This window comes from Spea bombifrons, chromosome 1 (assembly GCF_027358695.1).
Source record: "Spea bombifrons isolate aSpeBom1 chromosome 1, aSpeBom1.2.pri, whole genome shotgun sequence".
NCBI lineage: Eukaryota > Metazoa > Chordata > Amphibia > Anura > Pelobatidae > Spea > Spea bombifrons.
Window position 1 is genome coordinate 143240479 of NC_071087.1, and position 144179 is coordinate 143384657.

At 39.2% G+C, this 144179-nt stretch overlaps 1 protein-coding gene and 1 long non-coding RNA gene across 10 annotated transcripts; both read left to right on the plus strand.

Annotated features, from left to right (window-relative positions):
• The first annotated feature begins 2517 nt into the window (after positions 1–2517).
• On the plus strand, positions 2518–90483 carry ARHGEF28 (Rho guanine nucleotide exchange factor 28). Of its 9 annotated transcripts, none has more exons than XM_053475588.1 (35): positions 2518–2678; positions 21931–21974; positions 28377–28524; positions 29167–29460; positions 36151–36334; positions 37707–37887; positions 41888–41954; positions 60288–60418; positions 60788–61083; positions 65067–65265; positions 65760–65871; positions 66773–66853; positions 67764–67806; positions 68536–68659; positions 69803–69935; positions 70242–70297; positions 70737–70791; positions 71808–71955; positions 72410–72531; positions 72749–72889; positions 73906–74153; positions 75901–76023; positions 77520–77637; positions 78266–78520; positions 79383–79459; positions 79666–79844; positions 80488–80579; positions 80772–80954; positions 81254–81391; positions 82380–82480; positions 83274–83312; positions 84301–84348; positions 84921–85400; positions 87943–88225; positions 89587–90483. In XM_053475588.1, exons 2-35 carry the CDS (start codon positions 21939–21941, stop codon positions 89766–89768), a joined length of 5097 nt encoding a protein of 1698 aa, XP_053331563.1. In that variant the 5' UTR covers positions 2518–2678; positions 21931–21938; the 3' UTR covers positions 89769–90483. The 9 variants fall into 9 exon arrangements, with proteins under 9 accessions (XP_053331563.1, XP_053331588.1, XP_053331580.1 ...); XM_053475613.1 differs by having other exon boundaries at positions 80775–80954; XM_053475605.1 differs by having other exon boundaries at positions 78269–78520.
• A 40609-nt stretch (positions 90484–131092) lies between these two features.
• LOC128475398 (uncharacterized) lies at positions 131093–131462 on the plus strand. Its single transcript, XR_008346499.1, has 2 exons — positions 131093–131341; positions 131386–131462. It is a non-coding gene; the product is annotated as an uncharacterized LOC128475398 (long non-coding RNA).
• The last annotated feature ends 12717 nt before the right edge of the window (positions 131463–144179 follow it).

Here is a 144179-nt window from a genome sequence, read left to right on the forward strand (position 1 = left end):
CATTTTTATTCTTAATTCCCGTTAAAGGTCCGTTTGCATGGACTCCTACATTTTACTGCATGCAAACAGGAGCAGTACTTCTCTAGCTATTAGAAAGAGAGGCCTATATCCTCCTGCCCTGGGTGCATCTCCAGGAACCATCAGTACGTCAACTTCTTGCACATGCTCAGTAGCGTTCCTGTTAGAGTTGTAAAAGTGATTGACAGCTGCTGTTACTATGGGTTTTACAGCTCCCCATTTCAGCAGGGGCAGCAGGGGCAGGGAGTTAATGGAGACAGAGGTGTTGTTATTTTCTGCATGAAGTCCATTAAAAAAGACGCCATATGTGAAAATATATCCGTTCCTTTAAGACATAGTTTGTATGGGGGACAACAGTCCTAACATAATGCCAGCTCAGGCGTATAGTGGGGTCACGTGTCAGAAGCCGGCAAGCAATGCTCGCGTCGCCTCCTGATGCAGACCCCCAATGGTGTCTCTGGAGGTTCCCGCACCACAGGGGTACATGATGGGTGTCCACGCCAGCATACTAACAGCGCTGTAATTAAAGGTGTCTATCGGGTGAGCTGAGAGTTCCTGCCCTCCCCTGTGATTACCTCAGATAACAGTCGCACTTACATAAAGAGTAAAGTTTGGGCAATGCCTCTATACCAAACATTAATAATACACTAACATTAATGAGACACAAAAATCAGATCAGAATTCACCAATCTTATTAAAATGACTCATTAATGTCCCCGAGGGCCTCACAAGAAAAAAATGGATGCACTTTAATACGCTTTCCTCAACACATACCTTGGGGAGAAGCCACAGCTCCAGCACTGCGGAAGAATGCTTCCTCCACGGTCCAACAGCTCTCGCCAGTGATTGGCTGCTTGACACTCACAGGGTTGTATTCTTAGGCCCTTTGTGTCAAGCCAGCACTGGAGATAACAGGCGGTACGTAAATCACGTGTAAGGAACATGTGTGTTTGGCAGGGGGGTAGGGAAAGGGGCAAATGCTTATAGTTTATTTCTTGGCTATTTAGAGTGGAAGGCAGCTGACTGGGTTCAATGATGTCATATTCCAGACTGGGTTCAATGATGTCATATCCCAGACTGGGTTCAATGATGTCATGTCCCGGCGAAGGAGAAGTGTTAGCAGAGAGCTGTGTTCCAGCAGTTGCCCAAAGGAGACATGGCACCTGCCCCTTTTACCGTGTGTTAAAGAGGGCCTTATTAATAAATTGTGTGAATCCCATTAATCTTCTAAATAAAATTTAGGAAAAAAACATTTTCACAAATTACCTAAAAAAATATACTTAGCGCAGATTATAGATATTTAGGTGTTGGTCCTGATTTTGAAAACATACTTATATTCCCTGGTATGTCATGTTTTTGGGACATAGTGGGGGTTAAAACCGGACCACATACATCCACTTTTTTAATTATTTTTATCTGGAATCTATCAATCTGCACAAATAAATTTCCCTATGACCCACCCGGCAGTGTATTTGCTTTTGGGCCGCCGGAGGACAGCACCCCCTGTCCCCTACACCTTCATGATGGCGCTGCCATGAAACAAACCCGCTGTGTGCCTTTAAGACGATGTTGCCCTACTGCCCGAGCACGTCACGTCTCCATGAGCCGGTTACAGAGATCTCTGGGGTATCCTGCCCATTAATACCACGGATCATTGTACATTACATTTATTAATATAGCGCCAGCAGATTCCGTGGCGGTGTAGCAATCAGTGGAATAACTTAAACCACACACAAAAAGAAACAGGTACAAAAAGAGAAGAGGGCCCTGCTCTTGTGAGCTGACAATCTAGTAGGTGGTGAAGCGGCAGGAGGAGTGCTCGGATGGGGATGAGTTGGTGAGTCAGGATGACCTGTGGAGGTTTGTTCGGATGGCTTGATTAGGATGCTGGCTGAGAGTGTTAGGTGCAATGGTTGTACTTTTGAAAGTCGCCTAGAAGGGAGAGGTGAGGAGTATATATAGTGTTTGAAAATGTCCCAGTGGATCCCATTAGATCGGCTTTTTTGTGGAGTGAGACCCCCATCTCTCATGGCTTCATGGCTGCCCCGCTGGACTGGCACATCCTTTCCGGAGTGCGATCTCAGGGAGTTCGCACTGTGGATCTTCTTATCTCGAACTTGACGCGAGAACAAAAGCTCCATCACCCCGGTAAGAAAGTCATACTAAGAACCCGGTCCGTGCCGCGCACACTCCACACAACCCCCTCCCCAATCCTACTACATTCACCCTTTAGGCGCCGGCAGGCATCGCAGAGAAGGCTGTGGGCAGGTCCCGCAGTATGAACATGTTTTGGACAGAATTACTCCACGTGCTCCGCTCGCCCTACTTCCAGCCAATCGGGAGGGGCAGACGGGGGCCAGACTAATTAGGCGGGGCAGGAGGACAGACTGGGAGGGGCAGGAGGACAGACTGGGTGGGGCAGGAGGACAGACTGGGCGGGGCAGTCGCTGACCGGCAGCCTGCCTGTCCCGGATGCCTCATTTACATGAGTCGGGGATACCCCGCAGACTGGAGGGAGCGGCAGGACGCGGAGACATCCCTATGGATTACCATCACCTGCCGGTACAGAGTAACTGAGGGCCGGGGTACCAGCGCCTGTCCGCAATAACTGCGGTGCCGGGAGCAGCACCTGCCAGCCGGGAGCCCGGACACCCCCGCAGGTAGGCAGTGCTGGCTGCTGTTCTGTAGGACTCCTTGTTCTATGATTGCTTTCATTTAACTCTCTCGGTGCTGTTGAATGCAGTGTGTAAAATTGCTTTATTCAGCTTTACCCCCTTCTGGCTCGGGAGGGGTTAAACGATCATTAATATCTGAACTGTAACAGCATTTACTTACCTGTCAGTTCTATTAAAGGGGGCATTTGGTGGCATATGAGGGTCTGTCTACTTTACTCATATTTGTTGCTGGTTCTATATTGACTGTGTAAACCCTGAAACTATTTAAATTAGGCTCCAGTGTGTCCCTTGTGGTAGTAGATGCATGGGATTAACATCCAGCAGAGGTGTAAAGGGGTATTTCCTCACTAAAGTGGCCCCCTCTTCATGGAGTTGATGATAAATGACCCATGTAATATCACTCAGCTTTTATTTGTCTGCTCTTGTTCTCTGAGCTTCTTTAATAACATTTAACCCTCCATCTACCTTATCTGAGTTTGACATTCACTCCATGGTATTATGGTGGGTCTCTTATCTAACGCTGTCTCAAGGTTACTTTCTGCTGCTGGGGTTTTGGAGCCAGTCTATAAACAAGCTGGAACTAGATGGATCGAAAACCCTCTCTAGAAAGTATACTCCTGTATAGTAAATACTACTAACGATCTGCGCTAGAAACGTGACCGGCCACATCGGTGCCAAAACATGCCATCCAAACACGTATGGTGTCCATACAAACACGGATATTACTGTACTGGCACCAAAGGGCTCGTAGCCCGAACAAGTCTGATATGTCTTGGTGGACTAACTTTTGGGGAGGAAGATGAAGTCACAGACCGTGGTCCTTCTTCAAAAGGTCCATCTACCTCTCGCTCTACGAACGTTGGTCCTCCCAAAGTGTTCCAGACTTCTTTGGGCCGTTACACTGTGTCTTGGCTAGCTGGCGTGCAGGAGCAAGTGATGCCCTTGTGACGGGTGTTTAATATGTGTCATATTTCCACATGCCTGGCCATGCAGGGCTTACCTGGCCATGGAGATGGCGCTGCGGCTGGGTGAACGTTGTTGGAGCTGCGCGATGTCTGCAGATAATGGAAATATCACATCATTATAATACGCATGTTCCTGCCAAAGCCATTTCCTGATTACCCGGTTAAATACCCTCATACTGTAGAGTGGTTATGATGTCATGATGCATAATACATGATGGCAAAAAGTAATTTGTGCAAAATGCTAAAATGTAGTGTACCTGACATTATTTAAGAGCAGATAAGCTATTGGGGTGCATGCACTACATACCGTATTTTTATTTTTTTGCTATTTTTACCCTTCCCTTTTAAATGTCTCTTTTGCAGTAACGGGGTATAATGGTCGCATATGGAATCCAAATAATTTTGTGGTAAACATTGGATTTATTTTGCATGCATGCAGTGGCTGATCTCCTGGCCATTCTCCCCTTTGTGGCTGGGTTCAGTAATGAACTCAATAGCGCCCCCTGTTTTCCGTTTTAGGCTTTGTGACTTTTTTAATTATGAGATCATTATTGTAAAATGTTTTAACTGTTCCTTTAAAGCAAAATATACAGAAATGGAATTAGACCCTAAAAAACATATATATTCAGATTCTGGGGTGCTGCCGAAGTGCGCGGCACCCATCTGATGCCTAAATATTGGCCATATATTGCTTAGCCCCCCACTATGTCGATGTACCTCGGATTTGGAGAGTCCTGTCTAATTCTTTTGGCTATAAAGGAGGCGAATCAGTGGGACTGCACCGCATTTAACCCACTGGGACTCTCGAAGCACCTGCGTGATCTGCGGCGTCACGGATTTGTGTCATTTGGTGCACGCAGAAACATTGGCGCTTTACGAACTCGCTCACCCGTTAAAAAGATTGTTAGTGTTAGTGAATACGGAGTTTGACCTTCCACACCTGCGTGTTTGACAAGGAACACAACGGGGGAGGTGACAAAGATAAACCGACTGCGTGTGAAACGAATAACCGCAGAGAACACACCCAGCCAGGTAATAATAAATAAATAACAAATAAAATAATTAATAATATAATAAAAATACATTTTTATTTGCAAATACATATTTTTCATGCCATCAAATCAATAGTGTTTAACCGAGAAATGTTCTATTTTACTCTTTATGTATAAAATCGTCGGACACCTTTTCAGTGTAACTTAAAGGTGCTGTTCCACTTAGACAAGCCATGTATTAAGATCTCTAGAATGCTTAGCAAATACACTGAAGCAGATTTTATCTTTCATGAAACAATATGAGAAACTCTTTTTTGTTTTAGGAAGCTTTTCCGTTTTTCTATGGCAACAACCTGCTTATGTGTCACGTGACGGGCGTGATTATGGAACTATTCCTGGGAAGGGTGTGAGCGCTCGCTAGTACCAGGAATGATGTGTCTATTTCAATGCCAGGCAGTAAGTGGAACAGCCCCTTTAACCGGTGGTTACGCTGCGAAGGACAATGTTTAACACTGAATATCTAGAAATCTAGTTTCATTCCTGGAGACGGATCTGATTTGTAAGGTTGTGTTTGAATTCAAGTGTAAAATCACTCCATAGAACAACACAACAACTTGATTCGTTTCTCCTACTGGGCTGCCAGCTTCTCCGCTTCTCGCACTTCGGGTCGCCTTTCTTCTGAGCCTCATAACAGAGAGCGCCGAAGAGATCCTTTTTGCTTCTCATAAGCAGCAACGGTTGCAGATACAACAGAACTATTATTGTCTTGTGGTGTCTGTGTTGGGATCACACAGTTGCTAGTTAACCGGTGTTTGAATATTGTCAGAGCTGAGAGATGAATAATTTGCTTTTTATTGCTTTTTATGGTCTGCATTACTGGCCACCTCCTGGTAAATGATATATATCAAATCTTTTAAGCACTGATCTGAGCAACATGTGTATTGTGTTGCTTACCCCTATGGAACTTAAAGGGTTACAAACAAATGGTAGCCATAAAGATACACCCTCTGCTATCAGCATCTCAAATACGAGAAATAGAGCGTCAGGATATGATGTCATATCGTGGCGTGCTGTGGCTTAAAACTTAAAGTTGGGGAGATGAAAGGTCCTTCTCACAACGGCCAAAAACACCAGAGGGCTCCCCCTAGGATACGGCACTGATGTTTACCCTTACATCTACCATTTACGGGGTACCTTGGCATCCTGCAACATGTATATAATGTTACATAGTATGTACTAAATGTACTCTCCCCCTGATTATCCATGGGAAGGGTTTCCTCCACTGTGGTCTCAGCTCTTTGACTTCACTAGACGTTGTGAAGGTCCAACTCCAAAGAGCTTTGGTTGCCCTGTGTAATGTATAGCTAAATCAGCAGGATTTCTCCTCACACATTGAATTATGCATTATACAGGGCAAGCTCTGTCCCTTCTTGTCGGATACACTTGCCAGTGAGGCTGAACTACAACTCTTCTGCAAACTCTCCTGATGACTCTCCCTTTAGTGAATAAACCCCTCTGCGTTTGGCCAAGCATTACAAGTTTAAAGTGGTTCTTCATATAACTTGTTGAAAACCTCACCCCGGCGATAGAGCATTAACCCCGTTTATACTGCCGGACTTATTTCTCCAGGATGCGGGGTGGCTTCCTCTCCTGTGTCTCTGCATCCAGCTGTGCGTTTGGCGTGTATCCAGAACAGACACGGCTCTGCATCATGGACTCGAACAATGTCACCCCTTCTCAGCCTTATGCTTTCAAACCTAAAACTACACGTCGTAACATAAAAGCACCTGTGAAACATTCTCCAGGAGCCATCAGAAAGATGAATTCCAGGAGACTTGCTGGAGAATTCAGTATTTCACCTCCCTGTTATCACTATTCATGATTCATGCGGGGTGACCGGTGTCTAAATATGTTGTGGACATAATGGAGGCTCAGTATATGGAGGGTCTTAGATAAAACATTTGACTACATATATACATACATACATACATACATACACCCTGCTTAGTGAATACACCCCTATATGCTTTTAACGGGGCAATGTATATCATGTCAGGAGTTAAGCCTCCCCAAAACTAGGGCCCAGTCAGTTTCCTGGTGATTGTGGTCGGATTTATTTGAATGCATATCATAGCCGTGTGATCCTTTTTAATTCTTGTGTTGTTTCTGCAGAATGCCCCCATATGCATCTGCCCCTTTCTCCATGCGCCCAGCTAAACACTGGGGACATCTCCCTGCACACGCTATACTCGCTTTCATTCAGCTCCAGCACTGGCTCGGGGGCCGCTGTGCGCCAGGGTCTATTCATTAATTTCATGTGCCTGCTATAGTGTTCCTTTAATGGGAAAACTGCATTCATTCTGAAAGAAGAGTTAAAAACATTCCTTGAAACGTAACGCAAAGTTTAAAAAGATGTATTATCGCCGTAGCATCCAATTGATTGATCGTGCTGATTGGATCCAGACTTGATCTAGTCATACATAGGGCAAAGTGGCCAAAAGACGCTGCTCTGCTCACCTGCCTTTATTGACGTGCGGTCCTCTTAGTGTATGATCCCTGATCCATTTGTTTCCGTGATGAATAGGTCACTTTAGCAGGTTTTTTTTATCAGACTCGCTTTTTATCCATAACTCCAAATGCTGAGCACTACAAATTTGGCATGAACCCGGTAAGAGGTCTAATATTCGTTAATGTGGCCCTTGGCCCTGTACTGGAATTGGCATGAATTTGGCCCTGGACTACACAAATATTAGAATGAGGTTTAAGATGTCATAGAGGTTCAATGACTCTCGTGAATTCATCTATAATCCCCGGTATGTATCATCTCCTCCTCTGCCATCAGTAATACTATTTCTATATAGTAAGCAGAAATAGAGAAGTGAAACTGAACCTTGGCTTTTGTGAGCGCGGTGTCAGGCCTTTGTCTCGTCGCGTTCTTCTTGCGATTGCCAGAGGATCTGACTACAGGGTGTGGAAGGGAGGAGACGTTTTCCTGCTTTCTCTGGATTATTTGTGCGAGCACTCCCTCTGCTTCTCTTTGAATCTACAGAAAGACACAAATCTGTTGGCCTGGAAAAGCTTATTCTATGGGCAGAAGTAAAGCCACAAACAGGAGCTGATCAGCATGTGCGGCGGTACTAAAGGTTGAGGTTGTACTTGGCAACATAACCTGTTCAACTGATTACTGAATGCTATAGAGTTGAACACATTTTGTGCTGATACATCTGACATTTTGGTCATTGGTTTTGTTTGGTTGGTGTATCTGCTGTGGTCACTTGATGTTCTTGAGCCCAATGGACAAGTAATGGTAGCTCTATCTTTTTTTTGTCTAAAATAAACCTTTTATGAAGAGAATTGCCCGTGGGATTGAACCTTGCATTGTGTGACATTTGTGTTAGTTGCTTATTTGGTTCCAGATGTGAACCCATCTCCTCTTTCCAAAATGCACTTGGACCTCTACCATCTCTCCGGCTCAGCACATACCCCACATACTCTGAACATGGGCATATTGTATGGCATGCATTTCATGTGCTGTATGTGAGCAGTCTGTCCTAAACACACATGCCACGGCTATTCGGTACAGCAAGCAAACATGTTTCTTAATCCAAAAAATGGTCATATTTTAGTTTTTATAATTCCAACACAATCTATTTAGAAAGTTTATTTTGCTAGAAATCATGGCTGCTTTGCATACTGGAGAAAAAAAGAAAAAGTTGCACTATTGTGTATAATGCTGTTATACACATGATGTACAGGACTGGGGTAAAAGTAGCAACCCTTTTGTTCTTTCTTAATTAATCTATGTGTATAGTGGCAACTCTGGAAATCAAAAGCTCCAAAGAGGTACTTAGAAACTGCACTGTCCATACAAAATCCATCATTTGCAGTTATATTTTAATCTTGAAACTTTGGCGCTGCAAGAAAATATACTTTTTCTACAGTGATATACACCGATCAGCCATATCATTATGACCACTGACAGGTGAAGTGAATAACACTGATAGTCTTGTTATCATGGCACCAGTCAGTGGGTGGGGATATATTAGGCAGCAAGTGGACATTTCGTCCTCAAAGCTGATGCATTAGAAGCAGGAAAAATTGGCAAGTGTCAGGATCTGAGCGACTTTGACAAGGGCCGAATTATAATGGCTAGACGACCGGGTCAGAGCATCTCCACAATGCAGCTCTTGTGGTGTGTGGTCAGTACCTATCAAAAGGGAGGAAAAGTGGAGAACTAATGACGGGGTCATGAGCGGCCAAGACACATTGATGCACGTGGATGGCGAAGGCTGTAGCTCAAATTGCTGAAAAAAGCAAATGCTGGTTCTGATACAAAGGTGTCCGAACACACAGTGTAGTTTGTTGTGTATGGGGCTGACAATGGGCATGTGAGCATAAGAACTGGTCCGATTAATCACGTTTTACTTTACATCACATGGATGGCCGGGTGCGTCACTTACCTGCATGGCACCCAGATGCATCCATGGAGGTCTCACCTCGCAACTTACAGGACGTAAAGGATCTGCTGCTAATGGGTCAGGGCTGTTTTGGCAGCAAAAGGGAGACCTACACAATATTGGGTAATGTTATGGCTGATCGCTGTAAATGACCAGTGTTAACCTTCAGAACCATCTTCAATATTCTAAAATCGACTTTTTAGTTACAAAAATTCTTTAGATGTTGGTTGCCCATTGCTGCCATGCTTACATACAGTATACATTTTTGCTTAATTTCTTTTTTTTTCTAATTCTTTTTAAGACAAATATTTAAACTTCAGTGATGGCACTAGTATGTTTATTTTTTATTTGGGAAATGTTTTTGCATTGGCACGTTTACCGTGAAACAAATACTAAGCAAAATTTCATTTGTTTTCCTATTTGTGTTTTTTGTTTTGTTTTATACTTATTATAAATATTGTTTTGTATAATGGTTGTAAACAGTAGCATATTTGTCTTTGGTGCTGTCCTAGGCCTAAGCCTGGGCATAGTATTGTCCTCCTCCCCTGCCCTGTGCATGTGGCGAGAGGATATCTGACACGCTAGGGTCAGAGAGCGCACTGTTGGTCTCCTCCTAATCTGTAGAGTCAGTGTGGCAAGTACCCAGCCACATAGATTTTTTACATTAAATACTTGCCTCCAGAAGTTCGATTGGGCAAGCGGGGGACACTTCACTGACCAGTCACCATACCTGGGGACTTCTGTGCTCCGGCGGGACGCGGCCAGGACTGCACACTGGTGTCAGCGGCAGGTCCTCTGTTGTCAGTGGGAAACACCCCCCTTTAAAGGGAAAATGGGCGGGAAGTGGGCGTGTCAAACCCCGATCCCGCTCCCTGGAGGATTCGGGTCTTGACCGGGAGAACTGGAGAAACAGCGCTCACCCGGCAATCTCCGGCTCAAGCCTGGTCTGTCCTGTTGTGGCTGCCTGATCTCCTGCTGTTGGGGTAGAAAGACATGATCGCAGGCTGCTAGGGAGTGCAAGGGGCCCCAAGCAAATGCTTGCCCAAGGCCCGATCAATATTAAAGATGGCACTGTCTCTGAGTGTGAAATAGTATTGGTTATTTAAGGAGTTACCTGCATTACATTGTAATTATAGACCATCGCCCTATTACATAGTGCTAGCAAAGCATTTGCATGTTCTTTGTATACAGTGTAAGAATGTATTTTCATATACAATGGATGAATTTAAGAAGAAAGCTGAGCACCTGTGTTCTCTAAAATATCAGAGACTGATTTAATGCCCCATGAGCCACAATGCAGAGTACAGGATTGGTAGACTTAACCCTTGACATACCTTCTAGTGGAGGGTATGTGAATGCACTTGGCACAATACAGCCAAATAAATGGCGTATGTGCAGCTATATGCTGGATACACAAAGCCTCAAACTACGGCTCTTCCACACTAGCAACAACTGAGGTACATAGGAGACGCCATGTGCCTTCCTCCAGCACCGACCGATTTCACTGCCCCCTTCTGCGCATGGCCTGGACAACGCCTTACCCAGTGCTACACGTTACCCGGCGGTGCACAGAAACACATTAGCTTTGTTTTATTTTATGTATGGTATATGTGGCATATTCTACAGGTTATTATACTGATTGTTCTGTATGTTTGAGATCCAGACAAAATTGCTGACCTTTTTCTTTGCTTTATGTAGTAATGTATACGGTGAACATTATGTACAGAAAACTCCCCGCACTAAACCCGTTAATATCATTTATTTGATTATTTATAATCTTTAAATCCGGATTAAATAATACAACAATCGGTACAGTAAAAACAAAACACGACTGTAATCTATTTACTAAAAACACTGCAAGGTGTTTTAACTTGGAATAACCCGAGAGCGGATTCTACAGGTTCAAACCAGAGATATTAATCCTGCAGACGTAGCAGCTTCTTTATCTGACCAGACCGGGTGAATACCTTAACAACCCACGTTTGTATTTGTGATATCTGCGTTTAGTTTCAGATTGTAAGCTCCTTTGAGCAGGGCTCCCCTCACCTGTTGTTTCTGTAAGTCAGATTGTTATGTTATATACTACTTGTTATGCCCTATCCATTATACAGCGCTATGGAATATGTGCTCTATTAAACAATAAATACTAATAGGACATTGCCATAGGTTCACTAAAGCAGGAGTTTGCAGGTAACGTTATCATTTCACTTCGCAGATATCGCATAGAGCCGTGTTTCTCCTGTTAGAAGGGCCGAGGCGTCTTTGCACGAGGAAACCTCCCCATACTAACGGCGCATTATACATGGTGTAGCTACCTATTGGGTATGAAGAAAGAGAGCCTTCTGATTAGCCTGATAATTAAAATTATTATTTATGTGTGTATATAGGTTATGTAATTTGTTTTTTAGATATATATGTAATTATATAATACATAACCCCCCCCATATGTGTAATTATATAATACATAACCCCCCCACATCTTTAAAATATTTTAAACGTAACATGTGGCTTAGGAGGGATGTCTGGGTGTGATGTGTGGGGCTGAGAGCGGTTTCTGTCACTAAATGTGTGATGTGTGAGCTGACAGCAGGGCCGGCCCTATAATGGGGCAGACTGGGGCAATTGCCCCAGGCGGCACTTTAGAAGGGACGGCACTTTTCCGCCCCAAGCGTTTTTTTTTTTGTTTTTTTTTGTAGCGGAGGAGAGAGAGAGAGGGGCACAGAGTGGTTTTCGCTTACCCGCTCGGCGCCCCTCTCTCTCTCTCCTCTGCGGCGAGTCTCCCTGTTCAGTCTCGGTGCCGGCTTGTAATGCAGAGCGCCGGAAGTGACGTCAATTTCCGGCGCTCAGCATTACAAGCCGGCACCGTGGCAGAGCAGGGAGACTGTTTAAAGGTAAGTACCGGCGTGTGGCAGCATGTGATGTGTGTGGCTGACAAGGTGGTCTGTAGCAAAATGTGGTATGTGTGTATGTGTTTGTGTGTGTGTGTGTGGTGCACTGTGACCTATGGGGTGTGTATAGTGTGTGATCTGTGGTGCTGAGAGTTGTATGCGTGGTAGGGTGTGATCTTCATGTCTGTAAATTTATTTGTTCTGGAACATGGCTGATTTAGTCCTCCAATGCGACCTCGACAGAGATCAAAATTATGCCAAAATCAGTGGCCATCCTACTTATACAGGGCAAGTTCAGTCCTTGGAATCACTATATCTTATAAAGGACTGCCTCCACTGTTGGTGGGTCCCTTCATTTGATGCACTTTTTTTTTATTTTATTCACCTCTCAAAATTCCCCCCGTATGACTCTGGCACTACTCACTGCACGTGTGTGTTTAATGTTTGAAATTAAGTTAAGCATCTTTGGGTCACCAAATGAGTGGAACAGAGTCCCTGAAGGTCCCCTTCAAGTCTTCATTTTTTTTGTTCTTCACAACGATATTTCAGTAGACGATGGGAGGAGCACAATTTCTCAGGCTCCAAAAAAACCCCAAAGCCTCCATAATGATATCAGCGGTACCTACTGCCCATTTCAGCAGCGAGGATACTGCTTTCTCTACCACATCACACATTCATGTGAATCATACTGAGGGTTCAGAGGACGTATGCACATGAAATGTAAACAGCAGAGATCTGCCTGTCCGTGCGCCACGTGCTCCTGAAATATAATCTGAATGAGTTTAGAGAAAAGGAAGACTAATATAACTGTAACTATATTACATTTGTAAATCTTATTTTAGCATCATGAAATGGGTCTGCACACTGTCACATAAATATTTTAATGTGCCTGATGGTTACTTAATATATACACAACAGACCAAGACCGAGGCATGGAATGTGATTCTATATACAAAGTAAGTTAAACAAAACTTTCTTTACATGGCTTTGAAACATTTGTAAAAGGACTCTTCAAATGAGAACTGATCTGCTTGAAGAAAGGTTATCCAAATATGCTTTGCATTTGGCTTAAAGGGGAACTGCTTGGCACAGTCCTCCACAGTATAAATAGGCCGGTTAAGGAGGTCTCAATTTTATCTGGTCCATTGAGAAGTGGCATACTGGGGGTGCCTGATCTGCCCCTGGTTGAGATGATTGGTCATGCAGCTCTTGAGGATGGAGGTAGTATACTGTCCATATAAAATGTTTTTTACTTAAAAAACTAAAATATATATATATATATAATATATTTTAACACCATTTTAGTCTATATGTGTATATTTAATGTCTTGGCCAATGGATATATACACACAGGCCTTCAATGGCTTGACTGTCTAGTACATTTATCGCCAACATCAATCAGATGAGCTACCACTAAAGGGTTTAACAGCGGCTGTCACTGCTTCTAGATACCCGTATGGATAATTTGCGTTCTTGGCTCTGTACTAAGTGTCACTTTAAGGGAGAAGTCCCATTTTCTGAGGCCTGTGTTTAGCCGATCCTGAAGGTAGTTATTTCTTATGTAGGAATGTTATCTTTTGTTATATCCTAGAGCTATATATGTTGTCTTCTGGGGGGGGTGAGGTACGTTACAGATTATTACAGCCTATCCGAGCTCTGGATCTATTAGCCTATAAGAGATTTAGACTTGGTCGCCAGATCTACTCTTTTTACATTTTCAAAGGTTATCCTATTTTACTTGATTTGACTCCCCTCATTTTGTGAATTAATTTGGCTCTTAAGTCGAGTTTGCGCAGTGACTCCACCGTGTACTGCACCATGTTACTAATATGTCATCAGGAACAACTCACAAAATGTTAATGTTAAAAAAATAAACGTTATTGTTCAAGAAGTAGCTGGAATAAATCATGAGTCATTACTGTAAGATATGGAATTTTGTTTGTACATCACGTAATGTCTCATCAAAGCTATTCACTCCAAAAATAAAACAATTACGTGCCCATGGATGTCATGGGTCTATTAATTTAAGCTGAGTGTGGTCAACACTGCAAGGCTCTCTAGGTTGCTCTTCTCCCACCTGCTTTGACCACAGGAGTTATATGTTTGATGCTCCTCATTTCTCATGCAATAGGGCATGATGGATTTGTCTCCCGTTCTGCCTACTCTTCTGTGTCTGGTTTTTTTCTGTCACTCTTTGGTCCCTGGTATATGGAACATTTATTTTGAAAGCTTAGGAGTTATGCACAAGGTTTGGCTGTATCTCCATTTAGATGGCCTTTGAGGTCATGCATGGAGTTGCACGTATATATATGGCTGTTGGTGGCCCGTCATTTACTTAATCAGATCAGCCCGGGGGGGGGGGGATACCTGGCTGTCTTCTGGCCGTCTTCTGGCCGTCTTGGAAAACTGTAACATCGCCTACATTCTTTAAATTAGACATGATGTGCCTGAAGAGGATAACATGGGATCACTCCAACTTTCACCACACAAGGCTTTAGGGGGACAGGACCGAGCTGCCTGACTTTCATGGTTCTAAGTGTTTCCACTTAAACAAGATATTTTATTTTTCTATCAGGTTAAGCAGATAAACCTTAGCAGAGTTTTCATTGTGTTTCCCTTGATGGTTTATTGATGTAAGAAGAGCACAGAAATTTTACATGACTAAAGAACTGTTTCTGAGAAAATAATTATGTACGTACACCTTTAAAATGACTACCATTGTTATGAACGTTAATTATTATAATTACTACTGTTATTAATATGCATTTTGTATGAGCCAAAAGAAAATGTTTGCTTCGGACTGCATTATCTTGCTTCTTAGCCATAGCTAGCCGTTTTAGGCTATTTTGGCTCCATTGTCTAGCTGAATGTCCGTTTTGTGCAGGAAACCTATTCTTCCATGAAATTTTTACATTGTGTGTTGCCTCTTCGGTTGAATCCTAAGTGCTTTTGACAGCGAAGCTCCAGTTAGTTCGATGGTCGCTGCAAAAATCTGAACGTACACAAACCGTAAGTTCTTGTACTGTAGGATCCTAGAAATACTGCTACCAAACGTATTCTGATTTTCATATTCACTACAGGGGTTCTTCAGGGAAACAAACTATTTCAATGCAATGGGGGTTTTGCTTCTATCTTTAATACTGTAATAGTTAAATAGATTAAAGCCTTTTATTTGATGCATAGTGGACTGTAAATTCTTCTTTTTGGAAACTTTTGTATGGTGTATAGGATATTACTGTATCTCTGGGTAGATGAGCTGAAAGGAATGGCAAATTACCCATGGTTCCAAAGGCTGACCCACTTTTTCACATCCCTGAACACTGACCCCCAAATCGGTGTGGCTTACTTTCCAATGTATCCGCCATCCTATCACATTAGCAGATTAAATACCTTCTTTTAACAGCTTCTTCATTTCTTCTAAATCGTTTTTTGTCTGTCTGCATTGTGGAAAGAATAGTGCCATTATTTAGTGTCCAGACTTGGGCATTAGCAGGTAGAAAAAGGACTTAACGACACAGTTTGCTAATGGACTAAATGTTTGGTGCATTTTCCTTTGCTTTCCGTGTCTGCTTTGATGGTGGGGGTCCTAGTTCCTTTTTTTGGTCCTCATTCATCTTCAACGTTGTGGTTTCACGTGGGTCCAGGTGGCTTTTTCATTAGCACAGGTGGCTGTCAATGAATGAAATGACTTTTTTTTGAGCTTCCTGTGATTACGGGAGCAGATTCTGAAATTATACCTGAACATATCGTTCAAGGAAAGAACAAAGGCCACGGCAGGGTTTCTTTAAAAAGTTAATCTGTGGTTTGCATGGACGTTGTTGGGTACCTCACCTTGTACCTCTTTACATTACAAAAAGACAGTTAGTTTTGGACCTCTGGGCGGGTGGTGTGTATCTGGATGCGAGCCTCTCTGAGGTTAGAAGATAGTATGCGTGTGACTGACGACCGATATTTGAAGACTTTCTAAATGAGAGAACCCTGAGATTTATTAAATGTTGACCCTTTTGATGGCCCAAAGTAAAGATTTTTCGTAGGGACTTGTTAACCAATTGGCTCCAATACTGGTTAACCAATTGGGTGTGGGTCATACTAAGTTGCCATGAACCTTGTCATTCTTACCTGTGTGTTTAGTAGGTCCGTATTGGTAACACACCTGTGCGCCATTGCTTAAACACTCTTATTTTGTGCACCGCTTACTCTCTACTTATCTATTGTTTATTTGGCCTGTATTTTGTTTACTACAAGCTTACAGGAACTATTAAGAACTTGTCAGTATACAGAAAAAAAGCATGGCTTCCTATTTCCCAGTCATTGGCCGGTTGGCGTTTAATTGTTTTACTTTATTTGAATAAAGCTTGTTTAGACCTGTGATTTAGACTCTTAGAGACTTTGCTTTGCTAAGACGGTCGTGAGCTATGGCCATCTAGTTCCATGTAGACAATATAACAAAGCACTTATTTGCTATACAATGCTCGGTGACCTTTTTTAAATGTACTTTACTGATAATATCAGACGGAACCTTCATAAACAATGCGTGCATTCTTGTTGAGACTGAAGACAATGGTCTGGTGTAATTATCAGTGTATAGCAGCTGTGTAATGACCGATCTGATAAAAAGAAAAGTAAAAAAAAACCTTTTTAAAAGAGAAGTGACCATTCTGTTTTTTTTTTCTCAAAGGGAATCCAATCATAAAACAAAATAAAACTTCATAACCTTTTGGTGCCAGAAAGCGATTTTATTCCCCACTGTGGTAAACAACCTTAATAATTTGACGTGGTGTTTTTTCACCCGGACAGAGCTTCAACTGAATAACCAGCTTAATAAGACGCAATCATTGCATATATCTGTCGTTTGATTGAAGGGGAAGTAATGTATTTTTTTTTTTAACAATGCATATCATAGCTTCACTGATAACTATCAGTAAATCATTTTAAATGACTGCTCGCTCCCTTATCTCGCAGATGTCTTCTACCTTCAGAGAGCAGCCTGGGAAATCTGTACATATCTACGTGCCCTCTGCGTATTTGCCCGTTGTGGCTGGGTTCAATGAGCATAGGGGCATTGGTCCACAGCCCTGACAGGCGGGTTGGTGGTGCATTAAAGCCCTCTGTAGGTACTATGAAGTGTAGGATAATTTCATTTAAAAATGTAAAATGTCCTGATGGGGGTGGGGGGAGTGGAGGTGGCTATAATAATAGTAGTTTTTTTTACTGTTTTTTAAAGACAACTTATTATTTTACTATGCAATAAAAAAAAAAAGCATTGCATCTGTCTGGAGTTATGTCATAAACATACTGCCTACTTGGCCCAAATTTCTTAAATTGAGAACCTAGACATTCAAGACCAGAAATAGGCCCTCTAACCCCTGTTTGCAGTTATCACACAAATACAACACCCGCCGCTAGGCCAGACTGTTTATTTTTGACCTGTTAGCATGAAAGTGATGAGAGCCTTTGAAGTAGAATTGTTCAGTTACTTGGTGTTTTTCAGAGAAATGAAAGTCAGATTTAGTTATGATAATGATCTTGGGTTGGCTTTCTGTTTTTATTTGTGGTTATGAAGAACTATGGGGCCTGGTAGAAGCGGGTCATTAATGGTTCCCATCTTTTGTGATATTTACCGTTTGGTTTGATGACCTTCCTGAAGAAGAGACAAAGGGAGTTATTTACCAAAGTGGGGGATTACAGGGGAGCTACTGTTTGAACTCAACAACTCACTAGGTCTTACAAAGTCTGATCGGGTGGTGAAATGACCCTCAAGAAATATCCCTGATGTAACTAGGTATACCGAGCTCCATAGTAAAATTAAGAAGACTTGGTCTGGCTGTTATGTTCTACGTAATGAAGTTGTTGAATTGTATCTTCAACTCTCTTGCAAATTCACCAAAACATGAAAGGCGGTCTCTAAAGATCTGGACAAAAACAGAATGAAAGGCAGTAAAAGGTTAGCAGTTATCACTGTATATGAAATACAAGTTCCTTTCACAGCTAGCTCCCAGGGAACACTCTTATCTAACACTCTTTAAGTAAGTAAACTAAGGTTTGCCCTCTAGAGAGCAAATAAACTGTGACCATAAGTGAAAGTTACAATGCAAACCCTTCAGTTTTTTGGCTTTCTGCATCTAGGACTCATTTGCCTCGGGCTCAGAATAGCACCCGGGCACAGCCTCCTGTTATGTAAAACTTAAACGGGAGCTCTTCTTCACATTATAAAATGTAAGCTTTATTTTTCTTCAAGCGCAGAATAGTAGATGAATAGTAGATGCCCCATGGAGTATAGGAAGTTTGTGCTCCAACATTTGGAAGGGCGCCTTTTGCCCTAATTCTGAACACCACCTGTTACACAGTGAGTACAGGTTGGTACTCAAATAATTCAAGGAACATAAGATCTCTGCATGTATTTAATGACGATTACTGATTTTTCTGAGCTGCTCTCCATATACGAGCGATGCCAAGTCCCTGAGCAATCGCTCTGCATGCTTTGCCAATAATCTGGCGCTGGTGGCCATGCACCTTCCTTCAGCCTGAATGTCACTTGGTTCTGTCTGGTCCTGCTATCTATCACTTTTGCGTTTTATGTGTAATCGTTGTGATGGAGTCTGAGAGATCAACGGCAGCCCTTGGAAGGACCAGGACTATCTTATTCGTTTCTTGACCTGAAGTTCTCTGTAGCTCCCTGAACCAAATAGCAACAATCAGAAACTTAGCAATTCTACAGTTTACAGTTCTATCCATTAAACATATATCGTTTCCATATTAAAATAAACAATATACACATATTTAAACCCATGTATACCATGGGGAAAGGTACCTTAGCTTCCTTCTCACGGGATCTGAATAACAACCCCCCATTAAGTTAAGGTACCATTTTGCGTTGTGTACATATGAAAGGTTTAAATTGGTGTATATTGTTTTCAATATGTAAAGTTAATTTCATATATTTAACATCTAGAACTGTGAAATGTAGAATTTGGGAAAAGTAACATATGTGCTTTTTTTCTTTATTTACTTTTAAGCAGTGTTACGGTAACACACGTGACTCGGTTCTTCTCTTCACACATTAGTACTACATTGTACACTTGGGTCGCACATCTCATGTCTCATCTCACAGCTGTGTTTATACAATATATAGTCGAAGGACTGTCTCTATCCACGTAGTTGTAGGACAAACACACAAACATGGAAAAAGAAGCTAGCTCACACAAAACCCCAACTGTGTGTCACAAACTCTGTAAAATCATCCAAATGCGAATACTGAATAACCAGACACTGGGGAGGAACTCAGAACTTTTCAGTTATTATACACGATGGCGAATGTATTCAATCAAGTGATTTCATAAATCACATAACATAACAACATAAATTCTGACGGCTGACATGATTCATAAAATAGGTTAACGAGAATCCATTACATGATCAATATTACCAAAAAAAAAATTAAACTGAAATCAGTTCCAGAAATCTTTGAAAGCAAATAAATATATTCCCCGAGCTAACCCTCCACCTGATTAAAGCCGTTCAGTGTGTGTAAAAACTAACCAGCTGTAAAACAATTATAACAATATAACATTCGATGTCTTCAATTCCAATCAGCGGTATCTGTGCCAAAAGAATCCTTCACTGACACACCACACGTTCCCTATAACACTGGTATTGCAGGTAAGTACACCTGTGTTTCTATATACACACACACACACACACACACACACACACACACACACACACACACATATATAATGTGTGTTATGCTTACCTTGAAGGTGTCAGTTTTCGGTAAGAGTTCACTGTGTTTGTTCCCGGAATGTGTACAGCACAGTAACGCACAAATCATTCTGTCAATTTTATCTTTTCACTTATACATTTCGTAGCCTGGTGAGTCGCACAATGCATAGATGAAAGTATGCCTCGATCACCCGACAGAAATTGTTTTATACTGAACATATTTCCGTGTGACCCCTAAAATATATATATGTGTGCAAGAGAACCAAAATGTTGGCTCCGGGGGTAAAACCAGTGATGACGTTGCTGTCATTCTGGATCTCCAGGGCTGCCTTAGTGTTGAATAGTAATGTCACTTCTGTGTTTTGATCACTGCTGGATTGTATCTAAAGAGGTTTAGATCTTGTAATGCTTGTGGTTACTGTTTACCGATAAACATTTTAGCTCAAGATATTTTTGATTCACTTGCAGTGATTGATACCGTATCACATCCAATTAATTCCATGATGTATGATCAGTATCAACACAGAACACGGCTCACTCTATCCCTTTTAAAAATCGTGTCAAGACTAATAGAAGACTAATAGACATTGGTAATATCTCATCGTTTGTTTCCACCAATCATCAAATATATTAGGGCGATGGGGCAGGGAGTTGGGGGAGGGGAACGGAGTGGGTTGAGGTTAAAATACTTTCCTTTTCACCCATGCTGGGGTAAAAAATGTGAAGTGAAGCCCTAACAAGCAGCCGGTTCTCTGGCCGTATAGTCCTGTTGGCTATGGACATATTGGGACATTTTCACCTGACCTGTGTATGATCATCTCTACTTCCCTGCATTTTTAATTTTGTGTACCAGATTGGTGGATGTACATAAAATAGTGAGTTTGGAGAATTTTGAGACTTTATAAATTCAACAATAAAGTGCGACACCAACCACTGACATCCGATAATATGGATTACCCGTCATGTAACCCTCCATACTGAAAAGAGAAGCCGATGGAGCTCCAGTGACCGGTCTCTGAGATGGAAGTATGGGATCTGAATGCAGGCTGTATTTGTTTAAATAAACATGCAAAAAACTGTGAAACCAAATCACCGGCTGAGCTAAGCATATAATTATATGGTACAGAGATGTAATCCTAGAACTGTTTGCTCAAAAAAAAATAAAGCATTATGTTCTAATATCCACAGGCGGTGTGATAAGGAGTGCGGGGATTTATCTAGTAGATTGGGACCTGTCTGGAAACCTCATGCAAAGCGGAGAGTTCTCATAGGAAAAACTATTTTTCTTCTTCAGCATAAAATGCAGCGCTGTATACACTGTCGGTCGGCATTCGCAAAAACCTGGTTTGATTTCTTTGTTCCAATAAACATCCTTTATCTGCAGAGCTGGAGGCTGCCATTGTTGTCAGTCATATGATGTTTTGTGTGACTTTCCCTGCTCAAACATCAATCTGATCTGATTTTTTGTATGGACGAAGTTCCTTTGTCCCTAGACACTATGACTAATGAGAGTCTGGCTAGATGATTTAGACTGAGCCATTCTATTGTTTACCACAGGCAGTAAGATAATGAGTCAAGGTGTTTCTCTAGTAGATTGGGGCCTGTATGAAAAGATAATGCAGAAAGGCGATCCCAAGAATATGCAAAAAAAAAAATATATAGTCTCTGAATCTCTCTCTCTTATGTATGCGTGTGTGTGTGTGTATGTATATAATATATAATAAAATATGGGCTCTGCGGATATGTGTAATAGGCACATATGAGTGTGTATGTTGGGTTGGACAAAATCTATGCTGGGGGTAGTTATAGAAAAATGCACTTCACCAATAAAGTTGTAGAAATAAATTGTGTTTCTACTGTGTGTGTATCTGTATACGTGTCTGTACTTTCTGGGTACACAAAGGGTTAAATGCAGATATAATGTACTATACATGATAACTCAGCTTTTTAGTTTCTTTTTAACTTACCCCGATGTCTGTAGATGCTTCCGGCATTTCCTTGGTGAGCGGATTATCGGTATACCGATAAAGAGATACACGGCCTAGTCCCTTCCATTGTACCGCTTGGGTGTAGTTTTGGAATAGAACGCTTGGCTATGCACCAGGTGCTGTGTTTACCTCTACGGAAATCCCGACAGGTGGATTGTAATTTATTGCCCGGCTTTAATAGTCATTTCCCCCTTCTGTATAACCGACAGTTTTATTCTTCCACAGATGTTAAGATGATGGAGCTTAACCACTCTGAAGTGCCTCTTTACGTAAGTGTACATCTTTCATTTGTTTTATGTCTTGTCCTATGGGCGCAGTGTGTTCTGTTTATAATTTAAAGGTGCTGTTCCACCATTTGTAACTAAATGCGGTATTAGAAGCATCATTCATGCTATTGTTCAATGCCCAAACCCTTCCAAGAATTTGTCATGCGAACATTTTGCCTCATTCATACATTTTGCTGGGGGCATTTAATTGTCATGTGACACAAAATCAGGCACTAATAGGCTGGTGCCTTTCATGCTTTTATGTGATTAAAGCGTGTTAAGGTTTATTTGCTTAACATACCAGAGAACACAATAAAAGTTTTGTCTCGGTGGAACAGCACCTTTTTAAGACATTTTCTCCAATAGTTTGTGCAGATATTACCTGCCCCTCCTGTGTGATTAACGTGTTCTGTGCAGTTTGTGTAAAAGTATTTTAATGAAAATATTTCTGTGACATCACAGCGTGAATTTGTGCGTGTAACTGTAACAACACTGCGTATTTATAAAGTTGCACGGATCCTTGTGACGTGCGGGGTGGTGACTCAGTACACCGAACTTTGTGCTGGGAAGGGCATGCTCCTTTTAACTTTCATTGTTCATCAAAGCATTGAATATATTAAAAAAGCTGCCAGTGGATGGTATATAAGCCTACGAGGTTAATACTTTGGTGTATGTAGAAGACTTTGTATTATTTCTATTATTATATATTATTATTCATTTACCTGAACCCACCATCTTTACTGTATGAAGCGAAGCATCAGCCTTTATCGTTCTCAATATTACCCAACGTAGAAATGTTGCAGACCCACCAATATTTCCCGTGTCCAAAGAGGGACACCATTGTTGGGGGACATGGTTAGAGGTGGAGCTGGAGACCATTCACCTACTTCACCCGTCCGGTCCCCTCACAGAACGCTGGGATATGATGTATTATCACAAGGTTACCACATGGGAGCACAGACCTCAATCAATTCCACTTCTTAATGGGTGGGTCAGGGATCCCCCCATTGCCCACAATAGCATCTTTGCAGCATAGTGCTTTGAAAATCGTGACTGTCCCACTTAAAACAGCACACGTGGCAGGTATGAGAGAGTAACACAATTGGCAGATTGAGTATTGCCCCAACACATGGAAAATGTCACTTTGAGATCCCTAATCTCTATCAGTCTATATTGGGCACAAAGATCTGTACAACACAGAATATTTTACAATTATTCTTATTTTCCCCATTCACTATGGAAATACTGTTTTATTGAGTTATTTGTCTGAGGACAGCACTCGGGTCACAGTTTCTACCCAATAGTGAGTATCTTTTTCCATGTACATGATGAATGCCAGTAACATTGATTTTTTTTTTCCCCACTGGTTCATTCAGTTAAAATGTTATTATAAATGCGGTTGCCTTGTACGTACGGGACAAACCCAGCTGAGTCGCTCCTGTCTCTTGTGAACCCTCTTTAGTGTGGTATTTAACATTCAGATATATCTGTATACAATAAGATAACAGGGAGTGGTGGCTTGAAGCTGAAATGACTAATCTGATTTACCCGATAGGCTAACGAGTACTCGGTCTAAAATAAGGTAAGGGAAGCCCTCAGGGCATTGTGATATTTCCCTGCAAGTTGGGACGGGTGCGCATTGTCACTATGTCCATATATACATTACGAGTGTTTGCACACTGATAGGGTGCAGTATACTCCCAACCCACGTTGGACGTAAAATGCATCAGCCGCCAATCTCATTAAAGGGACAGTCGGACCTGCTTTTTCCTTTTACACACCGGTGACTCGAACGGTGTTTGCTGGATGGAGAGTGGAGGCGAAGGTCAGAACCGCTCAGTGCAGGTGGTTGCTGGAAAGCACAATAAATACAGGCAGACTCAGAGGGACCGGCCCCTTGCCCTCCCAGTAACTAATGTAAGCACATATTTATACAAGCTCATGTTAACACACACTCATTCTCACGCACACACTCATGCTAACACACACACGTACACATATATACGCTGAGTCTTCTTTCTAGCTGCTCACACACGCTTTCCTTCCCGCCTCCGCAAGGCGATCGCTCCAAATCAGGCTGATCCTTTTTTGAAGAATTTGGACTCGGCTCTGGGGCTATTGCTCCAACCTGGGCATGCTAGATAGGCTGAATGGTTGCTTATTATTTGCCATCAAATTATATTTCTATGGTGAGCATCCTCAATTCAATATTCAATCAATTCAATATTTATCATCCTTACACTGGACAATTATTTTCAAAAGATGTATCTATTAAGAAACGCTAAGAGTGGTGGTTAGTTAGTCTGCTAATATGCCTTTTCACTTTAAGTAGGAAACAAATGGCACACTAGATGGGCTAGATTATCTTTGTTATGAGAATCTATTCTTCTCTATTGTGTGAAGCAAATACAGAATTAGTTAATTTTGAAAACCACATTTCTAACCACATTTTTAAGTAATGATGCACACCATTTGATGCCTCCGGACAAGATGGGGAGAGGCAAAAAATCAATGCTGTTTGAGTCTGGAGAAGTGTCGTTTTTAGCCCTCTGCACCTGCTTATAATTACAGATGAGTCTACTGTATTAAACTTTTACAAAAGTTTTACAAAAATAATGGGACATTTCAGACAATTAGTCCCCCTAGAACAGGGGTGAGCCTAGCTGCCAAATAGCATCAGAAAAACTGTGTGAAGGGACCTGTGTATTTGCTCCCTTCTGTGCATAAATATAACCGCACTGGGCCACATGGAAAAAGAGCATGGGAGTACTTTCATTTCAAAACTAAATTAGGTGGAATATTTTTCAATGGGGAGGTCCCTGCCACTCGCATATCAACAAGATTTACTTCAAGCAGCAGCATCTGAGGACTTTATGAGTTGATTTGGTAGCACTAGAGCAGTGGGCAGATAGATGGTGCAAGAATCACACTTCTCAATTTGATTATTGAGTGCTGGGTAACCGGATATGGGCAGATTTGCTTTTCAATAAAGCCTTCTGCCCAATAGTGGGCTTGGAAGCAGCTGATGGGCAACTAAGAGGTTGTATGTTGCTGTATAGGGTTACCCTACTGGGGAACCCTCTGATTACTGTACATGGGAAGCCTACTGGTCCCATCATCGGTGACATCATAGTGGTTCACCTGTACCAACTAAAATCTCATGGGGGTCATACAAGACCCATACGGGGGATCTTACACAGTGTGCACTACTCTCTCATAGAGAGAGAAAACAGGAAGAGAATGAAGAAGTGAGAAAGGGAGGGAGAGAGAGTAAATACAAAGAGTGAGGGCACTCGGCATTGAGAAGCATGACTCCAATAAAATGTAACAAGAGTATATTGACTTTGCTGGATGGTAGCCTAGGAAATCTGGGGCATGTTCCAAGTGATTCGTTTAATGAGAGGAAGGGTAAGGTGATATATTAACAGCATCAACACTGAATAACAAATGATCGATGGATATTCAGAGGTCTTTGCTTATTTTAATGGGAGTCCCTTCTTGTTTGTGGAGATTTGTAATAATGCACACATTAGCCAAAATGTTTTAATTTTGTACAAATCAAAATGCACAAGTCTAGTGTTCAGGTCATTAGGCACTGAATTGAAGTGTATTCATATGTTATATACCGGTCTCCACATTAATACTTTTAACTTTGTATGCAGTTTGTTTCTATGAAACGTCATTTAGGAAGCAGAGGTAGCAAAGGTATTCACGTGTCTCTTTCTGGGAAGGGTGTGATGAGCTAACTGTGTTTAACCACTGTTGTAATAGTGTTATTGTTACAATAGCAATAAGTAATAAACTGTAAATGAGACAACAGTCAAATGTTTACTGAGCATTATGATTTTATGGATATTAAATTATCTCGCCAGCCCCATACTTGTAAATTGGAGTCTATTTTGCGTAGACTCCAGTTCATTTTACTGCATGCAAATTGGTGCATGCATTAATTTTTCCTCCTCTCCTTGGCTGTTTCCATTGAAGGCATACTTAAGTACACTTCCTGCTCATGGACTTCCATTTAAATCAATATGAGAAGCAGCCCATCACATGTATTCTAGATGAATAATCAAAGCACACTCTGTGAGTGAAGCTCTCCCATTCTGGATGCCTGGAGGGTCTGTAGGAGCGTCTGCATACTAATGTCATATCTTTTTGAAGTAGGAAAGGTAAACTACAGTCTTGCTGTCGGCACTTCTTTTTGCCCTGAAGCAGGTCACATTATCTTCCACAAGTAACATCATTAACATAATTACTTGCGTCGTCTCAACTAGCAGGCACCGCTGTTGGGTTTACTGTGCATAGTAGTCCATACACGCATTTAGGGCAATGAAAGCATTCTCACCTAGTGGCAGTGTTCAGTGGCCATCAGTGGTAGGGTAGTGGTGGTGAAGATACCTACCCTAGGGGCAAATAAACTAAAAGCTGTTACTGCTGACAGCATCCTCGGTGCAGCAGGTTTTTCCAGATCTACCTTGAGACCCTATAAAACGTCACATGTATCATACATGGTAATAGTCCATGAAGTCCTACCTGTTGATCCAGAAGACAAAAAAAAACCCACATTGAAGCAATTTCCAATTGTGCCTCAAATGGGCACTGTATCAACAGCTACTCCTGTCCTTATAGTCAATTATATCCCCGTTTGTTCTTCTTCGCTAAAAAAAAATAAAAAGTCTAGTCTAAAAGGCAACTTCCATGGCTAGTGAAGCCCACACTTTTTTTGTTCTTTCGATAAAGAACCCTTTTCACTGCTTTATGTGAAGGTTCCTTACTTAAAGTCCAAACGGATTACCGCTTGCTTAGTCCTATTAATAAGGAGGTCATCAAAGAGTGGCTGGTGATGTCCCCGTACGTATTTTTAAAATGCCATCATATCTCCGCTAAGATGCCTTTTTTCTAATGTAAACAAATTCAACTTCTCCTTCCTTTCTTTGTAACCAAGGTGTTCCAATCTTTGTTTGTAGCCCGCCTTTGTACTTTTTCAAGCTCCATAATTAAGAACATTCCAACGTACATTGGCAGATTGGAAGTGATGATTTACAGAATTCACCGGCTGAACCATGAGTTACCAGAAACAGATTTACTGATGGTTCAGCACTTTTTTTTGCTCTGCATTGCAGTTGAGGGGTTGCATTGACATGTCTGGGTGGACATTCCCTGGGTATGCAACATGGAGCTCTCAGTCTTGGTCAACTGTGTGTGAAGGCGGAAGTAGGAGGCAAAGTGGGTGGGGAGTGGGTGTGGCCAACTGTTGCCCACCTTCCCAGAGAATGAGGAAAGTCACCCAGAGACCAGGGGCAGCAGTGCATCACTTGGATGCTCCGGATCGATCTCTGAGAGTTCCCAGGTGCATTTGAAGCAGTGACAGGCCTAGCTGTGGAGGATACAAGCAATATAGTAATAGGAAGGATTCTGCTTCATTATAATAATCTGTTATATGCATTTTTCTCAATCATAGTTTTTATTAAATATAAAAAATAGTTTACATGTGAATTTAATATTTACCAGTAAAACTTTTTTCCTGGGGGGGGTCATCTTATAATCGAGCAAATACAGTATTATTCACCCTATTCGAACTCCAACCTCTCCATCATCCATGAACTATTTTACTCACCTGCGTTTTACAGATCGGTCAAAACTGCTTGCCAGAGCATTGAAGACGTCTGAAGCTTGACATTTTCTTACGTGCTGGTGACATGCTCTAGCTTATTAAACATGCCAATGTCTGCAAGATATTCTTTTCTCAGATTCTTGAGCTAAGGAGTTCTTGAAGTTTTTAAAAAAATATGTATCCTTGGCTTGCACATAGAGATCGGACTTCATCATAGCCACAATCTCCTAAGGGAAAATACATTCTAGAAATCTGCAGTTGAACCAGCTCGTGTGTATTGTCAAATATGTTTATTCTTCTCTCCTTTCATGCTTAGACACTCTAGGTCTCTCGCTTTGATTTTTTAAGATTGTATTTTATGTAGGGGCAGTAATTTTCACAAGTACACTTATTTATTTATTACACCCAAATAAGTGTTTAACAGCTTGTTTACTTAATACTTCATGCTACCCCCCCCCCAAAGATTCTTAAAACCAACGTGTTTTTACGATTCTGTGGCTCTTTTATTGTATTATCCCTTAAGCAGATGTGGTTAGGAAACCTAGGAGTGACTGACCTTGTTCAAAACTAATTTTCAGATTGCAAGTTCGTTTAACATCGGCATTTTTCTGCTTGTAGGTCATCTACAGGAGAGCAGGACCCACTTGTCTGGGGTTACCTAGATTGATGTAGTCCTTTTCGGTTAGCTATATTTTATACGCGTACTTCTATTCAGATTGGAAAAAAGTGTTGCATATGAGATAAGTTAAAGATCGTGAGCGTGTGTGAACCTCATTGTGTTTATTTTCTAGGGTCAGACGACAGTGTTTGCAAAGTTTGCTGAAGATGTCCATCTCCCTGAAGATGCAGAATTTTACTTTGTTTATAACGGGTCCAGTCAGAGGCATATTATGTTTGCAGAACGAGTCAGCCCAAATATTCTACGCTCTATTTTTCCAGGTCAGCAACTTTATTCTCATTTACTCTTCTTGTCTCTTCATGACTCAAAGAATTTGTTTAGCAAGGGGCGGCTTATTTGCCCACTCTTTAAAGATTATGCCCAGCATGTAATTGCTTATTATACAGTGCTAGGAATACTGTGATGCAAATGATTAGATGTGTTTTTTGTTGTTAATTTTACAGATTTATATATGTGCGTGCATGATATATGTTATGATTTTTTTTATGCCGATCCTGCAAACCACTTTTGCTTTCTAAATGGATTTTTGAATTACAACAGAGATCTCTCAAGAGTGCTGTTCTACTTATACAAAAATTGAGCCCTGTAACATGTAAAGCAAATAAACCTTAGCAGGTGTATCTTTCAATTAATTCCTTTTGAATGTTTAATTCCATAAAAGCAACTCTAAAGAATCTTTTTAATTTTCTACGGCAACAACCTATCAGTTCCTGGTTTTGTGTTACCGGGCAGACATTCCCAGAAAAACCATGACTGAGTTCCCCTGGAAGTGTTTCACGTTCTTGGAATTAGATTAAATTTACCACTGTAGCTGCCAGCAAATAAATGTCTCTGAATCCTTAACCTGATATATAGATAAAGATATATAGATATAATATAATTTTTTTTTTTTTTTTTGACAGGGCACAATTGTGTTGAGTCCTTAACTATTACTGTGTGTATGCACACGCATGGCTACTCATCAGTCATTGTGGCGTGTGCATCCTTACACTATATGATGGATACAGCATGCAATATCGCACACTACCTAAAAAGCCATTGCGACCAGCTCACCTCCTCCAGTCATGAGGCCATACTGAATCATTTCGGTTTGACTGTGAAGGACATACAATCACTGGATCGAAATATGATGTTGTGCTTGGCTCATGAAGATTTAACCCCTACGTGGAACATACTTGGATCGCATGCTAAAACAGGTAAAACTTAACTGACTTAACTAACCTCAGAGTCATTGCATGTTCAATGGAATCTGGTTAAGAAGACTTCTCATATTGGGAACCTGTCGCTTGGGCTGACAACAAACCATTTAACAACTCGTTGCAGATTCTTATAGCACTTCTTTTTTTGTGTGTGTTTAATTTAGTGTAGTTGGTCCCCAAACGGTTTGGTTAATGTGTATTTCCTTTTTATCTTGAGAGTGTTTTTTGTGTGATTTATAAGACGAGTATTCTCTCTTACTTCATTTCCCATGAGCAGATGTAGAGTTTCCATTAAAAACCGAGTAACTTGTGCTCCTCGGCTGGGGTCACAGTTTCACATATCCTTTTGTGCATCTCTTGGCAAGCGATTTCCTCCTGCTGTCCTGCGCTTGGTTAACGACGACACTGACCTTTAGCCATCGCTCTGCTGGATGTGGATGAGGCCTGTTGTGCTAAAAAAAAAAACAAGCTGCAAGTTTTCCACTTTCCATATTGTCTTTGTAGCACAGTTACTCCGAGCGAACTGTCGTTCCCACTGCACAGCGCATGCATACAGGAAAGGTTGGCTGCTTTGAGGCCATGGGAATCGAGGTTTGTTTAGATAGGATGTAAGGACGTTGCACTTCCGTCTATACCCTCTGAATTTATTTTGTGTCCTCTCTTCCCTTTCTTTTGTAGTATTCCCTCCAAAAAATGTCTTTATAGTTTACTTTGTTTAGACAAGGATGTTAGCCTTGATTAGGTTTTGTAAAACACAGAAACTGATATTTTAAAAGTTCTGTTCTCCCTGTTAATACTACGTTTATGTGATTGTATCTAATAGTATAGTCTATATCACATTGTTCTCATCTGTAACACAGAAAAATAGAATTTGATACGGCAATAACCATCAACCCATCTAGTCTGGCTAGACTAGAAATCTGATTCTGCCCTTAGCCTTGTCGTGAATCCAGAATAGCCGTAGGCCTTTCCCATACATGTTTATTCCACATCTGCTGTTTGATCAGATTTAAATGTATTCAGATCTAGATATTAATGCTTGTTGAGATAGCTGGCAGTGCAGGATCTTGGGTATTTTGTTAGAACTAAAGTGGAAGTGTCAAATTCTATAGAAGACATCAAGGAATGGAAATTGAACTCAAACTTATCACACAGATGGCTGCGACCTGCATGACCGTTACAGGGTGTTATTGTCATGTGTTGTCGTTTTGTTAACCGTTAAAAGAAACCCTGCTTTATGGCTCCCGGTGGACAGCCAGCTGCTAACAGGTGCGACGTGTAGGAACGACAGGTGTGTGTTTAACATGACACCTATTTGCATGGATAGGTGCTGTTCCAAAAGCACACATCAGATAATATAGCTCTCCTTCTGCATTGTTTATCAGTGAGAGTAAAATGGTTGGTTTGATAAATCACACATTCACTTGTAAATTGTGCATTGTCTAATAGAAAACGTGCCCAACTGCAATTATTTCTCTTTTGTATTTATCTCCATTTAGCCATAAAAGCAAAGTATTTCTCTGAATGGAGCTCTGTCACGGTTCTCAACATTTTAAAGGGGAACTACCACAGATTTCCATTTTACTAGTATCTGATCAATAATACAATATTGTGTTTTCTTTTATTGAATAATATATTGTTTTCAGGCAGTTGCGTATTAGCCATATGTACCTTAGACCAACCTTCTATACAAACAGTCTGACTCATTTTCATACTGCCTGTGCTAAATAATAGAACGTCTCGTTGTTAATCACCCAGAAGGACACGCTGACTAATGAAAGCCTAGTGTGGTGCTTCAACAGGAGAAGTCACCCAAAATGGCATGACTGTCAACAATGGCAGCCTCCAGGTCTGCAGATAAAGGAAGTTTATTGAAGCTAAGAGAGATAAAACCATGTTTTTGTGAATGCCGACCAACATTACTATGAAAAGCACTGTATTTTATGCTCAAAAAAGAAATAGGACTTCCCCTTTAACTTGTCAGGTTGCGTGTTAGAAAGAAGGTGAGGGATCTGACTGTTCTGTGACGTGGAAAGACACTTGATTTAAAAAGTCGGCTAGACCCTGCCACATCACACACACACAGCAAGCAAATTGTCATATCATTATGATCCATGGTAATCCCGGGATTTTCTGGGCCATAATCCGACACAAGAGAGACGCATAGCATAAATTATAGGGATAAGAAGTGATTTTCTATTATAATTTATCACCAGTGCATGATCAAGAGTTATATTAACTGTCAACATAACATTTCCATTTTGCATACCTTACATTGTGAACGTTATTTTACATTGTAGAATTTGACTTCCTATGATTATTTTTATTTGTTTCTGCACTAGAGAACCAGTAGGGGGAGCTCTGTTCACTTAAATTCTCAGCTGCTGGATGATTTTGTATTCCTTGCTATGATAAAGATAAATGCACTATAACATTCCATAATGGTTCCAAAATACTAGAAAACAAGCCGTAATATTTTGTGTAGCAACGAGGACAAACCCAACTCTGCTTCATTGCATGGCAAAAGTGTTTGGTCAAAATGTCCTTCCGTTTTAAGGAGCGTTTTATGGCTAAAGACCTGTGCAAAGCTATGAAGGACTGAATAAAAGAGATGTTAATCAGGAAATTATTGAGTGCTCTTCATTACAGAAAATGCTAACTCCATAATTCTAAAAACTTTGCTACTTGCACATGGCGCCATTTCTGGAAAAATATAATACATTATAAACTGGACCATATCTATCATTCAGGTGCCCTGTGACATATATGTTGTTGGTTATTACCTGTCTTGCAGTTTATTCAGTAGTTTAATATTTTTTGTTCTTGTTGCTCTTTTATTGGTAGACCCTTGTTACAAGATGATTGCTTACTAGTTCTTGGTTCTGTTTGAGGTAAAGCATTTTGTATGCAGCTATGTCATGGAGATGAGTTCTAGCTGGCCTAATGGATTGAGCCTACTCCAGATAAAATGGACCATTGAGGGATTTATTCACTAAAAGAAGAGTTAACAGGAGAGAGTTCAGGAGAGTCGTGTTTCAGCTCCTTGACTTCGCTATTCATTATGAAGGGTCAGCTCCAGTGATCTGCTGCTGCAGAGTGTGGCTGGTCCTGTATAAGCAGGTGCTAGTGCTGGCACAATGACTAGTGAAGGGAGAGAGTTACAACCACAACTCTCTCCTTGGTGAATATATTCCAGAGATGCATCTTAAGGTCTTTTGAAGGCTGAATTTCTGTATTGTAAATACACTTTATTTATTGATACTACAAACTCAAGGTGTAATATTTCATAAGTTACAGGTGAGTCAGACAGCCAAACCTGAAGAAGCACAAATACGAATTAAAAAATAGGGCCTGTTTACCCGTTTACTTGTGTTAAAGCAGTTATGTTAGATTACCCTTAATGAAACGTGTTTTGTAACAGAAATCTAGAATCTATGGACAGCAAATAGAACCGAACGTGTTTCTTTTCCTCTTGCTCTTGCTTTCTTCTCAGTGAGACACACACACACACACACACACACACACACACACACACACACACACACACACACACACACACACACACACACACACACATAGATACAGTATCTCACAAAAGTGAGTACACCCCTCACATTTTGTAAATATTTTATTATATCTTTTCATGTGACAACACTGAAGAAATGACACTCGGCTACAATGTAATGTAGTGAGTGTACAGCCTGTATAACAGTGTAAGTGTTCTGTCCCCTCAAATACTAATACATTAATGTCTAAACTTTGGCAACAAAAGTGAGTACACCCCCAAGTGAAAATGTCCAAATTGGGCCCACTTAGCCATTTCCCCTCCCTGGTGTCATGTGACTCGTTAGTCTTACAAGGTCTCAGGTGTGAATGGGGAGCAGGTGTGTTGAATTTGGTGTTATCGCTCTCAACTCGTCACTGGAAGTTCAACATGGCACCTCATGGCAAAGAACTCTCTGAGGATCTGAAAAAAAGAATTGTTGCTCTACATAAAGATGGCCTATGCTATAAGAAGATTGCCAGGGCCCTGAAACTGAGCTGCAGCATGGTGGGTAAGACCATACAGCGGTTTCACAGGACAGGTTCCACTCAGAACAGGCCTCGCCATGGTCGACCAAAGAAGTTGAGTGCACGTGCTTAGCCTCATATCTAGAGGTTGTCTTTGGGAAATAAACGTATGAGTGCTGCCAGCATTGCTGCAGAGGTTGAAGGGATGGGAGGTCATCCCGTCAGTGCTCAGACCATACGCCTCACACTGCATCAAATTAGTCTACATGGCTGTCATCCCAGAAGGAAGCCTCTTCTAAAGACAAGAAAGCCCTCAAACGGTTTTCTTGAAGACAAGCAGACTAAGGACAGAGATTACTGGAACCATGTCCTGTGGTCCGATGAGACCAAGATCAACTTATTTGGTTCAAATGGTGTCAAGCCTGTGTGGCGGCAACCTGGTGAGGAGTACAAAGACAAGTGTGTCTTGCCTACAGTAAAGCATCGTGGTGGGAGTGCCATGGTCTGGGTCTGCATGATTTCTGCCGGCACTCTGGAGCTACAGTTCATTGAGGGAACCATGAATGCCAACATGTACTGTGACGTACTTAAGCAGCGGATGATCCCCTCCCTTCGGAGACTGGGCCGCAGGGCAGTATTCCAACATAACGACCCCAAACACACCTCCAAGACGACCACTGCCTTGGTAAAGAAGCTGAGGGTAAAAGTGATGGACTGGCCAAGTATGTCTCCAGACCTAAACCCTATTGAGCATCTGTGGGGCATCCTCAAATGGAAGGTTGGGGAGCACAAGGTCTCTAACATCAACTAGCTCCGTGAAGTCTTCATTGAGGAGAGGAAGAGGACTCCAGTGGCAACCTGTGAAGCTCTGGTGAACTCCATGCCCAAGAGGGTTAAGGCAGTGCTGGAAAATAATGGTGGCCACACAAAATATTGACACTTTGGGCCCAATTTAGACATTTCCACTTATTGCCAAGGTTTTGACATTAATGGCTGTGTTGTTATTTTGAGGGGACAGCAAATTTACACTGTTATACAGGCTGTACACTCACTACTTTACATTGTAGCAGAGTGTCATTTCTTCAGTGTTGTCACATGAAAATATATAATAAAATATGTGAAGGTTGTACTCACTTTTGTGAGATACTAATATATATATATATATATATATATATATATATATATATATATATATATATATATATATATATATATATATATATATATATATATATATATATATATATATATATATATATATATATATATGCACACATTCTGCTTCTGCATGAGTAAATGTCCTTCCATTTAACCCAAAAGAATTTGCCATAAGGTTAACTGCTGTCACACGTTTTTACATAGAAACGGTTCTCAACAAGCAGTTCCCAAAATACATTTAGCCAGCTGTTTCCGTTGACTTACTGCTCTGTATAAATTCTCCTGGGGTTGAGCGCAAACCTATCCCATGGCACTTTGTACTGTTGGAATCATCAGCTATTTATTATAAGAATTCTGTTGATGTCTTCATCATCTTTGTGAATACTTAAGAGTTCTGGAATATAGATATGCTGGTGTCTGTGATTAGTATAGGTATTAAGGAATATTATTTGACCAATAAAAATCATACCGTTTTTTACAGTTGTAGTAAACTAAAACTTTTACAGCTTTTAAGATCTAATCTGAGGATTCTACAATAGTAGCTTTTACCAATAATGTCATCTATTACTTTATATTTATTGATTTATATTGCACCATGATATCCTTAGTGCTGTACAGCTGACGTTTTTCATGCTTTTGTAACTTTTAAAAATACCTATTGTAATTGAGCTCATTTTTTTTAAATTTCTTTTTTTGGTATTAAAAAGTGATACTGATCTCAACATGGAAATGAAATCCACCTGGTTATAGTAAATTAATCTCCCCAAGGTCTTGTTTTTGTTAGGTTGGCCATCTGGCACATCAGGCAAATGCCCAGTGGGCGAAAGCACCATATACTTACCCTTACTGCACCTCCATCGGTAGATTGCGTCCTGGATAAGGATGGCTGCGCGCTGTACAATGCACATATCTTTGCAGAAGTTGGCCTTAAAGTGCCAGGGCCACTTAGTCATCCCCAATCTGGCCCTGACTTATTTGTTTTCGCACATATATATATATATATATATATATATATATATATATATATATATATATATAATGAAAATCATCTTTTGACCTCTGGCAAACACAGAGTTAAAATGGCCTATAGCTTGGGATTTTTGTAATGGAATTACAACGAGTTTTGGAAATATTTGGCGTAAAATGAAAAGCCTAGTATTCTGAGAAGTTGTGATCTGTCCAGAATCGGTGGCTGAACTAGCATATTCATTTACTGTCCTGTTTTCCCATTCTCCCTTCTACAAACCTTTATAAAGGTAGGCAGGTATATACAGTATATATATATTTGCAAGTTGTAGGTTTTGTAAATTGGAAAGTCTAGGATTTTGCAGAAATTGTAAAGACTTGCTGCATAATCTCTAACTACTTTAACAATGTGATAATAAGAAATAAGGATGAAAGCAGGAATTAAGGACAGGTAAAGGTGTTGCGGCAGATGTGACGTATTATTTTTCATTCATTGTGATTCTATTGCTTGACAGCATCTTATGTGAATTTTTTTTATATGTCTGTTTACAGAGGGCCTATGCTGTGAGACATTACTCCATTTATCAATGAGATGGGGATTGACAGAGCTATCTCACTTCCTCATATACCAGCCTGGAGGGGTGACGGCACTGAGAACAGAGAATGAAGAGGGAGAGACGCCGGTGGATCTCGCTTCTCGGAATGGGCACACAAGAATTTTCGAACTCTTAAGAAAGTGAGTAGGACCATGAAACAATCCTATTACAAAGAGCTTAAAATTAAATGTATGTTTGTTGCTAAAATCAAACAACATAAAGGACTTTGAATGAGTCTGTCTGTGAGTGTGTGATTACATTGAGTATATGTGTCTACAGTAAATCCCATCCTAGGATACATTAAGTGGCTACAACTTCACATCCTGGAAGATGCCACAACTTGTGTAAAAATGGGCTCTTTGCTTTCCCGAAGACGTTTGGGTGTAATGTATCCTGACACTCTAAAACCGACATTAAACCATAAAATTAAAGTTTCAAACCATGTGTAAAAAGATTAGCTCAATTACAGATACCCCAGATTAACCTAGTCACAATGACACTATTTAATTGGTACTGAGTATTATGTGTTTGAGATGTAGCTATATAGGATATAATGTAAGAAATATTCTACTTTCTACAGCCCATGCAGCTCTTTTACGTAATTCTCTACGTAGTATATAAACAGATATACATACGGCAAAGTTACGGAACAAATACGCGCTGTGACGATAGGGTGCATTTTTACATTTCATTACACATCGGGCATAATATAATTTTATAGTTAAATAGATAAATGCATCATGTTGACAACACTTCTTTGAGTTATTGTTAGGGATAGTTTAGATTTGTCCAGCTGCATATGCAATATATTGTTTATATGTAGGTGTGTAAGTATATAAATATATAAATATAATTTTTTTTTTAAATGCTGATGTGATTATCCTTCACAGTCTTTACGTTACATCCTTTTTTGTATGTTCTCTCTGAAACACTATGTAATTGTGTCTGAAATCCATGGTGGTTTCATGGTTTGGATTATTTACATTTAAGGCCCAAAAAAGTATCCTAATTGACCCAACATTCTTTTCTCCGTTGCCTGGTATTTGGCAGGTTTGTTCATACGGCCGAGGCCCATGTCATTTCTTTCAGGCTTACATACTTCAGTTTGCATGACTCAAGCACTTTAGTGTCTATGAGTACATTTTGTTATGAATGTCTGGTTTGTTTATAACATCTTAAACAATGCTGACTTCCCTCGAGGCACTGTCTGTATTTCCCAGTCAAACAGAGCCTGCTCCCTTCCAGTTACTGACTGGTAGCAGCGCTCGCATGCAAAGCTGCACACATAAGGACCCGCAGAGGTAATTTGGTTTATTTTAATTTCATTAAATGAAGAAAATGAGCCAGTGTTTATATCTCATTACACAAGCAGCCCTGCATCTGTACACCTTCCAGATCTGCTGGTCCTGAAAATTGATGAAGTAAAGGCTTTGGTTTCCAGACAGTCGGTCGTATTTAGGTTATATACATTTCCACGATTATTATTTTTTTTGGTAACGCTATAGTTTTCAGTTTCCAGGATGCTCCTCCTCTTGACTTCTGTACTGCGGCAATCAATGAGGAGTCCTTTTTACGGATCTGTCAATCGTCAGGAGTACTAACCTTAACTCGGCTTCAACCTGCCGCTCACTCATTGGAGACGGACATTGAGCTCCTCAGAAAATGCTTATGGGACACTCAGTTCTGTGAAAAGGTATGTGCCGAAGCCAAACCATAAAAACAATGTTTTTTTTTCTTTCTTTTATTTGATATAATTGGCAGGCTGACAAAACTATAAGGAGGAGTTGGTTCCTAGACAGCTGTGAACAATTTAAGTGTAGCATAAAAGGCTAGAACGTTCCTCTTCTTTCTGAGAACTTTGTTTTCATTCAGTAACATTATCTAGTTCTACACGGCATGCAATGTTTTTGCCATTCTTACTGAGGCAGTCGTCTTTGGCCTTAATAAACTGTCATGGGATGAATTGGATTAACTCATTCAATTTTGGTTATAAAATATAGATTAAATTATGGTTGTCTGTTTATGGAAACATTGTGTACCCGTGACGTCTAGAAACTACAGTAATTTCATAGACTTTTCACGCATTTGTAGCATATTTTTGTAAACTTGTGTTCTGTGTTTTTTTTATTTTATAATCCTGAAAAGGATTTGCATCAGTAATAAAGAGAAGCAGAGCGAATGAATGTCATCAAGCCACCCAAATCTGAGCGTGTGTGTTAGCATGGGAGGTTTGTGACTGCTTATGATAAGATTATACCGCCATCTGACATCATACCTTATTATAAACATGAAGCAGTGGAACGGAGGTCCTATGTTTATATGTCCTCTCTCTCCCCACCTTGTTTAGTGTAGTTAGGCAAAAGAGAAATGCACAGAATGTACATGTTACACAATAAACCCCGGGGCTGAACTGAAGGCTATATACTACAAAACATGTTTCTGTTTATTGTATATAGAGCTATGTGATAGCCATGGCCCTTATTCCATCTTATTTTACAAGCATGGTGGTGAAAATGACGGAAATATATATATATATATATATATATATATATATATATATATATATATATATATATTTTTTACTTTTACATTATTATGTAGGGAAAATACGGTAGTTATTGTGATATTTCAGTAATTTCTTGTGATATTTATTATGGGGTTTTGTGTCTAGGAACTGTTTGTGTCCTGTAGTTTTAATATAAAACTCCTCTGTGCTGCCAACTGTTTGCCGGTATCTTAACTAAAATCCAATTAACAACCTTCTTAATTATTTATTTGTTTACTTAACATACTATGTCACAAGGTGGATTAAAATCCATGATTAAAAAAATAAATAAATCAGATTTTATTTAAATTAAATTAGATTTATTTTATTGAAATGCTTTTCGAGTAAAAATCTATCCAACGATAATTTTCTATTTAAGATGCGATATAGTTCAAAGGTTATTCAGCATGAAATAGAGCTTAGTTATGTATTTATTTTTAAAGATTTTTAGTTAAATAAAACAATTTAAGTAGTTCTCCAAATATGAGTGATTAACCTGTTAATATAAAATCAGTTATCATATAATAAATGTGAAATCTTCATCTGGTTGCAAATAATAAATATTATAACTGCCAGCAAGAATGAGTCTTCTTACATTTAAAAATGGTGATTTAAGTCATGATTTAAATCGACTTGATTTAAAGCCCATGAAGTCTTGATTTAATTCCCTGCTATGTCATCCTTAACCCCTTCACGACAAAGCTCATACATGTACTGGCTCATGATGCAATGAGTTCATGGCAATGCCCATATATGTACGGGCTGCTTTGAAATTGCTGCAATCACTGCAAAGCTTTCGCTGTGATCAGCGGCTTTGCAGCATCTATAGAAGTCTCACAAATGAGGCTAGCAGAGGACATTGGGGGAAAAGCCCCCCCCCAAAAAAAGGCTGTCGATCAACAAACATGGTGGCCGGCTAAAACAGAGTTTAGGAAGCAATCTGCAAACGCTGATCCAAAGAGCAACCACAAGCACCATGAGCGAGTGACAATGCTGCCACTGCCCAGACCCTCCTGAGAACTCCCCTGCAGGTTGAATACAGGTACTGCATCCAACAATGCAGGTCAATGGAGCCCAGCTTACTAATCACAATGTGCAATAATAATAAAAGTAATAATAAAAATAGTTAAAAAAAAAAAATAATACTGATTTGGCAACCTGTAAAAATAATAATGTGTGTGGGTGCACTAAATGGGAAAGAAGAAAATTACAGCCAAACAGCAATACTGAAAAAAATGTTGAAACTGCCATTATCTCTAAGTGTACTTAAAAAGCAGTGTTATTAAGGGGTTAAATTATGTTAAAAAGGAATCATTTAATGGATGATCAATTTCAAATGGATGGATGTATCTGCTTTGGGACTATTGCCTTATACTACATTAAGACGACATTGATGAGGCGAAATATTAAAACCTCCTTGGTTTAGTACATACAAAGTAATGTACTACATGCCATTCCAGTTATCTGTAGTAGATGATGATGTTTTCACCAGTCCTAGACATCTTAGAATAATAATTTACAAAATCTCCAATATAAATGGCCGGCCTTCCAGATCCTGACTTTGTCATGGCGTGAATAAGTGACCCGTTGTCCGTTTCTGTCTCTGTTGAAGGGATCAGTATGAGTCACGGGAAGTGACTGTTGGCATGAGAGCACCTGTAACATACACCGCTTGTCCTCGGATGTTCTGTTCTTGTGCGTAGCCCGGTTTCCTGATTGGGAAGCCCAGTACATTTCAAGACGTCCTGTGAAATTTGGTTTAGGAAATAAACAATTTCATTTCTTTCTGAACTTGCCCAGTTTCTGTGTTTTCTTCTTTTTGGACAAGAAATCATAATGTTTTACTTCTTTGTATTTCTCTTTTATAACTGAATTGCTTCCTGTACCCTAAAAAAAAATAGCTCCCAAAATGGACTCTTAAACTTTAATGTGCTTCCACTGTGGACTTTTAAAATACTTTATTATATAACTATGTGACAAAAACCACTTAAGTCTGACTGTAAGAAGACTTTTATAAAGGGTGGATTTGTAAGGGCAGGGCAGGGATACGCTTGCAAAGAGGACCATAACCCCACCAGGTCCATTCAGAATTCAACGTTTTGGGCCTATACAGATTTTTTTGGGGTGTTATTACTGGAATTGTGCCATGCAAACAACTGTTATCTACACTAAATTTGATAAAGATGATACCTTTATTGGCTAACTGACATATAATGCAAGCTTTCGAGACTATCTAGGTCTCTTCTTCCTGCATATGATGTTGGTATAATGTACCTGAAGAGACCTAACTAGTCTTGGAAGCTTGCAATCCATTATACGTCGGCCAGTAAAGGTCTCATCTTTACCAAATTTCCACTCTCTCTTTCTATGGCTAACACGGTAATGCTTTAGGAAGCATTTACATTCCACACGTATATTTAGATGCCACATAACGGCTCCTTGAGAGAATTTTAGACTACACAGGACTAATTAGGTTTTATGGCTTCCCAGCGCACGGGGTGGTTGTTCCTGTTTCTCCTGTTCATGCAAACCGTAATTGGTTTTGAATCTAAAATTGTTTTGATCCAGTTTCATAAGACAGATATTGCTCTATGAGGAAGTGTCCCATCTCCTGCCTAACTATTGTCTGATAATATATATAAATTATGGAAGGAAAAAAAAAAATATAATTTATATAATGTATATAATAATATACAATCGGTTGTCCATTTTTGTAGTCCCGCGTACACACTGTGTGGATGTTTGGACACCTGCTTACAAGAAAGCAGCATTTTTTATACACATCAGCCATTCCGCTTGGTATTTTGTACAACTGAAATTTTCAGTATTTTCTAAAAATATTTTTTTTTAGATTGTCCTGTATGGGATTGTAAAGAATAGCATTGTACTTCCCCGTAAAGTTTTAAATGTCTTCAAATTGCATTTGAAAACACACAGCACACAGAGCTCCCTTGCTGTAGTGCTTGCTGAGAGTGATGAGAGTAGTATCTCCACAGGGTTTAGATATTGTTGGTCTGCTGCAATGTTGTACTTTGCCACGCAATGTTACGTATAACAAAACAAATATGCGTACCGGTATGTAGCGAATACGTATTGAAGGCACTAAAATGAAAGGTTTCTAATCGCCGTCTCCTTGTTTTTGTTTTAGATTGTAAGATCCATGCAGGACTGGAATCACAAAAAGCAGATGCAGACTGAAGGAGGTGCGGAAGAAGGTAGAAAATTAATTTTGAAGTGTTTTAGAGCTGGTTGTTTTATCCTACTTTGTACAGTAGTAGTAGTTATTGGGAAACCCTTTTCCCTGTATTGGATCACGAGGGCGCACTTTGGTATTATCCACCCCTCTCACAACAACCGTAAAGAACATCTGTACACTTCAATGAAGTTATTATCCAAGAAGCATGTATTATCTTCCTATAGTTAATGCGTTTGTTACCTTTATTAGATTGTTTTGTTATAATTTATTATGATTATTTTGGCTTTGCCAACAAAACGACAGTATCTCAAAGAACCAAAAATAATAACAAGCTGTATAATGTTGAAATATGGTTTTGTAACATGGTTTCTGATACATTTTTTGCTTCCTGGGATTACGTTGTTGCATGACTGGCTAGTGCATTGAGATTCATATCAGTGATATACATTTGGTATGAATCATTCCTTTGTATTCATACAGTGAATTCCCCTAAACTCTTATGTGGCATACTCTGGCACAATACCTTCAACCTTAATTTAACTCAATTGAATGGTAGAAAGAAAAACTATTTCACACTGTTACCTAAGGGAAGACTGGAAAGAAGCTGATTGTCTGCCTGCTTTGAGCTGATTTTCCCAGCCAGATGTATTTTGTGCAATTCCACATAAGGCCACTTGGGGCATCGGTTAGCATTTTATATCATGAATGAATACTACAACTTGTCCTCTTGTTGTGGGCTTTTTATACATTCCTTTTTGATGAATATGTTTTGAGTAAGATGAAAAAATGTGCATCCAGTCTGTTTTCTCTTGTCCCCTGGATATCCTACAATGCCTAGCCTGCTTGATGCTGGGGTGCTTGGTTGAAATTTTTCATAACTAAGTCTTTAGTCCTTCCCTTCTCTCTGACTGTAGTGTATCACATGCTGGCTAATTTTGTTAATATTTTCTGGGGGTAATGTTCTCTCATCATTTTATGCTTAACCTTTTATTTAGGTTTAAAACATTGTTTTATATTAGAAATAAAACTATGAAATATATTTCTGGAGGTAAATGTTAGTCATTTATATGCATCACATGCAGCCACTCTAATTAATTCTTGTTTAATACAAAGTCCCCCTGTAATCATACATTCCATACATTCTCAGCATGTGGTTATGTTGGCGAGAGAACCATGCTCATGCCTCGACAGCTAGTGACGTAACTAGACTGCCGGTGATTCACAGATCAGGAATGCCGTTGTTGCTGCACATATTCCTGTAGACTGAGACCTGAAAATTGACACATTATCCTATGTGGATGATGAAACGTATTAATTAAACTATACTAAACAAAGCAAGAATTCAGCGCATACACAGTGAACGCTATTCAAAAAAACATCTAAGGCGTACATATTGGTGATGGCCATATAATGCATACCCCAAGCATGACTATATTGGTTACCAAGGACTTGCCAGTGGGACTGCATTTTAACCCACATAGACGCTCAAGTAATTTAAAGCCTTCCGTGGAAAAGAGTCATTTCTCCAGTAAATGAGTCTATACATGGTTAAAGATAATATATAGATACAGTTTTATTTACCTGAAGAACTGCGTATGTACGCACCACGTTGGTCCTTGCTTTATCAAGTACCATTCCTTCCTCGTCCTCGCTCTTTGTATTCTTCCCTCCTTTACTCAATCTCACTCCTCACTCCTCTTCCACTCTCCCCTCTGTCTATTACCCTTCGCTCACCCTCACTTGCTTCCATTCCTTCATCCACCTTCACTTGTGCCAATTAATTTTTACCCCTTCTTTCTCCAACGATCATTTTCCAGTCCTCCTCACCCCTATGAAGACTTCTCATGTCCACATACCTTATGCTATATTATTTTGTCAGCCCTGCAGGAATGTGTCTAGAAATTGAAAGTTTTTATGTAAATACCATACTTGTTTACATAATAGCTATTAAGAGATCCAAGGGTCCTAGTGAAGCCTTGACCCCCTCTGGCCATATTGGGAGGTATACACGTTTCTATACGTTCATTAGGTTCTAAGGACAGAACAGCTCAATGGCAAAGGTTGGATTTTGTTTTTGGTATTGGGGGTGGGTGCAGCGGGCCATTTGCCCCCTTCCGGCCCTTATAGGCCAAAAGCCCCCCCCTCCCCTGGCAACAATACATTTACATTGACAGATCAAAAACACTGCAACCGGGAGCCTCCCTCTATTGTAAAATATCTGAATGGGGATGATAGGAGTTGTAGAATAACAGCTGTATTTCTTCAGCTTGGTTATCCGTGATCCGCATCATTAGCTGGCCTTCAATAACATTAATATCGCGTACACAAAGTTAACGTAGCCGCTGTGCCTGTCACAGGATTTCCCTGAAATGTTTAGTCTTCTGCCTAGCTTTGGCCTCTCGGTTCCTGTAGCTCTGATATCCCCTTTCCTTCTGAAATAAACTTGTCCCTCTCATCTTAGGATCACACAGTATATATAGTCCTATCAGCCCAGGCACACTCCCTTCGCTTCCTGTTATTTGTAGTGGAGGGCCATCTAGCTTTTAATTAAATCTTTTTGAGTGTTTCTTGCCAACTAATGGTTTGCCTGAAAACATGGCTACTAGAGGCAATTTGTAGGATATTTTTGTCTTTTAATCCCACAAAAATCTTTTTACGCGCATGGATTTATTCACTAACCCTTCCAGCCCCAGTAAGCTTCTCCAGCAAGAAGCTGGCCATGTATCATACCTGGGATCTCTTAGGATTTGCCCCATCTCAGGGTGAAGGGGCAGATTTTCAGGGGAACACAGTCTGAAACTGCTGTGATTATGCTTAAGTGCTATTCCTACCAGTATGTTATGGTTAATATCCCTTCTTCAATACAGGTGACTCAATTAAGTGTATCTTTAAATAATGAGAAGTCAAGGTTCCCACAAGGACCAGTATTAGAGCCATTTGGTCAAGACATATGGCGAGTCGCTACATAGAAGCTTCACAATGGGCTACATATTTAAGTAAACATCAAAATGTACTGTGCACACTAATTCCTTTAGTGAATAGCTCTCACTATGCTGTGAAGGGAGACTGGCAGGCAGAAGTTCTGGTGTTAAATTCTACTCACATCTTCTTGGGTACTTCCCATTTTTTTTAAAAGAAAGTATAGATATTAAATCTACCCCACGGTACCGTTTTGTAGCTCCACTGGTGTGCCCAATAATCCTCCAGCATTGGACCTGGTTTCTCAGCTCTTCGTTATTATCTTAAGACATTGATATAATCAAACACAATTAGCAGATTTGATTCACTAGTTTTTTCTAATTATTCCTCTTTTTAAATAGATTGGTGGCTTAATGTAGAATCTAATCAGTGGCAGTATTTCAAATTAAGAATCGGGCTCACTCATTTCCTTATTTTGACAATTCTTGCAGTGTGATTGATTAATCTTGGGTTATATATTTACCTGTCCCTGCTTGGGAGGGACATTCCTACTGCATATTACTCATATATTTTCTCTTAGATCAGCAGTAATGGAAGCTCAAACTATGGACAGCTTTTCAAGCAAAGTACATTATCACAATCTTTTTAAAAAGATATCTTGTGCAAGGGGCGCTATCACATTTCAGATTGCCCATTGTCTTAATTTCTCACCCTGTTAAATTTATAAATCTTTTTTCTACTTCTTATTTATGTTTTAATATTGTCAGATGAACAGAACACATATAAAAAATTGTCATTAGGGTGAAGTAGTATCTTTCAACTATCATACTTATTTGAGTTAGGCTTCCAGTGCAGTTTTCACTGACTGTTTCCCAGGGGATCATGGGAGATTTGCATACAACATCCTGGGCATGTCTTTGGATGTCAGACATGATTAATATAAATACAAGTCACTTAAAACTGGAAAAAACACGTATTATTTTCGGTGCAGTCTGTCTATAATAAAGTGTACACAGTGTACAGGATGATCATTTTTACGTAATAAAAATTGTTAGCAACTTTTGGGGTTTTATATTATGTTATATATTCATGTTATATATTCATGTGGTGCTGTTCATCTGAGGTTGTATTACCTAATTTTTAGACCTGCTAAGAACATGCCTACATTTTGTAACAAAAATTTAAGACTTGGGTATGTTGACAACATAGTATCTAGAACGCATTGGGCCCCTTGTAGTTCACTGATGCTGGGGCCCCTTTTGCTTTACTGTGCTTGTATCTGTCAATTGCGCTGATTGTTTGCTTTGTTTTTACAGTAGTTATTACTACTGTGCACTAAATGATAATAAAGAAAATGTTAATAATGGACTAATTTTATTTAGGGAAGGGTGGGCACAGATATGTTACTTTAGTGGTAATGGGCTCACATAGAGACCTCCAATTATAGCACCACTCCTAATGGCATACAGGAGAGATGCTCTGTTAAATATTGAACAGGGACAGATAAAATTATTATGCTGGCAATGAGACTGACTATATCATACTGTAAATTGCTGAAAAATAAAATTAAGAGGATCATGCAGTCTGCTCATCGCCCTAATCTGCTTCATCCAGATGGGTAAAAGGATTGTTCGTACCATTCGGTACTGCTGGCTATACTTGAGCTGGGTGACAGGCATGTGTCGTATGCAGCTGTGATCTGCCTGTACACATACATTTACACCCCAGGTATCTCCAGATAAAATACTGCTGATGTCCCTATAGAAAAAAATGTTGGCTAAAGGCTTTCTGAGTGTACTCAAACTATAAAGAGCATAATGAAAAATGGTCAATGCAAGAGAGCAGGGCAGGGCTAATACACAGTTCTAGACGCCTGCCACCTACACCTATAATATCCTCTAGTTTGACCTTTAGCCCTTCCTTTTTTGTGTGCTAGAAGCTCCTTGTAAGTCATCTGATGTCATAGGAAAGGCAGAATGCACTCATTATGTATCATGGATATGGTTGATAAAAATAATTCATTTATTCATGCGTATAGCGAAAACACATTCATATTTTCTTATGCCATAAAAAACATTTCCATAGATCACTTTTAACTTATTCCAGTTTTCTGTGCCCTCGTTTAAACCACTTGCCGAGGCGTGGGACATCTAGGAGCCAATTGGTGGCATAGCACATAAGTCTCTGCAGAGAGTTGTTCAGGGATACAGTGTAAGAATGGTGTGCTCCTTGTAAATCACTCACCAAGCTCTATTATGCTCCGCTGCAAGGTTACATGGGCACATTAACCCTCTGGATACCAGGGGGACCAGGCAGCATACTGCATGTTTACACCTTTTGACACTCAAGTGGTTTTACAATTATTTTGTATATTACAGAAAGCACCGAGTCGCTACTTCCTTTTAATCAATTTAGTTTTTTGGTGCCTCCGAATCTTCTTGATTGATCAAGAATGATGAATAAGTGAGTTGCTCCCCCAATCAATTTAATAACTTCTTTGTTTCTATGGTTGATTATTTGTGTGCATAATATCTATACGTTTATATTTTTGTGTTTGTAATTAATTCATAGAGCATTATGTGCTTTGAGCCTCCACATAAAAAATGAGATTTAGACAAACGGCTACAGAAGATGTGGACACATACACTACATATAATCTCTATCGCTTTATCACTCTATCTCTCTCTATTTATCATTCTTTCCACATATTTGCACCTGGGGCATCAAGTCCCATCATCCTATAATCAGGCGGATGGTGATATTCTCTCTGCTTTTTTAGCCTTGCTGTTGGCAGATGTAACTTCCATCTGACTTCAGTGGGATGCAAGCAAACCAGCAAAAATAAAGCTAAAAGCGGAGATCGCCGCTCCTCTCCCAAGCATTGCCACATGTCACTATATTTATTTGTACGGCTTGTTTTCCTCTGTTTACTTGCACACGTATTCCACAGAGCCCAGCTCGGATCAGGCAGTTTCCATTAGCATGGAAATGAAGAGGTGAGTTAATGATTCATTGGCTTGCCGTGACCTTTCAAATACTTGTGGACCATGATGCAGCTCCAGTTTTGGTTCATGTTTTCCCTACATTCTCCCATCTGATTTAATATTTACAGCCTGATCTGTCTACATGCCTGGGCGCCTGAAGAGAGCAAACGTTTACAACTCTCCCTCCCCTGGTTAGAGAGGGCAATCTGATCCAGCCTGTTGATTCCTTTATTCTACATCCTCTTTACCCTTGACTTGCCTTAAAGGAGATCCTGGGTCTTGTTAACATATTTGTGCTTCGGGACTTGCTTATTTATCAAAACCATAATGGATTCAGACTCGGACTCGCCTTTCAATTACTCCTGGCCATCTTTTCCAAAAATGAGGATTCACAGACGTTCATCTAAACAAGGTAGAAACAACTCCCTCTGTGACTTTACTAACAGCTCCTTTATCCTTTGCAATGCATTTTTGCTTCCTGGTTCTCCAAGGGTTAAATCTTTAGTCCCGGGAGCACTGCTTGACGCTATTTGTGTCCGATTAAAAGTACCTTGTGGCTGGTTGTTTTTCGCTACAGCGAAATGTAATGTCACGCAGCTAATTTGCTGTTTACCTTGCTCAGGTTTGCTACACATTGCTTCCCTTATTCCTTTGCAGACACCCTGAAAGCACAAGCGTAAGCAGTGTGAGCTCAGGCTGTATCTTTGCATCTATGTTACTGCACGTTGTATATTACGAAAGTAATAATAAGGCATAGCAAACTTCGATCCTGTGCATGTGCCGATCGCCCGGCACAGACTTCGACAAAAGCCACCTTGACGTTACGTTACAAGTGGTTGCCATGTGGCAGAATGCAGTAAGATGATCTATTAGTTTTTGTTTTGAATACATTCATAGTCCTTTCGCTATTTATACTGACACCGTTAATACAAGGATTGCTCCTTTGTAGAAGCTTTTTAAGATGTAGGACTGCTTCTTGTATACAGTGCTTTGGCTACAGTTCAGGGCTGGCCCTGCCATAAGGACAATTTGGGGGGGGGGGGTCCTAAAGCTCACAGCTGGTAGGGGGTTCTGCCATGAGGTGTTCTCTGTCCTTTGTCCAGGGCGCTAGAAACCCTAGTCAGCCATGCTCTAGGAGTTTCAGGACATTGTAAAAATGACTCGCCACAGCTTTGCACATGATATCTGTATATATTTTTATACGGTCTGATCTATATTAATCTGTGAAAAGGGTGAAGCATTGTGCGAAAACCCCAGTACTTTTTTTACTGTATCACACTATTGGCTTTTTTCTTTTTTATGAGTGATTCACGATCGTGTGTTTTGAAGCGCCTCTAGACAGAAGTCAATGTATGTATATTAATCTGTAACAGCAGATTAATGAAACAAAGGATTAGTGATTATTTTATTATTTCTATTATTTATTTTATATGACAACTGTTTTAGGGTTTGGGATTATAATTACCCATCTTTTATCTCTTCTTAGGTTTTTTACAGCCTACTGTCTTCTATTTAGCTCCATTCACTGATCCAGGAGTTTGCTGGAGTTAAAACTAAGTTTACACACTATTTTCTATGCATTATGAAGGGTCAGCCCTGTTTGAGCTTTTCATACATGAAATGTTGAGTTGACCAGGAATAATGCATAGCTGAATAGGGACATTTCTTTAAATTTGACTATGCACTACCTCTGCCCTTTCTTAAGGGCGGCCCTAATGGATGGTAAAGTCAGTAACTTGAAATTTTATTGTCTATAGTATCTCTCTCCTGACTATACAGAATCTTAGGTTTAATATCATTATTTGGTTTTTCCCACAGAAAAAAAATATTGTTTATTGCTCCTTAAATAAGGCCAGCTCATCCTGAATGTTACGCAGGCCTACTGGAAGTTAAGCGGTTAATCGTAGTCCATCTGTTATAGAGATGTAATTATGCATAATGTAAGAGAATGCAGGAAACCTCTCTCACCATAATGATGGACTTCAATCATTATTACAGCCCGTGCTGCAGAAACAACCCGATTGATTGTCGGATAGGTAATGGTGATGAGCAATCGGATCGCTGCATCCAAAATACTCAAATCGTTTGGGGTAGTGAAGTTGGCTCTGGGCATGGAAGTGTTAACCGTGAATCTATTCTGTTAAAGATGTGCCAGATGTTTTGTGGATTTCTATCGTTTTATGTGCTTGCGTCATCCGTTATAGTTCTTGTGGCAGAATGCTGGTGGAATCATTCACATTGTTTCTAACATGCAAGTAGAAATACAAATGAATAAAAGGCTCTGAAATGGTCCATGCCAAAAAAAAAAGATTTAACTGGAAATTTAAAGGTCATCAAAGCATTTTTTGCTATGCTTTATTGTAATTGCTTCATTCTGTCCCACAAAGTTAAAGTGGACAGCTTGTCCATAAATCTGTGCTAGTTATACAAAGGTTTATATATTACTTTCAAAATCAGTCTGTCCCCCTTCGGCCCAATTTTGGCTTCACTGATTGGATGCTCAAAGCTCAAGTAGTGGCAGGAAAGTGTTTCCTTTGGCTCAATGGGAGCTCTTTCTGGTGCCGTGCTTATAAGACTACTTTTCAGCATCAGAATATTTAACATAACCCAAAGACCCAAAAGAGGGTGTTTTGATTGTAGTAAATGTAGCCCAATATAACACCTGAGTGTGTGCTGAACTGCTGTTCCCACCCAGGCCAGGCAGGGAATGGTTAAGTGTCCCCGGCACTTTCACACCATTGGGCTCCATATTACATAATTGCCGCTACTGGCTGAATACGTGTGACTGCATGCATTTTTATACTTGTGGGAAATCCACACGCTGCAGGACCCGGTTTCCGATCACATACGGATGGGAAATCCACACGCTGCAGGACCCGGTTTCCGATCACATACGGATGGGAAATCCACACGCTGCAGGACCCGGTTTCTGATCACATGCGGATGGGATCTTACCAGCCAGCAGGGCCAGCCTGGGTCTGGCTCCTGGGATCCTGTAGTTGCACTGTGCATTTTAGCCCTAAGTCCTCTAAACCGGATGGGAAGATCTGTTGGACGGCCCCCAGCTGAAATGACGTAAATGGGAGTTATGGAAAAATAAATATTTTTTCTCTCGGCGTAAGGTACAGCGTTGTATGCAGTAATGTAGGGCAGGGGCTGGAAAGCAAAGTTTATTGTTTTAGTAAATTTGCAAGCCTGCAGGTTGTGTGAAATTTGTGATATTTATGACAGACCTAATGCAGCCCTGCTTATTTTAAGAAGACATTTACACAGGTGGGCTTTAATTAGGACCTCTTGTGGTGATTAAAGCAGACCCGTCACTTACTCTATACTCATGTAATTGTTTTCATTTTATAATAAGAAATACATGTGTGTTTGAAACCTACCAGCTGTGTATATCGTGGGGAAAGGTATCTTAACTTTCTTTTATCAGGGTCTGCAAGATTTATGCTCTACGACCGTGAAGCCACAATAATTCGTCCTGGCGGACCATTGCTTAATGACACAGGAAGTATAATTACGTCCTCTGCAGTTTTGAATCAGCAGAAATGTTCTTATATATGATCAACATCAGAGTGTCAGCTACATAGTGTTAAGCCATGTCTACTATGGGCTTTCACATACACAACTGTTGCATTATCACTGGCAAGATCCTGGTCTTCACAGAAGTATCCACCGCCTAGAGCCTGTTAACCCAAAACAACGCAGATTTCCTTATCACCATTGTGCAAGCAACAGAACTGCAAAATACAGTATCTGGATATCTTGATGTATATTATTACTATTATTTATTGTTTTATATAGCGCCATCATGTTCCCCAGCGACGTACAATGGAATATGTTCCACAAAAACCTTACCTTGCACTCCCTTCCATTGTGATAGAGCTACAGAATCTGCCGTTGCTCTATAAATAAAATGTAATGAAAAAACACATACCTAAGGAAAGGTGTGGAGAATGTGCGTGCATGCGCTACTTTACCTCTGCAGCAGTCGCAGTTACTCAGACTCTGTCCTTGAACTGATACAGCTCTTGGCAATTGCAGCCCTGTCCCTGGCATTCACTAGTGGTAAATAAAGGGGAATATATTTCACTAATTAAAACTACCTATAGGTTGTGTCTTTTTTGTTTGGCATTTACAGATATTTAAGTTAAATGTTAAGTTCATATAAGCTGAGATCTGGGTCTCAGAGAGGTCAGGACATCAGTATCTGGTTACTTTCCTGAGTGAGCCGATCATCAACCATCAGCAACATTAACAATAGGTACATAATGGGGACCTACAACCATGCAGCTCCTCGAAAAAAGGGGGTATGATGATACCTTTCCCCATGTTATACACTTAAAGTAGGTTTTTCATATACGTTATTATTATTATTATTATTATTATTTGTTTTATATAGTGCCATCATGTTCTGCTATTTCAATCAGTAAATTGATGGGTTTATTTAGTTAATAGAGCTTCAAAATATTGGATTTGGAAAAAGCAAGAGATCTGCCTTAATCCGATGTGTTTTGGCTCATCCAGTGGGATGCCAGTGTTTTGGAAAACAAAGTAAACGACTCAAGCAAAATTGCTCCGTGTTTTCAAAATCATACTAGTTACCCTTACCTGAATTTACATGCCTTTATATGATTGTGATTAGATAATGTGAGCGAAAAATCATTAATTACATACTTAACTGTGTGCAGTGCATGGGTCCATTAATCATTAACCTCCATTCGCACTCCAGGGGGTAATGCTTTTTTGGATGAACCGTAAGAATTAAATCAGTCTGTTGATCTGTGTGCTTTCGTACTTAAAAAAATAAATAAATAATAAACTTTACGACCTCAAATATTTTTCTACAGGCACACAATATTTTTTTTAAATGTGTGCTACAAATGAAAAATACAGAGCAGGCGATGTAATAATAGTCTAGCCCCCCAAATTGCATATTTATTTCTTCATCTTGCTTGGCTGTGAATGCATTTTAATGCATGCAAATGAGCATTATTTAGTTATTTTGAGTTAGAACATAGACATTCTGTTTAAGCTCCTCCCCCAGCTGCCTCCACTGTAAGCAGGAAGTGTAGGCAGGAAGTATAATTCCCGCACACGCTCAGCTGCAATCAATCCCATATGTTGTATCAAAACATGTTAAATGTTTCTGCTGCAGCCAAGCGTGTAAATACAAATGCTTTCTGGTTACAGTAGAGGCGTCGGTGGAAAAGTTAAGTAAGACGGAAGTCTTGTTTTCTAATTCAGTAACCAAACAATGACTGCACCAGTTTGCATGCAGTAAAATGCAAATGTACTTTAATATGCATTAATGAATATAGTGTTGGAGCGGATCCTTATTATTATTCAGAGCAATTAACATATTTTTGTGATTGTGCCTACAAAATAAAATGTTGAAGGATTAAACACAGAACACCCAATCAGGGATCCATTAATAAATCAATATTCTAGTGCAAAGTGCTAAATATAGTGCAGTTAAAAAGAAAATTCTGTTTCTACGGTAATAATACTGTATTTAGCCCTTTGAACCTGGTTCTGAATATGGCCCAAGAGTTTTGGGACAAAGAATTATTGTAAAAGCCACCATCAGGAAAACTGTGTTGTTTAAGCGAGCAGGACATGTCCAACATGGCTCTTCTGCCTGGAAAAAGGCGAAAGTGGTGTGTGTGTATGTGTGTATGTGTGTGTGTGTGTGTATATATATATATATATATATATTGTAGGGCTGCAACTAACGATTATTTTCATAATCGATTAGTTGGCCGATTATTTTGTCGATTAATCGATTAATCGGATAAAAAAAATGAATGTAAATTTTTCATTTATTTAAAATAATTTAATAAATGATGTTAAATACAAACAGCAGAATAAAAAAAACTTTGATAAAATGCATTTCTTTTCTTTATTTCACAACCAGCCCCCCCAATTTATGCACATTTGAGCCCAGGCTTGCCACGCTGCCTCCCACATATGCCACGCTGCCTCCCACATATACCATTCCACGCTGCCTCCCACATATGCCACTCCACGCTGCCTCCCACATATGCCACTCCACGCTGCCTCCCACATATACCACTCCATGCTGCCTCCCACATATACCACTCCACGCTGCCTCCCACATATACCACTCCACATATACCACTCCACGCTGCCTCCCACATATGCCACTCCAGGCTGCCTCCCACATATACCACTCCACGCTGCCTCCCACATATGCCACTCCACGCTGCCTCCTACATATGCCACGCTGCCTCCCACATATACCACTCCACCCCCACATATGCCACTGTGCCTGATACGCCTTATACCCCCTGATACACCACTCCATCCTCCCCAGACATGCCACGCTGCCTCCCAGACATGCCACGCTGCCCTCCCCACATATGCCACTCCACTCTACCCCCAGATATGCCACTGTGGCCCCAGATATGCCTTATACACCCTAATACACCACTCCGTCCTCCCCAGACATGCCACACTGCCCTCCCCACATATGCCTTGTATAATGTATATGCCTTATACCCCCAGATATGTCACTCCGTCTTCCCCAGATATGCCTTATACCCCTGGATAAACTTGGGTGTAGAGAGCCGGCGCTCTCAACTTCAATGCCGCCGTTCCTGTGAGCATGTACAACCGCCTGGCGATGCAGAAGAAGATTCTCGGGCACGTCTCTGCCGTGTACTGCGTTGCATTTGACCGCACCGGAAGACGAATCGTGCCCGAGAATCTTCTTCTGCATCGCCAGGCGGTTGTACATGCTCACAGGAACGGCGGCATTGAAATTGAGAGCGCCGGCTCTCTACACCCAAGTTTATCCAGAGTCCGTATTTTGATGAGCTTCATATATCCAACCCGTTTGTGAGTGGATCCTACACTTTATTTTATTTCTATTTGGTTTACATATTACACTATTGGTATTTGTTTTTTTCCCCCATGTATATGCGCTCCATTGTTTGCTGTTGATTTTCGTATACACTTCAGGAAGAGTGTTTATGGAAGCTGCTTTTAGTGTGGGGAAGTATTGATTTTATTATTTGATTGTTTCACGTGGAACATTGGTACTTTTCTGTTTGCACATGCCTTATACCCCCCCAGATATCTCATAGTCCCCTCATAGTCACAGACCCGTTCACAGCACACTGACACCATACTTTTATAAATAAGTACTGGGTTAATCTTCACTGCCCCCAGGATTTAGATTCCCTTTAGTCTGCCCCCCTTTATCTCTAACTGCACCTTAAGTTAACTTTATTAAATTAACCCTCAGTCCTCATCATTAAATTAACCCTAAACACCCCATTAACCATAACTACCCCTAAATTAACTCTAAATACCCCATCAAAACAACTACCCTAAATTAACCCTAAACACCCCATTAACCACAGCATCCCCTAAATTAACCCTAAACACACAACTGCCTCAAATTAACCCCAAACACCCCATTAACCACAGCTGCTCCTAAATTAACCCTAAACACCCCATTAACCATAGCTGCCCCTAAATTAACCCTAAACACCCTATTAACCATAACTGCCCCTAAACACCCCATTAACCATAGCTGCCCCTAAACACCCCATTAACCATAACTGCCCCTAAATTAACCCTAAACACCCCATAAACCATAACTGCCCCTAAATTAACCCCTACCTCCCCTGACTTTCAGTAGCCCAAATATTAATTTTATACTTACAGTTAGATGAGTGTCACAGCCATGTGGTTCTGGCCTTCTGGGAGAAGGAAGGGGCGGGGCCAGTTGTCACAGTGATTTACAGGGAGGGTCTGGTAAGTAGGAGCTGCTGCTGTGAGTCAGACTAAACTATTATATAATGAGGGGTGTTTTTCAGAGCGTTTGCTCTGAAAAAACCCTCATTTTATAATCGATAATAATCGATTCAACTAATCGATAATGAAATTCGTTGGCAACGAATTTCATTATCGATTATTATCGATTTTATCGATTAGTTGTTGCAGCCCTAATATATTGTATGTATATATTAGTAGAAGCAGATCTATTGATGTTTCTTTGTAAAATGTCTCATAAGAAGGTTGGGAAAGATCGACCCAGGGGGCAAGGCTAGCTAAATGCCAAAGCAGACATTCCCTATGGGGAATTGCATAGAAATGACATGCTTGCTCTACATGAAATAACAGTTAAAGCCCATTACATTACAAGTATCCAGACCGATGATGTATGCGTTTGATATGATGTATAAATGGTGAAGAGATGTGTCTCTCCCATGAAACATGATTAATGGGGTTCGAGGGGCCCTGTGTTACATCCCTGGCTTTCTCTTCTCCATATATTTGTTTTACTCTCTCCCAGCATTATTATCCCGATGTATCTTTACTATTATTCAAAATATGGGGCCACTTCCATCTGTAATGTTTAATCCATAATGTTATTTATAGTAATAACTTTGTGTGGTCCGGTTTTGCTGCCATTGAAGAACGCTCTCACTTGACATCTCCATTACCGCTGAGAAAGTAACACCCCGGTGGTACAGCTAATCCCTATGCGGGTTCTATTTATGGAAGATGAGGCAATACTGAACACATAGTTTCCTAGTAACTCATTCATGGTAAACTTACAACAGCAATACAAATCCACGTCCATTATCAAAATCCCAACATTGTGGGATTTAAATCTCTTCTGTTCTTATTTGCTTTTATCCATAGACATAATGGGGCAAATGCTGCAGTTTCTACACGTGGGAGACCACTGAATCAATGTAACATGTTTACAATGAAATATAGTGTTACACATGTCATTCTTAGTACTTTTTGGTGCTGAAACCCATCCCAGAAATAATTCTGTAATTGTTACTTGATCCAAACTTTTTACCGGAACACTTGTCATGTAATACAAAAACAAACACTGAAAAGTCAACTATTGACAAAGATTTAGCTTATTAGCTAGGCAGGCCTCGTGGAAAATTGTCTAACTATGGATCAACCTATCATTTTTTGAGGGTGCAGGGATCATGGACACCATGAACAACCTGACAATGGCTCTTCAGATGTCAGCAGCTTTTTAAAAGATTTGGGCTTCCTGGCTTTCTAATTCCACTTTTTACCTAAAACTGTTTTAATTACTTGATTCTCTTTGGTTTGTTTTTCTTTCTTCTGTTCACCTTAACATGGAAACATAGCTTTGACAACCAATAAGAACTATTTGGCCTGCTTACTCTGCACATTTTTCCCGAAGGTAAAGACTCCGACCTTAATCAGTCATTGGTCTTGTCATAGATTAAGGATGTCTGTCCCATGTATGCTTAAATTCTCTTTATTATTAGCCGTTACCACTGTTCCATTTATCTACAACTCTATCAGTAGAGTAAAAACTGTCTTACATTATCTCTAAGCTTCTGACCTTGAAATTTTAGATAAATGTTTCTAGCTCATTATACCTCTCTCCTCTTTCCTTCAAGCTTCTTCTTCTTTCCATCGTACGTTCTCCTAATTGTTTGCTTATAATCGTTATTTTTTTTTTTTTATTATTTTTTTTTTTCATTCTTCCTTTTCATGTTAAGAATGTACTTATTTGCTCTGGTTGGATGTAAAAATACATTATATGGAGTGGTTGTTTTAAATTATTTATTTCTATACAAAATTTTTCCATAAATAAAATATGTTTAAGAAAAGGTTGTTGTTTTTTAAGTTATTAAAATCTCAAAGTAAAAACTGCCAGTGCTAAGGTTAATGCCAAGTACTAGAAAGCTCAGTTACTCTTCTGTCTAAGCAGAACACAACCTTTAAGTTCTTATTTCATTGCCATCATTTTTGATGCTATACGGATTTGCATACAGACATGTTTTATGATTGGTACAGTTGTACAGAAGACAGTGTTGTAACTGGTAATGACAGGGTTACAGTTTTCTTTAATTCTTTTACCCTGTCCCATTCCTTTCTCTATTCTTTTGTTTGAAAAGTTAAATTTAATCTTGCAGACATGACACACAGAGTAGGTATACTGGATTAACGATTATTGTGGATGAATTGTGGTTTGGATGCTTGCCTATTGTTAGCTGAGAAATGCAGTAATCTCCCCAAAAATGCACAGCCTGTTGTATCATGTTGCTGGCTGAAAATATCTGGGTAGTCCTGAAGCTTCTCCACCCTGATCACACAACGTTCAGGAGGCAGATTTGGCTGGTCTGTGTTGTCCTTGGATTACACTACTTTGATTGTTTTATTCGTGCGGTGATCACGTGTCGGATATATATATCTGACAAGTGGGTGTGTGTATGTGTGTGTTTATATATATATATATATATATATATATATATAGATGTATGTATGTATAGATATATATATAATATAATGTTTATGTAGTTTTTATTAATGTGCTAAACAAATTGGAAAAGAGGCGAAGTCCTGATGTTAAACAAAAAAAGTACCTTCTACATCTGGATAATGTCACATTATTTGGCATTCAGAGTGGAATAAAAATTCCGGCTTATACTGGAGAGAGTTTTATTTTTGCTGATGGAAATATCTTCTTATTTTGGTTAATGATATTCCGTTAATAACCCTAAAATGTATTTTATTGGACACTCGCAATGTGTCAGGTTGCACCGATGGTTTAAATCTTCTACAGCTGCTGAGAAGATGGTACCAATGGTAGCTTTCTCAAATGGATCAAAAGAAAAGACATTAATTGTATTGATATATGACCCACGGTGACATGTTTAACACTCACGCCATTGCTTTGTTTAATGTGCAATGTATGGACTGTCTTGTGTTTTATATTGAAACTGTAAACATTGTTTACATTATAGCAATGTGTATGTATGTATGTGTGTGTGTGTGTGTATATATATATATATATATATATAGTCTTAAAGTGTTGGGAAACGTATGTGAACCCTTAGGCTATTTACTTCAACAAAAGCTACTTGGAGTCAGGAGTTAGCAAACCTGTGTAGTCCAATCAGAGCTACTTTGACATAAAAAAAATGCGAAATTTGGGGTTTGCTACTTTCGAGAAGCATCTGCTGATTTGAGCCATGCCTCACAGATAAGAAAACATTAGCACTATGTATGGTGTAAATAATGCACTGCATACCCACGTGAAAACATCATCCAAACAGTGAAGTATGGTGAATGGAACGTCATGATTGAGGGTTGCTTTGCTGCCTCGGGGCCTGGACAGCTTGTCATCATCGAGGGGAAAATGAATTCCCAAATTTATCAAGGTATCACACAGGGTAATTTCAGCTAAAGGTCTGTAGAAGTTGTGTAATGCAGCAGGACAAAGACCATGAAACATCAAAGTAAATCTACTACAGAATGGTTTTAAAAAGACATCATTGTGTTATTAGCTTAAGCATCTTGTGACTTAGATGTAGATTATATTGCATTTTATGAACAATTAATTTCAGAAAACCAGATACTGTTTCTCTTTAATGAGATATTTTTTTCACAGGCCTTCTTAGGGTGAGGTAGCGAGAATTAAACGTACTTCAATACAGGAAGCCAGTCACATTATTTGAGCAAAATATTTCCAGAGAAGTCAGTTTTCCTGAGGTAAAATAGACCCACACCTGTAAGCATTTCAAGTTTCAGGTGTATAGGGTTTTGTTAGCGGCGTTGGTTATGGTACTGGCCTTTAATTTTTTATGAGGCTTTGTGGAGAAGAATTTGTTATTCGTGTTATTCAGTATAATGCACATTTCCCATCTTTTTAAACACATTACTGTAACTTGTGATACAGTTACCCACCCAGAGAGAAATGAAAGGAGGTCTTGTGATTTGATCCCCAAAGAGGGACTTCACTTCCTAAATGACTACTTTTGGGAAATCATCTGGCCATCAGCTGAAGCGAAGCTGGGCCATGCAGCAAGACAATGATCCAAAACACATAAGCAACACTACATGAAAGTGTTTGAAGAACAATACATGAAAAGTTTTGGAATGGCCCAGTCAAAGTCTATGTCTAAACTGGCATAGTTTAGATGCCACAGGCTAAATGGCCTAAGTATCAAACTTTTGTGTTTTCATAACTCAAGTTCCTTTTGGCTGAAGATCTAATTACTTCAGTGCCTAAAATATGCAACAATGCAGAAAATGAGACTTGGACATATACTTCTTGGCACGGTTGTAGTTCTGTATTGCAGTTATCTGAATGTGACACTTCCAGTTTGAGTGGTTGGTGACATCTGATTAAGTGTACAGTTCTGTAAAATGTCATTGCTTCTAATGATGGAGCGATGGAGGCACCTACTGTTATGTTGTGATAGACCCAAAACATTGGGGTCATGTATAAGGTGCATTTCCGATGTGAAATGATACAAGTGGGGGGAAGAAACAGCTGAAAACATAGTGTTTGAGATGTAGGTGAGTGCTGCTCGATTTATGCAAAGCTGTACCAGGATAGTTAATTGGGAGAGCCGGTAAATATAGGATGGCACATTTATCTTATCCCATGTTCTTGTTTTTGCTCCTAGATAAAAGACATTATTCAATAGATGGCCTCAGAAAACTGAAAAATCCACCCACCTTCCTTGCTGCAGCGAGACTTTCTGCCATGCTGAATGGAAGCGATGAAGTTTATGCGAACTGTATGGTTGTAGATGAAGTAAGTCATCCTTTTGCCCACAAATTCAAGAATGTCTAGTCTCAGGCCCGTAGGCCACCACATTTCTCGTGCTTCCAAGTGATATGTAAAAAATAAAATAAAAAATGAATAATACTTCCCAGCACACAGGTCTATTCTAATCTAAATGTTACGCAATGTTCGTTTTACCTTACTCGGAGGGTGTAAGATAAGTGGAACAGCCCTCCAGCAGATGTGGTAGAGGTTCAGCATAATCATATATATTAAAGTGCTTATCAAACTAGTGAAGATCCACATGTATAGGAAGCTGTTGTTTTAAATTATAAGTATGCTGATCTTTGATTTGTTGTTTGATCTTCTGGTAACACATTTACATATTTTTGTTCACAGGTGAGTGATTCGGATATCAGCTACAATAACCTGGGTAATACCGACGCTAATCTTTCACATGGAGACCAGCTAAACTCCACCCCGGCTTCTGAAAACTCATCTAAAACGCTTAATTACAAGGTTGGGTCACCTCCTGGGAGTAACCATGCTGAAATAAACAATACAGATAATGCAGACTCACCTGCGTACTTTTCATCATCCAAGTGGACTCCTCCGGGGGGCAAACACCGGCAGTGCAGGACAATCGGATATGGTACTGAAAGAAATTCCCCCCGTTCCACCATAAAGAAGAGAAGGTAAGGGACATCTTAGTTCACTTCATAGCCTGTGTGCCCCAAATGTGTGTATGTAATGGTGAATACAAAATACATATTAGAAACTCAGCTATACCATGGGCACAACGTCCCCTACTGTAAACGTGCTGCTTGTTGTTGATTGGTTCAGACATTTATAGGGGTGGGGTTAGGAGAAGGGATATAACTTGTGAATATGATATTAGATGCTAGTTCTGCCACTTTTAGACACAGATCTCATCTTCCCTATGGTAAGATGTTTTAGAGCATTAGGACTACAATTACCTCCTAAGAGAAGGGGCACAAATGACCACTAAGACTTAATGGTGGGTCCTTGGTATTTTGGACTTAAAACTTTGAACAATAATGATATAAATCTCAGAAGAGCTATCTTGACCCTGCTGGCATTACTAATGACCCCCCTTCCCTTGCTGGTTGATCACTGGTTCTGCGATTAGGAGTACAGGGCTAGAGAGGTCTGCTTCATAATCTGAGTGATCGCCTTTAGCGAAGATCAAAGTGAGGAGACAAATATAATTTAAGCATTAAAAATAAAGGTGTAATGTCACCATAACAAAAGTGGTACTTAGTTAAAAGGGATATCCTTAAGGTCTATAAAGGTGAAAAATAAATATCTAAGCATTAAAAATGTTTGTCATTGAAACAAACAATATATAATTTATTTGGGTAGACTAAACATGGAAAATGGGAACATGGTCATTAAGTTAAAATAGGAAAAAAAAACAAAACCATAGGATAGGACATATTGCTGTAACTTGTTCAATATGCCTGCTTGCACAGGGCAACTCGCAAGGGCAGCAAGTTGAACTCCATTTCACTTTGATAGGAGCTCTAACTTGCATTCACGCTACAGTGCATAATCAGGACATGTACTGAAGCAAGCACTGGAGAAATCTAATTTTCTTATTCCAGTGAAAAAAATTGCTTGCATCAATTACCATGCTGTAAAACACGGCGGAGTGCATGCAAGCACCTAACCTCCTGTGAGCTTGCAAGCGCTCGGTCCCCTTCTCCTCTTGTATCAGAATGCTTGTTAAGGTTATTAGCAATATTGTATATTCTCAGTTTTAATACTTTTGTTAATTTTCAGTTAGTACGTAATCTGTTGGTGCGCTAAAAATCAAATGTATTGTAGTACGTGACTAGAATGTCCCTTTAGATCAAGCCGTTTTCCCCGATATAGTTAAAAGCTCAAACACTTAGCCCATTGTTCCTTATATAAAGACTCAGACATTAATTAGTCCTTGTTGCAGATTCAGGATAGCTTTATGCCTATTCCATACATGTCTAAAATATTTGAACGTGTTAGATTCTACCACTTCTGCTGGGATGTTGTTCCACTTATCTACCAACCTCTTTAAATTACATCTAAGCCTTTGACCCTCTAGTTTTAAATTATGACCACTCGTTCTAACTTTTCTTCTCCTTTGAAATAATAATAATAAATGTTTAAATGTTTCCATTAGATCTCTCCTCTTATTTCTTTGCTTCAAGATATATATATATCTGTCTCCTGACATTTATTTATCCTGCAAACCAGTTACCATTTTAGTAACTCTCCTCAGCGTGTAAATATCTTTTCTCCGGGACTGTACACAATCTTCTCCTTGGTACTAATCCCTCTCGCTATACAGCCCAGCACCCTGCTTTCCTTTCCCGACACTGGAAACTGTCTGCTATCATTTTAGTCTTCACAAATAATTGTCCATCTCTTCTGACCGAACAGTGCCCAAAATGTTATAATCTGCCTTGAGTTTTTTTTTATATCACAAGTACATTTTGACATTTATCAACATTAAACTGCAGATGCCACACTCTCGGTCATTCTTCTAATTTACTTAAATCATTTGCCATTTGTCTTCTTCTACCAGGAATGCCTACCCTTTTGCGGGTTTCTTTGTATCATCTACAACAAGACAGCCCTCACCATTAAGGCCTTCTGTAATATCACTAATAAAAATATTAAAACGTAGAGGTCCCAATACTGATCTCTGAGGTACCCCACTTGACAAGTCCTTCCTTTGAATATACGCCATTAACTACAACCTTCTGTCTCCTGCAATTTATTTATACATTTTGTAGGGGGGGCAGTGTGTCCAATGCCTTCAGATCCAGATAGTATATAGTTACTGCTCCCCCTGGTCCATTGTTTTAGTTACCTAGTCAAAAAAATAAATGACTGTTGTCTCTTGCTCCAGCGTTTGAGGTGGTCTGTGGACATGTGTTTTGACTTCAGGAAGTATGCTTCGGATCATGTCGCAAACTTTGATCTCTGAAATCCTAGTAATGTTCCTGTTCCTCCTTTTATCAAATCCAGATGCTTAATAACTGCATTACAAACCTTCCTATGCCATGTGTCACAGATGGCGTAAATAAATTGCATAGCTTTGTTTAGTGTTCAGAGAAACTTGGGCACGTCCTATGTATTAATCCTAGTGCTGCCAGGCTAAGAAAGGAATCCCTGCCACTTGATCTTTATGCTCATAATGATGTAGAAATGGTGCTTTAATGCACATCCAAAATCTATATGAGAAAATAAAGATGCTGAAGTGTTTCTGTTTGCTGGGAACTGTTCTACTGTAACTCTCTAAATAAGTCCCCCAAGACCCGTTACAAACATTCCTGGAGGATTGAGTCTATAGTTGAGGCTGATACCCTTTTTGGGCCAACATTGATAAATATGTAAAGTCACATACATTTTCAGGACCTTAGATGTTGTTTTTTCTGTGTTGGCCCAATTAAACTTCTTCATTTTGAGTAAAGACATCATCTTCTCTCGCACCATTATGGAAATATTCATTTACATTCCGTGCAGCGACTTTCCGCTTTCTGCATTAAATAATGCAGAGCAGATCTATAGCTTTCCCCAAATCCCTATCTGTTACAGCTGATTACACTACAGTTTACAGAAAGCCATATGTATTTACTAAAACCCACCTAATGTGCATACAGTGGGGAAAAGTGTCTTGGCTTCCTCTTCCATCCTTAGGATATGTATTATTATTCCTCCCCATTAATTCTCTCCCCTAAAGTTGCTGATCGTGGCTGATTAGTTCAGGTAGCCTTTGTTAAGCTGGGAATAGACGGAAGATAAGAAACTGATCACATAATGCAATTGTGTTTACTTAATTGTCCTTTAAACATACAACGTGTCAAATATATTCATTTGTAACTTACTAGTTAAGGGAAATAACTAGTTTTGTAACAATTATTACACCAACATTTGAGTATTTTTATGCTAATGAAAGGGCTGTTTAGAAGAATGCTAAGTAGCCCGGGGACGGCAAAAAGGATAATGCATATTTGGAAGGGAGGAAAAACAAACATGTAATCGAATGCATTAAAGTACAAATAATGGCTGGCGGGTCCTTTTTAATTGATTCCGTTGCGTTGAAAGGAAAACGAATAACCCTGTTGTCTCATCCTGTCCTTTTTTATATTGCTTATATTCCTCATTTAGGGCAATTCCAAGAGCATCTGCCTTTTAGTTATTCTGCACACCTTGATATAAAGCAGTCCTGCTGCGCCCTTTCCATATAGTTTATCCGCAGCTTCTGCTGATGTGTGTGAATGAGTTCCCTAGTGTATTAATTCATACTGGCGTCAAATCCAGATGCTTTTGTACGTGGATATTAAAGCAGATGATCTAATTCTTGGCGGTGATTGTAGGTAATGACCAAATCTCATGTAGTTATCAGCGTTGTCGTTACTGGAAATTGACAACTATGAATAGGGAAAAAACATACCTAGTACCCAGATACATCTTCAATCACCCCCACCATTCGTGTACTATCTATAATACATTAGTCTCTAATACATTTAGATCCCCTTTGTCCATCTGATGGCCTGCAAAACAACCTTTTTTCTTAATGATATGAATAACTCCTCTTTAACAAGTTCCTTACACCATTTACAGATTAAATGTAATATATGTGTGAGTCTGGACACCTATTTTCTATTCATAGCTCAAGTCTTGATGGCCTCGAGGCTGACAGCGAGGACGAGGAATCGTACCCTCGTAACCACAGCCCTAAATCTTCCGTTCACGAAGATTCATCAGGGCTTTTGGGAAACAGCGGTGATGAACTTGACTCTCCAGAGACAAACGCTGAACGGAATTTCCACGTCCGAGGATCAGAGACTCTGCCTCTTTCTCAAGGAAAGGTACCTTCTGATGCATTCGCTTCTCTTGCGCAGACCGAGATTTATATATTATTTTGGTCTCCATTTCAAGCAGCAATCTTAAACTCCTAGTCTGTTTTATGATGATTTTCCATACCTGTAATATTACACCTTTAGGGTAATTACTACTCTCTGGGGAAGCTGATGTGTGGGCTGAGGAGAAAGGAATGAATTTAAAACAAGGCATGAATATAATGCTTCTGCGTTACATCTCAGCTTCCCTGGGAATAGCGCTTTGCTTTTACAGGATCTCCACTGTAGCTCGTTTTGATAAATACGGTATATTTAAAAAATTAATAAATAATATGTTTTATGAAATAAATGCCAAACGTTTGACATCACACTCCATATGTTTTGTTTTTGAATATTATTCTTGTTGCAAAAAAACATAATAATTTGTTGCCTTCTCAAAAAAAAAACATTAAAAAAAAAAAAAAATAAAAATAGTTTCATACGTAACACAATTATTTCCCCAGGATCCGCTTGCCACAGGTCTGAGATTTCGCTCTTACTCCTGTTCATCGCCTAAACTTTTTCTTGCAAAACCTCGCTTGACACGCGACCTTTCCATCGGCGATCCCTCTGAAGGCAAGTATTTGCTCTGTAAAACGTAATAACATGCTTTGTTTCAGTCATCGCTGAACTCTACTTTTCAGTTCTGGTCTCCAAGTTGCTCCAGTATGTCTGTGGACATGCACCTTGTTTTAAAGTACCAAATCTACTTTAATTACACATCACTGTTTCACCTGCATGCCTTCTGCACCAATAAATTTTAACGATCAATTACATTTCCTTGGCAAACAATTCTCAGCTATAAATGTTAAAACAGCACTTAAAGTTCCAGTTATGTCATTTAATCTGTGGAAGCTACCTGATTTTCACGGGCTCCAGCTTTTCTTGAAGACTTCAGGGTCAGAGAAGATGTATAAAATTGGCATTGCGTAGTTGTGGTGCCAGCCGTCTCCTGCTGACACTTGGTTGACAGTGCCCTCCACATAAGGTGCATTAAGGATGCCTATTGACCACAAGCTGAGACAACTTTTGCTCTGTTGACTCCCCTTCAAGAAATCCATCCTCTGGGAGAAAAGCACATGGATTTTTATGTATTTAAGATATATTGGTAAAATCACCAAAGACATAGTTGCAGCTTCCATAACTCTTCGAGTTTAGCTGGTTACCAGGCCTCAAAGACTTCCTTGATCGGCTCTACTCACCACTTTCGCCAGCGACCCATTTCATGTATGTTGGGACTACCTTCTCCCCCATAAGAAAGAAGAAGAAGAGATAGCTCAGGAGGGCTAGCCCTAGGAAGTTCCCTGGTATACCTGTCTCCAGCACTAGACAGTTAACCATACATGTAGTGGACTATATGGCCGAGATAGACACCCTTCAGTTAATAAAGTGACCGGTCCATTGTATGTAATCGCTTTGCTAATTATGAGCCCCATTTTGAAACGCATTTGCTTTAAGAATTTATTCCTGCTCTCAGATGGAGGTTTCGGCGTCAGTGGCCGCTCACTACTTCAGGCACTTTCATTGTCTAAATCAGTGTCTCTTCTTCAGCATGGTAGTAAGTACAGCAGCGGTGCTATGAAATCTTCAGACTGTATGTCGCATGAGTTTCTCTCTTGGCAAATAATCAAAGGAATTCATTAAGGTGTCTCCACGCCTCTGTAGATGTTACTTGTTTAGTGTGTATAAAAAATACACTCTTTATTTTTACCAGGAAGCACCAAATACATGCGACCTTGTTAGCGCTGTTTTAATATTCATTCAGAAATGTCTTGGTAGCGCAATGGCTGCTGTATTCAGGGGCTGTGGACATGACCTCCCGAATTCCTCTATTCACTCTCTTGGTGGTGGGTTACCCTTATACATACGTTACAAAAATTAAGATCTGGGCCTCCGTTTAGCTTGTTTTGTATGGGTCTTGCAAGAATCATGGTTTGAATATTTGTATACAGTATGTAATGCTGCATATATTCATGACTTTTACTGATTACTGTGTTCCGCAATGCATCAGAAGTGAGAGAAATTGCGAGTAACTGCGCACTGTGATGTTTTGAAACTCCTAGAATCCATCCATGAAGAACTCGTTGAGAGTACAGCCCGGTACACAACATCGCTGTACTGCGTGCTTGTATCCCATAAAATATCAGTCAATTTGCTGGGAAAATCACAGAAACTAAAAAAGCCAAAATGCCTCCTAAATAATAATCAAAATGTCCCAAAAATAAACCCAAAAACCTTTTTTTGTTGTATCTGAATTAAGTAATGGATCTAAATACCCTTATTGAGTTGACCTGGTTTACAATGTGAATTATAAAATAAATGCCGATCTGTGTGATTTTCCTCTTTCTTTTTGAAGGATGGTATAACTTAACAATGGTGATGGTACTTTGTGATATTAACGGTTTTATCGGTAGTGCCTAACACTTATTTCCCTTGTTTTTTAATTTGTTTATATATTTATTTATCAGAGCAACGTGCTTACAGCCTTACTGAACCACCAAGAGAAAAGAGGTACGGTATATAATTGAAGTTGAACTTAAAGCTACTTTCTAAGAACTTTCATATAGAGCAAAATAATAATTGTAATAGATGTCAGGGTTCTAAGACCAAATATCCATTTACAAAAGTATTTCGGGATTACATTGTATTCTGTTCTGTTTGTATTCTTCAGATTTGGTTCACTATACGACCATTTCATCTGGCCGTCTCACTGCTTTCACTCACTATATATCTCTTTGTCCCAGTTCCTTATGCTCTTGCTCATTTCTCTGGGGCTCGCATACCTTGGGGGTCTTCTTAGGTGGTTCAAATTCCTTGAGCTCTTTTTTGGATTCCATCCTTTTTTTCCTGGGTTTAGATTTATGCGTAGTGTGCCATTCATAACCAGACGAAGGAAGGTTTCTTTGCTCAGTTGTAGTTCATTCTCGCTGGCCTCATCATGCTAGTGTAAGGAATGATGTTATTGTTTGCACATTTGATATCAATTAAAGGAAATATAAACTACAGTTATATGTTTTGTTACTTTCATTCTTCATACCTTCATTGAAACAGATTGTCTTTAAGTATTTTCCATTGAGTGTAAAATGTTCATGATTTATTGTACAACATTTGCATTTGCAATAACAAGTAATTGTAATATTAATGGTACAGTTGTTTCAATGGCTCAGAAATCGAAACGATTCTCTTTAGTTTGAAGATAGTTTCACTTTTGTGTAACCGATGCAAGCTGATTTTCTGTAGGATCGAAGAAGAGGAATGGGACAAATATATAACACCTACAAAACCTGAATCTGAAAAGAATAAAGTGAGCCGGACTTTCAGCTTCCTGCGGAACAGGATGACCAGTACACGCAACAAAAACAAGGTTAGAGTCCCGTGTTGCAAAGTTTCATTATTATGAATGGTTTGTGTTCAGCACTAATCATTTGGTTGGACCATTACGGGGGGAAATAGAACTCCCTTCTGCACCTTGCTTCAGGGGCATAACTAGAAACCAAAGGCCCCCTGGTGCCGCCCAACTTCGCCAAGCAGCATGTGCCACCTTTGCCCCAAACAGCTTGTGAGTACCTTCTTTTGCACTCAAACAGCTTGTGGGTGCCAGCTTTCCCCCAAGCAGCTTATAAAATTTGTGTGGATCTTCTTTTTACTTTATAAGTCCTAAAAATATGTCTATTTATGTTGGTTTTGATAAACCATATACCATGATAGACCATAAGCCAACTTGTAAGCGATCTCCAAACAAAAAGCACACACCATAGAGAGCCTAAATTAATTTATCTGCACTTTATGTACAGTTCCTAAACTATTTTGCTGGTGAGAGGGTCATCCCGAGGCCATCATCTTGGTTCCATGTATTCAAATTGTTCTTCATGATCTAGTCGATACAAATATTTGCTTCAGTTTTGTTTACTAGCATATTAAAGGTCCAGCTTCTGTTATTAATCAGCTGGTTAAACATGATTTTATTGGATAACATGATTAGAGGTAACAACATTCCAAGGTCAAAATTAGCCAAATCGAATTAATTAGTGTCTCTTATTTTTAATATATGTACTTGTTTCAGAGTTTAGTTTTAATTTGAAATGTATGATTCAGACAACCAGGAAGTCGCTTACGTGTTTCAGAATCTGATTAAAAAAACCCCCAAAAAACTGTGAAATTATATTTATGTATAAAAGGATGTATATTTTTATAAATGTCTTGTTACACTCACTAAAAAAAAATAACTACCCGTTCGGATAAGTGCATAATTACATTATATGACATTACTTTTTATTTATAGGGAGGAATATAAAATGAACGATCTTTTTTCCCCCCCAAAACTATTGCACAGTAATTCACCCCAGAATCAACTTTGTTATATCTGCGATTACTGCTTACACTGGTACTTGGAGAATATGAATCGTGGCACTTTTACTTTTTTCTTGTGCTTTTTAAGTTTTTCTGAATGGTTAAACGATTAAATACATGTTTGATTTTTTTCATTCGCTTTTGCGTTTCCGCGAAGACTAAAAATAAGGACAGCAAGGAGAAGGAAAAGGTCAACAGGCACCAGTTTGTGGCAGGGACGTTCTCGGGGGTTATCCCATGTTTGGTGTGTGAAAAGGCCATGCTGGGGAAAGAATCTCTCCAATGCTCCAGTAAGTGTCCAATATGTCTTTCACGGGAAATAAACAATCCCAAATATTAAACCAAGCAACAAAATACAAGGTAACACCAGGAAAAAATAACGTCAACTGTATAATACAACAAACAAACACAACATTTATTTCTCCTGTCAATTTGCCTTTTGTTTCTATTGTTGGTTAGTGTTCCAACTAATAGACTATGGCTAATAATGCACAATATTTATTAACCTATAAGACCTATGCAACCAAGTGAATTATACACGTCTATTTTGTTTTATTTATTGAATGCCGATAAATATGTGATTATCTGTGTTTCAGATTGTAATGTGAATGTGCACAAAGGCTGCAAGGAGTCCACCCCAGCCTGTACAAAGGTAAAATAACTTCTGAAAACATCTCGGAAATATATAATAGTATTTATGTAAGAGTAGATTCTGCTTCCTGTCTCTAATCCATTGACATACACATCCAAGTTCCATTACAGCCCTAAAAGCTTTATTAAAAACAATGTGTCTATATTTATTAAAAACTCTGTATATAATTCTGCACATACGGTTAGATGAGACATTAAACAAACAGTGCTGTTCTAACCGTGTCTACTAGCAACCACTCGCTAGTATATATCCTTACGCTCTCCTACTCAACCTATATCATTATTTACAGAGTTAAAATCCTACTACAATTAATACTCTGGTGAACAGTACGTCTTGTATTTTCCGGAACATGTATTCCACTTACAGCCCTGGATACTGCAGTTTTCATGACTGTATCAGAGCCAATCCTTTTAATTATTACTTTTTTTTTTTCCCCAAGCAGAAATTTCAGGAGAGGTATCATCCTAAGAATAAGCAACCATCAGTCATCTCAAGTAAGTGGATAAACTGTGACGTGGTATATCACTAATGATAAGAGCGGTTTGAAATATTAATGCTTTGGGCAAACCCGGGCAAGCGTAAAAAAAAATATATTTAGACCACTTGCAATTTCCTCTGACCAAGGCCAATTAGAACGTTATTTATATGTAATCAAGACTTTGAAATCACCTTTTGCCTCTATATCCACTTTTATATAGAGGCAAACGGTGATTATTGGTGACCTTATTTGCAGAAGGAAAAAGAAAACGAAAAGAAAAACAAATAGTAAATAAAAAATGTGACTTAATTATGTGCCACCCCAAAAGGTATGTTTTCCACATCCCAAAACATGCAAGGTATTGCATCTGGGGATTTTGCTGGCTGGTTAGCGGTGCCTTCTATCCTGTGAAGGAAATCATAAGCAACATTTTTTTGTAAAATTTCACCCACCTTATTTGTCAATCTATGCAGGAGAAACATATATTTCTTCCTTTTAACTCTCTCAGCGGCAGTTTTTGCAAATCCTTAATGCAATAGAAAAGTTTTTCTTTTAATTCCATCATTGACGGGTAGGTGAATGCACCCCTCTATCACTCAGAGGGTAAGAAGGATTGCGTGTAGCACTATAGCTGTCAAACCAGCAGTAAACCAGTTAGTTCTGCTGTTGGCGGGGTTGGAAATATCTGTATGTAGTTCAAAATGTGCTTTATTTGTAGCTGAATCTTAAGTGATAGTGTTATAAAAGTGACGGTGAAACACTTTAACTTAGTCACTCAAGTATGAAGTATAGCCCTGGTTGGAAATTTTAACTAATGCACAGATATGCGAGTTCCAGGCTATGGCGGTAGAGTTCTACAGGGCAAGATTGTATAATTAATTTTGTATGGAAACTTTTCTTTTGTTTGCCGTTATATTACCATCTGGGTATTAAAATTATGTTTGTCATTCATTTTTCACGTGCCTTGTACTTTGCAGCATGTTATAACTGTATAATACTTATCATATATATATTATATAATAAACCTATCAGATTCCTCGTTTAAAGATGTTCCACAACCCATTCTATCGGCAATGCCACAGTCATCTTCCTTGCCTCTGGGACTGTCTTCTGGCAAGAAGGACCTCCACCAATGCGTCCATCCTCTGTCCAAAAGCCTTCCCGTGTCAAACTGTGAGAGGTATGCACCTTGTCTTTATGGATACATGTGTAATGATCGAAGATTTTCCTAATATGTTAATTTAGAATAAGGTGATTGATAAGTGGGGAAATTACTTACTTTCACTTCATGAGATCGCTGTATGATTTCAAACCATTTGCAACTGAAGAGCTGATCCGTGTGTCGGTTGATTGGAGGTTTGGAAATGCGGTATTTTTTATGTATATATGTTTATTTTTGGAGAGAGAATGTGTTGATCCTTAAAATACATTGAAGTAGACTATATCGAGATATGAATGAACGTGTTTAAGAATGAATCTGGTCATTGTATAAGCAAATTGTATAAGAAATGCAGTCAAAGGTTGCAATATCCCAAGCAAAGGGTTATTACAAGAATATTGGCAGGAGATATTTGTAAATTACCATGTGTTTAGAAATTGAACTAATTAAGACACTTTTAATACAATTTTAGTAGGAAATTTGATCAGTCTTTGGAATCCGACGGGGACACAACTGGCCAAAGATCTAGATCACAGTCTGAAGAATTGCTTCAAACAGTGGGAAGCCCTTCACCCGTGGACTCTTTCCCGATTGAAGGTTAATCGCCTGTTTTGTTCAATGGTTATAATAACACTCTATAGCGCTATAACGGATCCAGTCTTTTTTTCTTCTAATTAAAACAGTGGACAAGTTGGCTTAAACAATCAAGGAAATTATTTCATGATATATTTTACATGAACATTCTGATCCTATGTCACTATGTTTTGTTTTTCTAAAACTTCCATACACATTTTTTTTTTATTTTTTTTCCTAGACGTAGTAGATACACCGCTGTGGAGTGACTTCAGTAAAGATGCGATGGAGTTTGAGGCAGAATCATGGAGCCTTGTGGTGGACTCATCATTCTGCAATAAACAAGAAAAGGATGTTGTCAAGAGGCAAGATGTCATTTTTGGTAGGTAATTTGGACACTCACCATGGGAAAATACCCTTTGACATCAAAAGCACCGTTAATAGCCGCTGTGATTTGCTCAGTTCTAACATCTAACCTTAAAGTGTATTGGTAAAATAAGAGGTAATATTAAACACTGACTGACTGACATGACAAAATAATTCACACTTTTGACCCACCTCCTATGAGCATTGAAATATGTTACTTTAACCACAAAATAGATGTCCAGTGCAATAAATTAGCGTTTCATTCCATTTATTTTCCAACTCCAGAACATAGCAGTGGGTTAAAAAATAAAATATTTGCCTTGCTCCGGTCACATGTCTGGCACAGAAACAACTTTTATGAATCAATCACTTTTCCATAGTCCCCTAGGTTTGTTCCTGTTTATGCTCTTCAAAGACATGTTCATTCTTCTTCCAGTGATGTTTACAGCTCTTTGTGTCAAATGAGTTTTTTCCACTGATTCAATGTAAGCAGAGGATTACCAGGATTCTGTTTTTTTACCTTTGAATAATCCTCGAGAGAGCAGAACGGGAAATCCTGAGTCCCCTTTCAAAAGGTTTCATGAAGGTCACATACAATTCAGTGCTGTTGGCTTGCCCACTATTTCCTTGAATGTTTCTCCTTGATTTGTAAGGTCTCAAGGTAATTTATATTGCGAGGCAGACATCAAAATGTCAATGAAACATATTTTCATTAAAATATACAGATCACTTAAAAATGCTCTTGGTGACATTGGTGGACTTTTGATCATCTTCTTGACAATATGTTTTTATTTCTTATTAACGTATTCATAAGTCAAACTAAAATGATGTAAATGCTTTATAATCGGCTGAAATTTTCACATGATGATGGGTTTATTAACCTACATTTTGACATTATATACGCTTCAATAGCCGCAAATGTAATCTGTGCAATGCGTGGCATTTTTATAATTTTCTATGTCCCTATAGGGATTTTACCGACATTACTAGTTATTTTAGGATCGTTGTACTATCCTGTTGTTCACTTTGCAGAACTTATCCAGACGGAACTGCATCATATCCAGACCTTGCTCATCATGTCTGAAATATTCAGGAAAGGGATGAAGGAAGAGCTTCAGCTGGACCATAGCACGGTGGACAAAATATTCCCTTGCCTGGATGAACTGCTAGAGATCCACAGGCAGTTCTTCTACAAGTTACGGGAAAGAAAAGAAGAATCCAGGGAAGGAAATGACAGGAATTTTCTAATCAATAGGATTGGAGATGTCCTTGTGCAACAGGTACTATATGTGTCATAATGTCATAACTTGGTAATATTAGTGCTGTTAACACCCTTTTGACATAAAAAATAGACATCTAATGAGATCAAAGGGATAAGGTCCAGCATTCCATTTTAGATCCCAAGTATCCTGATCTGATACCCAAAATCCTTCTGATGCACAAGTAAAGCATTGCACATGGTGTCCAGTTTAGCGTTTGTGTTTCTTAGTCTACAATGTGCCTCTTATTGTGCAATGGAGGCTTCAGGGGAGGACTGGCACCTTCTGGCCTGGGGGCATGTAAAGTCCCAGCAAATGCATTGGCACACATATACAAACACACTCTTATACAAACTTACATACTCGCACTAATACACATACGCATGCTTACATTTACTCACTAACACACCCTCCCACTTAGACCACTAACACATACACAGTCATGCTAACACACATAACCTACACATCCATGCTAGCACACACTTACACATCTGTGCTCACATAAACACAAAAATGCTCACATTATTATTGTTTTATAAAGCACCATCATATTCTGCAGCGCTGTACAATGGGTAAACAGGACATAACAGGTAGTATATATCATAACAATTAGACTTAGAGAAACAACAGGTAAGGAGGGCACTGCTCAAACGAGCTTACAATCTATAGACCTATACATGCACTCGTTCTAACATATAAACATATGTGCTTAGTCGCACTCCCTCACACCCCCTTACCTCACATGCTTTCACAGCGGGGTCGTGTAACCTTGCGTTATGTTACCCTGCTGCGTTTCTGTGTCTCTGTGAACAATGTTGACAGGCGCAGGGACACTCACACAGGTCTCACACCCATAAGGCTGACCCTGTGTCATAGCCATGTTTATATTCCCCACCAGGGGTCTTTAGTGGCCTGGTGCTCACTGGATCCCTCCACTTACTTTTAACTAATTTGAAGGCTTACAACTAATAGTCATTCAATTCACAATATTCTCCTCACTTTATCAATGAGAAATACATCGGTCTGAAATTTGAGGATTACCTGTCTGCTGAAATGTTTTATAAGCTACGCTATGAAAAGACATAAAAGGTTTCAGTCTCCCTCACATTAAGTGTATTTTGTATGTGGATATTTCATCCCTTCCTGGAGGCTTACTAGGATTTATATCTAAAATTTCAGCCAGTTGAAATGTTGAACTCGCCTTTTCAGTGGTTTAGCGGATATATTTCTTGGAAATATTTTTAAGAAATTACTGTTTAACTATACAATGGGCTTTGTATATAAAAAAAGTGATCACCGTGTAAAAACATGAAGTTGGTTTATCGTTATGATTTCAATGTTTAGACTTTAAGTGCAGTATTTGGCTTTTATGATAGTGTATAGAAAGTTAACACCAAATTCCTCCGACCCATGTCATATATACATGTCATAAGAATCATACAATGTATAAAAAGTTTTAAAAGAACCCAACAACATTATGGTAAAACAAAAATGTTTGCATAGTTTTGTGTGTGTGTGTGTGTGTGTGTATATATATATATATATGTATATATATATATATATATATATATGTAATAGATATAATAGATGTGTTATATATTGTCATCCATGGTGTCAAGCAGAAACATTGGGTAAAATGGATCTGGGGGCCACCACGCCTCCAGAATAAGTGAAATGACATAATGACAGATATGGTATCGCTTTTAATGTTAAGCATTTAAATTGGTTTATATTCACATTTATTCTTCAATGTTTATTTACGGCTTAGTTTTCGGCAGAGAATGCTCAGCAAATGAAGCAGATGTATGGTGAATTCTGCAGTCATCACATAGAGGCGGTCAACCTGTTCAAAGAGCTGCAGCAGAATAAAAAATTCCAGAACTTCATAAAAGTAAGTCATGCTCCAACTTTCCATCCTAGATGTAGTTGGGTTCAGCGTTTAACCAAACAACAGTTGACACCATGCAGACGCACTGCAATGATTTGGAGGCTCCATATATTGTTAAAATAAATATAAATAATAATAATTAAAAAAATATTGGACTGTTCCTTTAAAAACGGTCAGTTACATTAAGACCAAATGAGGAATAATCCATGCATCATTTGCATTGCAAGCACAAAGAGTATTCCAGGAGCTTCTACACCTTTAGAAAGAAATCCTTGTGGTCCGGTCATAGGCTCCATAAAGCCCCCAAAAGAAAAGCTTGTGGTGGAGTTGACATCATTTATTTGTTTCTTAATGCTACATTACACTGCTGCCTTAATGATTACCAATAAAGATGAGAAGTCGACAGCTAGAAAAAACCATGTGGCCCCAGAACACCTTTAAGGAACATCGTTCACTATGACTATCCGCACAATACAGTGTTTAATGTTGCATAAACATAAAAACGTTTGGTTGTTGTCCTGGAACTAAGATTTTAATGTGCCTTGGTTATCTCTTCTGATCTCCTCAGCCCCTACGGAGATAGATATATCAGTGTGAATCTTATCTCTACTTCTCACTGTCATCGCTTTACAAGCTCCTGTTCCATTAAATACAGGGGTATTAAATACAAGCAGCCTAGAAACAGACCCTGATGCTTTAGTATTGTGTATATATACAGCGCAAATAAGTTTGCAGAGCAGTTTGCTTCCAGGCGGTATATTCTCATTCTAAGCAATTTAGTATTGGTGCAAAAAAAGGGCCCCTAGTAATGCAGCGTGTCTTACTATTAGAGAGAGTGCTTTAGTGCCCTCTGGTGGCCATTTCTGTAAATACAAAGAAGAAAATGGTACACGTCTGCGCAATTATGTGGATAATCTGTTCAGGCCACCGTGTGTTCCAGATATCTTAGTTTTACGTAAATTCATAAAAACATTCTGAACTTAAATTCCAATCCTTCATATGGAAGCGGCTTTGTAAAATACACAAATATACTATTGCTGTACTGTATTGGAATTTGTATACAGATACTGTCATTTGATTTGCATAGTTTTTATACATTTTCACCAACTATCTACACTTTTCTTTATTAGGGATTTCATTCACTAATAGGCGTTAAGACATTGAACTGAAATGGCCTCATTTCACCTAAATTCCACCTGTAGTGAAGTCTATTAAATAAAATTTCTATATTAGCCCCTCTCTCTGCAGACCAGTTACTAGATGATATCCAGGAGGTTAGTGATTAAGTATTTTCTCATATATATATATATATATATATATATATATATATATATATATATAATTATTTCGGTGTACTTGCACTTACCTTGTAGAGAACTGTTTGTTGATGTACATATACTCAATGTTTGTGTTCTTGCAATAGAATCCTGGTAGTTTTCATGGTATCCTCTGAAAGAATTAATTTCTGTAAACAATTTTTTAATTTGTTTTTTTTATAGGTGAAAAGCAGTAATTTGTTGGCTCGGCGCCGGGGAATCCCAGAATGCATCCTTCTTGTAACGCAGCGTATCACAAAGTATCCAGTACTTGTGGAAAGGGTACTGCGGTACACGCCAGGTCAGTACAATGACCTCCAGCGTTTCAGATGGCAAATAGTAGTACAGCTTGTGCTGGTTTCTAACCAAATACCTAGCTATGATCAAAATATATGCCAATTTCTATAAATAGGTAAGATATTTCCCAAAGAGAAGCGATTAGTAGCAGTTCTTCTTCTATATCATACCTTAAGTCCCAATCTTCAGGCACTCTCGTGGGTACCTGCAATGGGGGCATAGACCTGTTGGAAAGATTCTCAGTTCTTCTCTGTCTAACCAAAGATTTCCTGAATAGGGTCATAAGGTGGCTATTCAGGAAAGGTGACTACACCTGCCACTTGCTTTTAGGATGGACCCACTTCCAGGCCGGCCCTGACCCTACCGTCTCTTGCCACGCACTCCAATACAGGTGTCCTGATTTGGATGCTGTATGGAAGTGTTAATATTCTAAAGCTGATTCTGCAGCTTTTTGTAGTTAGTAACGTCTACTTTTCGGATCCATGACATTTAGTGAAAAGAATGCTTTCAACCTTTGGTCTAGAACTTATATGATGCAGATAAATCACTTGTACTAACTTAGTATAGGAAGACAATAATTTGGATTTGGCATATTTCATTTGACTACTTATGACAATTATCTCTAATGTTAGAAGGATCGGAGGAACACAAGGACCTTTGCAAAGCCCTAAGTTTCATCAAAGACATGATTGCGGCTGTGGATCTGCGGGTCAATGAGTTTGAGAAGGAACAAAAACTGCTTGAGATTCTAAATAGAATCGAGAATAAGACCTACACAAAAATGAAGAACGGTCATGCGTTCAGAAAACAGGATCTGCAAGTCAAAGAGCGGGCGCTTCTGCATGAAGGCTTGGTGTTCTGGAAAACCGCTACTGGGAGATTTAAAGGTACAAATGAGAATGATCAGCTAACCCGCACTGTATACCTGTCTCTTGGAGGCCAATAATGATGATGAATTTTTAAATTCAAATAGGAACTAGAGTTAAATGTGTGATTGAAGTAATGCGGTGCAATAAATATTGCCAAAATATTAAGGCTTGTGGGAGAAGAATTGTTGGTCATTGGAGACCATTCTTAGTTGTTTCATGACATAATACCTGAAAGTTATCATATCCAATGAAGTGTACACGCTGATTGCTTCACTTCTACTACTTATCCCTGGAATGGCCTTTTATACGTAATCTTTTTAAGGGCATGATGTCTAAACTGGAGAGGAGAATGTTTGTTTGGCTTCAATAAGTTATGACCCAGAATCAAAATAAGCAGTAAGGACCACATGGTAGACCCACTTAGTCCATAGAATATCATTATAAGGTTTGTGTTTTTGTTTTTTAAATTAAATGTCATCCAAAGCAGACACCTTTCCATTTTTTCAGCATTGTCTTTGTCTTACAGATAAAAATTAACCAGATTATCTTCTTTGAATTATAAAAAAAATAATAATAATAATAAATAATGCTCCACCCTTAGAAATAACTGTTGGCTAATGAGGGTCTATGAAAAGGCTGCCTCTTTTTTGCTGGAAAAGGGAAACTAATTATACTTCTGTTTGTTGATATAAGATGATTTTTTTAACAGCTTCAAATCAACACAGTAGTGGTTAATATTAGACAAGTGCAAAGATACATATTTAGTTTGCTTTATTACAGTGCATATTGTAGCATATTTATATAAACTACAAGAGGGTTTTCATGACACACAGGATTTGCTCAGCGTAATAAAACATGTTTTTTCCCCATCTAACTGCAGATATTCAAGCCCTCCTTTTAACCGATGTTTTGCTGTTTCTTCAAGAAAAGGATCAAAAGTATATTTTTGCTGCAGTGGTAGGTCTTCTAACTTGTTACAATTATTGAACTGGCATACACTACTTAGCTAGTAATGACCTCACACGCGGAAAATGACATTTCCATAGAGATCAGTAGAAGCCAGTACAGACGTTTATTTGGCAGGTCTGTATGGGTTTGTATAGAATGCAGGTGCCTATCCCCGGAGATCAACTACCGTGTTTTTGCTTAAACATTTAATACAGGATCAGAAGCCCCCGGTTATTTGTCTCCAAAAGCTGATTGTTCGAGAAGTGGCGAACGAAGAACGTGGGATGTTTTTGATAAGTGCCTCATCTGCTGGACCTGAAATGTACGAAATCCATACCAGTTCCAAAGAAGAACGCAATTCCTGGATGCGGCAGATTCAGGAGGCAGTACAGAGGTACTCTATTTATTTCACTTGTTTTCTTTGGCTAATCGGCACTTTTTATTTAAGGGGAAATACTCCGACGTCCTTGAATAATTGTTGCATTTGGGGGATGCCATAGCAATTAATAAAACAGTGGGAAACTGCAAATGTAATAAATATTTCTGCTTCATAATTGTGTACTCTGCCATAATCAATATATTTGTAAACACATTGGGAAGCAATATACCAAGTGAAGCAAATGAATTACGACTCTGATGTGTAATACTGATAAGTAGAGACGGCAGGTTGGAAATAAAACGGCAAAAATTCTTTACGCGTTAAGAGATCTGCCGGGTCTTGGAAGACCTGGAAACCGGTCCGCTGAAGTTGGATGAGGGTACAGTAGCTTGAATAGGAACAGAAGAGGCAGATCATTTGTTGTGGGTTTGTTGCAGACAAAACAGCGTCGGTTCATGTGTTGCGCCTTGCTGATGACTGTTTTAATGGAGTCAGTTTTTTGAACCACTGGGAGACGCATCATTTTTATTGACCCCAGTCTAACCTGCACTGTCTAACTTGTAATTATACATGGTCTATGGATATAAGAGATTGAGTGTTGGTATTACTTTCCCATTTGTAGCAGTTCCTTAATGCCGTGTTACTGTTTATCCTAAAGCTGTCCTGAAGAAGATGAAGGCAAAACCTGCGAGTCAGATGAAGATAAACGTGTTGCAGAGGCAAGAGCAGCAAAGGCTCAAAAATTCCAGGGTATGTTTACTTAAATTCCGAAAATTTGCATATAAACAGGATTTCACATTGTAAACTGTATGACCGGTGAAATATTGGATATTAAAAATGTGTGAAAAGTTGGTAAACCTGGTGACCCCGACGATCACACTTTGAAAAGTTTGATAACCTTTGGCGAAGCTGTAGATTACTACAGATCTCTCTTTATTTTAGAAGTCTTGAATATGCACGATCAACAGATTTGCAGTTATTTGGAGGAAAAGTTGCAAATCTACGCTGAACTGGCAGCACTGTGCGGCCGAAGCGATGTGAATGTAGAACCCCAGCTTCTCATAAAGGCAGATTCCGGTGAAATTCCTCATGCTGCCACTCTCTTATCAGCCGCGCTAAAGGAAGGTACGTCTACAACTGCTAGAAAGTCTCTTAAGGAGCTATATATATATATAATTTAAGCAATGTATGTTCTTATAGTAGTGATGCTGAACCCAGGCACTAAGTGATCATAACAAATATTCACACATTCAACCTTGTGATTACAATAACTGCAAATTAACGTGATCATTTAACTGTGTTTATGAAAACTGCCTTCTGTATTGTATTATTTGAATTTCTATTTTTATTTATATAACTATATGAACAGGAGGAAAACGTTTAATTAAAAAAATATACCAATTGTTATTTTTGTATTTTGAAAGCTGAAAATCTGTACTCTGCCATTACATCACAATTGGAAAGTCCAGCTTGCTTCCCAGAAGAATATGAAAAGTCCAGCACGCCAAGAAAAATCATTGATTCTGAGGTATCAGAGGACATGCAAGAATTACCGTTTGATTGTAAGTAATAGTAAACTCCAGCATAGTCTGTGTATGCCTACTTCTATATATATATTCTAATTAATTGGCAGAAGACTTGGACTTGGGTGTTTTTTTAATCAAAATTCCGTGATGTTTATGAAGGATGTCTGTAAGTTGTATATACTGCTCATTACCCCTAATTTTCCTATAGACATGCATTTACTTCTCCCTTATGGTAAAGCATACTTCAACTGATGACATATTTTTATTAATCATCAATCACCTGATCTGAAAGCCTTTTAAAAATATCGGCTATAGCATTTTGCTGTTTGCCTGTTTTGGGGGATGAGATTCAGTTTTATTTGTATGCACGTTTTGGGAAGAGGAACTCTGATAAGTGAGATTCATTAAAACAAAAATGATATGTATACATCCATAGCTCCATGAAAAAAATTATAAAAAATCAGGACAAGAAATTGCCATTTTTCTCCTTAGCCTTAGCTCATCTTTTTAATGTAGAACAAAAACACCTTTCCAGATAAAAAAAAAATAAATACGATTGATTATTATTAGATTATTATGTCCACAGTTATCTCAATTACAATCATCCTTCAATTGTCACAGTTTTTAAGAAAATATTAATATACACTGTTATGTATAGCGGAATACATTAATTAGCTATAATGTATAGCGGAATACATTAATATTAAGAAAATATTAATGCATTCAGCTATTTACCAAAAGACTGGAGAAAGCACACGGTACCTACTATGCCACCCCCTATTTCCTTATAGTCTGCTGAAATACATTTAATATAGAATTAATCTGTTTACTAGCGGCTGTAAATTTTACTGTTAAAAAGTTTGTCTTGTGCTGTTCCTCCCTTCTAATTTCCTAATCTACTGATTTACAACCCAGCATATGTGTGGAACTGGCAAATTGGCAATTCCTTTGCAAACAATTTAAGATACTGTTGATAGTTTTTAACATAAAATTTATATTTGGGCTTCTAAAATATCATTTTTAGCACTGAATCCAGAAGAAATAGAGGAGGCAAACGCTTCTGGCGATTCCGACTTGGCCTTCTCTAATATGAGTGACGTTGAGATGTCTTACTCTGAAGAAAAGGTAATTTCAAGCGAATTATCCTGTCCTTATTATCTATCCGTATTAGTTCTGTGTAAATAGTGAAATACAGTGCAGTTGCAAAGAATATAAATGTTTACTGATGCTATGTCATCCTGCGATATTGTTGTCAGTATATACATATATATATATATATATATATATATAAATGCATATACAGATGGAAAGAATTCAATTATTTTAAAGGCAAGCTTTCGAGAGTATCAGCTTCTCTTTATGAAGTTCAATATTGATAAAGGGAGGTTGATCTTCTTGAACTTTGTGCATTCTTAAAATGAAATATTAGTCCAATAAAAAGATATTTTGTACTGCAAAACATCTACACTGCTGCGGTGACGTGGCTACCCTGCCGTACATGATATTTAAAGGGTTAAGATATTCCATGCGTTAGACATTGTTGGAATTTAACCACAAGATGGAAATAAAGAGCCGCTGGTTATTTGTAACATTCATAAATCACAACACAGTGCTTCTAATATACTGTATAATTGTAATTATGTCTACATATTTCCCTCTTGAAAATATTGCGTATGTTAATGTTCACTCATATATTTATTACAAAATAACCACAACATACACCGGTTTTTTTAACAAATAACACATAAACAGAAATACTTAGCCAATGCTGCAGTGCGCACTGACACCATCACTCGTACTAATGCTTGACGCCAGCAATACATTCTGTTTTAGTTTGTTTTCAGGAACATTTTGTAATTCAGAACTAGGCTGAACTATTTCAACTGACTGGATGATGTATTGTGTGTTTTTTTTGTAGGGAGATGTTACTGATTCTGAAAGTTCTAATCAACCTGAGGTAAGCTACCCGGTGAAATGTCAAATCCTGCCTTATATAGTATTCTCACTGAAACCCGTTGGTTTGTTTCAGACATTATATATATATATATATATATATATATATATATATATATATATATATATATATTACATAGGTTATGGTGGGTAAAGGTGATGGGAAGCATTATTAAACACTCATCTACAGACCCCAGACAAGCCAGAAGGCTTGTTTTTTTCCCTCAGAAATCTCATGGTGCAGCCACAACCACAAGGGATTCTGGGTAAGCACATGCAAATAAGGTCAACAATAACCACCTTTTGCCTATATATATATATATATATATATATATATATATATATATATATATATATATAATTTCAATAAACTGCCTCTAAAAATGCATTTTCCCATAAAATACACGAAGCACTCCTGAAATCCCATATGCACTAATATTATATAGTTAGTATGGTTACCTTATACTTGTAGGGGGAAAAAAGAGAAAACCCAAAGGTTTACTTTGACTAGAATAACTTCCTCTGAGATTAGTTAGGATCAGGGCTACCTCCTTAGAGGAATTAAAACCGTGTAAAAATAACAAGGTGAGGTGTAAAAATAGAAAAATGAAATGGGTCAGTGATATGTTACATGCCCTCACAACCTATGTTGATTTTATTGTGATAAGTGCACTTAGAAATATTGTAGGAAAGGAAAGTAAATTTATTGGCTTGACCCATTTAAAATGTGGTCCAAATGTTCTGTCTTGTCGGTTTGGCATATAGGTAGTCAGGCTGACAATGTGTTAAAGGTAGGCCTGCCTCTAAAGCTTTATTCCAACACATTGACAGGTAACCTTGATTAGAACACGCAAGAGAACCATCACTGAATAGCATGAGCCGGATATATCCGTCCTCATTAAACTAACATGGACGTTCCATTACTGGAGGTGGGCTGTCGCTTGCTTGGTTTGTGCGGAATAGATTTTTGAACCATTTTGTTTTCTTTGCAGGTGTTGCAAGCAGTTCAGAACCTTACCCGGCTGTTATACAGTATACAGGTACTTGTTTCCCTGTTTATTCTTTGGTCAATTATAACATGGTGAGCTGATGGAGCTTGGCTGGTCCAGAGAGGAGAAGATAAGACAGAGCACAGTCAGCTGAAATGCTGCCTCTCCTCCCAGTTAGGTCATTCCGGATCTAGCTAGTGGAGTTGTATATAACAACTCTTCATGCTTCAGGATTGTTGTTCTATCGTACTACTATATAAATTAAACTATATACATCGAAAAGATGTCAGTGGAAGTAGCTTTGTACCCTATAAGATCCTTCGCACCAAATCCATGTGTCTTTCAATGTATATATACCACTCTAATAAGAGCAGAAATGGTTTTAATTGTGAAACAGTTTCTGGCTGTAAATGAGATGTGGACCATTTCTTACAATTTATGGATTGGCAGCAGATAATGTTATCTATGGAAACAGAATTTTAATGGAACAATTAAATTGAGTCTTGTTTTTCAAGAAGTATTAAGAAATGCTCTAAAGTGCCTGTCGCCTTTACCTTTTTCCCCTGTAAGATTTGTATCATTATGCATATTTAATTTTGCGTCCAAACTCCAATCCTTGACAGGCAGCAGTAGCCATGCAAGACAGCCATATAGAACTGCAGAAAGTGCTTCGCCAGGACCATGAATTAAGCAATAGAGGATTTTCTGCTCGTGGGGTCCTTCTGCAAGAGCAATACCGCCACCTAGAAAGGCACCGCGGAGAGATGGTCAATTTACAGAAACTTCAGCACCAATTTCATCAAGAACAACAACGCTGGCTCAGAGAATGTGACCAAAAACAAAGGGAACATGATGACAAAGAGAATGTGCTTCAGCAGAGAGAGCGAGACTGTCAAAGCCAAGAGCATCTCCTGCTGGAGAAACAGGAAGAGCTGGGCCAGCAAGTCCAAGAATTCCACCAGAACCTGGAGAGGCTGAAGGAAGGGCAAAGACTGGTGGAGAAAGAGCGGGAAGAGCTAGGCGTGCACCAGAAACGCCTAAGGCACTGGAAATACACGCGTCAAAACAGCTTGCCAGTTATCTTTTCCCACAGCAGAACAGAGGTATGCAGCCCCATAGAATAGAGCAACATATGAATGCAATGCATGGGGGCCGATGCTCCCCAACACAAGTCTGTCCGACTTCATCTCTTGTTGTCATCCAAACAATGAGTTGCACGGTCCAGCCTCTTGTTTTTATAGGCACAATTCCATATTATCAGTATAAAAATAATAATAATAATTATTGGTAGTATGATCTAATAAGGTTTTTCAGGCTGGTTTCCGAAGCAGTAATTGGTTTGGTGTGTTGGGAGAAATAGGGACCAGCAAAGCAAATATAGTTTTGGGTAAGTTGTATCTTAAGGAATATTCTAGTAAAGAGCAATTAGCAGGAACAATCTATTGGTTGTTATGACAATAGCACTACATTAACTAACAGAACTGACCTTTATACACAACTCAGCGTTTATAGCATGCAAATATAAAGGGGCAGTTTAGTCTTAGTTGATGGAGCGAGCTTGACAAAAAGGAAGACTCGCTTGAAACTTTGCCTTGTCTGAAATCAATTTGGGCTACCACCAATAACATATTATCAGCAAGAGTTGGGATGGATCCAGTTGTTAAAAAAACAAAACATAACTAAACTATGGCCAACTCCAAAAAAGGTTCCCACGGGAGACTGCTTAGTAAATACTTTGTAATTTCATGCTTAGCCAAAACAATATGATTTTCATCAAACATTCACACATTCACTATATCTTTCTGAGCATGTGTGTTATTTTCCTTTACATTTCTTGTCCATGTGTTTGTGATGATAAATAATATGTTCCCTGGTTTATGCATATGCTTAGGACTCCCAAAAACATAGAGCTGCCCTTTATTGTTATATACGAAGTGACTACATAACAGCAGAGGGATTCTTGTGAATGGTGACATTGCTTGAGGAGCAACCAGATTACTTAATTCATTAATATCACTCTGGAAATCTTGTATCAATACAGAATTTTCTGAATACAATTCTACAAACATAAAACAAACCTAAAACTAGTGAAATGTTAAATGGACACTAAAGTATCCTAAGCAGCTTCCTCAACTATTAAATGTAAATAAAAGTTCATTAAACCAGTGCTGGCAGTAAGTATATCTCCCGTCAGGAGAAGTGTCTTTTGGCGAAACAGATCTCTACAGCATAGGTGGGCAAAATTCTGCAGAATCTGCAAGGAAACCCCAAAATGTGAAGGGAACTATTACAATGTCTGTATATGATGGCCGATGTCCCTTGAGATAAAATAATTATGTGCAATATAAGTAATTATATAAAACAAGAGATGTATTTTTATATGATTAAGGGATCTGAATTGACCTTGCCCATGAAGCTCTGGAGTGTTACTTTATTTTATTCTCTTGTGTTATGGAGGTTAGCAACATGAAATAGATTCACTGAAATATTATAGAAAAATATTGCGCAGCTGTATACATGTCTTTTCACAAGGCCCCACTCTCTATTCTGCTTTGTGGTCTGATAAATCTTTTATGATCTGTACAAAGGTTTTTTTTTTTTCTCCCAAAACAATCTACTGCCATGAAAAAAAGGTGCGGTGTCCTTGTGTGAATGGGAAATAAAGACTACACATCATAGGCCTGTAAATCCAGATCATAATGTGAAAAATAGAAATTAGTGTCAATAAAACACATCTTCGATATGTGCCCACCTTGAACCAAAATATATTGGGTTAACATAAAAATCGTTGTTCACAGTTGTGTGGACGTCTGTTTGGATTATTCATATTACAAGTGTCTGTGTCCACTCAGAATATGGCAATACGGATGCACAGGCATGTACGTATGCCTTAAAACATTGATCTAGATATGATCTTTGATTTACATTCTGTCAACTTCTGGAAGTACGAATATCTTGGTGGGCAGATTCCCGCTGTACCTGGCATACAACCCGCGCATGATACGATAGGCATATCTCACAAGCCAGCGGATACTATGTCCGTTGAGTTATTTCTGATGGGCCATAACGCAAGTGTTTTATAAATTTGCAAATATATATTGGAAAGTATTGTCCTCATTTTCAACATGTAGGCAAGGGATACATCAGCTTTTTTGTGTGTTTTTTATTACGATTATTGTCCTATGTTTTTGCTTTGTATACTCCGTACTGAGCTTGCGTTCAAGTATTCGAGGCAAATGCACCCTAATTGTAGGCTTTCCACTCGTCAGGAAAACTCATAACTTACACATTTGTTTCAAGGTGTCGTGTTATACATTTGACAAAGTGAAAACCCTCATTATCCCGGGAACTGGGAAAAAAGCAAAAAGTGTGGTTATTTATAGTTGTTTAATTTTATTGTCGGCTTATCTGGCACATGGAATGAGCGCATGAAGTTTTCCAAAGTGTAAGGAAACATATTACTTTACATTAAAATGTGCTTTTGTAAAACAAGCTGTGCTTTATTAAATAGGGGGCCTAATAAAGCTGGGACGGAGGTTTATTATAATAATAAGAAAGTGCCGGGAAATGCTGACGTACCGCACTCTTATCTGGTTATTGTACACAGCGCCGTAGAACTCAGTCATTTTCTTTTCTCTGCAACAGAGTGTAAGAAACCATCAGTCTGACAGTTTACAAAACGAAGACTCCATCTACATCAACAATGCTTTGGCTCAGATTTCACTCAACAATCCTGAAACACTTCAAAACCCTGCATACATGGACACTCACGTGAATAACCACTCCGTCTCAAACACGACACAGGTTGTCGAAAATACAACGTCGGGCAATGCTAATGAACCTTGGTCCTCAATGGTTTCCCACCACCAGAGGCCTGAACGTTCCTCCATAAGGACCCGTCACAGCAATAAAGATGTCTGTAATAATGGTAAATAGAAATTTAAGATGACATTTTATGGAAAGTAGACGTTAACAAATATTGTAGACAGGTGTGGAGAAAATGGCTGCACTTTGACTTCTCTCAATATATCTTTTGTAGTACAGTATGGTATAATTGCTTCATTGGTCAGTTAAAAAGGAGACATGTGACTCCAATGCTATAGTCTGTCATTGCAACACAGAACTTTCTAATTATAATACTTCTCAAATAAATACTATATGGCGATAAAAGAACGTTTATCCCCACCAGAAGTTACGGCACTGATATTCCTTACTAATTTTGTTTTGCACTCTAGAACAACAAAAACTACAATTTACACCTTTCAGTATTCTTATAAGGCTCTCACTCAAAGTTGTAGCCTAGTAACAACTAGAAAACACAAAATCATAAAGATAAAAGTAATCTAAGAAGTATTACAACATCTATGAAAATTCATCTACAGTCGTATTGCATAACTCTTATCTGGCAACTGCTGTTTTTTTTGTTCTATTGTCAAATATTCTGTAGATGGATGAGCAGCTAGAACTTATAGAACCTGAAATTTAGAAGTAGGTTAAATCTTACTGGTATTTGTTGACAGTTTTATTCAGGTTTTGTTAGGAAAGTGATTAATTAATGGTATCCTACATTTCTAATTAGATTTTTCCAAAATATAAATAAATATAAACAAACTAAACAGGAAAATCTGGTGAGTAACTTAAGTTTTAGTCCCCTTCCCTTTTCTGTGTGTGGGGTTTGTTTAATAAGCATAGACCACATGTATGGGCCTATACCAGGGCCAGTTTGGGGATGATAAAGCAGCCCGGTCACTGTAAGGCTGGATATGCACACACTATGTTCACTACTGCTAGAACTGCAGTATGGGTAAAAAATGCAGCCCTGTTGGCCACTGGACCATTGGGCGTTTGCCTCGTGTGTCCGATGGCCAATCTGGGCTTGCCTGATACCACGTATAAAGAATAATCTATACTCTTTTGGATTAAAACTTCAACCACAGGAAGTGTCATAACTATGGCTGGAGCACTGTGCACCTATGCTTTTTGTAAACGTTAATGCCAGGGGCGTCCAACCTGCGGCCCTCCAGCTGCTGCAGGACTACATCTCCCATGATGCTCTTTCAGCTAAGGGGCTGGCTGAGGAGGATGGGGGATGTAGTCCTGCAGCAGCTGGAGGGCTGCAGGTTGGACACCCCTGGTTTCAGCAATAGAACTAAGAATATTTTTCAATTCTATGAACTCTAGCCGCTATTCCTAATCCTAAACTAATAATAAAACCTGAGATGTATAGTACCTCTATAATACGAATAATCATTGCATAGGAATTAATCATTCATCAACTTATACTTTCAGATCTGAATGCAGCCCAGGTAATATCCTGTGGAACCCAACTGGCTTTATCTTCTGGAGGACATCATTTCAGTGCCCAGAACACTGAAGCATCCCATCCCACAGAAGTGTTGAAAAATCCCCTTGTGGACACAGCACAAAGTGTAGAAAATGGAAGAGTTGAAGAAAATATTGTATACCTCTGAACGTGGAAGAAAATGGCTATTATAACCTAGGAATTTCTTGTTTGCTGGTAGAACCAGAAAACCAATTCACCCAAAAGATGTAACATGATATAGAAACATTTTGTCATTGGATAGTTGCCATTGATTGGCAACGGAGCTCTTTGTGGATACAGATATACCCTTAAATGTTTTTCCCTGTAGTCAAGAGGTCCACATGTGACAACCCAACTGCTGTGGACCACTCATCTGGTAAGCCGTTCAGACACATATCCTTGGCTACTACAAACTGCTACACGTGACTTACTGCTGAAACCTGAAAGATCTCTGGATATATAACGGCAATCTTCATTTGTGGATTTGCTTGAAGCCAAGGACTTGGGTATCTGTTACATTACATTTCAAAGACGTTTTCTTTGTCTACATTTTGTTTAAACGAGAACTTACCACTACTTACATGCCATAATACTTAAGGGCAAGCTTTGCACACCTCTGAAATCGAAGGGTTTACAGTTAGTGACCCCTTTTGGCACTGAAGATATTGCTTTTACAAGTCTGTGTGGCAGTGATAGGGTGAATTTATGTATAAATATATATATATATGTTTATTTCTTGTGAAAAACAAGTAAGTTATTGTTGAAGTATGCTGTAAATTAGCAGTGACGTGTTCAGCACCTTTCTATGTAATTAATGTATACAGTTATAGACACTAAGACAAAATACATGTTATCCTAATCTCTTTAAGGGTCCATTGTGTATTATGTTACTTAATAGAGTCGGACAAATCGGATCCTGGCTGTTTTCTGATGTAGGAGGTGACGAGCAAGAGGTGAAAATGCTTGTTTTTGGGTCATTCCAAATGCTTGCAAGGAAGTCCGGCGGGAGAGTCTGGCTCAGTGGGTCGTTTTGGGCTTTGCTGTCATCTCACTTACCTTTATTACCCAGTATCCCAGGCCTTATCTCCCCTGTGTTACACTTCATTGCAAAAAACCTAACCCCTTTATGTGTAGAACATTTTGATCATCTGCTAAATCCTTTTTTCAAATTCATGATGTGATAACCTTATGTGGATGACCCCCAGTCCCAGATGCCCTAATGAACAGATACGGTGTAATGATCTATTATCTATGCACTTACCTTTTTTATGTTCACAAAAACTAAATACATTGTTGGGTGTGATTGTCTTAAGGCACCATTTATTTAATGCAACAATGACCAAATATGCATTTTGATACATGCAAAGTGTAATTGCTAACTAGATTTATTTTCTTTTTTTAAACGGTCACTTTTTAGAACTATGCATCTGGAAGCATGTAAACAGTCCAATAAAAGAAGAATGGCGTGCAGACCCATATAGGTGGGTCTCTATAGACAAAATTCCATACAACCTTATGGGATTCCTGAATCTGCAAGCCCCCCTCTCACACTACTCTAAAACGTTATTACATTCTCTACGTAGATAACACAAAACGCGTTGGAGATGTTCCTTTTAAATACCGTAGAATCTCCTATATAATGGAATTTTCCTCTATTTCTGCGTTATACACATGATCTATATTTGGAAGATGTTATTATATACACAATTGTACTGTGTAATATTCATGATAATATTCTAATTCCCTTGACATGTAGTTTATTTCATCTGTAGTGATATCTAATATATTGATGTGATTGATTTCCAAACCATTGATAAAAGTAAAAGCCGTGGTTAAAAAAAAAAACACAATTGGACCCAATAACTTCAGTGTAATAGTGTCAGGGGCATTTGAACTTTAAGTTCATTAAGTCAAGTGTGAGCTTAGTGATATTTTGGGGCACTCTCTAGCCGAAAACTGTCTTAGTGCTTTATTAATTCTAAAACATTATTACAGCTGCTGCATCACGTCCTTTATTCCGTTTCTAATGCATTCGTAAGAATGCCAGAATATTACTCGAGAAAGCAGGTTTTGTTTCACCCTCCTACTCAATACTAATAAACGTTTACTCTGTACTTTCTGTGTAAAATATAAAAATGTTTGATAAAGTCCTATTTATTGCATTAGTGTTTGTTTGCTGTATTCAGTTTGTAAATCCCTTCTAAAATATACAGATGGTCACTTGGTGCCTGCACATATACCCCACCATCTAACATTTAAATTAGGACACTTTATAAAAAAAATATAAAAAAAATTCAACCCTGTTAGTATTGCGACAAGACATTTGATTGTCTACCCTTATTTTTCCCTTAAAGTATTGTTTTAAATCCTTTTAAACACTTAAAACATTTTAGTGTTCATTTAAAAAGCAGCTTTCAGTTATTCAAGTAAACAGCTAACGGTATATTTATTAAACCGTACAAAATAATAAAGATAATTCTTTATTATTTCTCAGTTTCAATAAAAAGTGGGTTTTTTATGTTGCGGGTTTAATGGCTCATCTGTGGTTACTCACAAGACAAGGGATCAGGGAAAAAAGGTGCAGGGAACGTTTGGCTCTTTATAATATAAGGTAACATTTTAATCTAGGATGGAGACCAGTTTTCCGTAGTCCGTTACATACATGCCCGATCCACCAGCGCAACATCCTATGCTTTAACCATGCGCTGAAATCCACACACCAATGAAAAAGCAGCGGGAATTTTAACAATAAAAAAACTTTAATGGCTGCTTTCACTACTTTAGAGTATATTTTCAGCTCATGTGTACGCACGATGATGTCATATATGTTTAATTAGGAAATACTACTTTGGCCTTAATGCCCGGGAACGCTTTCCCATGTTTCTTTAATAATACCGCTTTTTCATATTTAGTGCACCCAAAGAAATTGTATATTTTTTTTTTCCAAGGACAGGCATTCTTTACCTATTCCAACATCTAGCATGAAAAACACACTTACATTTTGCATGTAATGCGCTTCATTTGGGACTGTTTAGCAGCCCGCCAGCTCAAAATATCCCCGCAAAAGTATATATATGTAATTTATTATTAGAGAGAACCAGCCCAGGATATTTTATAAGGTATGTTTGCACTCGTCTTGCAGCCGTTTGGCAAAAATTTATTTTTAGGGGGTTTTTTTTCTTTCAAAAATGCCCCAGATTTTTATACTTTTTTTTTGGCAAAGAGTACATGAAATGGCAGGGAAAATTCACCATCTCCAGGTTTCAGAAATATCCCACATAGTATTGTTTTTTTGTAAGTCGTAGAATTACGTGAACTCTACCTGCCACAATCCTAGCAGGTTCTTCTGACATGGTTATGTGTATTTTGGCTATATGACCTCTAGTTCTAGTCTCTCTGAATAATAAACGTAGACTAAAATCAAAACTTTTTAAAGGTTTTCTTTATTTTTTTTTTTTTTTAAGATAACAAAAACATTAGCCCTACCTGCCCTCCAGAAAAGGACACTCCCAACTAAAATGCAAGATTAAAATTAGTAATAAAAGTTGACTTGTGTGTGGTAATTTTCTAAGCAACTGCCGACACCTGGAAGAGATGGGCAATAAGTTCAATAAAAGCTACTGTTTTTTCGTTGTGCCTTTTTCCAGAAGACTCTACAGCATTTATTTATTTTTCGCAGTTGGTGGAACCCTGTTTGGGAAATATTTGCCGCAGAGTCTGGCAATATCTTCTGGCTTCAGAAGGGCAGGGTTACGGGGTTGTTTGAACAGGTGATCTTTAGCTGGAATTGAATTAACATATCTTATTTCCTTGTGCCTGCATTTTTATACCATACAAAGGAACACTTGGTATTAAATAATAACTAACTAATCCGGACTTTGCGCCGGGGCGCGGGGAGGGTCGATTGGATTTTCTTGGGGTTCCTGCCCCTGTTCAGGCTCGGGCGCTCCTGGGGGAGGGTGGGATTCTGCCCTTGGGTTCGTTGATAACGGGCCGCGTTCCTACGTGGTCGGAGCGCTTCACTTATCACCAAATTCGTCACTACCTTTCTACCTTGCCACGGGGGGACCTTCTTCATCGACCCTTAACGGGCTTCGAGGTCTTGTGCACGAGGGCTCACCCACCGGAGAGGGCCATCTCCCTGCTCTACTCTTTTCTTTTGACTGCGACTTCCACGACACGACCGCCCTTCTGCGCGACCTGGGAGGCCGACTGTGACACTCAACTCTCCGACAGGGACTGGGACAAGATTTTCATTTTTACCCATAAGAGCTCTAAAGCGACTAAGACGCAGGAGACTAATTATAAGCTGTTGACGAACTGGTACAGGACGCCGCAGAGGCTCCACCGAATGTTCCCGGGTACCTCTGATATGTGTTGGAGGTGCGGTGGGGACGTGGGCACGATGTTGCACATATGGTGGTCATGCCCTTTGTTACAGCCCTACTGGGAGGAGGTCCACCGGGTGATCTCGGAGCTCTCGGATTCCCCCCCTCCGTTCCGGCCGCTGCCCATGCTTCTGCACCACACTCCCCGTTCGATCTCACATTACAAGCGGTCGGTGGTCCGACATCTCCTTGACGCTGCTAAAAGTCTCATCCCACTTCATTGGAAACAACCTCGCCCTCCCTCTCGCCGCGACTGGGTGGCGAAGGTGGAGGAGATCAGGCGGATTGAGGATCTCTCCGCCTCGACCCCGAAACTTAGGGAGGCTTATACGGCCACATGGTTCTACTGGTTGTCCTCTGTTGTGGGGCGGGATGCGTAGTTGCCCTGCTCTGCCCTTTTGATCTGTGTATTCCATTTTTGTCACTGGTCTTGGATCTGTGTTTCTGTACATCATGGTCTCATGCCGGGGTACCCTGTTTTCCCCGTTTCCCTTCCCTCCCTCTTTTTCCTTTCTGTATCCCTACCCCCTCCCTCATATATGTTTGGAAAATTGAATAAAATTTGATTTTGAAAAAAATAATAACTAACTTTTGGCAAAGTTTTTGCCAAATTTTGTTTTATCCGGTTAACCAAATATAGTTTCAGGCACTGATCGGCCAAATCAATGTGCTTTTTGTGGTCCACTTTGCACTTTGGTTCAGTGACATTTCCCCTTCTAACACAGTGTGGCTACATAGACACATCCTTGCATTCCATGCTTTTAAGTGCCGGCAGCTCGTTATTGCACAAAGCCCATTGTAGAAATCCACCTTTGCCTCCTCGATACCAGAGGCTTTGCAAGACATTTACAGTGTTTCTGTATGGTGCTGCAAACCATATCAAATAAAAAGGAAATTGCAAACGAGGTGATGCTTGTATTATAGCTGTCTATGTACATATGATATACATAATTCATAAAAGGTAGGATGAGATCCCAGACAATTTTATCGCAGCTTTGTGGATTTTAGTGTGTTTTTTTTCTCCTCATAAATGCGAAAGGAGAAGGAGGTACCTTGTCTAACTTTTGCAATGCTTGTACTACTTGCCCTCTTGGAAGGTACAAGCATATATTGTCTAAATATCAGCCTTCTTTTGTACTTCCTTAAGGATTTAGCAATATTCTGCTACGGGGTGTTGGCTCTCAATACGTTAGATGGTTTACAAATGGTTTTATTTGTCATATGATGGGTCACTTCTAGGAGGACACATGGTGTATAGTATTTAAAATTGCAAAGAAATCCCCAGCCATCACTGCTGAAAACATAGGGGATGTTAGGGTAGGGAGTTTACTGCAATATGAGGGTTTGTTTTATATAATGTCCTTAATGTCAAGACTTTATATTTAATTTCCTCCCGCCCAGTGGGATGCCATGAATGATGCCTATAATTAAATTAAACTGGGTGTTCTTCTATAGACCGATTGGCATACCAAGTGCTTTGATGAGCTATTGCTAATTCTAGGAGGTTGCTGTAAAATGGACCAAATCAGGTACCACCATGTTGGCAAGTACCCATGTGTCATCTTATTGGGCTGAGCTGATGTCTTTATTGGAAGTTACACTAGAGATTTCATATATGGTGTTGATGTCTAGGGCAGACAGAATTCCAACAAATAGTGACCGATTATATGGACTTTTTTGGTATTTTTCTCCCTGCCTCCCTAACAACAAACTTAAACACACTAAATTCCCACCCAATTCCAAACATCAACTAAAAACAAAAGTTGCCCTGGATTGGACTGCATAAATGATCAGTGTAAAAATGGTTAATTTTAGTGCTGCAGTATGCAAACAGTGCTACAGTGTCTCCTCTTCTCTGCTCTGGAATTATTTTTTCCAGGTCACGGAATTTTTACAAGTTGCTGACCAGCACTTTTCTGCATCGGGGGGGGGGGGTTTATAATCTTGATTAATTGATTTTCTAACTTGGGCTTATACAATCATGTGAATAATTCTATGGTTTTACATATCAGGGCATAATAACAATCATTTGTGTCTTTACCTCTGATAAACAAGAATACATGGGATATTACACTGTATCATGATTTATTCAACAAAAATAAAGCCAAACTGGAGAAGCCATGTGATTCAATAGCTTGTATGACTACCTTTAGCAGCAATAACCTGAAGTAATCCTTTTCTGCCAGTCTCTCACATCGTTGTGGAGGAAAATGGCTTACTTGCTTCATTGAGGTTTGCGGAAATTTGTTGATACACAGCTCTCTTAAGGTCCCGCTACGGCATTTTAATCAGGTTGAGGTCTGGACTTTGACTGGGCCATGGCAACACCTTGATTCTTTTCTTTTTTCAGCCATTCTATTGTAGATTTGCAGGTGATCTTGTGATCGTTGTCCTGTTGCATGACCCACTTCGGCCAAGCTTTAGCTGTTGGACAGATGGCCTCACATTTGACTGTAGAATACTTTGATATACATATTCATGGTTGAATCAATGACTGCAAGGTTCCCAGGTCCTGTTGCTGCAAAGTTCCCAGGTCCTGTTGCTGCAAAACAAGCCCAAATCATTACCCTTCCACCACCGTGCTTGACGGTTCTCACTGTAGAATAATGGACTTTAAATTATTTGGAAATGGCCTTATAACCCTTTCCAGATTAATGAGCAGCAACAATTTCTTCTCTAAGATCATTGCTGATGTGTTTACTCGTTGGCATTGTGTTAACACACACCTGAATGCTCCAGACCAGCAAACTGCTAAAACTTTGGCTTTTATTTATAGAGGTGGTCACACTTGCTGATGATCAATTAATAAATAGCATTTGATTAGCGGCATCCTAATTTCTATAGAAGCGTCAAGGGTGTACTTAGTTTTTCATACATGGCTTCTCCATTTTGGCTTTTTTATTGAATAAATTGTGACAGAGTGTAATATGTCATTTTTGTTCATCTGAGGCAGTATTTACCTAATTTATAGACCTGCTAAGGGACAGATGATTGTTATTATGTCCTGATATGTAAAACCATATAATTCAAAGAGGGCATACTTTCTTTTTCATACAACTGTACATGTCATATATTGCAGGGAAGCACTTCATATATATATTCAACATGTAAAAATTAGGTGTGTCCTGGAAAACATGGCTAATCCCAATTAAAATGTGTCCTAGGATCCTATGAGCAATATTTTTCTATTCAGTGCCATGTTGTGAATGTGGATGTTTTGCATCAAAACATAGCATGAACACCATTTAACAAGACTACAAAGTGGCATAGATTACATAATACAATGAAGCATAATTGACGTGTCTATTAAAAAAGCATCCAAATGGCTAATTGATATGGCAGAAAACAGATTCAAATGTCCAACAAACATGAAGTAAAGAAGAAAACAGTTAATGCATATAGTCTAAGGCCAAAAGCACCATCATTACCTGTTTTTTTATTGTATAGTGTGTGTGAAGAACTAAATCACATGTGGATATCCAATTGTTTAAATAATACAGTGCATTTTTTATATTATTCAGAGAGACTAGAACTAGAGGTCATATAACCAAAGCACACACAACCATGTCAGAAGAACGTGCTAGGATTGTGGCAGGTAGTGTTCATTGAAGTCTGCGACTTACAAAACATGAAGTTCAGTTATGGCAAGAGTTACACACTATATGGACAAAAGTATTGGGACATACCTCCTAATTATTGAATTTAGGTGTTTCAGCCACATTCATTGTTATAAAATCAAGCACACAGACAGCCATCTCCATAGACAAAGAATGACAGTAGAATGGAGCTTACCGAAGAGCTCAGTGACTTTAAACACGGCAGTAGAGGATGCCGCCTTTCTGCCCTGCTAGATCTGTAAGTGCTATTATTGTGAAGTGGAAATGTCTAGTAATAGCAACAGCTCGGCCACAAAGTGGTAGACCACGCAGACACACTCAGAGTATAAAAATGTGCTCTCTGCAGCATCACTCACTACAGGTTTCCAAACTGCCTCTGGAAACAACATCAGCACAAGCTCTGTGTGTCAGGAGCTTCATGAAATTGCTGAGCAGATGCACACAAGTGGAATATCACTATGTGTAATGCCCAGCATCATCTGGAGTGGTGTAAAGCACACTTCCCTGGACTCTGTAGCAGTGGAAATGTGTTCTCTGGAGTGATTATTCAACCTTAACCATCTGGTTTGATGGACAAATTTAGCAAATAGCAGGAGAATGCTACCTAATGGAATGCATAGTGCCTGATATACTGCAAACTTTGATGGAGCAAGGGTAATGGTCTGGGGTTGTTTTTTTAGCATTTGGGCTAACTTCTTCAGTTCCAATAAAGGGCAATGCTAATGCCTGTTGTGGGAACAGTTAGGACTTTTTCTTTTCCAGCATAACTGTGCCCCAGAGCACAAGCAAGGTCCATACAGACATGGTTGGATAAGTTTGCTGTGGAAGAACTTGCATGGTCTCACAGAGCCTTGACTTCAACCCAATCGAACACCTTTGGGCTAAACTGAAATGGAGATTGTAAGACAGGCCTTCTCATCCAACATCAGCTCTGCTGGATGAATGTCCAAAAATTCCTACAGAAACACTCCAAAATCTTGTGGAAAGACTTTCGAGAAGAGTGGAAGATGTTATAGCTGCAACGGGGGACAACTACATATTAATGTCTAATGTCTGGGTTCATTTGAAGTGGTTTGTGAAGCGTGCATTGTTAAAGGAAGGGGTGGATGATGTAATAAAGATTGCAGGTTTACTTTAACTATAAATCCATAATGTTTACTGACACAAACTAGTTCTGTCGTTTTTTATTACGTTTCAGACCTACACATTACATGATAAAACATTTTATAATAATAATTATATTTAATATTATCTTAGTATAGGCAGTTACCTACCAGCTAACTGCCAGATGTCCGATATAATTTGTGATAGTCCCTACACCAGTACTTGTGATTTATGTTTGTTAAAGAAACTCATCACTCTTATAAAGATATCCTTTTGAATGTATTTATCAAATCTCAAGATGTCCTGAGCGAATGTATGAGTTAACCTCTCATGTGGATCCAGAGGCAAAACTATTTATCCCAACTAAATTCAGCTTTGTTGATTACATTTTCAGACTGCAAGGCACTTGTTTTACCCTTTTTCGACCTAACCCAAAAATCAGTGGGAAAAAAACCCAATTTTATTATTTTATAATTTAATTATTTTTAACTGTTCAACACTTTGTTTTTATTTTTAATAGTTAAAGCTACCTGCCTCCTTTTTGCTTTACATCTCATCTTCACCGACCTGCAGTGATCTGTTCATTTGAAATGACAAAGCTCTCCACTTGGTGTCCTCAGTGTCCAAGGAAAATGACTTAAAAGATTAGGCAATAAGCATGATCTCATTGACAATATTTATTCTGGAAAAAACTCTTGTTTTATTTACATGACTCATTTGCCGATAATATCTTATGGTAAATGAGTGCGGTTTATTGTTGACTCTGATTAATATGGTAGCCGGGTTCAGAGCTGCACTGTAGCATTGTTAAAGTGGATTAGAAATAATTCATGGTAAAATTTTGTCTTGATATAGCTTGTCTTGAAGTGCTTTCCACTGGCCAGCGCAAGTGCGTTACTGTGCCAGTGTGTGTATCACACTTAACCAGGGACCCACTTCACATCTTGTCTGTGCATTCTTTGCCACTTGCCCACCCCAACATACATTCTGGCACACATATGTAAACACACTTACACAAATTACACATACTTACTCATACTAACGCACACGTACACATTCATTGTAACACACACTCCATTTCACCCACTTACACATCCATGCTCACACACAGAATTACACATCCATGCTCACACGCATACATATATACGAACACATTTGCGCATTCCGCTGGCCCCCACTTACCTCTCACCGCTCCTGCAGCTTGCTGTCCGCTGCTGGCACACTGTGTGAGCAGCCTCTGTTTCACCGGGGGATATGCTGTATGTTAACATATATAGTGCCCGAGTCAAGGACATTGAGTGCACTTATGTAACTACAGTGGTCTGTGCCAGTTCAAAATAGTTTCAGGAAGGCCCTTTGTAAACTATTTTGAACTGGTACAAGGAGACAGGAACAAGGGGTCGCAGATTCGCACCGGGCCCGCTAGACCACTGTAGTTACATAAGTGCACTCAATGTCCTTGACTCGGGCACTATATATGTTAACATACAGCGAAACGACATGAAATAAAAACACAAGAGACATGAGGTCGTTGGAAAAAGTGTAAGGCCACAGTGCTTTATTAACTGTGACAAGTTCAAGAAAATATATTAAATATTAATAAAACAAGAGATAGGTTATGCATTAATAACATGTAAAAAACCATAACCAAACAAGATCTTGTAGGGATATCCCGCCAAATTCCAAACGGAGACCGTTGGGTCGGAACACCCTACCCTTCGAAAGTTCCCCCAGGGACTGAACCCGTGGAGAAAACCAGTTAAACATGAATGTTGGCATAACAACCAATCGTAAATTCAGCATACCTATCTCAAAATACTGCCAAAATCTACGCGTTTGACCGACTTAAACGCGGAGATTCCTCCATAAATCAACGGCACGCTCAATTCCTGAAGTGACCTCCAGACACCACAGATCAGCTCCCAAATCACTCAGGTGAACTCCATCGTCCCGGAAAAACGCCGGGGAGTCGGTCGTAATATCCGGGTGGGAAATAACCAGCCCACCTTGCAAAACCACGAAACAAGCAATAGCTTTATTAACGTTGAGACGAGGCCTATTGATGCCAGCCAACGACCTCGCACCCCTCCAAAACCCCTCCAAAAGCCTAGGAACGATTTCGGACCATAAAATAATAACGCCGGGCATGGAAGCCTGAAAACGGACGATGTCGCACTTAATGTCTTTCTTGAGGCACCGCAACGGCACATAACACAAGTCATTGCCGCCCGCGTGTAGGACCAAAATCTGGGGCGGCCTGTCAAGCCTGATAGCACGCTCCAATTCGTGGGCGACCCCTTCCCAGCGAAGGCCCCGCACTCCCATCCAGTGAACCTCCACTTCAGGCGAAGGAAAACCTAATTGACGACCCGAACGGCGAAGCGCCGCTCTACGCTCGGCCCAAAAAACGTAGGAGTGGCCGACTATCCATACCAAACATCTCCTGCAGGCTAAAGAAGAGAAAATACAAAATTAAACAGTCAAACAATATAGAAACCAACAGGCAGGAAACCAAAGCATAGTGCAAAATCCACGCCACGACAAGAAGCGACGAAGAAAAGCACATACATGAAAACATCATGCAGCTGAGAGATATATATATACCTCACTTTTCATATTTCCTATTTTTTTTTTTTTTTTTTGAGCATTTTTTTTTTTTGTTTTGCTGTAATCTATTGCTTTTCTTTATTGTTTTTTTTTTTATTGTTTTGTTTTATCTTATTATTTTTTTTTTTATTTTTTTTTATATCAAAAGAGGGCGAATATAAGATTTAAAGCGGGCGGATTCCCAACGCCCGATTCTCTTGATAACGGAATCACACAGGCCCCATCTAGCAGCCTGCATCGCCGCCCCAATGCGAAAAGAATGAGAACAATACTCATGAGGAGGAAGAAACAAAACAGACAGGCAGCGCCGAAACACGGCAACAAATTGAAAACGGGAAAGGCAAGAACCATCCCCATGGAGCAGCAACGGCCCAGCGCCTTGAGGCCTAATTGCCAAGTAGTTCTGTAAGCAAAACAGCGGGCAGAGAGCACTGCCATCGAAACGCGCCAAATGTACCATAAAACCTTTACCGCATCTGTCTGTTTTGGAATGACAAATACGAATGGAAAGGACGTCAACAGACAAAAACACATCGCAGTAGCGCAATCCCCCGGGGCAATGTCTGCTTGGGGAAACTAATTCAGAGATGCGAAAAGCCCCGAAAAAAGCAAGCGTAAAACTAAGCCAGAAAAGCGTATTTTCATAAGCAGAGGAGCAAACTGTAGGGAGAAAAGCCCCGAAAAAAGCAAGCGTAAAACTAAGCCGGAAAAGCGTATTTTCATAAGCAGAGGAGCAAACTGTAGGGAGAACAGAAAATAAACGCTCCAACAAATCCATCGTAACAGGGCGACGAGCCGTTGCTAATGACAAATGCCGAGAAAAAACACGACCCATAGGAATGATCCGACATGCGAAATTCAACTTACCAAGGAGTGATTGCAACTCCTTCAGGGTGACCTTCTTTCTCGAAACAACCGACTGCACCGTAGACCTCAAATCCACAACCTTGTCTAAAGGGAGACGGCAGCACATGTCTCTTGAGTCGATCTCAATACCCAGGAATTTGATAACTTCCGAAGGACCCTCAGTCTTCTCAGGCGCCAAGGGGACCCCAAAAGAAGCCATGACACGCTGCGTAGTCTGTAAAAGAACCTGACAAACCCAAGAGTGTGGAGGGCCAATGCATAAAAAATCATCCAAATAGTGGATCAAGGAGGGAATCCCAGATTCCGTCCTGATGACCCACTCCAGGAAGCAACTGAAAGTTTCAAAGTATGAGCAAGAAATGGAGCAGCCCATGGGGAGACAACGGTCCACATAAAACTGACCGTCCCACTTAAAACCCAACAACCTAAAACTATCCGGATGAACCGGAAGAAGCCGGAAAGCAGCCTCAACGTCAGTCTTCGCCATCAGGGTACCAGCGCCATATGAACGAACCCAATGCAAAGCCCGATCGAAGGGCGTGTAGGAAACCGTGCAATACTCCCTGTCAATCCCATCGTTAACTGAAAAACCTTTCGGATAGGACAAGTGGTGTATTAACCGAAACTTGCCCTCCTCTTTTTTGGGGACAACACCCAAAGGAGAGACAATTAAATCAGAGAATGGGGGAAACTGAAACGGACCCGCTATCCTCCCTAAATCAACCTCTTTCCGTAATTTCTCAGAGACCACAACTGGAAAGGCCAACGCAGATTGCAAATTTTTAACATCAACCGAACCCCGTTGAACCTGACACGGAATACGGAAACCTTCCGTAAAACCAAACCACAACAATTCGGCAGCCGCCTCATCCTCATAACACTGAAGCCACGGTAGCATCGCGTGAGCGTTCACCGGGGTTGTCCCCTTTTGGAACAGCACTTGTGGCTGAGGCGGACTTAGCCTTTTTAAAGCACTTAACGGACGCATGGGAACCTCCACAGACAGAACACTCGTGTTTATATCTGCAAGAAGCGCCCCAGCGACATACGCCTTGGTTGAACTGCCAACAACAGCCTTTTTTATTACCCGCCGGGGACGCGGCTGCCGAAGCACCCCCGGCAACCCCTGAAAAGGGGGTACCAGCGGACCTGACTGGAGCTGTAACACGGAGCCACAAGGCAATATCCTTGTGGTCCCAACGAATATTCCGCCGGACAGCCATACGCTGCCGGAATTGTTCGTCGTACCGCAGCCACGCCAAACCTCCGTATACTCTATAAGCTTCCCCTATGCTATCCATATAGCAAAATAAACCCGAACAATGTTCTGGGGTCTTCTCGCCAATAACACTCGCTAATATAGCAAAAGCTTGTAACCAGTTGGTAAACGTGCGAGGAATGAGGCGATAGCGCCTCTTTTCCTCTTCCTCCTTTTTACTGTCATCCTTGGAGCCCCTGTCCAAATTAAATTTCTCCAGGGGAAGAAGGGAAAATATCTCAATATACTCGCCCTTCCATATGCGCTCTCTCACCTCCTGCTTTAAGTGTGCCCCAAGTGGACCTTCGAAACACACGTAAACCTCCCCACGCGCCGAATCACCAACCTTTTCAGACTTATCAGAATTTTTCTCTGCAGCTTTTGCCACTGACGGCGCATCTGCGGCGGGTAAAGTCACAGGTGGAACAGACACCGCGCTGGCCGCCGAACCCACGGGGGCAGGTACAGCGCCAGCAGACTGTGGAGAATAACCACTCCAAACCGCCTGCGGGCACGAAGTACCCGCTCTGACCCTATCCTCACATTGCTGCAAAAATGACCGAAACCCGGAAAACAAATCCAAGAAAGGCGAATTGTAAAACTGAGGCAAAGGAGGAAGCGCAGCGCCCGAAACAGGAGGAGCACCCAAAACCACGGAAGGCAAAGGTAAAGAGTTAAGTGTAGGAGGGTGTTGTGCAATAGGACCAGGATCCTGAATATGCTCACCAGAACTGCCAGGTTGCAGGGGAGCCAATCCAGACGAGCCAAGATGTTCTGCAGCAGCAAGGGCATCCGGAGCGGAACTGTCGCCAGGAAACAGAACCGGAGACAAACCGAACCCCTGTGGAGACGAATCCCGAAGATCCTCCGCCGCACCAGTCACAGGAAACGCTCCGGGGGCCCCACGAGAGCGTGAAACGGCTGTAAAATCCCGGGAGACACCAACAAAATGGCCGCCCGCGTCGTCCTCACCCCGGCGCACCGCTGACGTCACAGCCCGCGACGACCTCTGCCTGACACGTGAGACCCGAGGCATGGCGGCCGCCATGTTGAAGGGAGAAGAACTGCCGGGAGCCGGAACCACCACGGAGGATACTGGACGCCGGGAACGAGAAACGGAGGGAGCAGGCAGAAGTCCGGAAGCAGAGGGACGCTGAGGGGTAGGTGGTACCGCGTCCAATGAATCGTCGTCTGAATCCGGAGCCGCTGTGGGTTCAGGCGGGCAGGGGATCGCAGGAGCCCGCCTGGCATTCTTGCTACGGCCGGCCGAAGACCTCCTGCGTGAACCTTCCGGATTCGGAGCCCTGGCAGCCCCAGGAGAAGCAGAAGTACGAGGCCGTCTGGCAGGCCTCCTGGAAACCTCCGGGCTAAGCCTGGACGGGGGCCTACTCCTGCGGGCCCCCGCAGAAGTAGAAGGACCGGACGGCATCTCAGGAACTAACGCTGCAAATTTTTCTTGCAGCCAAGAGCCACCATTGGCCACCGCAGCAGCCCTGATGGCAGCCAGCATGTTTTCCATGGCCTGATCAGACATGGCAAGGTAAGTGGCAAATGGATGGTACAGAGAAGTCTGAAATTCTTTGGTTTGACACTCTGATTAACAGATTTTCTGATCAGTGGCGGGAAAAAGGGTCCCCTAAATAGCCACCAAAAACCCCACCCCTAAGAGGATATGGGACCCCATAGGATGTCCCTTACATGACCCTTAAAACCAGCCAGCACGCTTCTAGTTAAATATAGGCCCAGTCATGCAGCCCTTCCTCTTAGTATCCAGGGCTTGTCTTTACATTTGTAGAAAGCGAGAGACAAATTTGGTCTATAGCTATATGTCTAGCAGATTATATTTGCTGCGATGTCTGCCTTACTTTAAACTCATTAGTCTTCCAATGCCAGTGCTATTGATTGATGATCAGCCTTTCTTGAGTGTTCTTTCACACGCTCCCCATTATACATGGACATTTCAGTTTAAAGGGCAAATGTCACTGCCACAGCTTTTAGAATAGCTAAGTTCATTTATTGAAACTACCTATAACTTTGTCAATCAATGTAATTGTTATGGAGATACTTCATTTGTTTTGTGGAAGCCGAGATCTGACGCAGCCTGAGGCAGGGTCAGCATGGCCTAATCAATTTACTGTCAAAGTTCACTCCCTTCTCCTTAGCCCCCCTTTCAAAGCTGACCTGAACCAATGTGAATAACCAATGTGAACCAAATTGAACAACAATCAGTAACTTAACAATAAGTGTTTATATTATATATAGAGTAGTTATTAGACTTGTGCATTCATATTTGGGAGAACATGAAAACAAATGTGAATGTTGGGTTTTCATTGTTCAAACCGAATACCGAATAAACTAATATGGCAGCAGGTAAATGTACACGAAGAAGAAAACATGCAACACAAAGAATCTTCGTGTTCGTCTTTGTTAATATCTCCAACTAATCTCCCTGGTCCCGTTCCCCATACAGGTCGCTGCCTCTAGCCTGCCTTATCTAGCATTGCAGGGGTTAACAGAAACGGGAATGCGTAGGATCGTGCCAGGAGTTAAAGGTCCATACGACAGACTATTGGTCGCCGGCAGGGGCCTCCTCTGGCATCTACAAAGTCTAGTATTTATTTCTAAAAGGTAGTTCTAGTGAACATTCTAAAAAGTGTGTGCAGCTTATTTGTGAGGTGCTGAGGGTTGTTTTAATCTATTGAGAATTATGAATGATAGAGCTGGGAAGATGTTGCATCTACATTAAAGATTGAATAGTATGTATTATGTTTCATATGTATTTTAAAATACATTATAATAGCAAATAATGATAAAATTACCTGTTACATTTTGCATGTGGATCGCCTTTTACATATGATCTGTCTTGTTATCTGATCTTGTCCTTGTAATAATATACAGTACAGAGTCTTTTTATACTGTGTAATTTCAATGAAAGCTTCGGTAGGATCATTTGAGGAGCTGTGGAGCTGTCAGTTGGATGTTTTATTCACCAAATTCAATTTAGCGTCAATAGTGGCCCTGAGTGAGTGTGAGTATAGACAAAACAAAAGGAGAAGTGCATAATGTGTCTTCACCAAGTGGTTGTTCCTCAGTGCTTTTATGGAGCCAGCTCTTTTGATTTTTGGGCTGCAATCAAATTTTCATAGTATTCATTATGATTGCGCACAACACCGTCTTAAGGGAAATCTGCTAACTGTACGCATGTAATTAGATTGCTCCAAAATATTTGAAGATGGTGGAATCGTATGGGGCCCATCCTACTTTACAGCACAGTTGTAGACATTCCTCCTTCACACATTTAGGTGTTTTAAGGTCACAAAGGAAAACGCCTCCCACTTAAAATGAAGAGCTAGCATTATTAAACACTCATTCACGTACACCAGACATGTAAATACGGCCAACAATGATCACTTTTTTGCCCATGTTCTCATCTTGCAAACCATTTACACCCATGTATTGCACAATCCTTTCCTTTAACACGGTTTCCATTAATTTTCCAACTGCTCACAATTTGCCTCTCCAATCCCATTGCACCAGCTTGCTCTGTGACACATCTTCCATTTGTTGGATGAAGAACTCCCGAGAGCTATCTGTTCTCCTGGGACTGCCTGTTCATCAGTTATTGGTTTCATTGTTTCATTGAAGGTTTCACAATCTGAAATTCACTCCTCTCAAGCACAAAACTTGACTAATGTTGTTTTGTAGATTGTATTTTCAATCTTCTTTTTGGGGCACATTGTTTTCAATTCGGTTTTTTAATTATATATAATTCGTACTTATTAGATGTCGTCAGACTGAATATATATATATATGACAAGATAACATTATTATAAGACACATTCAAGACCAAATATGGTTTGATACTACCGGGGAATAAATGGCAGACTAGATCTGGGGTGAATGGTTCTTTTCCAATGTCCACTTATCTGATGTTTCACTGGTTGGTTGCAGGAGTATATCAGTCCAAATGTTAGTTAAACATTAATTCCAGAGCCATAAATAATATTTCAGTGAAACTCTTGGGGATCCTCAAGATTGTAAGCTTGCGAGCAGGGCTCTCTCCACCTACTGTTTGTCTTAGTCTGTCAATTGTTGTCTTGTCATACCCCTTGAATATATGTATTGTATTAAGCGCTGCATAAATTGCTGGCACTATATAAATACAATATAATAATAATAATACTTAATGCAAGCTGTTGAATGTGAAGTGTCAGGGGATACATAGATAAATGGCAACATTTTATTAAAGGGAAAGGTGTATTTTGGAAGGAAAAAACGTATGAAACATTCTGTTATGGGATAAACTAGGATTATATTCACTGCAGCCAAAGTTATGAGCTGGACAAAACAACTTAACAAAATGGAAAATATATCAGGAAACCAATGACAACACAGATAAAAAAAAACTAATTCCATGACAATACTTAAATATATCACAGCCTGGGCTGCTGCTTTAAAAATAACAAGTTTAAAATGTGTATCTAGATGAGTGGAAAACGACTAAACAGATGTGATACACATGGGTGGAAAATCACAAAACAGAAGTGATATTTATTACCTGTAGAATATCTTTCACAATGCATTTTCCTGTTGATCTTTCTTTATGTTGCACCCAATGATGAAAGGATACAATTAGAGGTTTTAGAGATGATTTCTATGAGTGCACCAGGATTCTATACTTGTTATTTATAGAACACATAGGGGTGATATATAATGGTACCCAAGACCGTGATAGTCTCAATGCCTAGTATTGTATTTGCATGTGGTGACATGTATGAAAAGTATCATCACCATTTATACAAACTTCTTCTGCAGATGTAATACAATCTCTTTGAAGTTGGTAACTTAACTCCCAGTAAGTAAGTTGGCCTGTGAGTGTTACAACTTTATTCTCAGAATCTGCCAAAACAGAAGTCAGTTGTAAATATTTACCCCTGGATTCACTATAAATCAAGATATTAAAACCCAAAAATCCTTCAATAAGTTGGTAATTCTCAGTTATGAAGCAAGGAGGGTAATGTTCTTGATCAGCATGCTCTGTTGCGTTCCCCAACAAGATGGGACTGCACTTTTTATTATACAGCAATCCGCATGGTTTCATGTTATTCCAGTTTATATTTTAGGGACCACAATTCCATTGCAAAAATACAAAATACTAGTGGATATAGAACAAATATACCGTGTCATCAACACCAAAAGTTAGAAAATTGTAAAATAAAAACATCTCAAAAAAGTCAACCTTCACTGCATAAAAATCATCCAGTTGAGAAATACAAGAGATATACAGTTGAATGCAGTACTTTCTGAAAGATAAGTTAAAAAATCTATGCATTGATTGGTAGAGAATAAAGTCTCAATCAGGTTCCTGATTGACCAAAAATGACTTTTATCTGTCTAAAGAACACAGAGATTCAATATATGTGCCGGGGGGCCCGTCACAACAAGCTAAACAAATGCATGTCTACCACACCATATGAACATCTGTGATCAATGGGTTACACATGTTTTTGGTCACTTACATCATCAGAAATATAAACATGTATTAAACAGTAAGATACCTATTAGCTTGCTCTTTGGGTGTAAGGAAGACAAAATACCGTAGCACGCACAAACTATAATAATCACACATTTCTATATGTTTCTATTAAACTATCAGCGAAATTAGCTTTTTGGGGATTCCCTAGAGAAGTCTTATACAGACGTACTTAGCTGGAAATGTTATTTCTTCCTTAAAACGTAAGCTTGTGAGAAGGGCCCTTTTTATCGGTTTGTCTTAGTCTGCCAATTCTATATTTGTCAGACCTTTTGAATATATGTATTGCAAGAAGCGCCGCATAAATTGTGCTGCTATATAAATAAAAGATAATAACATGAAATGATTGTCCTCTATCAAACCAGGACACAGCTTTCATAGGCAATTCATTTGACTGAAGTAGCCTGTGCATCTAGATACAATATATTCTGTTTCTCTTGTTCTCCTGAAATGCAGTCCCAGCGGAGCTGAGGAAGGATTGTTCCATGTTCTGGAGCTGAATGATAAAGTAGCTGGGGTTGTCTTTGTAGGATTGTATGTAAGAAGCAGCCAATTATTCCTCCCCTTGAGATCCCACTCATGGCATTTGTGCAGCATGATATTCCTTTTTCCTTATCCTCTGTGTTATTATGGTAATGGCCCGGATAAAGATGAATAGCAATGTATACATAGATAATGGTAGAGTCTTGGAAATAAGCAATGTAAAGCAAATTATGATATGATAAAAAAAATGATACAGAGGTGCACGAACATATCAATTATTCTTGTTGTTTGACATTCATTTATATAAATTGCACTCTGTAATGTAATGTGCTTCATTTCATTATGTTAGTGATTAAGTAAGGTTAATTTGTGACATATTAAGCTTTGTATTGTTTGTTAGATTAACTGGTGACATTTCAGGTTTAGACACACTGGTGGGATTACTTAATAATGTAAAGATTACAATATATAGACTGCATATATTCCAAGGTAGAAGTTTCTAATAATCAAATTAAGCATGCGCCTGGGGTGCCATGTTTTTATATGCCCATCAGGCACACTGTGCAACTACCCAGCGGCCCCCTCCATCTTACTTTGTAACCATTCATACGGCCAATACAGTGGTTTGGTGTGCATCTGCGTGCTGGAAAAGTGTAAGAGCATAGCTTGTATACAAGGTTTAAGGTGGTTTAAGGTAGTTTAAGGTAGTTTAAGGTGCCTGGGTCACTTTTCTTACCCAGACTACTCTTGTTTTTAGGGGTTTCTGTGCAAATCCAAGGGTATGGGAGCAGTATCCATAACAATCAGCATTTCACATTTTTTCCCTTAGGTCCTCCTATTATCTATATAATAAGACAGACTTGAGTAACTAAGTGAGTAACATAGACTGGCATCATAAAATAGGCGGCATGTGGGAGTTGCTGAGTTGCTTGGTTGGTGGATGTAGTATGTAATTGCAATAAAAAGAAACCAGAGGGAGGTCCTATCTTTTGACAGCCTGGTTTTGAATATTTTCAAAAAATGCAGACATTTTGTTTGTTTGTTTGTTTTAATAGAATTTTACATCAAACGTGGAAAATGGAATCTTAATTACACCCACGTGTGGTAAAAATGGCAAAACAGCTCCAGGGCTTGATGCAACCCCCCCCCCCCACACACACACTATGAACAAATGGGTAAAATAAGGTTGGAATATATTTGTCCCAAGCAGTTTTTAGCCATGGATAATTGTATGCCAGTTTTTCTAGAGCTACAGCTGAAAAAGGCAGTCATGGTGAAAATTCTTCATACTCTCACTGAGTGTTGCTTGGTACCCTCATCTAGTCCACTGTGCCCGCGGTATATCTAGTATACCTATATACCTCTGTCAAAGTGTTTTTTTTTATATTTAATAATTTTTTGTTAAAGCAAGAGGAAGAATTCTTGTGCCAAGGGGTCCCTGGGATATATACATGCAACTTTAATTTGACTCGTATGCACATTGTTACAATTAGATCAATCATTTTGCAACTAGAAGATAAATAGTTTATTACCAGATTTAGAGGGACAATAATGGATACGTAAGAAGAATTTATTGTCAAGAGTTGAATTATGCAGGCTAGCCCTGTTTGAACAATGTCCTGAAGGACATACTTTATGTGTGGTACTTTGGAGTTTGTGCTATCCTAATGCATATCTATAATAGTGCGAATATTACACTTTACAATATTACACACCTTTGTTGCCCTTTAGTGTCTTGACCCTGGGGTTTTGTTTCCGATTGCAGTGCCATAATAGTAAGTGGCTGCTGGATTATTTTGTTTGGGGGCATACCAGATATTATTTTGTGCATTGGGATAGGGGGTGCCAGATAGTGTTGTGCACAGGGTGAGGGAAAATTTTAAAAAGACATAGAAAAAAAGAGAGAAATATAGAAGAAAGGGAGAATGAAAGAGTGGGGGAGAAATAAAGGAGAAGAGACAGGGAGAAAGAAAAGGAGAGAGGGAGAAGGAGGGGGCAAAAGGAGACAACAAAGAGAGAAATGGGAAAAGTGCTGATTATTTTAATGATGGGTGCAAATTGGGGCTATCTATTTGTTAAGGAGTCTTTTTGGAGATTGACATGGTAAATAAATATACAATAGAATCACAGTTTAGATGAATATTTTGCACTGTATAGAAACGCAACATTATTATTCATTCCAAATCCTTGATATAAAACTGAAATAATAAAACCTTGAAAAGCACAACGCTAAGGTTGTTTATTATCTTCAATATACACACAGGGTTTATCACTCATCTGAAGTTACAAACCAAAATGAGATTAGAAAACACACAGGGACTAATTTATCAACTCTCTTCATATCTAGGAAAATACCATTTTTTTTTAAAAAAAATCTGGTTTACTTTAATATATAACAGAGTGAAAACCGAAACTCTCCTGTATACTCCTCTGTCAATTCTCCTTTTAGTGAATAAAGTTAAGTTAGCCTGAGATAGGGTTGTTTCAACAGTACTGTTGATTTGCTCTGGCCAACCTAACTGTGTTAATTTACATGACTGCCAATTGGAGCATAAGTCAAGTTGATGTGACTTAATTCACAGACAGTAACTAGGTATACATTTTGGAAATTAAGCTGCAGTTGTGTTACAAGTTAAGTGAAAAAAGGGCTCAACTTTTCAGGAAGAGATGAGTTGACCCAAAACACTATCAAACACTATCTAACTTGTATTACCAACTTGACTCAGAATTAACCATCAATTCACAAGAGTTTCATTCAATTCATATAAACTACGATTATTATCATTACTTCTACAAAAAAGTGCTGGGTCAGCCTGGATGTTTCTGAGTTAATTAGGAAATGTCCCAATGAAGATTGGTAGAATTCTTCTGGCATGAAGACCAGACAAGTGAATCTACATAATTAGTTAAACATGATACATTGTAGCATCAACCAAACGCTTTTCCTGTGGTTAGTTACAATGATACTGTGTACAATTTGCTGGCATGAGCCCCAGAAATCAAAGTCATTGTGAACTAACAATAAAGTTAAAGAATATTTAAATATAGTTAATGTATGTGTTTTAGAGACCTACATTTTGTCCGTCTAGAAAATCTCCTTTTTTGTTTAAGAAAAACTCAATAACTGCAAGGTTCCCAGGTCCTGTGGCTGCAATACAAACCCAGATCTTCACCCCTCCACCACAGTTGGTTTGAGGTGTTTGCGCTGTCCATTATGACCAAATATCTCCACTTTGATCTAATTTGTATTGTCATGAACTTTAACATTTAACATGTTATCTGAGGCCTTTAGAGTCTGAGATGCAATTTCTCTGAGCATTGCACGGTCTTACCTTGGGGTGAATTTGCTGAGACATCCTCTCCAAGGAAGATTGGCAACTATTTATATGGAATGTTTTCCACTTTTGGATAATCATTCTCACTGTAGAATGATGGATTTTAAATTACATGAAAATGGCCTTATAACCCTTCCCAGATCGATGGGCAGCAACAATTGCTTCTCTTAGATCATTGCTGATGTCTTTCCTGCTTGGCATTTTATTTACACACACCTGAATCGCCAGACCAGCAAACTGCTAAAACCTTGGCTTTTATAGAGGTGGTCACACTTGCTGATGATCAACCTGTCTCCTACTTAGCAACTTAATTCCAACTGCTTACTGGAAGCAGTAAGGGTGTATTTAGTTTTTCACACATGACTTCTCCATTTTGGCTTTACTTTTGTTGAATATATCATGACACGGTGCAAATGTCAAGTGTTGTTGTTCATCTGAGGTTGTATTTACCTAACTTAGACCTGCTAAGGAACAGATGATTGTTATTATGTCCTGATATGTAAAGCCATAGAAGTCAAAGTGTATATATGCAATGTCAAGTAGAAGTTGCTGAGGCTAACAAGTTTTGTCAATACAAAACATGAAAATGTTATAATGACTCTGTAGAAAGCATTAGTTAAGCCACGTCTAAAATATGAAATTCAATTTTGAGGGTCAGAAGAAATATGTTATTGAACTGGCAAAAACACAAACAAGAGCTCCAAAATGTATGAATTGAAATATAAGGAATTTCAGCTAAATTGGACTTATTTACTCTAGAGTAGAAGTTACTTGGGTAGACCTCATTATAAAGTACAAACACATTGAAGGCCGTATTACAAAATAAATCTTTATGATACAAATGAAGCAGGTAACATGAAGCCACTTTTTAACTTCATAAAAGTCATGATTCCATCTTTAACAAAGAGGGACATTTGTCACAGTAAAGCTCTGGAATGCATGGGAATAGTTGAGTGTATTGTGTTTTGACAGGCAAGGTTATTCAGGATTACACATGGTACTTTAAAAGTTGCTGCTGCATGGAGCATCAAACTGTCTTCTGCCAGCCTGGTCTCCGTCCTTAGCTGGAGCAAACATCACTGGCTTCTCACTGATACCCTAGCAGTGTAATAGGGCTATCTGATAACCCCCTCCCAACTGTGCTGATCACTTGCAGACCGATTCTGGGTCCCTTTGTGATCAGCACATAAAGAATCCAGAGGGACAAGCGGGGTAACATAGTTAATCCCTCTTCAAAAACAAAACTCAATAAAATACAAAAAATATAAAAATAAATATTTACTGAGACACCATATGTGTCTCTAGTTACAATAAATTTTCCTGTGGGCTACAAAAACCCAAGGGAAGCTACATTAATATTGCACTCCTCCTTAATGAGATTAAACAGTTAAAAAGTCCCCAAACACAATGTAGCCTCACTAAATGACCAAAAGAGATATAAAACAAAAAAGTGTTTGCCACTAACCCAAAACTATAAAAAATAAAAATAGCGTTTACCACTGTGCCACTCGTTTCTGCTGCCTTAACCCTTATTCTATTATGCACCCTAGCCAGGATGCCATAACTTTTAAACGGATCTAGTGCATCTCTTTCAGTCAAACCAATGTTGATTTTTATATATATATATATATATATATATATGTTTTATATCAGGGCAATTGTGCCATAAATCACCGATTCTAGGTCCTCTAAGCTGGGGTGTAACTAGAAACCATGGTCCTCTGGTATGAAAATTGCCCCGGGGCCCCCTTAACTTCAACAGCTAGTCTGTGCCATCATTCCCCCCACACAACTGGTCTGTGCCTTCTTTCTCCCTTGCCCCTTCTTCCAACATACAACATATGGAAACGCATTTACACAAATTACGCACACTTGCTCACAAGTACATATCCATGTTCACACACACAAGTACACATCCATGCTCATACACAAGTCCACATCCGTGCTCACTCACACAAGTACACATCTATGCTCTCATACACACGCAAGTACACATCTATGCTCTCATATACATTAATCCTGCCACCGCTTACCTTACGTTCCTGTCGCCCTGTGCCGGTTTAAAATAGTTTAGAAAGGGCCCTTCCGACCTGGATCAGTGTGGTCTACATCAGAAGGAGACAGGAAGAAAGGTGCAGTTCACCTGTAGTTACACCAGTGCCTCTAAGGCCAAAAACAAACAAAGGAATTTTCTCAATTCCAACCATTTTAGTTAAGATATATGTGCTCAAACTAGTATATTCAAATATCCTGGACTGATTGTGGCTCTTGAGGCCTGGGATTCATCAACCGTTGTTCCAGAAAACTTATAAATAGTCAACCACTAAACATAATAGCATGTCCTAACCTATATATATTAAAGCTAGTAAAATAATCCTTAATTTGAACTCAAACCCTGTTATCATAACCATAACTCTTTGTATAAGTTGCCAAACTGCCTGTATTACAATGTTGGGACTGCATTGGTTTGTATTGCCAAAATTACTTGGCTATATGACTCATAACTATTAGATTTAGTTGTATGGCCTGAAGAAATGTATTCTATCAGAGAAAAGCAACTGCTAGCTTTAAACATGCTTCATTTCAGTACCTTTGGAAGTTTTATTTCTGTTGTGTAAAGAAAGACAATTTAGTGGCTCGATTTTCTTTTTTATTGAATCTGTGTCAGATAAATCATTGGGGCAAACATAGTTTTTATTGTTGTGTGTCAGTGTTCCCTAAATCTAACATGAGTTGAACAAAGAATGTGAACTCTTCTTTGAAATGTGTTATAGCAGTAGTTTAATTAAATGTATTTACAATATTTATCTTTTAACAAATATAGGCAAGGATCATATAGAATGATAGTCTATATAGTCCCAGATATCCATATTCCAGGGAGTCGTGTTTCTAATTGTAAAACAGGGTATGTAGGTGTTATGCTTAAATAATGAGCAAATATTTTGAAAGAAAACCTTAATGGGTTAATCTTAGTATGACATTCCTAAGCAAGACATAATGGCTAGAACACTTTTATTGTTCACAAATTAAGTGACATTTAAACTTAGTATAACACAGTTACAAACAGTTACGATCCTGTTACAATCAGTAAACATGAATATGAGTCTGAAATCAGCATGCAATACAAAGTAAGTTGTAAGGACAGTAAGGACAATAAGGATGTGGAATTCTCTGCCTGCAGAGGTAGTTTTATCAGAGTCTGTACAGACGTTTAAACTGCAACTGGGTGGATACCTGGAAAAACATAATGTTCGGGGATATAATCTTTAATTATTTGGAAACTGCTTATTGATCCAAGGAGAAATCTGACTGCCATTTTGGGGTCAAGAAGGAATTTTTTTCCCTGGTTAGTGCAAAATTGGAAAGAGCGAAGCCGGGGTTTTTTGCCTTCTTTTGGATCAACAGCAACAAATTAACAGATATAGGAAAGGCTGAACTTGATGGACGCATGTCTTTTTTCAGCCTATGTAACTATGTAACTATGTAGACTGTGTGACCATGAGAATCTGCCCATTTTTACACCCTAGAAAAATACCTTATTGATTGATCCTGCTCTTTGTGTTTTATAAATGATACCAACTCTAGCTACTAATACTTTTTGGAATTGTGTTCCAAACATACTGAAGGTAGCAAATTCTAGAAGTGGATAAAAACATGTCATTTTATCTTACAGCGGTCATCCGCGAAACCATTAAAGGATGTTTACGCTTGGCAGCTTTGAGCTTCATATGAAAAGTACCATTTTCCCAAGAGAGTGATCTGTAGATCTGCTTTCAGACAGCTTAATGAGAAGCAAGCTCCTGTCAACATTGTTTAAGGAACATGATGAATAGGCACAGAGAGTGTGGCTACCCAAGGACCATCCTTATTACCCAGGCCAGAGAAAGCAGGGATCAGTGAGGTAGAATTTGTAAGCACACTCATAAGCGTGGCCAGCATGAAATCTGAGAATAAATTCCCTTAATCCTAAAAGCCCACAAGCAGGCAATTACAATATATAGCTCCAGTTTAGTCTTTGAATATCAAGCCTAGGATTAATTTTTTTTTTTTTTACATCAGAATAACTCTTTTCAAGCGGGTATCATTTTAACCATTTCATACATTGTGACCCAGTGTTAGCTTGTAAAATACACAGTTTTAGACCTTTTTAATGTATGAAGTCTGTTCTATCCATTGGTGGGGAATAATAACCTTCCCTTAAGGCATTTACATGACATTCACGATGCGCTTTTATTTTCTTATTAAAACTTTAGAATTTATTAAGCCGAACAATTGGAGAATACTAGCTCACAAGTGGCCAATGTAGAAATAAGTAATAACCTCACCTGCCCGATTTTAAATGTGTATAACATCATTCCTATATATAAAAAATCTGTAATTTAACTACAGACTTTTTAATACCCTGTAGTTTACGAATGGCGTTATTTGAACAGTTAATATTTCATTATAATCTGTGTTGTACAGTGGTTTGGAAGTGATATGTAGGGGAATGCCATATACAGCATGAACTCCATATATCACTGCTCTGATTGGTTTTATAGATTGGCAAGCCATCAGCTCTTCAACCTTGTTAATACCAGCCAAGTTATATCAAATTAGAGCGCTAATAACTCTTACTGGGGCGCCGGATGTGTGTACATAGACAATAGGAGCCAAAACACAATTTTAGGATTAAGGAGGGTTCATTATAACATGAAAGATAAAAAAGATATATAACATCATGTTCAGTTTTTACATACAATTTGTTCAAATCTCATTTTCAGAACTGACAACTTTTTTATTGCATTTATAGCATTTTACAATAGTGAAACATACAATTCTTATGTTTTGCCATTAAATATATGCACTACATTTACTCTTTATTATTATATGGATGCTACGTGTCTTTTCTGGCACCCCTTCTCATTGAGGAAGTTCTGGGCTCCTGACCTTCAGTTTTATAAATGCACCTTATAGTTCAAAACTTCAACCAAATAAAACACAAACACCTGGACGGTATTAGGGTACAAAGTGACTGAAGTGTGTGCGTGTTAGTGTGTCATTGTGTATGTCAGTTACTATCGGGCAAGGGGTCAATGGGCCACTTGGCTTTACCTGCCCCCCCAAATATATATATATTTAAAAATCTGATTTAAGCAAATCAGTTTACACAAGTTTCAAATGCTCCGATATTTTGATAATTACTAGACGTTTGCACTGTGTTTATGTAAATACTATAATATGTTTTATCTGTAGACACTGCAAATAAAACATTATGCAATTTACAATGCAAACCAGACATCTTTTTAAATAAAATATTTTATTTGAAATATAACACTATGGAAATACCGATAAGTTATATCCCACATGTAACAACAGTTTAGTAATGTGGCTTTTGGGACCGTTTTAATATAAAGCCATGAACCTGCAGTTTACGTGTCTTGTCATTGTCACCCTGGTTTAAGTGATGTCTTAAGTTTATGACAGCTTTGATGTTAATTAGCAGGTGCATGAGTTCAATCCTTCTACGTCTGAACTTTTTGACTTTTTATTTCTAACGGAAAGAATATAAAAAAAGGCTGGTTCAAGGAAAAATAACAAAACAGCTGGTAAAAGTAGAGAAAAGCCTAGGGGGGATAATTGAAAGGACATGGAATGATCAATATCTTGTTAAACCAGCAAAAGCTCTGTTCTACAATGTTCTGTATAAGGTTATATGCTTTCTGGGTTCTTATATAGTAGCAACGATTGCAATAGCAATAATAATTGTTACTCTGTTTCCTATTGATGAAGTTGCACATTTTATTTTGTTTATTTTCATGTTATTTTTGTTAAATCTCATCATCCAATTACTGATTTTCCCCAAACCAGACCAGAACTAAGAGCATCTCCTTGGCTGTATTCTACCTTTGATCCATGCCGGTGCTTCCTGTACAGTCCCTTCAGATGAATATGTATAGAATAATGCCCGCTAAGCATATAGTCTGCCAAATGTTGTTTGGGGCACTATGTTGTTGTATGAGAAACTATAATACTGGGGCCCATGGGTTGAATGTCGCCAGTTCTCCTCTGTCCAGAATGTAAAACTTTACACATTTTTGTTTCACAGGCAAAATAAGACTGGCTTTCAGAGAGCACTGTTCTTATACCGTTTAACAAATACTTTGCTATTGGCAAACATGCACAGATTTCCTTTGGGAAAAGTACTGTTAGGCATGTGGCCTACGTTGTCTGACTCAAACTTTAATTACTCCTTGGTCTCTTCTTAGATCCAAAATGACCATATACCTAATCTATACAAGCTTAAACCCCCTTACTTATCATGCTTTATATTAGTTTGAGGGTTAAGGCATGGATATTCCAAACATATTCCTAAATTTACCAGTTTAGCATTGCAATATGGTACCGTATGTGAGGTAGAACCCCTTTTTTCAGTTTGAGTTCATGCTAAAAATAATTTCTTCAGAAAATCTGTGATTCATGCACTAGTTCTTAATCACACATCAACCCCATATGCTCTGTTTAAGCAATAGTTCTATATGCAAGTGTAATTTCCATGACCTTCGTGTTGTTTTTACTTCACTTCTGTGGAGAAACGTCACTTAGTTTGTCACTTAGTTTGTCACTTAGTTTGTCACTTAGTTTGTCACTGAATCCAGATTTCTCTCACCGTGGTTTTTGATTGACGCTAAATGCTTCTTAGAGCTGATTCTGTTACATATTCAACACATAGGACATACTATTATAACGTTGAAATTTACTGTAAGACTATGGCGTGGACGTTTTATATCATTATTCAAGCACAAATTACATAGAATTCCTTATAGAAGGACATTTTCCTACAAGGTCAAAGAAAAGATACATTTTTGCTTCATCTCAATGATTGACTTGAATTTCTACCTGGTTAATCAAGTAAATACATGTATGCTACTTATGATCATGTTTTCACTTAATTAAGTTCCTTTAAGTTTAAATGTAATATACCCTTCCTTTAGAAGGGATGCTTGTAAAGAATGAACCCTGTAGGGCAACCATGCTCTTCAAAAAGCTGGCTAATATATGTTATTTAAACAGGAGATCTAGTCATTGTAAGTTAAAAGTCTGTTCTACAACGACTTTAATAATGTACATTACAGAGTGACGTATGATTGGCAGTGTTAATAGTTTTACCATCATTGGTAATGATGGATAATGCTTATAAGAAAGTACTGGGCTTCAGACTTGGAAAGTTTGAAGTGGAAAAAGTGTTAAAATGGTTAAAAAAGAATAATTGGCATGCCTCAAACTACAAAAGCAGAAGGCAGAGTTCCAGTTCTGCCAAGAATTCCTGGGAAGATTATACTGATAAATAATGAAACTGGATTAGCCGGGCCTCACCTTCACTCCATCACATTTTTTCTTGGCAAAACCAACTTCACACCAAGAGTAAGGTGAACTAATCTTATTTGTATCACGGAAGCTTATAATTTAGTGTTTCTGAACAAGTGGGACCTCATTCTTAATGTATTTAGGCTATTGATAAAGCCATTTGTTAAATTTTATCTGGATGCACCCTAAAAGAGTATATTATACCCAGCACTGCTGCTGACATCATTTAGAGATTATATATACATGATTCAGTTCCACAACTGATATTTTTCCAGATAAAACTGCTCACTGCTTTAGATAAAATGCAAAATCCAATGATAAATAGTCAATATCCTTTCCTATTACAGATAGATAGATAGATAGATAGATAGATAGATAGATGGATGGATGGATGGATAGACAGCCTGGGGTAGCAATTTATGAGTAGCACCTCAGTAACAGATTATAGGCATATTGTGTGATCTTTTACATGATTATCAGTGTCTGTTTTTGACAGCACTGACATATTTACCTTATAGTCTGGGGTCCATTCAGTACAGTAGGGATTTGCAGAGTTTTCATTATGAAATGCATATCCCAGTGAGCTTCTTGCAACAAAATGCTTGGTTGGCTCTATAAGATGTATGTTCAGTCAGCGAGAGTTCTTTAAAGTTACTACATCATTTCATGTATGCATTATAGTGTTAGTGTTGACTTCCCATTATGCATTGTAGAATCAGTGAGTTGAACCTCACCTGGAAATTTCTGCTTTAGTGAGTAAACCTCAGTTACTGGAGTGCTAAATCCTTTGTAACTATTATTTGGCAAGTGTCTAAATGTTTCCAGCCTTTACCTTAGATCAGGCATGTCCAAAGTCCGGCCAGCGGGCCAATTGCGGCCCGCGTTCCGGACTGATAAGGCCCCACAGATAAGTTGCCCAAATATAGATCTTACGGCCCCCCCAGTGAGTCCCCGAGCGCCGCTCAGGGCTCCTGGGATCTCTCGCCGCAGGACTTGACGTCATCAGCCAGCGCAGGGAGAAGGAAAGCCCAAATCTCACGAGATCTCGGACATCGCAAGATTTGGGCTTTCCTTCTCCCTGCGCCTCCACACACAGCCACAAGGGCGACCATTAAGGGCTATTGAAGAAGAAAAAAACTTCTGCCTACCAAAAACCTTGACAAGGAGCAGTAACTGCACAGACAACACACTGACAGGCAGACAGCGCTGTGCGCTCAGGATACATGTATAAAGCAGACAAGGGAGCATTATGGAATCTGTGGTAGCAAGCTGTCATACCCTTCATTAACCCCTGACTGTCCGTGACTGTGCTATAATTCCATTATCTGATGACCTAGTCTATGTGCTGCAGTCCAGATCTCAGTTTCACCCTTCACATTAGTGCAGGCAAGTTTTTTTTCAAATGAGATGAATACATTGTAAAATCTCAGTTAATGTCAGTTGGTCTAAATCAGTTATAAATATATTGCAACACCTGTATACTTGGTGTTATGTTCCTGTTCATATTTTTTGAACTTAAAAGTTGACAGACAACCTTTATTACTTTGTGTAATGTACTTTACAATGTTCCTGACATATTTCAGCTTCCTGTTTTTTGATGTTAAAGGCAGAGTGATTTAACACCTGTTTAGATTTGTCATCCAGGTCACAAAATGAAAAGTATGCCATTTTCAATAAACTTTGCATAAAATAGTTAATTTGCATTTAATTTTAATGGTTCAAAGAATGTCAGGCAAAATGGTCGGCCCTCGCACATGTTCACTTCATCAAATCTGGTTTACCCTTCCCCCTCCCAAAATCACTACCTCTAGGTAGCCTGTCCAGAGAAGTACAAGGTATGTACACAATACTAACAATAACAGGAACACATGTTAAGACGTCCTAGTACAGAAGGAGAAGAAGGCTCCACTTTTGTGAGCTTACAATCTATTAGATGTAAAAACCACATAGAAAGAAATGTAAGAACATAAAATCCGGAACCACAATTGTCTACTTATCCTAACCATGCCATATTCCTAAACACCGTGGCATCATAATTCAGCTAAATTATAGTGTTGCTATAATTTTGTTGATGTTTTTTATGGGCTTCAGATATAACATCAATCTCCGTTGCAATTAAATTCAAATCCATAAAGGTCAAGATATAAAGCAAACACTGCAACATTCTTATCATCCTCAATTCTGATCCAACTAATTAAAGTCTGACGAGAAACAATAAGATATAATTATCTTTTAATCTGATGGTGTGACAATGTGGGAAATAGACTCTTAACAGGATTAAATAATGAAATCTTCCCATCGGAACTGAAGGAAAACAAAACACAGTGCAGGCATTTACTCATTTACTATCTATCTATCTATCTATCTATCTATCTATCTATCTATCTATCTATCTATCTATCTATCTATCTATCTATCTATCTATCTATTGACCATCCACACGTTAAAACATTCTCCGAAAGCTGCCCCAAAGTTATGTAAAGCAAAAAAAATCTCATAGTGAAAATCGTTACAATAAATTTATTAAAGGTAAAAAAAGGCTTATGAGGCTGCATTTGTGGGAGGCCGTGAGGAATCTCACAAGTAACACATAGATTGTCCAAGAAAAAATGCGGGTGTATAAATATCCTGGGCCTGTGTTGTAGTGGGCCTGTGGGCTTCCTTAAGGTGCATGTATTGACAGTCAAAAGCTTATATCGTAACAACTCGAAACCGCTGGATAAATTGTATATTAAACAAGGGATACTAAGTGTAACTTGTCCTTATAATTTAATTAATAACAGAAACACAAACTCTATTTAATGTATAAACGCATATAAATATAAAATCAATTGTGCAGATGCTGTCAGTATCTGCAAACTTTTACATTATTAATCTAAAATGTAAAAATAATAGGATATCCTTCATCAATGTATCGTTAAAGCAAATTGTGTATAATCATATATGATAATTAGCTCCATCTCTTTGTCTTCATTCGTTACTTCTCTTCCGTGTGGTAAAAGAGTTCCCACACCTTCATGTTGAATGTTATTGTCCCTGTATATGAAAGCTGCGTACATCATTAACAAAGCATTAACTTTTTTGTAGTAACGTTTTGTTTTCGCAGTGTAATATCTAGGCCGCTTTCCCTGCAATGGAATCATTTAGTCTGTGTGATTTTGGCACTACTGTATGTGTTTTCTATGTTTTTTCCATCTATCTGCTAAAATAGTTATTACTTAGTTGCATAGCTGACATAAAATGGAATGGGCAATCCTCCACCTACACATACATGGACTCGTTTATAACAGATTATTAGATTACATCTGTAAATCCAAGTGGCACCTGTAGTATATGGGTAATGTGGGTAACGTGCAGTGACCCTCTGGTGACATGGTCTGAAGTCTGCTAGACATATCGCAATTCCACTGATATTCAGTTTTATATTAACTCAGAAACGGGGCTGGACTGGGCCCCCTTTTCAATTGTATACATTATTTAATTATGTGATTTATGGCCCTTTTTAAATTCCAGGGCCTTTTTTTGGCCCCATTCAGGCACTGGCCAGACATCCACTATATTTTCTTTCCACACCTAATTTAGGTTGCATTTATAGAATACGTACAATGTATATCATTAATATATGTTAGATGAGGGCTTCATTTTAAGACTTATTAACTTTGCTTAAGTGCTGTTCATCAGAATCCCCCCCCCCACTATGCATTTTCCCTCTTTTTCTTCCCCTAGCAAGCATAGCAAGCACTCCTGTTAGTGATCGGCTACTTCAAGCAGCCAAAACTGGTGCTTAAATTTGTCAATGGAAGTGACAGTGTGATGCATCTCTGGAGCTGCAGCTTCTTTTTAAAGCAAGTGCTTTTTTTTCCTTTCAGCTAAAGAATGCACATTAAAGCACTTAGGCCGCCATATTGCCCTCTGTTTGCGTTAAGGCAAAATGGTGCTTTCAGTGATGTCCTCTCCCTCAAATGGAGGATCAGAGGGAGGGACACGCTGTCATTTTGGTGGATGTCCCCTCCAGGTTATGTCTGTTTTAGACAAACTTTATGGGCAGGAAATGAAATTTGTCTGAATTTTTTTTTGGCCCATTTTCACATATCTATTTCACAGTACGGAAGCCCCAGTTAACCCAAATAATACCCTCTAATTAAAGCAAAGCGATATTATATAAAGATATACCGTATCAAAGGACAAACCCCTACAAGATTCTTAAATAGCCAACTGTGCACTCAATAAGAATATATGCAAAACAATGAATAGCAAAAGGTAAGTGTGTAATATATATTGGTGGATACATAATGATTATTGAGGGGAACTGATATGGAAGCATCCCTCTTCCTTATTATAATGTTATTACATATGAGCGAGAAGGGGGTTAGCCATGACTGACAGGTCTGGGCAGGACACGATGTGCCTCACTAACCTTTTAGATTGGATTTACATAGACTCTGAGGTAAACATTTATATTAAAGGAATAAAGCCTCAGTTTATCTCAATTATATTTTGGTACAAACCTTACTGTACTAAATTGTATCCCTGATGGATTATACCCAGACTGCACACCATCTGTGAAGTTGTTTGCATGAAAAATATGAATATATTATGTTTTTTTAAAATTACAACAAAAGTAAAAAACAAATAGAAACTGCACTGTACAATACACAGTAACATAGAGATACTGATACATCCTGATTATTACACAATAATTGCATTTTCCTATTCATAGCTTTAAATCCCAAATGTACAGTTAGTATAAAGGGAATCATGCTACTGCACCCTTTCATGTGTCCAAATCAGGACACCTTTGTTAGGGGTGGTCTAGTGGCAGGGCTGGGCATGTGGTTAGAGGCGGGCGACCACCATTACCACCTTACCCATCTGCCTGCCTTCAGTGTAATGTGTTGCAAGGTGGCCACATGGTAGCTGTGACAGAGATCTCTGCTGCAAATGTAGAATCAATTTTACAGTATGGTGGGCTTGGAGATCCTCTGAGACAATCGGCCAGTGCCTAAAAATTGGTACTGTCCCAAAAAATGTGCTAAAACCCTCTAAAACAGTGGAAGGTGATAAATACAAGAAATGGCACTGTGGCTCAATTTATTTAACAGAAAGCTAATATTTATAAAGTGGCTATATGCACAAACCAGACATCAGATGTGAACTGAACATATTGAGGGCAAAGCAAGGTCAGGAACTAGTTAGAGATGGCAGAAACTGAAATGACAAGTTATGAGCAGGGACCATGGAATGAAAAAGCAAGCTGGCTCAGCAGCCATTTAACTACATTCAATAAAACTAGAGCAGCTAAAGGAGATTTATGGGAATTTGTAATAGGCTCCTTTAACTCAGTGAAAAAGCAAAAATCCATTTGGTAAGATTCCTCACCCCAAGACTAGCAAAATTCAAGTTTCAGGATGGAATGAGAGTGACATTTTTAATAAGGAATTTCTTATATGGATATGAACACAAGTACAGATATTATCATATCTCCACCATGATCTCCCACCGGCACACCACCGCCAGGACAGCAGCCATTCTTAGGTCCGGATATCAGGTCCGGCTGTCTCCCTACTGATGGGCTGGTCAAACTGTAACACAACTGGCAAATCCTTTGCTGTCTTGTACCTGCGTCAAGCCTCCAAGGTGGAGGCTGATCCTGGGATGGAAGCTCGTCTGAGCCGGACTTGGGTAGAAGGACAGATGGTGGAGAGCTGGCATATGGTAAAAGGTACCTTGTCCAGCCACTTATCCTCCTACAGTGAACCACTTCGATGTGGTGGGGAAATCAGCCCAATAAAACTGCACCCATAATTCTAACATAAGGTATGTCTAAGGTTGTCTAAAGTTCTTCCTCATTTACAGTTTTACTGGCCATAAGACAATTAACTGTTTCTTGGGCAGGTGGCAATTCCACTGCTGAGCAGGTCCTGCCAACCTCTAGGAACAACCAGGCTGCCGTGAATCATAATTGTAAAGCTTTAGCAAAAGTTAACCAATGGTTGTACCTGAAGAAAATACAGTCAAATGACTGAAATCACCATGTGGGAGAGTCTGTATGAAGAATCATTGACAAGACTGCAATGTCAGAAACTATTCAATGAACAAGCAATAACTCTGACAGGTCCATACACAATCCATACTGTGTCATGAATACATATTAAACTCATTCAAAATGAATTGCTTATCTATGGATGTACCATATGTTGAGAAGACATAAAAATATCCATAGAGTGCAGATCATGTGGACTGGATAAAGACCCTTTCAGATGGTTTGTTGGTTCATTGGATAGTTCTCCATAGACCAAGTGGCTCCCCCCATACTGAAAAAAGACAAGAGGTTCCACAATGGCTAACCAACCAGCTGCTATGATCCACAGCTCTAATGTTAAGCAGCAGTCATTTTCCAGAATAAATGACCTTGGCTTCTTATATTGCCAATATTGCCATATGCATCTTGTGTGTATTGGCCAATAGTTGTGGAGGCTTCCTATGCGACACCAGACCTTCTTCCATGAATTGGGTACATTCTCTGGAATGACATCTGAGAGGTCCTTGCTTAGGTCCTAGAGACAAAAAAAACCCAATAAACTGATCATGAAGGGAAGCTTAGGCACTGTGACGGAAGCCTCCATCACTGGGGCCACTGGAGAAGCCTGACTGCCAGCCTCCTCCCTATTGACTATGGGCCCTGGGTTTGTAGAGACTTCTGTGGCTACCCCCAGCAGTATCTTCTCATCACTGGCTGAGGGGATTATCTCCAGCAGACAGCCAGGGTCTGCCACCAGGGAGTGACCACCATTGTTTGATGTTTAATGTATAAATCAGTCTCCCCCACCTATTGTATGGTTAATCCCGTTATTGCCCCTGTTGTCTCTGGGAGGCAGATTAAGGGGGCGGTTTGTGTCCCAATATCTTGTTTTATGTAAATGTGTGTTTTGCTGGATATATCCAGCTCTGTGTGTGAGAAATAATTCAGTCTTCGTTTGGTTTTACCCTACACTGAGTCTCGGCGAGTGACTGGGGAACCGGGGAAAGTGTGTTGTCCCAGGCTAAGGGAGCACAAGACAGCGGAGGTAGTCGGTCGGACTAGCCAGCTCCGTTACAGGCACAATTTGTATCACCATTTGTATCATGATGGTTTTCAGACCAATATATATGTATATATATTTTCTTCTTCAAATATGTGCTTTACTATAGTAACAGGAAATATAAAAATACTTATGATTTTTATATTTGGTTCCAAACCATATACTTTGAGTTTATAACTAAGTGTATACTTGAAATAAAAATAAAAAACTATAAAAAAGGAAGAATAATGACTATATTACATCAATATATTATAAATTAAAATGTTTTCATTGTGTTAAAAGGGAGGCGTAGGACATCATTAAGCCACAATAAAAAAGCAATCTATAAGCATGTTTCCTTTTTGACATTAACTTAAAATTATAATAATTATGTTATATATTGTTTTCTCTTGCACTTTTAATATAAGCCTGTTTCCTTTTTGGCATTAACTTACAAATATAATAATTTTATTGTATATTGTTTTCTCTTGTACTTTTCTTCTTTTTAATAGCCTCCGAAATTATTTTTGGAAGTGCTTATAATGTTATATTTTTCTCTTGGGAAATGTGAATTCTACTTTAAAGTCATTTATTATTAACTGTTTTCTAAGGGGACACTGTTTCTTGCAATAGAGACACAAAGAAAGGAAGCATTTTAAGGGCGTTCGAAATTACACCAAAAGATACTCAAATTAAATTAAAAATATATCATGTTTAAAAACAGAGAGAAAAAAAATAGTTTTGATTGAAATTAGGGTGGATACATATTACACAAAGAAAATCAAGCATCCTTTTATCCAATAAAATAACTAATTCAGATGGAACAGTAATCAGCATTTTAAAGTAATATCCCACCATATTTACTACTAACACATGATTTAAAAAGACTTTAAAAGCATTGTATAATTTACTGTTTCATGTTGTTTTCATGTATTTACAGAAAGCACTCAGTATGGACTTCCTGGTTTCTGCAGTAAAGCAATCACCAGTGCAGTTTCTTAGTAGGGTTTGGGTGACCATGTGTTCTGGGTTGCCCGGGACAGTCCCTTAATCAGGGGACCTGTCCGACATCCTGGGACGATACACTGTTCCGGAATGAAAGAGGCTCAGGAGCTAACACTTCTTGCAAGGCAGCCTCATGGGAGAGAAAGTGGAGGCAGGAGAGCGCTTCAGAGGTCTAGAACCCTGAACACCACAATATGCCCCTGCTGAAGCCAGGGCCAGACTGGGAATGAAAAGCACCCCTGGAAACGTTTGGAGCCCAGCCCCATATCGTTTTTCTTGCGGTCGAGCTCTTGTACCCACACGCACCCCTTACACATACCCGAGTCACACTATTTGCCGTACAAATAACTATAAAACATTATTTTTATCACATTATTTGCATTAAAATGCCAGAAAGCAAAAGTGTTAAAAGGCCCTAATAAATGAAATACATTACACATAATGGGATCAAAACATTTACTACTGCGAACATTTTTAGATGAAAAAGTTCCATTTTATTCAGGGAAACAAAACAGTGATCACATTATTCTTCACGATATTCTTGTAAGAAATATTTATTTCTTTATTAATTCATGTAAACTATTTTTTCAAATTTCATAAAAGCTATGATTGAGAAATTTCTGTTTTTATTTCCTTTTATTTCCCAACCTGCCCCCCCTTTTATGCACATCTGCACCCAGGCTTGCCACTCTGTCCCTAGAAATGCCTTATGCCCTTCTATATGCCACTCTGCCTCCAGAAATGCCTTATACCCCCTATATGCCACTCTGCCTCCAGAAATGCCTTATACCCCCTATATGCCACTCTGCTTCCAGAAATGCCTTATACCCCCTTTATGCCACTCTGGCATATAGGGGGTTAAAAGGCATATCATGGGACAGAGTGGTATATAGGGGGTATAAGGCATTTCTGGAGGCAGAGTGGCATAAAGGGGGTTAAAAGGCATATCATGGGGCACTCTGCCTCCAGAAAAGCCTTTTAACCCCCATATAACACCCACCCGACTTACCACTGCTTCTGACTCCCTGGTGTCCGGTGAGGGCAGTGGGTGGAGGCCGTCCTTCATGAAATTAGAGGGACTGGCGTGCACGCACTGCGCCGCCCAATGGCCGTGCCTCAGCTCTTCGTCCCACCCCTTTTAAGACGTGGGATGAGCCAGCCACCCACGCCCATGGACTGACCGGACCACCGGGAAATTTCCCGGTATCCCGGTGGGCCAGTCTGGCCCTGGCTGAAGCCAAAGCCTTGTCCTTAAATCACAATTAGAAAATATGGTCACCCTATGTGTAGGAATGGGGCAACCACCAGGAGATAAACTATTCATATATGAAACATCCCTATCTGTAATGCAAAGACGCACTACCCCATAAATGGGACTGGTCTGAGCTAAAACATGTGGTCACCTTTTAACTTATTGATCGTTAACAATACAGATTTTTTTTTTTTAATTCTACAGTCATCACTTTATATCAGTGGCATGCCTTGTTCCAGACATCCTATTGAACTTCACTGATCTTTTATGATCACTCATGTATGTGAAAGAAAACAAGCGGTTCCTACTGTACCCAGAGAGCTGCCAATAAAATAGATTAAATTACACTCGTACTCTGGGGTTAATTTGTTGAACGGTAAAACATCCCCTGGAGTACTGTAGTATAGTCCCAATTATTCTTATTATTACTGCAACAGATTAAAGGAAGTTTTTTTCTGTCTAAAGGAAGCTTGAATAACTTAGTTTGTCACTGATATACTGTGTTTTGTCTCCCTTTGGTAGAGAGTGTTTATTATATAGAATTTTTATTTTAGGTATGACATGTTACATTTTGTAAATGTTGTAGATTTTAGACTAAAACACTAATTATGATTTAAGCCCCCTAAATCTGAATTATTTAAAGATACATATTAAAATAATGCTATTGGCAAACTGACAAAAATGCTTCACAGTCTCTCCCTACCTTAAATAAGATTTACCAATATGCCTCCGTTCTAGTGGGGCCCTTATCATTATTATTATTATTATTATTTGTATTTGTATTACAACAAGTAGTCAGAGCCAAGTTGATCAGACTTTGTTAAGGGAGCATAACAGATTTAAACCCTACTGAGGCATTACAGTAGTGCCTGGTAATAAATAATTATAGACATCATAGATTGCAGAGACAGGATCATACAGTGCCCTAACACACAGACAATCAACACTAACACACATGCACACACGTACATACACACTGACACCTCCAGATACTCCAACTTACATTAGCATTAACATATCCAGGCACACAGACTAAAATACCAAAAAACACATGTTCACACACTAAAATACCCCCACACACTCACAAACATTCCCAGACACACACACACACTAACATAAACCTCCACACACTTTCACTAACATACCCAGACACAGGCCCGGACTGGCCATCGGGCACACCGGGCATTTGCCCGGTGGGCCGGGCCACGGCAGGGCCGCACTGACTTAGGGGCTGATGGAGCTGTAGCTCCAGGCCCCTACCCTACCTACGGCCGCATTAACGCAGGGCATAAGGGACACCTGCCCCTTAAACCCGCCGCAACTGCGACCGGGTCCGCCACTCTAAGGGGCCGGGAAGTCCCCACCAAGGCCGGCCTTACGGGTCTGCGGCCGCACAGAGTTTAAATTAAAACATCGGGGTTTTTTTTTTAACTTTATTTAACATCCTCCATGTTAAATAAAGTTTTTTTAAGTTGAAAAAAAAACCCCGATGTTTTAATTTAAACCCTGTACGGCCGCAGACCCCTAAGGCCGGCCCTGGTGGGGGCTTCCCGGCCCCTTAGGGCAGGGCCGACCTTTGGGGTGTGCGACCACCCTCCAGGGGGCGGCGGCGGCGGCGGGGGGCGGTCCGCACTGGGTGCCGCCAACTTGCGGCACCCGGCACCCCTCCAGAGACGGACAGTAATGTCCGCCGCTGGAGGAGCAGGCTCGCAAGGGAGCGGTATCGGAGGTCTTTGACAGACCTCCGGTTCCCTTGAGTGATTTTAAGCCGGGTTCAACCCGGCTTAAAATCACTCAAGGGAGCCGGAGGTCTGTTAAAGACCTCCGATACCGCTCCCTTGTGATCCACGCGGCAACAGCTGCTGTGCGCCGGGGTTTGTTGTCAGATCCCGGCGCACAGCACTGAAGCTGCGCCCACCGCTGTCCGTGCCCTCTGACCCGGAAGAAGACAGAGAAGACAGAAGAACTGAAGAAGAGGAAAAGAAGCTGAAAGAAGAAAGGAAAGGTAGGAAAGCATTAAGTGAGAGTGGCTTGGTGTATATGTGTGGCTTGGTGTATATGTGTGGCTTGGTGTATATGTGTGGATTGGTATATATGTGTGGCTTGGTGTATATGTGTGGATTGGTATATATGTGTGGCTTGGTGTATATGTGTGGCTTGGTGTATATGTGTGGCTTGGTATATATGTGTGGCTTGGTGTATATGTGAGGATTGGTGTATATGTGAGGATTGGTGTATATGTGAGGATTGGTGTATATGTGTGGATTGGTATATGTGTGTGGATTGGTATATATGTGAGGATTGGTGTATATGTGTGGATTGGTATATATGTGTGGCTTGGTGTATATGTGTGGCTTGGTATATATGTGTGGCTTGGTATATATGTGTGGCTTGGTATATATGTGTGGATTGGTATATATGTGAGGATTGGTGTATATGTGTGGATTGGTATATATGTGTGGATTGGTATATATGTGTGGATTGGTATATGTGTGTGGATTGGTATATGTGTGTGGATTGGTATATGTGTGTGGATTGGTATATATGTGAGGATTGGTATATATGTGAGGATTGGTGTATATGTGTGGATTGGTATATACGTGTGGATTAGTGTATGTGTGTGGATTGGTATATGTGTGTGGATTGGTGTATATGTGTGTGGATTGGTGTATGTGTGTGGATTGGTATATGTGTGGATTGATAAATGCGTGAGAGTGATGGGTGTTATGCTGTACCATTTCCAATGTCTTTTTTCATGATCTAATTATGCTCTAAAAGTAAATCATAACTCCCATCACTCTATACTGTTCCATACAGTGGCAGAGCTGGGAGACAGAGGCATTGCACCCCCACCACAGGACTCCTGAAAGTGAACTTCAAAGAGGGAGAGGGTAGATAGTTAGGAGGGGGTAGTTGCGGCGAGCTTAAGGGGCTCTGTGTTAATGCGGCCATATAGTACCAGTCAGTCCGGTCCTGAGTGGGCCTATTTTAAGGTGGGGGCCTGGAGCTGCAGCTCCATTAGCCCCTAAGTCAATCCTGCCCTGCCACAGGCGCGGTCGCAGTTGCTGCTTGCTTCGGCAACAAGGTAAGTAGGGTGAGGGAGGTGGGTGCAGTGAGAAGGTGCAGAGGGGGGTTAGATAGTGAGAAAGGGGGAGGGGATAGATAAAGGCGCTACATATTGAGAAGTGGGGAAGGGGGTTACATAGTGAAAAGGGGCAGATAAGATGAAGAGAGGGGGTAGTGTGAATGCGTATGAGAATGAATGAATAAATGTGTGGATGAATTGTGTGAATGCGTATGACAATTAATGAATTCATGTGAGGATGAATTGCTTGAATGATTTGTGAGACTGCATTAATGAATGTGTTAATGATTTGTGTGAATGATTAAATGCAAAGGTGGCACATGAAGGGTGGGCTTTAACAATAAATAAATAAATAAATAAATATGGGCTGCTCAGGCTTAAATGCCCGGGCCTATTTTTTGTCCCAGTCCGGGCCTGCCCAGACACATATACTGAAATACCCAAAGACACATGTTTACACACTAAACTATCCCTCCACAAACTCACTAACATACTCCCCCCACACACAGAGCAACATACCCCTCCACACACTTTCACTAACATACCCAGACGGAAGAACTAACATACTCAAAGGAAGACACATGTTCACAGACTAATATACCCACACTAACATACACACACTAACATACACAGGCAACGACACACGTTCACACACTAACATATCCAGACACACACACACTAACATACCACATAAATCAATAGTAATAATGATATATTCATCATCATATAAAGGCAATGTAGCCTCCAACATATTGTACTGTATTTGAATATTTTGCCATAGTTTGTTATTTTATTGTGACAAGACCATAATTGACAAACATACTACTAATAATAATAATAGTATGCATAAAAAGAATAGACAATTTTCACAAAATCCTTCTGTGATGTCCAGGCACAATAATCTCTTATTGCTTGTCCTGTTTAGATTAATGTAATGTCTAAAATATTAAATCTGTCAAAAATATTTTGATGCTGCTTAATATGGTATCACCATCTATTCTCTTTATTTCTTTTATTTATTTTAAACTCAGGCCTTCTAGTCTTTGCTACATCCCAAGCAGGAAATAAAATGAAAAACAAATTAAAAAACTAAACCACAGACAAGTAGTAAAAAAGATATATACTGAGTGAACCAGAGTTCCCTAGAGATTGCTGCAGTAAAGGGCAAATCATTCCACGAAAATATAATATATTTTACACAACAGGAAATTTATCACAAAAGCCAAACATCAATAGGCAACACACAGGGGTATATAAGGAAACATTTATAACACAAAAAGTATGAAATTAAAGATTAATATATCTTTTAAGCCGCCCCTACATAATGCTGTGTTGTTCTCTATCTTTTATCGATACAGGTTTATATGTGTGTCAAAGCTGCATTTTTAAAGATAAAGGTATGTTATTTTTATGTTTTTTTGTAAAAGTAAAAGGAGCCATAACATAAAAAACGTAACTAATAAAATGCCAAATTCATCTTATTAGTGTCAGAGTTGAACAGGAATTAAAGTTAATGTTTATTGCTTTTTTATTAAGCAATCTGCCATTTACTAATATTGCAATGCACGAATGAAAAATAAGCTATATACAAAAGAAAAAAAATACAATTCTAAATTTTAAATTCACTTTAATGGTTTGTGCTGATTTATTTCAAAAAAATAGGTTTTCAATTGCATTTAGCATAACTTTTACTGGTAAAGCCATTTTAGAATTCTGTTAAGTATACCGCACTAGTGTTTGACCTGCTTCATTTAAATTGACGTACTGCTCCTGGAACATTATTTCAGAAATAATTCGAAGCCAAAATAAGGACACCGGAAGAGTTGTGTGAGCCAAGTGTGCAGTCCCACTGCTTCTAGAGCGGTGTATTATTACTGCTTTGTTTGTGATTGTTTCCGATTGGTTTTGTATGTCGGAATTCGTTCATGCTTTGTGTAATACTGTCTATAAAAACAAAGATAGTTTGGAAAGGTGCCAAATAATTATTGGATACTATTTTCTTCCTTGTTTCATAATAGCAAATTATGCATTAGCATAGTGTTATGTTGGCTTGATCTACTAGACAAACACAACGACCCTTTATAATACTTTCTTTTGATCATAAATAGAATGACCTGGTTTTAATCATGTGGCATGAGACACTGACCAATGAAAGTCTAAAGAAGGCAGGATTTTTGTGGCTGACTAGCTCCTCTGCCCCATAACAGGGAGGCAATCGCCCTAGTAACATCATACTCTGGTGCCCAGAAGAAGGCAGTTTAGAGGGGGCAGCTGGTGGCACTACCCTGGTGGCTAGGCCAGCTCCAAACATTAATACAGCATTTCACATAGGACTACATTAGCATTGCTACTGAGAATCAGGTCAATGAGGTGTTCAAGCCAGACAAGTCATCAAAAATATTAAAAATTACAAATAAGCATGTGTATCAATGTATCTAGCACTTGAAATTGCAGTTTATCATCGATGACCCTTGCTGCCAGCCCCGACTTATTTCTTGTGTTACCTCAATTCTTAGGTCATCCCTCTGCAACGCATACCTAGCCTCCTCACCTTCTGCTTCTGAGCAATGAGGAAGGGGCAATTTATAGGGGATGTCTTGATTAGAAGGGTCAAACAATGTGGAGGCAATCCCCTTTTAAGAGGCATGCGCGTGCACAGGACAAAGTCTCCTTATAGAGGATGGAAGGAGTAGCTGTTGCTCGAGCACCTTTCTGAGGGTAAACTTGGATGCTGATGGGACTTACACCCATGGGTCTATTGCCTAGCAGTGTGCACAGGGTGGCGAGGACACTAACTGTTGCACCTCTTCATTGGTGGAATGCTGACAGCGTTAGATGCCATGAGCAGTTTGAACCGGAGGGTGACAGCAATTGCACTAATAAAGCTGGTCTTAGACCTTACTATGAGTCTGAGCAGCAGTGGTGGAGGTGAATGTGGTGTAACCAGAGATTAGCAATGAAATAAGAGAACAGAGGAGAGGTAAGGATTTCAAAGGTTAGCTTTAAAGCACAAATAAGCATGAAATGGGATATTTGACCTATTGTTAAAAAAGGCCACAACAGTTCAAACTGTGGTAAGGAGGATATCATTTAGCCATCATTTATTCCCCTTCATGTTAAGTGTACCTATTGTACTATATAGCCTTGTTTCAAAGACCCATTGGGTTTTCTCCTGATACTATTTTATATGTAATGTCCATCATTTAGTATGAATAATATATTAAAAAAAACCTAAAAATATTTATATTTCTATGTAAGATGTTCAATGTTTAAGATTATGTTTTTAGCCCCAAAATGCTCCTTTACTCAGTACACTCTAAATTATCTTTAAAGCTTTGAGTGGGGAAAAGTGAAGAGTTTTTATTTCTTGTGGGAAGGGTATGAAGTGTTTAGTCAACTTATACTTACAAATGTTGTTATTACTTTATTAATACTAATTTTTAGATTTTTTTTTTTACTGGAGATTCGTTTCTTACCTTTATAGACCTTAGGGATCTCTCTTATATCCAGTCTTTTAAAACTTTTAAGTCTATTTATTAATTGCATTTTTTTTTAATTGTTTTCTATTTTTTTCTTCTTTTTTTTTAAATAAAGGAAAAACAATTTTTCCATCTTCCCACCTTGATTCCCACAGCAGCTGATCATACAATGCAGGGCTACATAACACTGCATTCCTGATTGCTATTCCAGCAATCAAACATCGTGATCAAAAATTGAACTCCAATAAATAACATAAATAATTAACATGAATACATAACAAACACAGAAAAACTCCCCTAAGCTTACCAGGCTATCTAGGTACCACTAACAGATGGAAGGACATGCAGGATGCCCAACCCCAGACCCTAGCGCTAAAGCAGAGGTCTGAAGTGACAGACTTCATGCTCCCATGATAGGATAGAGGATGGAGGATGAAGGATGAGAAAGGTAAGAAAAGGGGTGTATGGACAGGTGTGTGTAAAGACAGTGTGTATGGGCCGTGGTGTGTAAGGGCAGTGTATGTGTACATGTGAGTTTATGGGCAGGTGTGTATAAACGCAATGTGTGTGGGTATGTGCGTTGATGGGCAGGTGCGTGTGAAGGCAGTGGGTAAGGGTCCTGGGAGGGAGGCTAATATTAGCCTTTTTCGTATTTTTAAAAAAATCTGCTGCTGTGGACTACTCCAAGGAATTCACAGCTAACATCTACTGTTAACTGCACTTCCCATGATGCTCGGCCAGCATCATGGAACTAGTGTATCTGGTTGAGCCTCATGGGAATTCCATTCAATGTATTAGTTATTTTTAATATGCTTGACTGTACTGACAAAAATGAAGCGTGTTTTAAGTGGCAATACAAGCGCAACATTGTAAAGTGGGATTGTATGTATTGGTGAGTTGCGCGAGAGTGATTTAAAAAAAGTGTCCCTCTTTCGCATTTTGAAATGTTGGGAGGTATGCACCTAAACCCCAGAAACAGGGAGGGAGGGGGGAACAAACTACACAAGGTAAGGTGACACACAAAATGGCCCCTAACCTAATGGCATCCATACTTTTAGCTCCATCCCCAAAACTGAAAAAAATGCCACCAGGCCTAGCCCATTCTGGCCCCGTGGGCATCATTATAATTACTGAATTAATGTATTTCCGTGTTGGCAGGTTCATGGATTGCAGGATAAAACCAGGAAAGGTTAAGGGATCTTAACATGTATATCCTGGAATAAACTATTTAGAAATTCGGCAGACTAGATTGGCCAAATGGTTCTTTTCTGCTGACCCCATTCTATGTTTCTCAACACAACAAGATAATAAAGATAATTAATGAAATACTTGAAATCTCAGAACCACAAATATATCAAAATTTAATTAATAACAATTAAGGCAAAAATAGTTCCATATTAAAAAAAATTTGTATAACATTTTAAATACATTCATGCAAGTATAATGTTATAAACCAATGAAATATTATAAAAGATGTTCATTTAATACACCCTATGACTTTATAAGTGTTCCCACCATTAATTATCTATGGAATAGTAGGAATATCACAATATGGTCATATTAGCAGCCAAAACCATTATTTAAACATATTGTCAACACTATGGTCTGTGTTTATTTTAGTTTGTTGTTTACATCAACTAAAAAACAATAAATGCAATCATAACAATTACATTTTTTCTTCTTTTCTTCTTTCTTCTTTTGCAGTTGTTAAGGTCGATGCCACATCTTATGACAGAGTCTTCCGTAATGCAAAACCCAAGATGGCACTGATGGATGTAAATGGGTTGCAGCATGTGTTAACTACAGGGCGATCTTATCAAACTAATACATTTTTTGACTGGGCAACTAAAATAATACACTAGGCAGGAGTAGTAGCTATCCCCTATCTGGATTGCAGTAAGGCGTTTGACACTGTCTCTCAAAGAAAACCCGTAAATAAATTGCAGTGTTTGGATGTCAAAGTACTTGAATGGATAAGGCAATACATGAGTGGCAGGAGACAGAAGGCTGTAGTTAATGGTGTCTATTCAGAAGAAGGTCATGTTACTAGTGGGGTACCGCTGGGATCAGTATTGGGACTCATACATTATCATTAGTTAAATTTATTTTATTAGTGATATGGTCTGATAAAGTACAGTATATATTTTTGCAACATGGTAGATAATACTGGTGGAACAAGACAAATGCTAAATGATGTAAGTAAATTAAGAGAATGGTTGATACTCTGACAGCTTAAGTTTTATGTTGATAAATGTAAAATAATGCACTTGAGACATAAAAATCCCAAGGCTGATTATAGCATTGGGGAACTGTTCTATCTGTGCGTATTCGAAGGTAAGCAGGCAATGCAATAAAGCATTGGAAAAAGCAAGTAGGGTGATGGGTTGTATAGCTAAAGGTGTTTAGCATTTTACTAAATGTAAGTTTTCTTCAAAGGACAAGAAATGTTAGAACAAGGGGTCATAATCTAAAACTAGATTCCCAGAGGCTCAGAGGTAATGTAAGGATGTGTTCATGGGATAGGCTTAAAGCTATTCTGAATCTAAGACAAGATAAAGGACAGATTAAGCTTTGATCCTTTCTATCCGGAAAATGTGCAGACTAGTGGGGCCAAATAGTTCATATCTGACATCAAGTTCTATATGTCTAGGTGGCATTCTATAACTATTCTACTAAAACCTTGTCTTATAGTTATCCTATATTTAGTCTTGCAAGATTATGATACGTTAACTTAGAATGTCTGGCTTTTTTTAGTTAGAAAAGGCAGACGAACAAATGTAACATTTTAGTACAGAAGTTTTGGAATTTGTATAGAATGTAACTGTTTTCATATACCAAAAATTCAACCTCTAAACTTTTGTTTAATCACTGTCCATTTGTGCCTCATAAACATATCTGATCAGTGGGAGCAGACATAATGACATAGACCTATGTTATATGAACATTGTAATAGAATAAAAAAAATCCTAACTTAAAAAGCCAACCGCGATTAGTTTTTACTTCTCAGAGATCAATGAATGATTCAAGGTACCAGCTGTTTAGTGATCCAGGAAGCAACTCCATTAACTTTGTGTTTGTCTTTCATCCTAATTTAACGACTGACCTTTAAAGACAAAATAATTTGAAAACACTTTTGATTTAATATTTACTATCCCCTTCAAATTCTTTAGAATTTTGCTGACCTCATTTTTTTGTTTTACAAGGTACAAATGTTCCGAGATAATCAGTGCATGTGCTTGTCATATGTCTAATTAAACCCAGGCAGTCTATAGGGGCCAGTTTTATCTCTATGATCTGAAGAAAACATTTTCAAATATATGCTGTTCCTTTATTGTTCCCATGATGTTTTTTTTCCTAACCCACAGGGAATGTTTCTCAGCTCCCATTACCGGTGGTAGTTATATCTGTTTTGGGAGGTCCACACCATGGGGGTTCTGCTTTTTAAAAAGTCTGTAGTTCATGAGATCAGCATCCAACATTACAGCATTTTATTACCTAATGTTCATGACATCAAAGGTATTTTTGCAGCTGTTTGTTACTTGTGTAAGTGTATTTATGGATAGACGTAGTAACCCCATAGTGTGAGCAATCTTAACATCTTGAGGCTGCAGGTAGATTCAAAACCCTTAATGGCTGCGACCGGTACATCTGTGTGCCATATTAATTAAATACATGCACTAGTATACTATTTACCATACACACCAATGCACATTTGCCTCTTCCTAGATTTAAATGTTAATTTTTCTACTATAGATAAATACAGATTTAACTACAACAGATAAACATTATAGACAATGAAAACAAATAGTAAGTTTATTATTTGGCCATCTTCAAGGAAAACATGTAGTCGTTTTTAAACAGTAGGTCTTGGCTGTGAGCTAGAGCTGGAAACTACATAGTGGCTAAAGTCAAAGCTGTTAATAATACAACTTGTCTCAGAAATATTGTAAATGGATTTTGGAAACATCTGTTAATATAACTTAATGACTGCTGTAGTTGAAAAAAGATTTAAGTTTTATTGATTCATGTATTGCTTCCGTTTAAGTGACAGCATGAAATCCACAGACAAGGACAAAGAAGCCACGTTATTACATCAGGGGTGAAGCAAGTTTGATCAGCAAGGTAATAAGGAGTAAATGAAATTGTAAGATATGAGAAATGTAAGCAAATTATAATAAATTCACAATGATACTGCAATATATACTGATTTCCAACAAGGACAGTTGACCTTCTTTAGCAGGATCAACCCTTCTTTTGTACCCAACCCATTCAAGAAAAGTTGCTCACACAATGTGCAAGAACTATGGAGAAAGCTGAAGGTGAGGTAGGGGGTGCGGGAGCAAATGTAAATAAGTATGTGTGTGTTAGCATGGATGTATAAGGGTTGGGGGGCAAAGATGGCACAGGCAAGCTGCTTGGGGCAAAGATGGCAAAGGCAGGTTGTTTGAGGGCACTGACAAGCTATCTGGGGACAAAGATGGCAAGTCTTATGCTTCCAATCTGGGTGCTGGGCAGGTCCCATGGAGGTAATGTACCCGTTCAAAATAGTCTAGAAAAGGCCCTACTATATTATGTAAAAAGTAGAACTGCTTAAAAAAAATAAAAAAAATATATTTTTATTCTGCTACAAGTAACAAAAATGGTGGGAGTTCCTCTTTAAAGACAACAGGGAAAATGCAGGTCCAGCAGCCGAATAGTCCCGTGCAATTTTGTATCATAAAGCTACAAGCTGACATATTTCACATGAAGATTATCCTGTATGTAATGGAACAGTTGTAACACTGAATGAAAAATACTGTGAATTATGTCTATAACCACACAAGGCATCAGGATGATCAGGAAGAGCGTGTATGTTGGGTGGTCTTTTCTGCTGTCACTCGTGTTTGTTTTGCATAGAGCAACTTTATTTTAACTTAATATAACAAACAGTGTGTCATGATGACTATTTCTAAGAAAATAAAGAAAAAAGAAATGTCTTTCATTCTTCGGTATTCTTCTTAAATTTCCCTCTGATGACTAGCATAGAATGTGTTAATTAAATAAGTATTTCAATATGTGTGCTCCTGTCAGTGAGGATTATTACTAATAAAATTGTGGCTCTGAACTAGTTTCCACCTGTCAGCTGTGCGGCTTTTCCTCATTCCTATTTAATCGGTTATATTTATACACCTGGTCTCACCTACATCTTGACAACCTTTGACAATGTCTTTGAAGTCACTGCTTAAAATACACCTCAGTACAATATGTTTGGATTCCTTGTGTGATTACATAGTTAGAGCTGCATGTCAGGCTAAGGGGAATATTTTTTGCTGTCCACAGATGATTTATACAGAAAGCCAAACAGTGAGGGTTCATAACTGAGCTCAATATTTCCCTTATGATGGAGTTGCAGAAGTCAAAGTTCACTGGCAGTTTGGTCTGTAGCAGGGCTTCTACGGTAATTACTGTAACTGATCTTCCCAGCAAACTTCCATAACTCTGGCTCCTCTTTCCAGTAACGTCAACCCGCACTGCGCGTTTCGCTTCTCGCTTCGTCTGGTACATATATATGACACCCCTTTTCCATGTTTGATTTACCCATACAATTGTTTTCCCCAAGACAAGTATAGCTTACTTTTAAAACCATAGAAACACAGAAAACATTATTATGAGTGCTAGTATGTAAAAAAAAAAAAAAAAAAGTTGTTTTTGAAGAAACTTTGCCTTTGTCCTACCCCTGATTTCCATACCTGGGAACTTGTGGGCTCAGGCTACCCAGAGCCTACCCTTGCGGGATGTGGCCAGGGCTGCCAACTGACAACAGTGGGCGGTCCCACTGACATCCGTGGGCGGTCCCGGTGACACAGGGGGCTTTTTTGTCAAGATCAGTGGGGTATGTGAAGACCCTGCTCCCACGACATGGAGAATTTGAGTGGTGACCCCAAAAAGCAGTGCTTCTCCCGGAGTTCTCTGGGTCAAACCCAGAGAGTTCCCAGGTGTGCTGATCTCCCTCGTACTGATCACAGCACTGCATTGCTAACAATGTGTGATCAGCAAGCAGTGGAAAAATCAGAGATCCCAGCAGGTCCTTTCAGTGGGTGTCAGCATTGACATGTACCAAGAGGGAATGCCAGATCAGGCATTCATGCAATATTGGTATATGGGTGCTTTCAGGGCAGATTCGTGCCTTAGGAGCACACAGGAACTCCTTCTCCCCTCAACACTCTCCCTGAATGTGTTTCTTGGGGGAGTTTAAATGCTCCAACTTGATGAAGCATGCATCAGATCCATGTGATGGGCATCACCCCAGGGACCCATACACATAACTCAGAACTGAAAAATGTGTGCTATGTGAAAAGTGACAGATCGCCTATAATTGTCCTTATACTGATTTTGACATTTACTTTTAGGTAGCGTAAAATATTTAAATATTTACAAGAATGTATGACTGTAATGAGAATTCTGACAGCTGTTCGGCTGTTCACACACTGCAAATTCAAAGTTATCTTATCACACTGGATTATTGGCACACTATCTTGTACTAACACATTGTGCAGTAAAAATTGAGATAAGTCATACACAGAAAATGTTTGTGCAAAACCAGTGATTATAAGGAAATAGGAAATGTTCTGATAGGATATCTTGCATCCAATCTGCCCTTTACTCTGATATTATTCATGTATTTTTTTCTTAAAAAATAGATTTTTTGAGTCATTATTTGCATTACCCCACCTAACACTAGATAAGAAATATATGAAGTCAATCATGATTCTTGAATACAGAAGTCGGCACGCAACACATTCACTTTAATCTGTTAGTGCAGACTTCAACAGCTCATAACCACGAATCCTGGGATCTTTATATTTTCAGATGTATGAAAATGATTTCTGTTATTTAATGTAACACCACATCTGGAGGGTTTTTTTTAGGTATTTTTTTAAATAATATAATACCCAATTATAGATAGATTTTATTGTGAAATTTCAGTCTAATAATTTATAAAAAAAAAAAAAAAAACCTTTGTTAAATATGCATTTTCACTTTGCATATAGTTTAAACCTGGCATCAATATGAATTCTGAGGCTGTACCTCGTGGGATAGTAAAATGACACAGATTCACCTTCTACTGCTCTGTTGCCAGGACTCTACAAGTACAAGTTCAAGGCTCAAGGCTGGTGCATTGGATCTTCAAAAGCAGACAGTGAATGGGGGAGTGAATAAGGTTTACAATCGAGTACCACAGGTAGTTCGTGAAAAAAATACGAACTACAATTTATATTTCACTTCTACCAATCACCATTTTTTACGTAACGTCACTTCAGTACTTCCAGAGTCGAGGAAGTATATCTGAGGGACAAATTGGTCATGGAAACTGTGTATATAGTGGAAAACCTAGTGGCACCTAAATGTTTTTTTCTAGTTGCTGGTTGAGGTGAATGAAAGTTGCTAATAGCTGGAGGTCTACTGTAGTGGAAGAAGCTATGGAAAGAGATGATGGATGTACATTTTATTGCACCACGTGTAAATTCCATTTTCACTGACATTTAGGGGATTCTTTCCATTTCACCAGGACTTGCATGGATAGAATTTCAGACAGGAGCAGCAATAAATTGCATAGTTTGGAGAGGTGGGTAAGCACTTACATCACCAGGGTTCATCTTAATTACTCTACCTCGAAGCTTTTCTAGCGAACTCTTTATTTAGGGGATGTGAATGCTCTGGGGGAGAGCATTTGATGGGAGGTTCCCGGTAGGTGGTGCTGAGAGCCTCAGGCTTGGGTTTGGGCATCTTGGTATGTCTGTCCCTGTGTGGTGGTTCCTAGTTTGCCTGGTAGGCTTTATGGTTTTTGTTCATTATTTATGTTTATTGATGTTATTTATGTTTATTGATGTTGTTTATTATATTTATGTGTTCAGTTTGGTAGTCTTTGCCCTTTTAACGCAACAAGGTGTCGGGCCTAAGGTTGCGTAGCAATGACTTTGTTAATAAATAAAATTGGCTGTGGCCTTTTCAATCCAAGTTTCATGTGTCTGTCGTTATTGGGTTAAAGTAAATTGTGGGGGGGGGGGGCTGGCCCAGAGATTGAGAGTACTTCAGTCATTGATTATCCAGAACATTGTGACCAAAAATGTACATATTTCTACATGATCACCATAGTT

Bases quoted from the DNA above. Each gene is read 5' to 3' on its own strand.
- ARHGEF28 (XM_053475588.1), top strand. From the start codon at position 21,939: ATGATGGAGCTTAACCACTCTGAAGTGCCTCTTTAC. The intron at 36,335-37,706 runs GTGAGTAGGACC...TATAGTTTTCAG, and splicing joins ATTTTCGAACTCTTAAGAAA to TTTCCAGGATGCTCCTCCTC. The intron at 71,956-72,409 runs GTATGCACCTTG...CAATTTTAGTAG, and splicing joins CCCGTGTCAAACTGTGAGAG to GAAATTTGATCAGTCTTTGG.